At 44.3% G+C, this 144,179-nt stretch overlaps 7 protein-coding genes across 7 annotated transcripts; 1 reads left to right on the forward strand and 6 right to left on the reverse strand.

Annotated features, from left to right (window-relative positions):
* Positions 1-872: 872 nt before the first annotated feature.
* cep131 (centrosomal protein 131) lies at positions 873-32,326 on the reverse strand (the record flags this gene model as incomplete). The annotated part of the gene is made up of 25 exons (XM_079492494.1): positions 873-1,410; positions 2,010-2,070; positions 3,307-3,503; positions 4,666-4,843; positions 6,987-7,129; positions 10,169-10,243; positions 11,582-11,699; positions 12,357-12,464; positions 14,058-14,259; positions 16,063-16,165; positions 19,129-19,245; positions 19,921-20,046; positions 20,354-20,491; positions 20,930-21,127; positions 21,489-21,704; positions 22,107-22,204; positions 22,663-22,867; positions 23,425-23,553; positions 23,703-23,820; positions 24,110-24,292; positions 24,837-24,941; positions 26,222-26,352; positions 28,166-28,277; positions 31,577-31,671; positions 32,135-32,326. 25 exons carry the CDS (start codon positions 32,324-32,326, stop codon positions 1,339-1,341), a joined length of 3,420 nt encoding a protein of 1,139 aa, XP_079348620.1. The 3' UTR covers positions 873-1,338.
* Positions 32,327-35,056: 2,730 nt separating this feature from the next.
* Positions 35,057-84,030, reverse strand: rnf213b (ring finger protein 213b). The gene is made up of 63 exons (XM_079492343.1): positions 83,929-84,030; positions 83,668-83,823; positions 83,394-83,563; positions 82,752-83,029; positions 82,365-82,609; positions 82,040-82,246; positions 81,729-81,939; positions 81,332-81,553; positions 81,191-81,238; positions 80,856-80,954; positions 80,579-80,707; positions 80,059-80,224; positions 79,795-79,965; positions 79,263-79,412; positions 78,402-79,132; positions 78,147-78,306; positions 77,339-77,556; positions 76,558-76,701; positions 75,919-76,071; positions 74,869-75,816; positions 73,717-74,098; positions 73,398-73,582; positions 73,133-73,285; positions 69,085-72,903; positions 68,385-68,521; positions 68,142-68,240; positions 67,726-67,838; positions 67,504-67,617; positions 66,968-67,038; positions 66,334-66,496; positions 65,669-65,804; positions 64,915-65,103; positions 64,430-64,563; positions 63,909-64,087; positions 63,389-63,595; positions 62,620-62,807; positions 61,821-61,941; positions 61,582-61,682; positions 60,957-61,133; positions 60,639-60,784; positions 59,901-60,000; positions 59,291-59,402; positions 58,648-58,888; positions 57,627-57,841; positions 56,981-57,103; positions 56,617-56,727; positions 56,264-56,509; positions 54,243-54,324; positions 54,082-54,116; positions 53,872-53,972; positions 53,624-53,774; positions 52,473-52,638; positions 52,086-52,180; positions 42,827-43,081; positions 41,816-41,948; positions 41,541-41,624; positions 40,276-40,456; positions 39,541-39,745; positions 38,967-39,044; positions 38,073-38,270; positions 37,806-37,895; positions 37,067-37,248; positions 35,057-35,762 (listed from the first exon to the last, which is right to left on the reverse strand). The coding sequence occupies exons 1-63, from the start codon at positions 83,985-83,987 to the stop codon at positions 35,624-35,626; spliced, it is 14,802 nt and encodes a 4,933-aa protein (XP_079348469.1). The 5' UTR covers positions 83,988-84,030; the 3' UTR covers positions 35,057-35,623.
* On the reverse strand, positions 44,638-45,294 carry LOC306915920 (tRNA N(3)-cytidine methyltransferase METTL6-like; the record flags this gene model as incomplete). The annotated part of the gene is made up of 1 exon (XM_079493590.1): positions 44,638-45,294. The coding sequence occupies one exon, from the start codon at positions 45,292-45,294 to the stop codon at positions 44,638-44,640; it is 657 nt and encodes a 218-aa protein (XP_079349716.1).
* Positions 47,530-50,544, forward strand: LOC306915536 (unconventional myosin-Id-like; the record flags this gene model as incomplete). The annotated part of the gene is made up of 1 exon (XM_079492914.1): positions 47,530-50,544. One exon carries the CDS (start codon positions 47,530-47,532, stop codon positions 50,542-50,544), a length of 3,015 nt encoding a protein of 1,004 aa, XP_079349040.1.
* Positions 84,031-90,740: 6,710 nt separating the features above from the next.
* On the reverse strand, positions 90,741-121,225 carry nploc4 (NPL4 homolog, ubiquitin recognition factor). The gene is made up of 17 exons (XM_079492568.1): positions 120,999-121,225; positions 117,937-118,017; positions 113,353-113,462; positions 112,083-112,322; positions 110,093-110,141; positions 109,889-109,983; positions 109,365-109,488; positions 108,582-108,761; positions 107,820-107,906; positions 107,129-107,200; positions 106,679-106,805; positions 105,807-105,967; positions 104,140-104,211; positions 103,625-103,717; positions 96,334-96,450; positions 94,657-94,759; positions 90,741-93,454 (listed from the first exon to the last, which is right to left on the reverse strand). The coding sequence occupies exons 1-17, from the start codon at positions 121,011-121,013 to the stop codon at positions 93,291-93,293; spliced, it is 1,890 nt and encodes a 629-aa protein (XP_079348694.1). The 5' UTR covers positions 121,014-121,225; the 3' UTR covers positions 90,741-93,290.
* A 5,295-nt stretch (positions 121,226-126,520) lies between these two features.
* Positions 126,521-131,306, reverse strand: pde6gb (phosphodiesterase 6G, cGMP-specific, rod, gamma, paralog b). Its single transcript, XM_079493569.1, has 4 exons — positions 131,202-131,306; positions 127,880-128,094; positions 127,721-127,761; positions 126,521-126,770 (listed from the first exon to the last, which is right to left on the reverse strand). Exons 2-4 carry the CDS (start codon positions 128,044-128,046, stop codon positions 126,694-126,696), a joined length of 285 nt encoding a protein of 94 aa, XP_079349695.1. The 5' UTR covers positions 128,047-128,094; positions 131,202-131,306; the 3' UTR covers positions 126,521-126,693.
* Positions 131,307-134,850: 3,544 nt separating this feature from the next.
* Positions 134,851-137,392, reverse strand: oxld1 (oxidoreductase-like domain containing 1). Its single transcript, XM_079491860.1, has 2 exons — positions 137,191-137,392; positions 134,851-136,426 (listed from the first exon to the last, which is right to left on the reverse strand). The coding sequence occupies exons 1-2, from the start codon at positions 137,242-137,244 to the stop codon at positions 136,058-136,060; spliced, it is 423 nt and encodes a 140-aa protein (XP_079347986.1). The 5' UTR covers positions 137,245-137,392; the 3' UTR covers positions 134,851-136,057.
* Between the last annotated feature and the right edge of the window lie 6,787 nt (positions 137,393-144,179).

Raw genomic sequence — 144,179 nt, forward strand, 5'->3', positions numbered from 1 at the left:
GACTCTGCTTTCCTAATCCTATAAACACTTTCTATGCACATTCCTCTTCCTCCCCCACTCCCTTCTCTTCTTCTTCTTTCTGTCCCAACATTCACAAACCTTCAAAAACCGCCCTGTCTCTGCAATCATGGCTCCTCAGCGTTTCGACCTCAAACACGCTACACAAACCCTCCACTTTCTTTCCTCTCCCTGCTTGCTCCTCGCCTCATTCCTCTCTCTTTCCAGCAACGTTTCTAGAACACATTTCTTTTATAACTTTTAGTCAAAAACCAATATTAGTGGACACAGCTTCTGACCTCCCTGTCAGAGTGGATCTTTTTTAGCTCAAGACTAATACCACATACTCGGATTCGGAGCTATACTGGGCTGCTCGCGGGCCCGTGGGACTGGGATGGGGTGGCTGGGCTGTAACTAGCGAGGCTAGAGCCTGTAATTAGCGCTAACCCGAGGGGGCACGGGGACAAAAGGCATCTGTAACTCACACAAAGGGGGGAACCGAGCGCCTGGGCTGCATACAAGCAAAAAGACGGAGTTATACATTGATGTTTGTGCACGGGTGAAAATAGCCGATCTACAAGCTCACAACGTGTCGCAGTCAATGCGAGACACTGGTGTGCGACAACGTATAACTCGGGCTTAGCTCTTACAGTTTTGACGACCAACTAGTGATCTGGACTCCAGCGGTGAGGTGGGGGGGCTTTCGGAAAGAACCTCTCCCCTCTCATTTTGCATTCTGTAAAAACTTTACACCATACAGGCCTGGGCTGGCTCCAAGAAACATCTGGAAGTGCTCTCTGTGGCAGCCGGCCTCCTCAGTGGAGGAGCATGACGGGGGCTTACCCCTACAGGGGTGGGGTGGGGGGGGTGGGGGGGTGGGCTGCAGTGGCACAGTCAGATAAAAATGGGAAAAAAATGCAGCGTTCCTCCTGTGGTATGAAGAGAATGGTCGACTGCGCCGGGGCGATAAGTCTCTTTCCGCTCTCGCTCCAGCGGGGATGTCACTGTCAAACAACAGAGCCCCATCTGTTCCACAGAACAACGTGCCGTTTCCTGCCTGTACAATGAAGCCGCGTCCTTCCGGAACGTTCCTCTCTTTTTGTGTGTGTGTTCCTAACGAGGTAGGACTAGTCTCCGCAGTTCCAAGTTCCACAAGCTGCCTCCAATCTCACTTAGCAGAACGCTCTCCGCTCTCCACCACCAAAGGAAAACAGGTAGGGGCCCCCAAGTGGCACATCAAATCAGACAGAGAGAGAGAGAGGTTTGGAGGTGGGGGGGCGGGAGGGAGGGGGGGCAGTTGTTCTGGCAAGCCGAGACCCGCCCCCCCACCCTGCCTGTCAGTCATTTCTCCAACAGCTGTTTCCTCTGCTGCTCCAACAGGGCCTCCAGGTGATCCGCCCTCTTCAGCGCAGCCTATTGGAGGAGACAGAGGTGTTTATTCATGCTGTCAATCACCTCTCTGCCGGCGGCGGCCATGTTTACTCAGTGACCGCACTACTTTCTTTTACTACTTGTTTTGAGTGGTGCACACCGCTCCAATGACTGGCTTTGTGTGTCCCCATGTCCGTATGTCCCTATGTGTGTTTGGAGTAGCGTTTGGAGTAGGAACAGCTATGTCCGTATGTCCCCATGTGTGTTTGGAGTAGTGTTTGGAGTAGGAACAGCTATGTCCGTATGTCCCTATGTGTGTTTGGAGTAGCGTTTGGAGGAGTAGGAACAGCTGTCCGTATGTCCCTATGTGTGTTTGGAGTAGCGTTTGGAGGAGTAGGAACAGCTATGACCGTATGTCCCTATGTGTGTTTGGAGTAGCGTTTGGAGGAGTAGGAACAGCTATGACCGTATGTCCCTATGTGTGTTTGGAGTAGCGTTTGGAGTAGGAAGGAAGAGCTATATGTCCGTATGTCCACTACAGTAACTATAACAATAAAAGTATAGTTGCGCCGCTCACTTCACACAGGTGTGATTTTTTTTAGATACAGGCTCTTGCCATGACTGCCCAACAAGACCCTCACCTCGTGCTGCTTCCGAAGGCTACCGACAGTCTCTTCCTTCTTCAAGATGGCCGACTTCACTCTGTCAAATCAGGAGGAAGATGTTGATGATCAGATGCTAATCTCTCCAGACAGACTGTTGGTTCACACAATTTTCACAATGCTTCTGCCTAACAGTCTGTACTTCGTAGCACAGCAGCACTAAAATAAATAAAGTGGACGTTCATTGCACCTCTCTCCAGTTCCGTTTTGTGTTTGCAGTCACGATAATACCGTAAGACGTAAGTCCTATTGGAAAAGAAATTAGTCAAAATATAGCGAGCTGCTTCGCCCAAATGGAAATTAAAAAAGAAAAATCCATCCTAATGATATTTTAAAATATCTTATCTTGAACCGAAGACGACAGCTTCCTGACCTTTGGGAGGCGCAGTAACCATGCTGGGCAAGACCTACGGCGCCGTTGATTGTCTAAAAACGGAAGTGCTGGAATTTGTCGAAAGAGAAAAAGTTGGAAGCGCTGGAAACCTTAGGTCGTGACCAGGCTTTTCTCTTTGAAGATGAGCAAGGCTGGGACCGAGGCTATGCAGTAACAAACTCTCAGTAGCAAGGCTGGGACCGAGGCTATGCAGTAACAAACTCTCAGTAGCAAGGCTGGGACTGAGGCTATGCAGTAACACACTCTCAGTAGTAAGGTTGGGACTGAGGCTATGCAGTAACACACTCTCAGTAGTGAGGCTGGGACTGAGGCTATGCAGTAACACACTCTCAGTAGTAAGGTTGGGACTGAGGCTATGCAGTAACACACTCTCAGTAGCGAGGCTGGGACTGAGGCTATGCAGTAACACACTCTCAGTAGCAAGGCTGGGACTGAGGCTATGCAGTAACACACTCTCAGTAGCATTCAAAGAATGTGGAGGAGTTGTCTGGTTTGAGAGAGTATAATCAGATGCCATGGATTGACCAACGCAAAATAAAAGAAGAGAAGGGTTTAAACACTTAAATCCTACACTTAGTTGACCGGGGTCCCCCGTGGCACAAATTTGGAATATATATTTTTTTCAGAACGAACGTTTTTAACTCAAATCTGTGCTTCTGGGCGGTCCCTGGAACAACATATTTTTAGATGGGGTTCAGCGGCCTCTTACATACATTTTTTGGGTTCCTTGACATGAAATATTGAGCACCACTGATACAGAAACATGAGGTATTTCAGAAAACTGTCAGGATTTAGACATTGTTTTAATTTCGACGTCAGGCCAAAATGGGTTAACATACCTATCCATCCACACCTCACTTTCCCATCCATTCGTCTGCTTACCGTTGGTGCACCTCCGCCAGCTCCTCCTCCTTCTCCCTGGTCACCCTCTCCACCTCCAGGCGTAGTCTCGCCCTCACCTCCGACACCTCCACCTTCATCCTGCGGTTCTCCTCCTCCGTCACCACCAGCCGCTCGGCAAACTCCTCCCGGATCACCTCGGCCAGCCTGCGCCGCTCCTCCGCTAGCTTGTCCCTGGACTGAGAGACCACAGAGACTATAAAACTCACCACACGCTGAACATGCGATTTTTGTGCTGACAAAGCGCCGAGAAGCGATGTGCTGTCAACGTGTTCCGGTTCCTGTACAGAGTATGTTGATTGCTTTTAGACCTAATAAGAATAATGTTCTTAATTAACTTTGCACGTAGTATTGGTCATGTCATATTTTCTATTTTAATTTTTTCATCCGGTGCAAATTTCCTAAGATGTAATCCTGGGCGTTACTCTCCCTCTGCCAACCTGGGGAGAGCCCCGAACTGAGCTCATGCTTCCTTCAATACATGAGGAGTGAGCAGGCACCTGACAGGGGGGGGGAGTTTCCCCAGTTGGACGTAGCGCGTGGAAGTAACACGTTATACCAACCTGTTCCTTTCCCCTCCATCAGGTGCCCCAGCTGGAGGCAGTATAGAGACTAGGATAACTGCATATTTTTTTGTGAGGGTACCTACCCTAGGTGACCCGGGGAGAACATGCAAACTCCAAACAGAAAGGCTATTTCGCCAACCCCACCCAGGGTATCGGCATTGATGACGCGCAGGAGAGAGCATGCCCCCAGCGCTCACAGCATCCCCGGCGGGAATCGAACCCGGGACCTTCTAGCTGTGAGGTGACAGCAATACCGACTGCACCACCGTGCCTCCTATTGGCCAGGTTATTGTGTGGGTGAAATAAGCTCCCCCTCTCACGGCACACTCATGCTGATAGAGCTCTCCCTCTCTCTCCCATGCATGCATCGCTTCCTCTCTCTAAAGCAACATAATGCTGCGTTCACACGGGCAGATGCAAAGATACAGTCTCATTGTCAATGGAAGCCAGCGACATGGAGATGCAAAGATGCATCCGACGTGTGTAGCTGCTGCAAAAGCTACAAAGCTACAAATTGAAGCTGAGCTTGGTTCAACTTCCTGATGCAAAGCTACAAAGCTACAATTGTAGCTGCAATGACACACGTCACTACGGACGCACGCTTGATGGTGCCAACGACCGTGTGAGCAACAGATTTTACAAAGCGACAAATGATGGTGTGATCTTCGCATCTGCCCCTGTGAACACTGCATAATGCATGCAACCAGTCTGAGGGCAGGGGGGGGGGGGGGGGGGGTTCCTGAATGAAATAAAAAAAGTTGCAGTTGTACTGTACCTGTGTGACGTCGTCCACTTCCTGCTCCCTCTGTCGGAGGTGGGCCTGGACTCGGACCAGCTCTCCTTCCGTGTCCATCTGCCTCTTCCTCAGCTCCTGCTGTTTGTCCACGGCGGAGCGCTCCGAGCGCTCCAGCTCCGCCAGCTCCGCCTCGTACTTCTCCCTGACGCGCTTCACCCTGCATGGGATAGGGGTACAATGACGGGACACACTGTCAGTACACGGGGAAAAAAACGTACACGTTTTGTAAAGAGGTATGAATGGATAAATGGTAATGGTGCATTTATATAGTGCCTTTATCCAAGGCGCTTTACATTCACACAGACATTCATACACAGATGGCAGAGGAACTTTACATGTAAAACTAGAAAAAGTGCCCCTCGGGGCACAGGTCTCCACCAGGGCAGGTCAGGTTGTGGCCTCCTGGTGGCGCTATAATAGGCCAATGTGAAAAGGGTGCCATTTCTTCATACGCCTTTGATGGCAATTGGATGATTTGAAGCATTTTGTTCCAAAAATGTGTTTTGCAAAAATCAACCTGTTGGTGGCGCTATAACAGGCCAATGTGAAAAGGGTGGGATATATTCTTCAGCCTAGTAAGAAAATGTGTGAAAGATTTCACGTAAATTGCATGCTGCGTTCATGATTTGAGGCTTTTGTTCAAAACGGGGCAATCTTGCAAACTGTGAAAGCCAATTATAGCCAATTAGGATGGAATATGAAATATCGGACAGATCCGACTTGAGCACATGACCATAGAGATACTGTGTAACGATTTGTGAGATTTTTGTTTTACAAAATTCGGCCTCCTGGTGGTGCTATAAAAGGCAGATGCGAAAAATGCAGGTCAAAGGTTTGTCTAGGGAGTGTGCATGCAACGTTTCACGCAGATCGGTGCAGTTTTAGGTCAAAAATGTGAAAAGCTGCCTCATGGTGGCGCTATAACAGGCCGTTCTGGAAAATGTGGGGCAGAGGTTCATCGTTGGCATCCAGGGAGTGTGTGTGCAAAGTTTGGCATCGACCGGGTCAATGGTGTCGGAGATTAGCTGGTAACGGACGGACGGAAGGACGGACACACACACACGTATGCAAAACATACTCTCTTCCCATGCCTTCGGCCTGGTGGAGACAATCAGGGGGAAATAACGATAGGAATATCGTTATTTATATATGTATTACGTAAGGTGGATGATTTGTTATAATTTGGCATAATGCACTCCACATTCATTTAAAATTCATAATTAAAGTCAGGTGTCAAATCAAGAATGAAAATAACCATCAGGGTCAAACCCACCGGTTGTCTGCTGCCCGCTCACACTCTTAGGCCACGCTCACACATAAGAGACGGGTGTCTGCTGCATGTCACCTGTCTCCTCTGTGTCGGACAGCACGCAATTCATTCTCAATGGGAGTCACGTGGTTTTGACGAGACAACGTTGTTCGATGGCTGTTCTGCCCCCCCTCCCCATCGAACAAGGTTGTCTCGTCAAAACCATGTGACTCCCATTGAAAAGGAATTGCGAGCTGTCCGACACACAGAGGAGACACGTGACAAGCAATCACAGTGTCACTCCAGCCTGAAACCCACCGGTTGTCTGCTGCCCTCTCACACACTCTTAAACCCACCTGGTTGTCTGCTGCCCTCTCACACACTCTTAAACCCACCGGTTGTCTGCTGCCCTCTCACACACTCTTAAACCCACCTGGTTGTCTGCTGCCCTCTCACACACTCTTAAACCCACCTGGTTGTCTGCTGCCCTCTCACACACTCTTAAACCCACCGGTTGTCTGCTGCCCTCTCACACACTCTTAAACCCACCTGGTTGTCTGCTGCCCTCTCACACACTCTTAAACCCACCGGTTGTCTGCTGCCCTCTCACACACTCTTAAACCCACCTGGTTGTCTGCTGCCCTCTCACACACTCTTAAACCCACCTGGTTGTCTGCTGCCCTCTCACACACTCTTAAACCCACCTGGTTGTCTGCTGCCCTCTCACACACTCTTAAACCCACCTGGTTGTCTTCTGCCCTCTCACACACTCTTAAACCCACCTGGTTGTCTTCTGCCCTCTCACACACTCTTAAACCCACCTGGTTGTCTGCTGCCCTCTCACACACTCTTAAACCCACCTGGTTGTCTTCTGCCCTCTCACACACTCTTAAACCCACCGGTTGTCTTCTGCCCTCTCACACACTCTTAAACCCACCGGTTGTCTTCTGCCCTCTCACACACTCTTAAACCCACCGGTTGTCTTCTGCCCTCTCACACACTCTTAAACCCACCGGTTGTCTTCTGCCCTCTCACACACTCTTAAACCCACCGGTTTTCTGCTGCCCTCTCACACTCCTCTCTGGCCGTGCTGGTCTCTTCCTCCAGCCTCTGGATGGCCAGCTCAATCTCCTCATCTCGTCCTAGACGCACTTCCTCTTTGAGCTCTCGCTCTCGGCTCAGCAGCCACGCTTCCTGTGAACGCGGAAACAGAAACACATGTGATTCCCGCCTGCCTGATAGGAGATTGATTGATTGATTGAAATATTTATTAACAGTTTGCAGAATTACAGTACATTTCAAGCACAAACTCAATACAAAGGCTGTTAACTGTGAGTGGACGACCCAATTAAGCATTACACTTGTTTACAATAGGGTCCACCATGTTCAATTCATCAAAACATTTAGAGAAGTACAAATAGACACTTCTATATAGACAAAGAACAGAACAGGAATTCATCATAAAGAAAGTGCCAAAGGCAACGTTCAGAGAGAAAAAACCCACGCAGAGACGCTTTCACCTGCGCACAACCTTGTAAGGAAAATAGCTCATCAATTAGCAACGTTTGCCGCGACAACACGCTTGCTTTAGCTCGCTCTGTGGTGGCTCTCGTTGCTCAGGTTCGCTTGAGACGGCGCCCCTCCGTCGCTGTCTATGGGGAGGATGTGTAATTTGTATGGATTTGGGGGGTTTTCTGTACGTAGAATTGTGTATGTACGGAATTGCCAATCTGTGTTATTTCACCGTGTTTGGGTGAGATCGGGTTGAGCAACCACACCCCTGTGCGGACGTGTGGGGCAGAGTACATTCTAGATGTTGCTTTTAAAATTCTATCCAGACTAGAGAGCTATTCGCCACCCCTTCCTCATTCCAATACCCTTGCCTGCTGTGGGTATTGTTTGCATGACATTTAAGAGGAGAATGGGAGGTGTAGTGTGCATTGCCCTCACTTTACTGCATGGACTGCAGACAGAGGCCTGGCAGAGAGTTGGCACAACGCCTGTTGCTGAACACAATGGAATCCATTTGGGGGGGGGGGGGGGGGGGGGGGGGGAGCCTGTTTCTGGTCTTTATGAGGCACTTTGCAAGCATTACTCTTCAATTTGCAACAGAGTGGCACAAGGGCAAGTTACAACCCTGGGTTTCACAGTTTACCGAGGGGTGGCTAGCAACAGGCTAAACGGGTCCTATAGGGTTGAAAATTCACATTTACAGTGTGTTTAGTGGTTTGCATCGAGAACAGCAGTGAGAGCTGGTAGTGTTCACAAAAAGGGGCTGAAATGCAGTAGTATACTCATGCACACTCACATTTTATGCGTATAAAATAGTTGGCTTCTAAACCAGCCCGACCGGCATTTGAATGAGGAAGAACAACTATAATCCGTGCGTTGCGTATGTGTTTCATGTACTGTACTGTATGCTGACAGCTGTTCAAATGTTTTTGGTACTTTGTACAAAAGCAGGATTCCATTATTTGTCTACAATCAAAGGGTTTCCGTTTGCTTTCTTTCATTATTTGACTTGATTTGATTTAGTTGAAAAGCACAAAGGTCCAATTATTTACTACCTTTTCTTGGAGCAAGATGTAGCTTTAGGCCACTATGAGCTAGTTAATCTTAAAGATATGTCAAATACTATGCTCAAATATAATGTAAGTTACCAAAAGCCTTCTTAACCCATTGAAAAATGGGAAAGTAATTTTATATTTTTGCCATTGGCTATTCAAAAATAGCACATACAAGCCTGTCACTTGGTGCCGCACTGTGAGCCTATTTTGGAACATTTGGGAAAAATGTTGAAAGTGTGAGAACTAACAATTGTAAAATTGGCCTCAGGCAGTGCAGTAATGTGTAGTATAGCACTGCGTTAGCATCAATAGACAACATCCATACATATCCACCCGTACCTCAGTGGCCAGAGATGCATTCATATATTCTCATTCTCATTCAGTGATCCACTGCAGAACATATCTATTCATCATTTATTTTCATTTGGTCTGGTTCTTTCTTGACTCTTACATGTGCCTCTCCCTCCCATGTTTCATTCTAACTGCTGTCGATGTTATGACAGCTGAAAATCCCCCTGGGGATCAATAAATCAATACATTGTCAGTCATCTGACAACGTGAGGGAAGAGGGATCTGCACATGGCAGAACGCACTGTGTGCACACAGTGCGGGTTGTAATTGTACTCGGTAGAATGTTTTCACGGCAGGTACTGTATTATTGACATGATGAATAGTGTAATGTTACTTCCTTCCTACCAGACAGTGATACTAATTATCTGTGCCAAGCCGGAAGGCCTGCAAGGGAGCCGAAGATGTTGTGTTACATTCTGGTCAAACTGGTCAAAGTCAGGGTGCTGCTATTGTTGCATGACGGCTTACTACAACGTAGGCATTTAGCAGACGCTCTTAATCCAGACAGATTTACAGTAAGCAAAAATCACACTTGTGGGCCTGGGCCGGCTTAGCGGTCCAGGCACCTTGGCTGGTAATCCTGCATGACAGTGTGTCTCGATCCCGAGACTTTGCTGTGTATCTCCTCCCCCATCTCTCTCCCTGTTTCTGGTCTACCTACTATACAATCTCTCAATAAAGGCAAAAAGCACAAAACATATCCCCCCCTCTCTCTCTCTCATTAGCAGCAGGCAACAGTGCAATACTATCTCTCTGTCTCTGGCACAACAGCGCCCCTACTGGTACTCATGAGTCACACATGAGTCACACACAAACATAGGTGTCACACACAAACATAACACAGACATTGCTGTTCCTTGGAGTGGTTGCACCACTGAAAAAAAAAAAAATCACACATGTGAAGTGAGGGGTGCTCTTATCATCAATTCATCATACATCATCACATTCCGTGCTCACTGCTCAGCCAATCAAATCATCACATTCTGTGGTACACACAGACACACAAAGCTGGGCATAGGGAGGCCCTCAAAAACTACACATGGTAATACATTCAGCACAAACATATCATCCTTGGAGCAAAGTGAAACAAATAGTCAGCCTCGCCCCTGCACACCTCTTGCACAGTGGAGCCCATTGGCTCAGGTTTATCACGTATAATTGTTGAATATAAACCTTCTTCTGTACAATATAATAAAGGTCTAAGAAATTGCACATTAACACAAATGAATGGTTCCTAAATGTACAAATGACTGGCCAAGCGCAGACACACACATTGACATGGCACACACATCACATGCACATCACATGCACAAACCTCTTTCTTCATGTAGTTTTCCTCCCAGGTTTGCTTTTCAATCTCTAGCCGTTCTCGTAGGGCTTTCATCTCCACCTAAGTCACACATAAGAAATACTCTATTAGTCTAAAAGGGTTCTACTGCCCCACTAAGGCAAGCATCTGGCCAACACTTGTTCTTGCACGTATTAATTGTTGAACGACAGTGCTGTGCCGAGACAATAGCCTGTTTACAAGCTCACCATGCGTGGCAGTGTGACACTACAAGGGACAAGGGCATGCATTTTGCTCTCTTTCTCCTCTCATGTGTTTGTGTTGTTTTACATGGTGTCTCCTCTCCTGCTCCTCTCTCTGGCCCTCATTTATCAATTGAGTGTAAAATCTGCCCCACATTCGAGTGTAGGTTTTGTAGTACACTCACGTCGCCACGGCATTTATAAAGTGATCGCAAACAGCTGATCCTTCCTTCATTTCGTTCCGACGTTAATAAATGTGACGGCTGAAATCTATCTGGCACGCCCTATGAAATCAAGCCTCGCCCTCGTTTTTGCAACATGAACAACTGCAGTACGACCTTGGAAACCATAGTTACATGACGAAAAAAGTCAATAAAAAAGTTTTGATCATTGATGAACGAATCATAAACATATGGATGAAGGCTTGCAATGCAGGCCTTCACGTGCGTCGCCACCAGCACACATGCAAGCCTTGCATGTGTGCTGGTATGTGCTGGGCTGCTGGTGACGCATGCCGCGATCACGTCCTCCCGACTCCCGAAAATGATCTCGCTTTTATCTGAATGTACTGTCAAAGCACTTATTTAAATGGTGAATGATTAAGCCCCTTACGCCTATAGCCTACAATTGCAAATAGGTCATTGTCACTTGGAAATAAAGGCTATTTATGCCTAAATATTTTTTTTTATAATATCACAGGGATTATATAGGCATCTGATGTCACGCTCATGCGCTCCCAAATCATCTCACAAGTGCGCTCGCATATATATGCTTAACAAGGCCAGTAAAGCACTGTTTGATTAAGCACAGACTAGTACATTGTAAACATGTTATATTGTTTTTAATTGCACGATTTTAATTGCTTGTAAAGTTGGAAATCTCTCTTTTAATTTTTTTACATGTAGGCATACATACAGTTTTATATTAACATTTTAGGAGTGAATACATATGCTTAGATGCCTGTGACAGCATGTCAGCAGTTCAGACAATGCTGCTCTGCTTGTGTACGACAGAAAAACAGCTGAGGACAAAGCCTACGACAGCTCCCGACCTGACGTGATTTTTGTCCTGGCTCACGTTCAAGTTCAAGGTTTTGCGGAAATGGTAAATGCCGAAAATTGTGGTAATTTCGGCATGCACCCATATTTTGGCGTACGCCGAGTTGATAAATGAGGGCCTTAGTGTGTTAGTTATTTACCTGGTGTCTCCTCTCCTGCTCCTCTCTGCTCCTGTCCAGCTCCTCTCTGAGTGCTCTGCCGGCCACAGAGCTGTTGTCCTCCAACTGCCGCCGCAGCTCCTCCAGCTCTGCTCGCTGCCTACGGAGGAGGAGGAGGAGGAGGCCAGCTCTTAGTACATCATACACCACTCATTCTACACTTGATTATTTTATGGGACCCTAATCCTAGCCTCTAATCCTCAGTGTCAGTTAACCTCTGAGAGTGAATAGTGAAAACAAAAAGTCATATTATATCAGCTTGCATTCCATTCTCTTGCATATTGTACCTTAGTGGGGCTTTCTGTAGTCACGTTTGCAGTCTCAAGTCATGGTGCGGTGCGCTTAGTGTCCCATTGGCTGTATAGGGCTAGTCTCCGATTGGCTTAGATTAGGCCAGCCAATCATGAAAATCTAGCCTCTACCATGTGACTAGACTAGAAAGTCCGATCATCAGCTCTGCAAGCCGATAAAAAAAGGCTCTCAAAGCTGTGCAAATAAATCTGATTTTCTATTTTTTTATTGCAAGCTTTCGACCATGGACCTTTTTCAGGGATATCAAGCAATCAGTGAATGTGGCAGACAGTGTGTATGAGGGTTCAGTGTGTCATCACTTGACTAATGTATCACACCTGTGCCAAACATGTCAATGACAAAACTCAAGAGTGTACAAAAATGTAACGAAATGGACCCATAAGGGTGTGTACACACTGGCAGAGTTAACATAGCGGTAGCCGGGAGGTGTCAGTTTGTTCCTTACCTGGCAGCCAGCTGAGCCAGCCTCTCCTTCTCCTCGGCCACCTCCTTGTAGAGTCTCCTCCTCTGCTGCTGCAAGGACAGCTGCTCCTCCTGGAGCTGCTTCTCATATCTGAGAGGAGCACACACACAGCACCGTCATGCATGTGCACACACACCAGAGCACTGTCATGCACGTGCACACCACAAACATATTGGTGAAGGTACCGGACACACATATCGGTGAAGGTTCCGGTCATACATGTGTGTACACTCAAACATATTATAGGCAGAAATAATGATTATATACATTATATGAACTTGCTTATCAAATCATCATTCTCCCATCTATATACACAAGACCTGAAAGTCTAACCAGTCTCACCAGTTACATCTCCATCTGCACTGGAAACAGAGCCAATGTCGACCACTCTAATCTTCTGCTTTTGCCTCTCCCTCAAGCTCTCATCAATGGACTTTGGAGGCACTGGCTGCATGACTGCAGCCAGTGCCTCCAAAAATAGCCATGAAAACGCGAGTGAGACAAGCTGTTGCAGAGAGAGAGAGAGAGAGAGAGAGAGAGAGAAGGCCATCTATCCGCCATCCCCAGGCTCTAAAGCTTCACGCAGAGGTGCACCGCACACCGTTTGGTTTACAAAGAGGGCTTTAGACCTGGAAGCTTCTTCCTTCTGCTGGGATTGGTTCGCTTTCCACGGCTTGTTCCGTCTTTCACTTCAAAAGCACTCTGCATTTCAGCTTTAGGCTTCTTTCTCAGACGTTCGGGTGCATGTATGTACATTCATATGGCTGGCGTGGCTCGCTGGTGGTGTGCCCCTGACCCTCTGTTTGTCGGTGCATGCTGCACACACCGCTGTATGTGTGAGTGCATGCACGTGCGTCGTGCGCGTATGGTTGTGCATGTGCGTGCACTTAGGCCACTGGTTCCTAACATTGGGTCCGGGAACCACCGGGGCCCAAATGTACCCTTACGGGTCTGTAAGTCTGACAGTGTACAAATGAAACCAAATTGACCTTTTACAGGTCGGGTCAGTACACTCTCAGAGTTAAATTATCACTGAGGATTGTACTGAGGATCAAAAGGGGATCAGAACCAGAGACCTAATCAAACCGGGGTGTCCTTGGAACAAGTCACTGAAGCAGGCCAATATGCTTGATGCGTGACTACCTCTATTTGAACTGGTCCCTCATAATAGGCTTGATGCGGGACTACCTATAGGACCTTGAGATCCACACATCAGAACAAACTCACTGTCCCAACGACTCACTGTCCCAACGACGCAGCTGAAAACTAGAGGAGACCACCACGCTTGTTTCTGTTGCAGCCCCTAAATCATGGAACGATCTACCTTTCCATATCAGTGTGGCCACTACTGTTGAAACTTTTAAATGCCGCCTTAAGACAGCTTGAACCAAGTTTCCTTGCTGGTAGTTGATGTTTGACCTAAATATATTACTCTATGGACTAGACCGCGACGGAGGCCCGCCGTCTCAAGTGAACTTGAGCCACGAGAGACACCACCGAGCGACTCAGGGCTGTTCGAGCTGCGACCCGATAAGGACAGAATAGTAAATCATGTTCTGGCGAGAGCGTTTGCCCCGACTGCCACTGGCTACTGGCCAATCACAGCGCGTCCTTGCACAACCCGGATAGGTTTTCGGAGCACGCCGTTTGGCCAGGTCCCTCTCCCTGTGGCACTGCTCTTACCTCTGTTTGGCCAGGTCCCTCTCCCGTTGGCACTGCTCCTCCCGGTCTCTGTCCAGCTGCTGCCGGAGCTCCTGTACCTGGCGGACGTAGCGCTGGGCAGCCCTCTCGTCGGCCTGCTGCACCTCCGCCTCGTGGAGCGTCCGCAGCTTCTTCAGCTCCTGCTTGTGCTTGGAGATCAGCCTCTGGAGCTCCGGCTCCAGACCTGTAGGGGGCCAGTGGTGTACCAGCGGTCAACTTCAGTACGAAATGGATGTCGCGTTGTCGAGTATCAAATTTATATCCATTATTTGTTTAAAGCTGTGAGCTGTGAGCTTGTGAAACTGCCATTTTTTAATAGCCAGTGCTAAAATCTAAAATAACACAGATGCTTTCCCGTTTAAAAGTGGGATAAACGTACAAAGTAGGGCTACAAAATATATATTTTTTTTTTTGACCAAATATTGTACCTCTATCGATATTGTGATGTATCGTATTGTGTTGTCTAATTATTACATTTATATTTTGTCAAACTTTTCACAGTTCTACAAGCTTGGGAGTTGCAGAAGGGATTGCCGGAAATGCAGGGGGGGACACCAGAAGAGGGGTGCAAACAATCTAGTCTCACATTATGTAATCAATATAAATAAATAATATCCATATATTTTGCACAGCCCTATTGCGAAACCATAAATTGTGCTGCCGATAAACATGAACATTTAGAACGCTCAAACTGGAGGACTGTACGCTGTCGTCATCTCTCCCCCTGCGAACAGTGGTTGCTTAATGGCATCTGCACTTGCTGCAGGAAGTCAAGTCACCAGTGAGGCATGAATTAGTAATCATATAGTCCCATATGGTAAGGTATTTATACATTAGTAATCATAATATACCGGTAGTCCCATATGGTAAGGTATTTGAATTAGTAATCATATAGTCCCATATGGTAAGGTATTTGAATTAGTAATCATATAGTCCCATATGGTAAGGTATTTGAATTAATAATCATATAGTCCCATATGGTAAGGTATTTGCTCTGGATTGCATTCCCCTGCTTATGCATCAGCCCAAGAGGCAGCTGGACATTTATCTACACACTCCAGAACAGCTCAAAGGTTCTCTCTGCTGGCTGGGACACACACATTTAATTCTTGTTAGGTTTTGCTGTTGTTTTTGTTTGTTTGTTTTTCATTAATCCCTCCTATACAGATCATTTCTTTATCTTCTTTCAGCGTTTTCAAATCATTGACCAAAGGACCAATGAAAGGCAAGCTCTTGCATGAATTGAGCCCCCGCAACCCAACAGACAACATGCATAATGAGAAGTAGGACATATTCATCGAAAATAGGACAAAATACTATAGCAGACCTAAAAGCTCACGACGTGTCATTGCTTTGTAGATCAGCAATGTTTGCGTGACACAATCAGATGACAAACTAGTGGGGCAACGATGTTATGATACAGTTACTGGGCATTATGTTATGCTTTAGCTATTGAAAAATAGCAGATCTACAAGCTCATAGCACGCCACCGAGTGGCGCGCTACGAGCTTGTAGGTCTGCTATTTTTGAAAAATCGAAGAACGACTGACATAGAAACATAGCTTTTTCAGAAAACTGTCAGGATGTAGAAGACATTTTTAGAATCTGATCTCAGGTCAAAATGGGTTAATGGCATCTGCTCAAAGCTTGTGATGTAATTTGTATTTTTGTATAAAGAAGATGGCATGCAACGTAGATATCTGTAAACACGGTGTTGGGAGGGTTTTCTTTTTAGGGTGAAAATATTAAACCATCACAGACAGACAGACAGACAGACACACACACAGAGAATACATAAATACTGTACTTGTGAGTCATACCCTGTAGCACATGCTTTGAGACAGAATAGCGTACGTCTTGTGATAGCACATGTTCTGAGCAGCTGGTAGTGTACAATGGAAGGAGAGCTCTGGTAATAATACCTGCAGGCCTTAACTAGAGCTCTTTCTACAAAACAAAACGTGTTTTCTTCATAAAAATAAAATACCTTTGACAGTGATCTCTTTGATCTTCTTTGTCTTCTCGTCAATCCATTTCTCCCGGCGGACTTTCTCCGTGGCGCTCATTAGTTCCTTTAACTTCTTGATCTCCTGTGGAGCCATGGAGCCATGGTTGGGAAGGAAGCGAGAGAGAGAGAGAGAGCCAGGAAGGGAACGGGTTAGGGTCGTGGTTGGTTGACACGGACATTTTGACCTGAGTTCTGATTCTAAAAATGTCTTCTACATCCTGACAGTTTTCTGAAAAAGCTATGTTTCTATGTCAGTCGTTCTTCGATTTTTCAAAAATAGCAGACCTACAAGCTCGTAGCGCGCCACTCGGTGGCGCGCTATGAGCTTGTAGATCTGCTATTTTTCAATAGCTAAAGCATAACATAATGCTAACACCCGCCCAAAATGGGTTAAGGACAAACTACAGTGAAGTGACACTAGAGTGATGAAGACTATGCCCACAATAACAGCCATGGTCCCTACAAATAGCCTCCTTCTATAGGAGAAACAGAGGTGTACAGTATACAGTACAAACTGTAGTTACACAGTTAATCACAGTTAATCAGTATTCAAATTATCCATTTTGGGGTGGGGGGGATTATTTCTTTTTTTGTATCTTCCTGTCTCATCTTGTGTGGAAACAACTCATCAGTGGCCTATGTTCCGAAAGGCACATGAAGGCCTAAGTAAAGTAAGTAGGTTTGTCATCTTTGAGCATGTTGTCACTGTATAGGTGAAAAGTTTAAATTCTTTCCAAAATACCTACAAGCTCATAAAGGGGCTCATAAAGGGGTCAACAACATGTCCGTACACGGACAAACATGTGGCAAGACTTGTCTATGTCCATCTCACATAGACATGTCCATCGCACATATTTTTATTTAAGAAAATACAATATAAACTATATTCAGTTTTTAAAGGTTTAAAGTCAACGGTATGCGAGGGACCACAGTGTTTATTTATTTCCAACGTTCCACTAGCATATCTTTGACTTCATCATCCCTAACGTGTAACTTGAGGACTATGATTAAGAAGGCCTGGGCGGTGGCTGAGTGGTCCAGGCCGCACCTAGGCCGCTAATCCAGCCTGACAACGCGCTGCAGGTTCGAGTCCCGAGCCCGTCGGCCTTTGCCGCATGTCTTCCCCCCATCTCTCTCCCCCTTTCCTGTCACATTACTGTACCCTCATCAAATAAAGACAAAAAAGCCATAAAAAAATATATATCAATATATATATATATATATAAAGATGTTATGATTAAAGAAAAACAACACATTACGTGCTTCTCACAGAAACATCGAGAATAAAAACGGCAGTGACTTATTTCCATTCATTGCAGTCTTTAGTTTTAGACAAACCAAAATCTATTGAACAACCGCAAAAAATAAACTTGAGAGTCAAAACAGATATGTACATGATTGATGAGTGATTAACAATGCAATTATGTTTAGACTAAATTATTCAGGTAAATTCGGTTACATTTTAAGGACTTAAAATGTGAACAAAAGCTAAATCTAACAACAAGGCCATTAGTGAGGAAATGTATATGGCTGAAGCTATGAGTGGACTAATACTATATATACTACTATACTAAGCAAAAGGATAAGGATGCACAGCACACTGGTCCTTGTGAGGTGCCAGCCAACGGGAAAGTTAATACTGAGGGGAAAAAAATGTATAGCCGCACGGCGCACACTCATAGGTGCCAATGCATACGTTTTGACACAGAGACACCAACGTTTCGCCGGTTTCGGACAGATAATACTGCCTTCTTCAGGGTGATAATCCAACGTATGCATTGGCAGCTATGAGTGTGCGGCTATAAAAAAAATTCACTCAGTATAGACTAATACTATGACATGTACTGATGCTGTTGTGCTGGTTTAGATTGTCCAAGACAGGGTTGGGCGATATGAACAAAATCAAATATCCTGATCTTTTTTAGAAATTTTACAGTATATAAATTAATAAAAATCTGATAAAAAAATGGGAATAGTTAAAAGAGGGAACAGCCTTTAATAAAGACGCTGCCTGTATCGGTCTTCATTACAAATTATCATCAATGTCCGGAGCTCCCAATTCTTATCAGATGTTTTATCCTGTCTGATCCAGGAGCACCTTTTACTTGACAATTACGTCTCCGGTGGCCTCGTGAGAATATATCAATATTGTGACAATAATATCTTATTGTGACGATAATATATCAATATCTATTTGTATTGATGTTCAAAAACAGCAAGTTCATTAACGCCATCATTTCACTATTTTCTTTTTTTGCATAAGTAAATCACTTAAGTGATAAACCACAACAGACAACACCTATGCCATTACAATAGTCTCATATATAGGTATAAAATACCCATATCGATCAATACTATTGCTATTGCCCAGCCCTATTCCAAGACAAGTGCAGCAAAAGGGATGGGGGAGAACCAGGGTGACATTTCAAAGAGCCTACTACGCAGTTATCCAATAAGCTAGAGCAAGGTTAGCAGCACAGAGAGACCAACACTACACGTACAAACTAATCAGACCACTACATACAAGGCTGAGGACACTCACATGCAAACAGACTGTCCAACAGACGACATGATGGATGCAAATAACAAATATGAAAATAAATATGGAAACAAATATGGAAAAAACAATATGGAAACAAATAACAAATATGGAAGAAGAAAAGCAAAGGTGGAATGAGAGTGAGGTTGACGATGGGGAATGGGTGGGCTAGGGGGGGGGGAGTTACCTCGCACAAGGGACCCAGAATTTGCCACACCTAAAGCCAGAAAACACGGGGCGCAACAGACAGGCACAGGGAGGGAAAGACAGAAATATAGATAGAAAGAAAGAAAGAGAGGCGACAGAGAGAAGAGACGAGAGAGACGTTAGACAAAAGCAGAACTGCAAGAGGGCAAATACAGTCACATGAGCAGTAGTATAAGCAGACAAGTTATTTGCAGAAAGATATCTTAACCACACAGGCACACACACTACCATCTCTGCTCTCTTCAAACACTCATTCAGTGACTCAAGTATGACCCCTGGTGGCCAAAAACAGGCGTTACCATTTCGTGCTGCTCCTGCATCTGGGTCATGCGTTTGTTGTACTTCTGATCCACCTGCTTCAGCTCTGTCACCACGCTCTCACAGCGCTCCGTCAGAGCCTTCTTATCGTCAATCAGCTGGAGGGAAAATGGGGGGCAAGCGTTGGAAAGATGTGTGCAGAAGACGAGGTAACACTTGGATGCATATAAATGGTCACTCATACATGGGCAAGTGGTGGCCTGGGGGCCCACCTTCACTTAGTGCGGCCCGCAGGTTAATATCTGAATACTGATAACATAAAACATAACTAATTACTCCAGTATATATTAGTAGCTTAATGACTAGTATTACAATGTTATGTTGTGTTTCAAAAATAGCAGATCTACAAGCTCAAAACACGTTGCACTGCAACCTAAATAGCAGATCTACAAGTTAGAAATGTGTTGCACTGCAACATGTTTTGAGCTTGTAGATCTGCTATTTTTGCTACTATTGTGTGACAGAATGACGAAGTAGGGCATTCATTTATGAAAAAGATTAAAATATGGAGATAACAGGCTTCTGCCCAACAGTTATGCAATGTGGCCCACTGGAGTGAGTGTGGAAATATAGTGGCCCTCTGGAGTGAGTGTGGAAATATAGTGGCCCTCTGGAGTGAGTGTGGAAATACAGTGGCCCTCTGGAGTGAGTGTGGAAATATAGTGGCCCACTGGAGTGAGTGTGGAAATATAGTGGCCCTCTCCATCATCAAAGTTGCCCACCCCTTTTGACAGTGGTTTGTGAACATCTAGCTAGATTCTAGCTACATGTACCTGGTCGATGAAGGTCAGGTGTCTCTGGATGGTGCCTTCATACTGTTCCTTCTGGAGCTGGAGGTTCCTGCTCAGCTCCTTCTCTGTCTCCTTCACATGTCTGACTGTCAGCTCCCTCTGCTGTGTCTGAGAGGAGAGGAGAGGGGAGGTATTATATCATATCCTCAGCCCATACTACGTCTATCTGAGAGGGGAGGCATTAGGACAGACTGAGAGGAGAGAGGAGGCATCAGAACAGGATATCCTAAGAGCCCATACAACTATTTCAACTGACGACACAGAGCAAACTAGATAAAACAGTTCCTGAAGAAACTGTGGGTCACGTGTGAACGCCAGGAAGATAAGATATGATGTTAGACCATCAGCCAAATAAACCAGTGGGTGACTGTAGGGGACAATGTGTTTCTACTGTAACTGTATGTATCTGTCCTACCAGTGCCGTCTGCAGCATGTTGACGGTGCGTCTCTTCTCGTCCAACTCCAGCTTGAGTCTCATCATGGAGCCGGTGACCTCGGCAGCGGTGGCTGAGGCCTGGTCCACCCCGGTCAGCTCCTCCTCAGACAACACCATCTGACCATGCAAAGGAAAGCATTCAACGGGCAGCCTAAGGTCAGCAGCGTGCTTTTTATGGAATAAAGGATTTTCTACTTGAACTGAACAGAGTTGTCTTGGACCTTCTTTAAGTTCACCACCTTCATTTTTTTCCACTGTGATTTTTACAAAGGAATTTAACTTTAAAATAAATCTTGTCTTAAGCACAGGCAGTGTTGCCAGCTCCTGTGAGAGAAACACGCAAACCGGGTGCTTCAAAACGCCACTGAGTAACATTAGGCCCGCTAATGAATAGCGGGGCTGTCGCTCCCCATCCGCACTCTATCCTTTATAACTCTATGAGCATAACCAACCCTCCAAGCCTAATATCATCAGCGTTATTATTTATTATTTAATTAATGTGGACATGTTAAATAGTGTGCCTGCAGCAAAATAATAATAACACCTCACCCTCACCTCTCTGTGAGATCCCGACGTGACGGAGCGCGGTCGCTCCTGCTCGGACTTCTCCATCTCGTCCAGGAAGCTCATGATGCTCTGCAGCTTGGCCTCGGACAGCAGGGCCCCGCCTCCGTCCGGCATGGGGGCGGGGCTGTGGATCAGCTGACCGTGACGCTCCAGGTTGTCCGTGGTCAGAGAGGTCGAGTCTCCATCCTTGACGAGAGAGAGGGAGAGAAACATGTTACAGCAAGAGCGAGCTCTCTCTATCGTTTCTGTCGACGACGAGTTGTTAAGCACATTATTTTACATTTTTAATCTTGGTAACTAAATCCACACAGGAAGTCAAAGGAGATTAGCAGTGGTTCCAGACACAAAGGAGACTCTTTGTCTCCATAGGGAACCACTGCTGGTCGTCAAATTATTGGCTTAGGAATGCGACAAAAAAAATAAAGATAAACTATCCCTTTAAATGTGGAGCGCAATATGGACTATGCATGATGTAGACTAGTAGATAGTAGACTGACTTCCATCCAGGTACATTGTGCCCTATTTCACCGAGCAGAAGAAGACGAACCTCATCGATCCAGGCGTATTTGTCCTTGCGGTAGCACTTGGGCTCAGACAGCCTCTGTGGTTCCTCTTCCAGGAGCTTCAGGGTGTCCAGCAGCTCGTTGAGGGTGGTCTTAGACTGGGCCCTGCTGGAGGAAGCACCCTGACCAGGGTCCTCCACACTCACTGACCTCTGACCCTGACGCTGGTCTTCCACACTCACTGACCTCTGAAGGAGTTCCTAGCGGACACAGAATGACAAACCCATTCATAATCAGAGTGTGTAAACTGAGAAGGGCCCCATTATCATCATCATTTTCCCATCAGCGGATTAACAGTAATGTGTACCTTTCTTGAACTCTGTCCTGGCTAAATTGCAGACATACTATAAGGCAAGCTTTTCTTTTCTTTTTTGGGCTGGCCAGGGGGAGGCAGTATAGAGACCAGGATTACTCTATGTTTTTTGTGAGGGTACCTACCCTAGGGGACACGGGCAGAACATGCATGCATTGCAAACTCCACACAGAAAGGCCCTTTGTTTTTAACTTGTATTCAAGAGGAAGGTTTGATGGGATGGGTCAGTATTTACTGGCTCCACTACTAGCCTTTGAGGTTTTGGTGCGGAAATTAACCTTTAGTTTACCTGGGAGCACTGGGAACCTCTGCGATTGGACAGAGCCGGAGAGGCGACTCTAAAGCTGGTGACCTCACCCAGGTCTGCAACAACGTTCATATTAGTGTCTGTGGGAGAAAGAAACACGTTCGGTGAGCACACGTAGTGCAGTCAATCTCATCTGCAATCATCTTTAACCCATTGAGACACGAGACCAGAATCTACAAATGTCTTCTATATCATGACAGTTTTCTGAAAAACCTATGTTTCTATGTCAGAGGTTCTCAAACAATTTCATGTCAAAAATGATATGCAATTGGCCGCCGACCCCCATCTTTGTTGTTGTTCCAAGCACTCCCCAGAAGCAAAGATATGATTTAAAAACCTTTGCTGTGAAAGAATATATATTCAAAGATTTGCACACGTTTTCACAATTTTATAAAAATAGCAGATCTACAAGCTCGTAGGGCTATAAAATAATGGTTAATGTGGTTACTGGTTATACACTAAAGTGACACTGATGCGTTCCAGGTCTTAATGGGAAAATCCTTGGGGGACTTCTCTCTTGGAGCAAAGCGATACGGACCTGTGTTCTTAGCTTTGACATCGGTGGGAGACGGAGGTCCGTTCTTGCTTGGGGAGACGGTGGGGCTCTGGTTGGAGGAGGGGGAGACCTTGGGGGGTTTCCTGCGGCCCACCTTGCCGCCGCTCTGCTGCCGGTGCCTCTCCAGCTCCTCGTCAGCTATCTGCTGGACCTCGGCAGCTCTCTGGGCTCTCTTCTGCTGCAGCTCCTACAACACGCCACCAGAGGGAGACAGCGGCCTGTCACATTCGAGTCTTTTTTTTCCTATTAAAGACAGCAGCGACTATTGAGGAAAACTATCGAGGAAAACTATCGGGATATGTGAGGATAAGTTACATCACCGCTTATCAACGTCAGGTCCGGGAACCAGCAGTGGTTCAAATAGACCCTTTTGGGTCTGTAACTCATGTGTGTACAAATGGAAGCAAATGGACTTGTAAGTATCCATTTGGTTCCATTTGTACACTCTCAATAGTGAAGGAGGGAGACCCGCACACTGCCACTTGCTGGTTCAAGAGCTTTTTATTTTATGTCCACAATATGCAACGTTTCCGTCTTTCGGAAGTCTCTCCTCAATAATACACTCTCAAGAGTAAAAGAAACACCTACTGCAAACCAATTTTGCAGTAGGCCTATAGATGGGGGTCCCAGGACTATAGCATGTCAAACTGGGTGTCCTTGAGTCATAATTTTGTTTCCGGCTAAGCGATTTATTTTGCCAGAAGGAGAGTACCGTGGCCCTGCGTGGACAGACGTGCTGACTACCTGGATGGCAGCGAGGCGGGCCAGGCGAGCCTTTTCTTCGCGGACCTGTTTCCTGTCCTCCTCTTTCTTCTGCTTCTTCTGTTGCTGCTGCTCGAGGCATCCTTCCTCCTCCGCTCTCTGTTCCCGTTCCTTCGAGGAAAGACAGAGATGAGACACAGAACATGGTCATGATGAAGATGAAGACGTATACGACAAAAATATTTCGCGTTTTCCACTGACAAAAAGGTATTTCGTTGTTGATGTAAGACGCGTTGTGAAGGTGGAATTGAGATAGAAACCTTTTTCTTGGTATCGAGGATGCGTTTGAGCGCTGCATGGCTGGCATGACGTCTCCTGGCGTGACGTCTGTACCAGCGCTGGATGGTCACTGCTGCCTGGTTCACTTGCTGAATGAACCTGGAAGTGCACAGATTGATTGATTTGATGTCGGACACTGTTAACACTTTAGGAAGGACGACACTGGAGCATCACAGACAATTCAAGCCCATTTTATGACCTGACGAAGATGTAACCGACACATCGAAACGTTGTCAATTTTTACCTGCACCCTGTGAATTAAAAAGGGCTCGAACTGTCTGTGATGCTCCAGTGTCTTCCTTCCTATTCATCAGTCCTCCTCTGAGACGCACCAGACTATAGGTTTGAGGCGCGGTGGAACTCCCTTTTACTGTTAAGAATGGCTTACCTTTCAGCCTCCTCCTCTGTGACCTCCCTCCGGCTGGGCGGGGTGGGGCTGCCACGTTGGGCAGAGGGCGACGTCTTGTTGTTGGAGGTGGAAGACCCAGAGGAGAAGTTCTTCTGGGACTTGGTCAGGGAACCGTTCTCCACTAGTGACACATCATCGTTCCCTGTGGCCTTGAGGATGTTACTGAAAGCACCAACGGAAACAAGACAGTTAAAACGCTTTAAGCCCTGGAAAGCATCTGTGTCACTTTAGCTTTTAACCATTATTTTATACTTTGGCTATTGAGAAATAGCAGATATACCTGTACAAGCTCATAACGCGGCACTTGGTGCCGCGCTACGAGTTTGTAGATATGCTATTTTTTTTTAAACCGTGAAAATGTGTGCAAAATCTTTGAATATATATTCTTTCACAGTGAAGTGAGTTTTTAACTCAAATATTTGCTTCTGGGGGGTCCCTGAAACAACATGATTTCAGATGGGGGTCCCGGGTGGCCAATTACATAATCATTTCTGGGGTCCTTGACATGAAATAGTTTGAGCACCACAGATATAGAAACACAAGCAGAAAACTGTTTTATAGATTTAGAAGACATTTGTAGAATCTGGTCAAAACAATGGGTTAAAGCGTTACATTTGGGCCAATGCTTTCCAGAACACAGGATTATAATAACTATACCGAGTAAACAAACGGTTGTCCCAACAAAATGTTGGGACTTGGGACTCACTTGAAGGATGGCCTCTGGTTGGAACTCTTGGGAGTGAGCGGCTTCTCAGAGTAGTTGTTGTGTAGGATGGTGGTGACCGAATTCCCCACAGCTCCCTTGTTGCTCCTAATACAACCCACACAAGACACAGTCAGTCTAATTACGTCTGGAAGCTGTCTGAGACAACTAAGTTAATGATCCGTTAAACTCGCTTAAATACATAGGAAAATAGGCGCCAAAAGGCGCAATTGGCGACGGGTGAGTTAATGTAGTCTCACTGTAGTGGGAGGATTGCTTTCACTTGTACATCGGGCCAAATTGACATGGAATATAAATGATCTCGAACAACAAAGCTTGGCCTTGTGGTTCGCCGTATGTACATAGAAGTGTGAGCTGAGCTGTGATTGGTCTACTTTTGCGGAGACAGAGAAAGTGACGGACAGAAATACAATGACAGACCAGCCCTGTTCTAGACGGATAGCTAGGCCCCCTCGGCGCCACGCTGTAAAAAAAAAAAACGAAAACGTGACCACATCCTAATAGACAGCTCTGACTGACAGATGGGGCTGAGAAGTTCCCTCTGTCAGCATATCTACGAGACAGAGGAACTGACAGCACTTTTACTACACCACCCGGCCTCAAGGCCATAACAGGCCATAACAGCCCCAACACAAATTCCTTTAAAGAAGAAAAACATCAGCACACTCCAAAGATATTCCTAACTGTGGTGCTGGCTCGGGGGCCCCATAGAGGCTCCCCCCATCTCTTTTTTTTGTCCATGTACTCTGTCAGGGCTGAAACATCTACTAAATAGATTTCTGACAAAGATTATTGGGTTGCACACAAGAGTGAATTTCAATTATTTTTTAATATTCTACATAAATGAATGACAGCCTCCATCAGTGTGGTTTGTTATGTAGAACATTTTAAAAATGACTCACTGAGTGCAATCCATTCCCTTTATTTTTCGTGCTGTTGATTTGAGTGGATATCGCACCAGCAGTCAGAGCGCGGTGGTAACAAGAAAGTAATTTACTGTATCGTGACAAAGATTGTTGCCATAACCACCTGAAGCCTGCCGTGAACTTTGGCACAAGACTGTTTTCAGGGAGAAATAATAAGCCTCATGCAGAAAGTAGGAAGAATGTGTGTACTGTGAGCCTGGGGGGCCGTATCAGCTGCCATCATCAACAGGTATGAAACATGAGAGGCTGATACAAGTGAACAGAATGTGGCAGTGCAAGCAGTCTCTAGGCTAGGGAGAGGCCAGCTCAGTTTATAAGCCTATTCCCTTAGCTGAGTGTGTGTTTGTGTGTGTGTGCCTGTGTGTGTGTGTGTGTGTGTGTGTGGCTGCGTGCGCGTGTGTGTGTGTGTGTGCGTGTGAGTGTGTCACAGTCGCTTCCCACCTGTTGTTGGCAGTGAAGTTGGCAGCCAGAGCGATGCCAGACTCTCTCTTCTTCGGAGCGCTGGGAGAGTCCACGCTGCCTGTGGCGCTTCGTGAGCCGGAGGGCAGAGGGAATACTCTGGGCTGGTCGTCCTAAAAGACAAGGAGGAGACACCCTTATTTTCAGCCTGTTGGTACCCAAGAGAATAAATGGGCAACTGGCGGCCCACCTTCAATGAATGCGGCCAACAGGTTAATATCCGAATATTGATATATTATTTATTTTAGCTGTTCCAAACATGCAAACATGACCCGCTTGAATTACTTCAGTCTATATTAGTAGCTGAATGACTAGTATTAGAATTGTATTATCTTTTTTTTTACGTCCAATGTATTTGCATTTAAGTTCATAAAGTTAACATAAGTAACTAAATGCATTTGAAATGACATAAACATGTAACTTTTCCGGATTCCAAAATAATAATAAAAAAAAAAAAAATCAGGATTTCAATTCAAGTATAGCAAAAATAGCAGATCTACAAGCTCAAAACGTGCCGTGTTTTGAGCTTGTAGAGCTTGTAGCTTCAAGCTTGTAGATCTTGTAGAATGTTTTTGTTGATACTGTTGAGACGACGGTACAACGTATATACAATGTGGCCCTCTGGAGTGAGTGTGGAACCTCTCCATCTTCAAAGTTGCCCACCCCTGCCCAAGAGAATAGCACTGAGCTATAATAGTGTCACTGGGTTTCGTAATTTATGACTAAGGAAGAATATGAAGCCACTTATTTTATTTTAGAAAGTATAAAACATCGTGGTTAGGCCAGAGTTGATGACTAATCAACAACTATAATTATGATGTTGGGAAATTTACCATATGCTGGTGGTCTGGCATGTTTAGCCTGACATTTCCGCACACTATTATTTCCAAAGCATATTGTAGTTTGTTGTGATAGTCAAGGAAGCACACACACACACACAAAACACACACACACACACACACACACACACACACACACACACACACACACACACACACACACACACACACACACACACACACACACACACACACACAGCAAATACAAATGGGATTGGTATTTATGATAGTCAAAGGGGGCAGCGCCCTCAATACCCTCATACCTGACTAACTACTTCTACAAAGTGAGTGACAAAACGATCTGGTACTACCCAAATATATAACAAACATGGGAAAATTCATTAAAGCACGGATAGTCCCTGGAGAAAATGGTTTACCGTATGGAGCACCGAAGTCTGACGTCAATATCGGTAGAGGTCGCAAATCCACGGGTTCATGTACTTTTTATTTGCATTGTAATCCCCATAAGGGTATTTTAGATCGCCTCATATAAGTACTGTGTTTGAAAAATAAACATGTCACCCCGGGCGCTTCACTCATATGGATATGAAGAATCAACTGACTGAGAGAAAATGCTATTGTTACTGCTACTGAATTAGTTACATTTTCGCTAGAAGCAGACTGTATCATATAATATGAGTGACTGACTGTCGCAAACGATACAGAGACACCTCCCTGACAATAACGCAGAGACAGCTTGTTTATTTTTGGACCACAATGCTTATATGAAACGATTTTAAGATGACCCCATGTTATTCTCCATAGAGAAATTACTTCCGTGAACCAGGCCGAACCAGGGGATGAGCGAGTGACGTCAGGACTTTGGCGCTCTATATACTACGACTCAAAATGTCCATAATATTAACCACTTTTAGCCAACACTGACTAAATTATTTCAGTAGTTCAGTAATGTTTTTGTCTTTGAAATCATATCTTTTTTAAATAAACAAAAAACAACAACCATCAGCGGAAAATGTCTATGTTAGAGAGGGTTCAATATGTACCTCGGTTTTTGGGTGGGTCAAGGTTTCGGTACATGTTTGGGGTTACTAGGGTTAGGGTTTAGGGGCAATTCAAGCATTAGTACCAGGATATTCCAGGTGGTCCGGTCCGGGGAGGTCTTGCTGAGGCTGGCCAGTTTCCTCCGTCCATCTGAGCTGCTGTCAAACAGGGCCAGGAACTCATCGTTTTGGTCCTCGCTGGAAAACACGTCACACGCAACGCAGTTATAGTCAGTGGTGTAAATTGTAAACTAAATACTAAGTACATGTACTCAAGTACTGTACTTAAGTACAATTGTGAGGTATTTTTTACTTTTACTTCTACTCCACTGCATCTCGGAGGCAATTAGGGGTCTGTATGCTTTTCCGACCAATCATTGGTCCGACATGCGGAAAACGACCGGATTAAGGTTGGCGAACATGCGTTAAGGTTGGCCAATAAGCGTTAAGGTGGACGACCGGATTAAGGTTGGCGAACATGCGTTAAGGTTGGCCAATAAGCGTTAAGGTGGACGACCGGATTAAGGTTGGCGAACATGCGTTAAGGTGGAAGACCAGATTATGGTTTGGGAAACATGCGTTAAGGTTGGCGAACATGCGTTAAGGTTGGCGAACATGCGTTAAGGTTGGCGAACATGCGTTAAGGACGGTTGGTGAACATGCGTTAAGGTTGGTGAACATGTGTTAAGGACGGTTGGCGAACATGCGTTAAGGACGGTTGGCGAACATGCGTTAAGGTTGGCGAACATGCGTTAAGGACGGTTGGTGAACATGCGTTAAGGTTGGCGAACATGCGTTAAGGTTGGCGAACATGCGTTAAGGACGGTTGGTGAACATGCGTTAAGGTTGGTGAACATGTGTTAAGGTTAGCAAACATGCGTTAAGGTTGGCGAACGTGCGTTAAGGTTGGCGAACATGCGTTAAGGTTGGCGAACATGCGCTGCTCCGTGCTTGTGGTTAGGTTAGGGTTTGAGGTAGGTTGACGTGTCGGACCAATGACTGGTCGGAACTTAGTACTGCACCCGGCAATTATTGTACTTTTAGGTAAGCTTTAGGTACTAGTTACTTTGTAGATTTTGATTATCATTACAGAACATTACCCACTACAGCCCTATATACATTTGGGCCATTTGAAAATAGCCGATCTACAAGCTCACAATGCGTCGACGTTGCGATGCAAATACAAATTGTATAAATACTACATTTTGAAATGGGGCATTCTGCACAGTGAGTACAATTATTTTTGGTACTTTAAGTACATTTTGATGTCAACACTTTTGTACTTTTACTCAAGTACATTTTGGATTCCGAACCTTTACTTGTAACAGAGTATTTCTATATTGCAGTATTGGATTGGTACTTTTACTTAAGTAAAGAATGTGCGTACTTTTTCCACCACTGGCCATAGTTATGGCCCTAAACTTAAGTCCTACAGCAAGCACAATGTTGCACAATGCTTGTTGACCTGACCGTGTGACGCCTGACCGTGTGACGCAAATATAAGCCAAGGTTTCTATTTTGAAGTGTGTGTGTGTGTGTGTGTGTGTGTGTGTGTGTGTGTGTGTGTGTGTGTGTGTGTGTGCGTGCGTGCGTGCGTGCGTGCGTGCGTGCGTGCACACAACAAAAGGGTTTAAAGAGAAAGAGCTGGTTTTATTTGTAAAACCCAACAAAGCTATTCCTAGCCTGGTGCTAAATCTACCCTTTTAAGTGGAATGACCAAAAAAGCCTTCTCTCCTTTTTCACCCGACAAGGGCGGCTTAGCACTGCTCACAGTTCACAATTAAGAAACTCTCGACACAAAGCAAGGACCTTTAAAAGTGTGGCCTTCGGTGGCAGATTTTGGGATTACATATTGTCGTGACAGCTGCGTAGACAGGACCTCCCCCACCCACCCACCCCGACAAGTGCTGGAATTCTGTGCGTAGCAGCGGACGGACCCTCTGCCAGCGAGGCAGGGGGAATTCCTTCACATGGATTCCAATGCAAATGCATGCATGCATATGTTGATCCCAATGGCCTGTCACACATCCTTCAAATAGCCTTACACTCCCCATAACAACACAACCCACCCCAGCCCTCCCCATCGGGCACAGATGTAGGACGACCTCCAGTCTGGCTCTGGTCTGTCTGCACTGGCATCTGTGCCGGAGCCTGCCTGCGCCGTGTTACTGTGTGTGTGTGTGTGTGTGTGTGTGTGTGTGTGTGTGTGTGTGTGTGTGTGTGTGTGTGTGTGTGTGTGTGTGTGCATGCGTGCACGTGCGCTTAAGGGGGATATAGAGGCGGGGAGCGAAAAGCCAGCTGGCCCAATGAAAAGCAATCTGACAACATGGATTCAAGCAGCACATTCTGCTATGTTTCCTTTTACAAGAGAGCTGATGGAGGTGGTGGGGAGTGGCGACTCAAAGAGTAGTCGGAGGGTACGTGGGTGGGGGCGGGGGGCATTTAGAATCTCTTTAAATTTAAAACCCCTCTCTACTGCATCCTAGGAGGCAGAGAGGGGAGGAGGGCTGGCTGCATGGCGGCAGCTGCCGGACAATAGAATCAGTGCGAGTGCAGTGTGCACACACACTTTTCCTTTCATAGGTTCCTGGTGGTGGGTGGGGTATAGGGGGGTAACCTGACCCCAAGGACCCAGCCCTCCCCCTCTCTAACCTGGGACAAAGCAGGGCCCTGCTGCCCCCCCATGCAACGGCATCCCCATACTCTTTCTTTATCATGCAGCAGCCGCCGTGCCACAATGCTCATTGTCCCCCTGTCTGATGAAGCTTCGGGGGAGCCAGCTGTTGCTCACTGAAGGGAAGCGTGCTGCTTTAAAAGGTGCGAGGCCTCGAGGCGAACCGCTTCAATCTATGGTTAATTGTTCCTGCAGTCAGTCACTTTGGTAACTTAAAGCCCGGGTTGATGACAGTGGGCCGGCCCCGCGCTACGCAACATTGTTTGAAGCGTGCACATCCTGTCTGTGCCGACCTTTAAAACGTGGAACAGCTCCCAGGTTCAATGGCAGGTGAGCTTAGACAGTGAAGGACGGACATTAGTTCAAAAGAGGCTGTTTGCCTGAAGCCTTGCGGGTGCATGTAGCAGCACATACCGTTATATAAGAAAAAAACAACTTCAATCTAAGGCCCAAACCGCACCAATGTTTCACCATGCAACTCCATGTAGTTGCATGTATTTGCATGAAACCATTATCCCCAATCATGGCCAATGGCAGTCACAAGGAGTCGCATTGGTTTTGTTTTGTTGCAAGGAGTTGCATTGGTGCGGTTTGGGCCTAAAGAGCAACCCAAAACTGAGAGGAAAATTACTTTCAAAACTGCACAAACCACACGGATACAACAGGATGAGCAGTTTTTGGGGCTGTTATGTGTGTGCACGTGTGTGTGTTTGTTTGCGCTCATGTGTGTGTGTGTGTGTGTGTGTGTGTGTGTGTGTGTGTGTGTGTGTGTATGTGTGTGTGTGTGTGTGTGTGTGTGTGCGTGTGTACGTTGTGTGTGTACCTTAAACTGATGTTGGCCTGCTGGTTGACCTGAGTGGTACTGTTGGAGCGCCGAAGGTTCTTGATGGAGCGTGAGCCGCCAAAGCTAGCATCGCTCTGTGGAATTCAAAGACACAGAAATGAACAACATGTGACTGCAAACCGTGTGCAGCATTTGATAGTTTATTATAGTGTATTGTATCTAGTTTATTCCATCCATCCATCTTCAACCGCTTATCTGTAATCGGGTCACGGGGGCAACAGCTCCACCAGAGAGCACCAGACCTGAGACCTCCCTCTCCAGAGCAACATTAGTAACTTCCTCCTAGGAAATCCCGAGGCGTTCCAAGGCCAGTGAGTCGATGTAATCCCTCCAATCCATCTCATCCTTGGTTTGCCCCGGGGTCTCCTCCCAGTGGGATGTGCATTGAGGATCTCCCTAGGGAGACGCTCGAGAGGCATCCTAACCAGATGCCCGAACCGCCTAAGCTGGCTGCTTTCCATCTAGTTTATTACACATGCAATACCTATTATTTATTATCACAGGGCACCAGCAGCTGTGACGCAACCTTCTACTCACCAACGTGTTGCGTTTCGCCTTGCTTTCACTGGCCACCGACACCGACACGGAGCGGGAGAAGTATTTCCCAGGATGAGATGCACTGCTGGGCCTTCTGGAAACAGAGAGCTGGGAGCCCGTCAAGCTCAGGTCCAAGGCATCTCCCGGACCACCTGCCGAGATGGACGAAGGGCTTCGGGTTGTTGTATGCATCCTTTTCCCAGGCCTGAAAATGAATGGGCAGCGAAAGTTATTCTCCATAGCGCCATGATGCTCGGCAGGCCACAACGGACGGGACCCGCCAGGTTGTTTTGTGGATTCCAGCAGAATAGAAGGCAATAACAGTCACAGAGGCTTGTTTGTTTCCAGTGGTGGAAAGTACATTTTACTCAAGTACCGGACTTAAGTACAATTATTTTTCTTTCTTTTTTAAATGTTTTATACACTGGAGTATTTTATTACTTTATTGTTCTACTCCACCACATCTCAGAGGCAAATATTGTACTTTACTCCATGACAATTATTTGAACTACAGTAGTTTACAGACAAAACCCTAATTCTATACTATTCGAAAATAGCCGATCTACAAGCTTTGTACTTTTACTCAGTACAATTTTAAATGCAGGAGTTTTTACTTATAACAGTCGGCTATTCCTACATTGATTCATTGTGGTATTTGATACTTTTACTTAAGTAAAGAAAAGAATCAGAGTGAGTACCTCCTCGTCCTCCCCTACCACAACTGTTGGTTTCCCAGAGCAACCACAAACAACAACAAAGTCACTCAGCAGACAACAACCTCATAAAAGTATTTCTACATGTGACTGAAATGGCTTGACAGACAAGGAGGTACCAAGAGAAAGACACTCCAGTGGTATAGAACAGATATAATTGATAAATGCATGCATGCATGGGGTGGATGAAATATTCGCAATGTTAAAATATTACAATTACATAAGGTTGTGTGTGGGCAGCCTGCACATCGATTAGCATAAAGTTATATGAGCAAAGCTCGAGGACTCTGAAAAGGCTTGGCTTTATTTAGATGCGTAGTGTTGATCTTATATAAACTCTATAGTAGATGCTATTAAACCATTGACTCGCGACAGCTTATATAATATGGTATAGCGTATAAACTGCTACTGTTATTTTAAACAGAATGCAGATACTTGTCTAGACACTTGGATAGTCAAGAAGACAAAGAAAGAAATCACATGTGTGTACAATGTGTTTATAGTAGTGTTGCAGGTGTAATGGTGGAGTTATGCATTTCCAGTAATTGCACAATCAAGACCAGCTGAGCAAAAGTGATGACAATCAAGGCAGTTAAACTGTTTATAACAGAAACACGTGCAGATCTCAACAACAAACCAGATCCACCACACTGTCTGTTGTTAATTACTATTAAGCAATAGCACTTGATCTGTTACTAATAATATCTGCACAAGTCAGCACATTTCTTACAGATCATAACAGATCATATTCATTTCTGATCTGATCCAAATTTAGGATGCACTGTAGAATAAGAGGAAGACACTGATTTGACACTAGCCTAAGATTTAGACTCTCGTAGATGTATTTATCGATTCTGACATTTTCAATTATTGAAAATGTCAGAATCGACATCAAGAGTCTAAATCTTAGGCTAATTTGACAGTTGACACAATGGTTTATCATAATTATTAATAGACGACATGGTGATACGATGCTTGATTCATCCCATATAATTCCAAGAGAGTAGAGACGATACAAATATTATGAGAAATACAAAAAGGTGCTGACTTGAGTTTTAATTTCAAACAGACACCATCCTCCTCATGCCAAAGCCAAAACATCTCTCCTCTTTTCTCCTGCAACCATGTCCAGAAAAGCGAACATGTAACTGTACTTACAATCAATAACTGGATATCATCATTGGTGTTTTATTCGCTCATGCCACTCGGAAACAACGGTGAAAATATCCTTATTATAAAACGGTCCAGGCAGGGTAAAGTATTCCGTTTTAATAATACTCCTCCTCCATCAACAACAGAAAAACATTAACGAAACAAACGCGCAACATCTTCTCTCTGCTCTGCTGTGGCAACAAAACACCACGACTCCGCCCACCGAAGGCCGTGATTGGCCGCCGTGGCACATTGTCCGGCTCGTGCGAGCGTCCGATTGGACGCGAAGAGGTGTCAGTTTACATGTTGAAGGGACGAGCAACGGGGGGGCGTGGACTTCATTAGAGACGTTCGGTTGACATTGCACTCAGACAGAGATGACAAACTGAAAGGAGGGCTTTTCAAAAGCATACATTCTAAAAAATGATATAGATCAGTGGTTTTTAACCAGTGGTCCTTGAGGGGGTTCCAGGTGGTCCCCATCTAAAGGATGGAAAGTTTGTAACCAAATGCACCCTTATACAGTAGATATTAAACTGTTACAATACATTGTTGTTAAACATCTGCATTACTTAGTTAATTTACAAGAAGTCTACACCATACAGAATGTAAAATAATTGTTATTTTGATCAACATTTGCCTGTTATGTCTGCTGTTATCGACATCAATACAGCATGGAATTGTTGGCAAAATCTTATCGACAAAATATTCTAAGTTTTGGGTTTGAGAGGCTAAATGTCATCAAATGGTGGTCCGTGGCTCAAATGCCGAATAAATAATGGGCCTTGATATGAAAAGGGTTGAAAACCACTGTTATAGGTTGTAACTCTGCACTTGTATGTATACATCCATTCACGTTTTGGAGGTCAATTCATTTACGCTTATAGAATTATAGCTCAGTTAAGCCACATGGATACAATGCATTATTGATCATTCTTTATTCCACAAAGCGTATCTCTCGCTCTCTATTACATATTATTGATATGTAATACATGTCAGACTCAGTATATTATTATATTACATATCTGTAAAATTGATCCACAGTTGCGAACACAATTAGAAAATAAAGAAAAATAAAGATTCGTAATAATACATTTACTTTATAGAAAGGCACATAATCACATTTGATTGATAGGTTCTACTTGTACTTTCTACACCTTCCGATAACATGGACAGCAACTTAAACATAGTAAAAGAAAAAATCATTTATAACATTATTCATGCATTCTTCTAAATTAGCAGATGTGATGCATTGTGAGCTTGTAGATATAGGCTATTTAAGAAGGAAAAAAATGAAAGCGCTTAATTAGACAATATTTTTGAACAACAGAAAGCCTGCAAATATGTTTAGCACGCTACAATCAATGCTGTATTGGAATGATGCACTGTAACAAAAACAAAAAACTAAATTGTGAGTATTATAGAGGGTATGCAAATGCATAAAGTGAATGGCAAATCGAGTGGCAAAGTCAGTTTAACGTCGTGTAACGTTGTTTAATGCAATCAGATAGGACTTCTCTGTTTGGATGTATGGGCTGTCAAGGACAGAGAGTTGTTTTTCGCCACTCAGTAGGCGTTCCTGCATAACGTCCGGGTATGATGATGATGTGGCTGTGGAAATGATCTATCTTTTCCTGAACTCTACAGCCATCTTCCACGCTTCAGCCCCTTTCTCCAGAGTGATGTGGTCTGGTAGAGATTCAAGCCCAGGCAGAGGGGGAACATTCTTCCGCTCCAAGTGGATCTCCAGTGTGGACCTGATGCTGGTGGAGACATTAGCAGACCATTAAAATGAAGACCTGGAACGCATCTGTGTCACCTTAGTTTTTAACTACTTTAAAGGAGCATTCAGTGATTTGGGTGATTTGGAAAACCACCCAGTCCGTCCCGGTAACACATGCACGCTCTACAGTGGGGGCAAGTGCAACAGGCCAACAGCATGTGCACCAAGGCCCGCCCCCACTCGATCATGATTGGAGGAAGGCCCCTCTCATCCTGATTGGATGAAGGTTTTGCCACCCGCCACCAGAACTGAAACTAGGGTTTTTTGACCCCAGGGGCTCACTGGGGACAGGGAGGAACTCCTTATATGGTCAGCACACTCTATAGTAGGGAGGATTATCCAGAAAAAAAGAAAAAATAAGTGATATTTGAATTAAGTCAAATCACTGAATATACCTTTAACCATTATTTTAAACTTTAGCTGTTGATGAATAGCAGATATATACAAGCTCTTGCGCACCACTCGGAGCTTGTAGATCTGCTATTTTAGAAATATCGTGAAAAGGTGTGCAAATCTTTGAATGTGTATTCTTTCACAGCAAACGTTTTTAACTCATCTTTGCTTCTGGGGGGAGGGGGGGTGTCCCTAGAACAACATTTTCAGATGGGGGTCGGTGGCCAATTCCATATAATTTATGGGGTCCTTGACATGAAATAGTTTGAGAACCACTGACATAGAAACTGTCACGATTTAGAAGACATTGGTGGAATCTGGTCAACGGGTTAGGGAGAGAGGGTGGAAAGAGGAGCAACAGTTAGCATTGCACCCATTGTTTTCTCCACATGCATTCCTATTCACCAATCACTTCCCTGTCCAGCTGCCGACTCGGTAGATCTGACCTGGGCTGGCAGACTGCGTATAGCTTAAGCCCCCTTTCCTCCGGGCGACAGATGGTCGCAGGGGTCACACACACACACTCTGGTCACTAGGAGTCAAAAGGCCCAGGATTGTAAGGGACATCCCAGGGTGAGAGACCCCCACACTTCACTGTGATTGAAAGTGTCCATCCACGTTCAATGGATTCCTTTGTACAGCCGCGCTAATCTCCGGACTTACAATGGGCACACTTCTAGCAGTTCTGAGATCAAGAAAATGTCTTATCCCCAGCAAATACATTTCTGGAAGCGTGGAAAATATTTGACTGCTTTGTGAACACATTATATCTCGTTCCCTTCCACTGATTCTAAACTGTCAAATGGTCAGCATGTCTTTAGTTGTGGGTACTCAATTATGCAGGTACCATAGGAGTGAATAGAAATGCTATTGATACGATAGAATGCTTACTCCCAGTGTGGTTGGTAGGCCTCGGCCTCTGGCATGGAGTTGCTCGTCTTCAGAAGAAGAATTTCATGCAACTCCAGAGAAAAGGCGTCCGTATCTGTGACAGCAAGGAAAACCTTCATCTCTCTCCTCTCCTCCACAGACAGACTCTGCTGGAATGCTGAAGGCAGTCTCTGAAATGGATCCTGCAACGAGATGACAGTCAATGGCAATCAAAACCCAATTCATGTCTTTCCAGCATGAAATAAAAATAAAGAATCCAAACACTTTCAGCAGATCTACAAGCTCACAATGCGTTGCGCTGTGATGCGTTGTAAGCTTTAGATTGTCGATTTTCGAAATAATTTAGAATTAAGTGGTTAAGTGGCTCACTCGTTAAATGGTTAAAAACGTCAAATCGCCCCCCTTAATAATTATTGGTGGAAATCAGGGAAGGAATTCAAATAATGCACTTTATTATTGTTAAGGTCAAACACTGAGCGCAAGCCATGTCGGACGGCACACTTTCCATGGATTTACAGCCCTGAGAGTTTATCCCTCTGTGGTCTTTGAGGTCAGTCCCTGGCAGTGAGCAGGGGTCACATGAATGAAAAGCTTCACTCCAGAGCCAAGTATGTTGTGGGCAGCAGCAAGCTAGGGGTCGTTTCATGAATGGCTTTTGAGTTTCGTCTCTGCAAGTGGTATATCCAGAAAACTGTGAAGCAGATTTTTCGTTTTAAACAGAGGTTAATATGTGTCTAACCTGCTTGCGGCTCAGCATGAGCTCAGATTTCCAGCAGGTAAGGAGCTGCCAGGTGAAGGTGCTATGCTCCAATTTACTATCACCAAGGGCCTGGAATAAAAAATTGTTTAAATGAGTTTTGATTTCCTTTATACTTTGTCAAAAAGTACACATCAGTAAAGTGAGGGAAATACCACTATTATATTAGCAGAGACCAGCAACAAGATAGTTGAATGAATCTCACAATCACTGCAGTCAATTAAAAGGAAACGGCCCTCAGGTTTATACCTTGACCACAGTGTCGGAGATCTGCGGGCCCATCTGCAGCGAATCAGTGAGGAAGGACAGGAGGTGATCTCGGGGATCCCCGCCGGTCTTCCCCAGGAAGCGCAATGCGATCTCCACCACGAACACGGCGTCACAAACATCGGTGTACGACCGCAGCACTGTCCTCACTGCACCGCTCACCGAGCCCTTCAACGGCTCCTGCAGGGTTGAACCACATAACAGACATAAGAGCACAGAGTAGCTGTCAGCAGGCAACTGAGTGGCGCTGAGCGGAGCGGGGTGGGACGGGTTGGGGGGTTGGATGCTCTCCCGGTGAATGGAAGCTGAAATACGTTTCGGGTGAAGGAATGTGACCTACAGCTACAACATAAAGAGGCCTCTTCAAATCCCATAGGAGGAACTACTGTGTATATACGGTGTATATACTTGGGCTTATCGTCACTGTCTGTCGAGCAGAAACCTTGTAATCAACTTTTCATGTTTTATGTTTCTTCTTTTGAATACTTTGGAATTATATGTCCAAAATACTAGGGACGGCAGGTTGAAAGTGCATAAGTCTAAATAAAAAACTACTCACATGCTCGCACGCCTGTCCTGCCGTATACGCGGGCTACGCGACCGCCTAGGGTCCCGGGAGTTGCTAGAGCCCCCCCGAACATGCCCTCAAAGTCATGTTTTGAACTGAGCAGATTGGACTTTCCGTTCCAGAGATAATTGGCAAAACACCACCCCCGCTTCGGGCCCCCAGATGGATAGGGCCGGTGTAACCATTATCCCGAATGGCAGTTGCAAGGAGCTGCATTGGTGTGCCAAAATTGTTTTGTTGCAAGGAGTAGCGACTAGTTCCGTTGGTGTGCTTTGGGCCTAAGAAGTCACACATTATACTGCACTCACCTGATGAATCCTGTCTCTGACCTCGGCTAGAACCACAGAGAAGTCCTGCAGGTGTCTGTTCAAGTACCTCGACGTGTCCTGATGATAGTAAGACAGGTATTACGACGTGTTCTGGTTAGAACAGTGGTTTTCAACCCTTTTCATATCAAGGTCCATTATTTATTCGGCATTTGAGCCGTTTGATGATATTTAGCCACCATTTGATGACATTCAGCATCTCAGATCAAAGAAAACAAAAAAAAGACAAGAAGAAAAGAAATATATATTTTGTTGTTGTTGGATAGGATCATATTGTCCACAATTCCATTCTGTATTGATGTTGGTGCCATAGGAGAGATAACAGACATTAAACAACATTTTTGTAGACTTCTTGTAAATTAAGTAATGCAGATGTTTAACAATAATATTAACTTTTGAGAGCGTAAAATTAAATCATTTGGTTTCATGTTACGCTCTCAAGAGCTAAAAAGGGTCCATTTGGTTATCAACTGTCCTTCATAATAGCTGGGGACCACTTGGAACCCCCTCAAGGACCACTGGTGGTCTCCGGACCACTGGTCTAATCCATTCTCACCACTTGTATGAGTGGTTTCCCGGCCAGGAAGCGACGAGCCAGCTGCGTTTGGATTCCCATCAGGTTGTAAGTGCTGTCCGTCTCCCTGCCTTTCCTCAGGGTGTAGTGGCAGTTGGCCAACACCAGAGGGAGCAGCTCTCTCTCAGGGTGGCAGAGGGTCAGCTGTGTCTCAGACACCCCCTCTAGTAGAATACTGTAGGACTCACTGTGGGAACACATTCAATATTCAAATTCCACTCAGACTACAGGTGAGTGATACGGTGATACCGTTTTGAAACTGAAAATGTCAATTAGAAGAAATGACACCCGTGTGAAGTTAGGGGCGCTCTTATCATCGTACATCATCATGACGTAAAATAGACACTAAAGGTCTATTTGTTCAGACACTATGATGTAAAATTGTCCATTCATTGTTAATGTTTGTGTAGGACAAAGTTTGTGGACAGACCAGGCCATTTTGCCATTTCGGTTGACGAAAATATATTTTAAAATATCTTCAAATTTGATTTATTTATTTCCATTTCTGCTAAGCAAGCTAGCTATATATGCATAGATGATTTCGATTTACGAAACGGAAGTGGGGAGGAGGCTTCACTTCCGCTTTATCGCTTGCTCATGATCAGAGCTTCCGTTCTCCAGTCCAGACAGTATGAGGGAAGCATTTGAAAATTGCGAGAGGCAACATAACAGTCTGGCAAGTAACGCGAGACTATGGTGAAAGTGAACTCAACTAACCTGTCGTCTTGGCGGCTCAGTTTCCTGGCCGCTCTCACTAAGGAGTTGTGAGTCTCTGACAGGAAGTCTAGCAGTATTCGAAGGCATGAGCCAGGGCCACGTCGACACGGCACGAGGAACTCCCCAGAGCTGTCCACGGTCACCTCCATCTCACACAGCTGCACCTCCACTCCCAGGTCCGCTGTGGACCGCAGTTACAGTTGGGTGCCACCGATATTGTTCCTTATCATTTGACCCATTTAGGCCTGACCTCAAAATTTAAAAAAGATCCTTCTAAATCCTCCAGTTTTCTGGAATAAATATTTCCACGATTTAAAAAAAATAGCATACCTACAAGCTCGTAGCGCGCCACTCGGTGGCGCGCTATGAGCTTGTAGATCTGCTATTTTTCAATAGCTAAATTATAACATAATGTTTAAAACACCAAAAGGGGTTCCCGCCCAAATGGTTAACTGTCCTTTTGCGCAGATCACGCAAACCTCAGCAAAAAGAAAAGGACAATATCGATGGCCTCCAACTGTAGCAAAATGGACCTGAGTTGCGACTAGGGATGTCCTGATCCGATCGCGTGATCGAAAGAGCGAAAGAAACCAAACGTGACCGGGACATCCCTAGTATCAATATTATATCCATATCATGATATTAGACTGAATATTGTCTGTGATTTTGGAATGCATTTTACTATTGTGATATGGCATAAGTGTTCTATAAAAATATAAATATCGGATTGGGAAAAATCGATATCGGCAGATACTCAAAATCAGATGATCGGAATCTGATCGGGAGTAAAAAAAACCTGATCGGGACATCCCTAGTTGCAATTGTACTTTTTTTTAACGCTACACCAAATCTCTTAGCCAGAAACAAATTGATCTACAAGCTCAGAAGCGTGTGAGCTTGAATCAGGAAAAGCTGCCCCGGGCCCACCTGTTCTCAATTTTTAACCTTGACCTTGATTGAGATCCTGACCTTTTGACTTTTCAACCCTAAAGTTAATCATGGCTTCGGGGCAGTTAACTGATCCTTCCCCACCACCACGTTTCATGAAATTTCCGCCCCATCTGTTCTCAACTTATTTTGTTCAAAGGAAGACAGACAGACATACATACAGGAGCGATTACAATACCCTGCCATGCGTTGCTGCGGGCAGGGCAGTTACAGGGTAGGAATTTTAGGCTTGTAATAATGCGCGAGGTCAAACTCAGGGCTATGCAACCAAAAGTTGGCAAAGGGTACTATAGGAGTGTTTTAGAGTATGTGCTTACAGTTGTTGGCCACCTCCAGTCTGAGGCGATTCCAGACCCCAATGAATGTCGTTATCCTATCAAGCAGCAGCTTCCTCTGGTATCCTACAAAGGATGAGAGTGGTCTGGTTAGAGCACACATGTGTGTGTGTGTGTGTGTGTGTGTGTGTGTGTGTGTGTGTGTGTGTGTGTGTGTGTGTGTGTGTGTGTGTGTGACGTGATGGTGACATTCACTTATATCAATGGGGGAGTACATTTAATAAGAACTAAAGAAGAATGCTGGGATATTGTTATACCTGTTGGTATCTGTTGTAACATCTGCGCAATGCTCTGGTGTGTATGTTCCGACACCAGGGGAAATGCCCTTAAAAGGTCTGACTGCAACGCAGCCAGCTCAGGCAGATGATGCAACTGTCTCACACACTGGATCTATGGACAGATGCAAAGATGGAACTGATCAATATAGGTTTAACTTGCTGACCACTGACCTCTGGCATAATATTCTCTTTCTGTATGTGGATAGGCCTGTCACAATTATTACATAATTGCCTAATCGCAATTATTTGAGATAATCGCAATTATTTTTTAAATAATCGTCAATCGTTTCCATGTTGAACAATGTCCATAAATGTTTCAAAAATAGCAGAAATAGCAGATCTACAAGCTTAGGTGTAAGCTTGTAGATCAACTATTTTGATGAAAAAAATAGAGCCAGTGATTTCTATGTATATTTAAGAAATTCATAAAATCTGCCCTGTGCAATTTTTGATTATGAAGGCTAAAACATGTAACGTTCCAATGTTCAAAGCAAAAAAACACAATTAAGCTGCTATAAGCAATAATATGTCAAACTTTTAATTACCTTTTTTTTGCACATTCTGCAGTGCACATTCTGCAGTCAAAGATTTTCCTAGAAACTTTGTCATTGGTCGATTTGGCTGTCTACTTCCTGATTGGTTAGTCATTTCGACCGGGTTTTTTTCGACCAACGACAAAGCTTATAGGAACATATTTGAATGCAGATTGTGGCCCCTAGATGTGTCACAGAGACTAAACATTTTGTGGGAGCATTTTACTCATTGCTGGCTCTCTGGGCAGCACACCTAAACCTAACCTTAACCCATGTCTAACCAATGACTAGTCTAAACTAAGTATGCACCCCCTCTGAAAAAAAAAAGTCATTAAAAATGTAGCTTATAGCTACTTTAAATCGTTAATCAGAATTATCTGTGTGACAATCATCTTAAATTTGTAATCCCTATTATGTGGATAAGTGCTCCAATCAACAAGGTGTACACAGGAGGTACCTTGTTGAGGAACAGGGTGAGCAGGGGTACAGAGGCGCGTCCCTGGTCCTGTCCAACCAGCTGAGAGAAGCGCTCCACGGTCAGTGTCCCGGACAGACTCCAGAAAGAGGAGCGGTGTGTGGGACAGTCAGAGGCCAGGGGGGACAACATGGGAGCGGGGTCCCCGTAGAGGAGCTTCATCAGGGGGCTTCCGCCGTCAAGCTTGTCGTCGGCACTGATTCTCTCCTGGGCCTCGGCGAGCCTTTCCCTCAGATGCTGAGAACAATAAAGTTGAAAGTTAAAAATTGAAAAGTGTTACTACTGAACTGAACAATACTGAGCAAGTTTATGTTGTGAATGTATTTTTGTTTGAGCTGAGCTAAGAGGATCTTAAGACCTGCAACGCATCTGTGTCACCGTAGCTTTTAACCACTTGAACCATTATTTTATACTTTGGCTGTTGATAAATAGCAGATATACAAGCTCATAGCACGAGCTTGTAGATCTGCTATTTTTTGAAAAAGCGTGAAAAATGTGGCGCAAATCTTTGAATATCTAAATATTCTCTCACAGCGGACGATTTTCACTCAGATCTTGGCTTTCTGGGGGTCCATGGAACAACATATTTTGAGATGGGGTTGACAGCCAAATACATACAGTATAATATTTGAGGTCCTTACAATTTACAATTTAGGCATTTAGCAAAAATCCAGAGCGACTTACAGTAAGCAAGGACAAACACAAAATTGTGGTAATACATCAAATACATCAAATATTGTCATCGAGAATCATACGTAAGCTAAGGACCTAACATCTGTCTATTGAAACTATGCGTATACACTATACTATAGAGTGCTATGTAGTATAGTGTATACGCATATACACTATACTATACATAGCGCCCTCCCATTAGAGAAGGCGCTCTCTAAGAGGCTGGTGTTGCTTGAAGCAGCACCAGCTATGTCTACATAAAATGCTATCTAAATTACACAAGTTGAACCTTTGCATATGCCTGTAAGGTCGTTGAGGCCAGGGCAAGTGCTACGGCAAGTGCTATGGGCTAAGATGGAGTCTGAAGAGGTGGGTTTTCAGACTACGGCGGAAGATTGGAAGAAGTGAGTCTGCGGTTCTGATTGCAATGGTTTGGGACGTGTGGAGCGATGTGCCGGTGTTTTTAGTGAATGTTCTTCCAGCTTCCCTGCGTTGGCTGATCTGAGCGCGCGGGAGGTTTTGTAGGGTCCGATCAGACAAATGACGGGTCATCTGTCAATAGGAGACTCAGTAGGAGACTCTTTGAGTCCCCTCCGGCCATCAAATTATTGGTTTAGGAATGCAACAAAAACAACCAAAGTCTCCATGAATTCAAGGCTTCATGAAGTGACAGAAATAAGTCATTTGTTGGGCGAACTACTCCTTTAAGGGCACGGTCACACATCTGCCGAGGTGAAATCCATATCTTGTTGTGCTGATTGAAGGCACTGCACGATGTGACGCACGCAAAGATATTTTTTGCTGGTTTCTAGTCTGTTTGAATGAAAGCGGTTGCTGGTCACACATGGATAAATGACCACCAAGTGAGGTAAACCATACATAGGCCTACTTCTTCCTGTCAAATGTTCACCAAGGTTTGAACTCCACACGAGGCAGAAGATGGGAATTTGCTTCACCATAGGAAGCATGCCCATTCACTTACACAGAATGGAAGAGAATGGAAGGCAAATATTTAGTTTGCACATCATGAGTGATGCTGCTGCTCGTCCATTAATCATGCATGTCATTTTCAGGGCGGAGCATTCTAAAGTATATATGTTTATCTGGGGTTATGTATAACATCAGGAGCTCTGTGATTGCCCAGGCTTGGTGTATTTGCTATGGAGGAATACTCTGAGGACACATGAGCCCTCTTTTTTGTTGATGGTTTCTCTGAGGACATAGTCATTGACCACACAGTTGAAACCTGCCGCGTCAAACAACTCAGCCAGGAGCTCTTTAGAGAAGAAGTAGGACCTAGTACCGTCCGGTCGGACATAGAAGTTGTCGCCCAGCTTGCTGCCAGCTTTAAAGCGAAGCATGGCGTGATCATTAAGGCCATAGTCTTTGAACAGGACAGTACCTCCTGGCTTTAACACCTTGCAGATGTTCTCCAGAGCCTGCCTCATCTTGTCAGGGTGGATGCCTGACAGGACAAAGATAAGTGTAACCACATCCACGCTGGCCTCTGGCACATTGTCCCTCAAATCACTGTGGGTCAGGTCACACTGGAAGGCACAACAACGCTCAGGGCAACACAATGGATTTAGCTTGACAAAGTCCACAACTCGGGGTGAGAAGTCACAGGCGTAAACAAATATATTGAGATCCTCTTCCAGGAGGGGGAAGATACAGTTTCCTACCCCACAGCCTGCTTCAAGCAACACCAGCCAGGCCTGACACACACAGACATCTCCATATACTGTAAGGGCATTTCGGTCGGATCGGCGGTGCAACATAGGTGTGAGGGCCGCATAGCGCCATAACCTTTAGTATATATATCCTATATTCATTTGGCTAATGGGAGGGCGCTCAGTCACACATAACCATAAACAAATCTGATACACCCATGCATATATAGGCAGAACTTAACGTTAAGTTTTTTTTAAGTTCTTTTTTTAGTGTGTGTGTGTGTGCGCGTTTTTTTTTCTTTTTTTAAAAAAAAGTTTTCTTTAAGTTTTTTTTTGTAAGTTTTTTTTAAGTTTCTTTTTTTTAAGTTACACCTTTCTTAAGTTACTCACTTTATCAAAGTCCTTTATCATAACTAACCTGTAATCCACTATAGTTTTGTGAAAAGTTATTAAATCTGTATATTATTTTCGTAATCAACACTCAATGTGAGGCCCATGTTGTCGGTCTTTCAACATATTTTGTATTTATTGTGACAAAACCTTCTCTAAAATTACACAAATATTTGTGACTCTTCCTGATACTATTTGCTATGTAATCCATGAACATTAATGGTTTCATCATTAATAAAGGTATGATCTTTTCACTATTTGGAACGTCACACCAAATGATTTAGTGTCACACCGTATGATCATATCTTCATTTTTCAAAGCAAACTGTGTTTTAACCTACCTATTAGTGAGTACTGAACTTTACAGATTGATTAAACAATTACTCAGGAAAAACAGCAACAGGAAAATTGCTTTAACATTGAATAACATGCAATGACTGAATAAAACAAAATTAAACACATTTTATTGTGGATAGTTGCAGATTTTAGGTGTAGCTGTTTAAAACAAATGTTTAAATGGACAAAAGAAACATGGGTCTTTGTTATTTATTGTTTTATCTGTAGGAAAATACAGTTTGCATCATATGGTGTGACAAAAAAGCAACATAGATTTACATGTAATTATGACCAAAAAATCTAATAACTTTAGCTTTTTTAATGAAAAAGGTGTCACACCCACAGACACTCGGATGAGTCGCATTGGTCAGCGTTCCAACAAGATCGTATTTCATGGAAATGTTAAAATGATAATTCACTACAGACACCTGTCATGCTATTGTAAATATGCAAGTGCTGAGCAGCCTTACTGAAGAAGGACCTCTCTATCCCAATGGGTGTCCAAACAATTGCCTGTTGAAATTTCCCAAAATGGTGTCACACAATATGATTTTGGTTTGGGGGACAAAATCTTTTTGATCAGAAATGACTGAAAACATTATGCTTGGACTTTGAAAAGATTAGGCTCACAAATAGACATCTATATTATATTTATGGAATTTTTTAAATAATTTTAGCATTTTCTCCCCTTAATTTTATTCAAGTTCCTACTTTGAGAAACAGGGCCAGGACAGTCGCACCATATGAGTTTTGCTATGTTTGGTTGAAAATTCTGAAGAAATGAGGAATGAAATGTTTTAAACTTGAGTATGTTCACATGAAGCATAATGTCCTGCACAATATTCAGAAGGTTTTTGACAAATATATTTTTTATTTATACGCGTTTGACACTGAGGACAGCAAAGGACAGCATGTCACGTCACCCACCCGTGTGTTTTGTGTGTGATACAGCTGCGCCCTCTGGTGGCGGGCCGGTGGTGTTACAGCGTGACACACAGACACACACAGACAGACAGACAGACAGTTTAGGCCAGCTTCTATAGTTAGTGCTCACTGCGTTCACAATCACTGCGTTCACAATAACGTGCCCATATATAGGCATGTCACTATGACTCATGTATGGTATAACCATAACATGCCCATATATAGGCATGTCACTATGACTCATGTACGGTATAACCATAACATGCCCATATATAGGCATGTCACTACGACTCATGTAGGGTATAACCATAAAAAGGCTTTCACGTCATCCAGGTTTGTTTACATAAGGTTGCCATGATCACTCAATATGTCTGAGTGAGTCCAGGTTGCTATGGTTACCACTGTTGCTAGTCAGAATACACAGAGACCTCTGACATCACAAACTCCATATTTGTTGACACCTGACCTGACATTCCATATATGGGCATGGATGACTCAGCGTGACATCAGCACTACCCAGATGGGTATTTAAGCCCACCGTCCTGAAGTGTCACAATTATAACAAGCTGCACTGCTCACTTCACTGCCACTCACTCTGTGCCATCCTTTGGATCAAACGGGCAGACACATCACTTATCGAACATCTTACACACCCTTTTTTGAAGTAATTTTAAACAACATTTAGTGTTCAGCTATGGCAGAACACGAGAGTCGTGAGTTTGGTAAGGCCGACTTTGTTCTTCTGGACAACGTTTCTCTGGAAGAACTCTTGGCCAACCTCAAACTTAGGTTCGAGAAGGGGAGAATCTACTCCTACATCGGAGAGGTGCTGGTCTCTGTCAATCCGTACCGCGCGATGAACATCTACGGGCGCGACGCCATCGAACGGTACGAGGGCCGGGAGCTGTATGAGAGGCCGCCGCACCTGTTTGCCATCGCTGACGCTGCCTACAAAGCCATGAAGAGACGAAACAAAGACACCTGCATCGTCATTTCAGGAGAAAGTGGGGCGGGGAAGACGGAAGCCAGCAAGTACATAATGCAATACATCACCTCCATCACCAACCCCAATCGGAGGGCTGAAGTGGAAAGAGTGAAGAACATGCTGCTCAAATCCAACTGCGTCCTGGAGGCCTTCGGCAACGCCAAGACCAACCGCAACGACAATTCCAGCCGATTCGGCAAGTACATGGACATCAACTTTGACTTCAAGGGAGACCCGATCGGTGGTCACATCAGCAACTACCTGCTGGAGAAGTCCAGGGTTATTGTCCAGCAGAAAGGAGAGAGAAGTTTTCACTCGTTTTACCAGCTGCTGAGCGGAGCTCCTGAGTCCCTGCTACGTTCTCTGCACATCAAGAAGGATCCAACAACCTACAACTACATAAAGGTGGGAGGTAATGTCAAGTCTTGTATTAACGACGGTGCAGAATTCAAAGCTGTGGCCGACGCCATGAAAGTGATTGGCTTCACAGGCGATGAGATCCAGACCGTTTACAAGATCCTGTCTGCCATCCTCCATCTGGGGAACCTGACGTTCGGGGTGGACAGAGATGTGATACGGATTGAGAACTCCAAAGTGGTGTCTGTGATTGCGGAGCTACTGTCCACCAAGGTGGAGAACGTGGAGAAGGCTCTGCTCTACCGCACCATTGCATCGGGCAGAGACATCATCGACAAACAGCACACGTTACAGGAGGCCAGCTATGGACGAGATGCATTAGCCAAGGCCATGTATGAGCGTCTGTTTTGCTGGATCGTGGGTCATATCAATGACACCATCGATGTGAAAGACTACGATTCCAGAGTCTGTGGGAATAACACAGTCATTGGGGTGCTGGATATCTATGGCTTTGAGATCTTCCAGAACAACAGCTTTGAGCAGTTCTGCATCAACTACTGCAACGAGAAACTGCAGCAGCTCTTCATCCAGTTGGTTCTGAAGCAGGAACAGGATGAGTACCAGAGAGAAGGCATCCCCTGGAAACACATTGACTACTTCAACAATCACGTCATCGTAGATCTGGTGGAACAGCAGCACAAAGGAATCTTCTCTGTGCTTGACGAGGCTTGCATGAATGTGGGCAAAGTCACTGATGAGGTCTTCTTGTCCAGACTCGACAACAAGCTGTCAAAACATGCACATTACACCAGCCGCATGCTCTCACCCACTGACAAGAGTTTGGAGTTTCACAAAGACTTCCGTATAAGGCATTATGCAGGAGATGTGGCGTACTCTGTGGTGGGTTTTATTGACAAGAACAAAGACACTCTCTTCCAGGACTTCAAGAGGCTGCTGTGCAACAGTTCCAACCCTGTGCTGAAGGAAATGTGGCCGGAAGGCAAGCTGAGCATCACCGAGGTTACCAAGCGCCCCCCGACTGCCGGCACCCTCTTCAAGAACTCCATGATCTCATTGGCGGAAAACCTGGCTTGCAAAGAACCCTACTACGTGCGCTGCATCAAGCCCAATGACGTCAAGTCCCCTCGGCTGTTTGAGTATGAGCGCTGCCAACACCAGGTGGAGTACCTGGGGCTCCTGGAGAATGTCCGAGTTCGGCGCGCCGGCTTCGCTTACCGACAGACTTATCCCCGCTTCCTACAGAGGTATAAGATGATCTCAGAGTCCACGTGGCCCAATCATAAGCTACAGTCGGACAAGGATGCAGTGAGGAGGCTTATGCAGGGCTGTGGCTTCGACCACGACGTGGCCTACGGCAAGACCAAGGTCTTCGTCCGCACACCACGCACCCTCGTTAGCCTTGAGGAGCAGCGCACCGACATGGCCCGAAAAATAGTCGTCCTCCTTCAGAAGGTGTGGCGTGGAGCCATAGCCAGAATGCGCTACAGACGGATGCGTGCTGGGCTCATCATCCTGCGGGCTTACCGCCGCTACAAAGTCGAGTCCTATATCCGCGAGGTAAACGGGCGCTTCAAAAATGTGAGCTCCATGAAAGACCACGGCAGGCATGTCGAGTGGCCCACAGCACCCAAAATCCTCCACGAGTTTGAGGAGTCCCTCCAGAACCTCTATGACAAATGGTGGGCGTGGACACTGATCAAAGGGCTGTCTCCAGAGGAGGCCATGCACGTGAGGGCCAAGGTTGCCACCCTGGAGGCTCTGAAGGGTCAAAGGTCAGACCTGGGCCTGCAGAGAGCCTGGGAGGGCAACTACCTGAAGCGGGACAGCCCCGATACGGCTTCTCTGTTTACATTGGTGTCCAACCAACTGCAACGGAAGGACAAGTTCATGAGAGTTCTGTTCGCCTGCAACGTGCGCAAGATCAACGCTTTCCACAGGGCGGAGGACCGCACGGTGCTGATCACCGACCGCCACCTGTACAAGATGGACCCCCTCAAGCAGTACAAGACCATGAAGAGCATCCCCCTCTACAACGTGACAGGGTTGAGCGTGTCCCCGGGGAAGGACCAGCTGGTTGTGTTCCACACCAGGGACAACAGGGACCTGGTGGTGTGCCTGAAGGGCATGGTGCCCGCCACCGACAGCCGCATCGGGGAGCTGGTCGGCGTCCTGCTCAGCCACTTCAAGAGCGAAGGGAGGAGGCTGCTGGTGAACATAACCAGTCCCGTCCAGTGCAGCATGAATGGCAGGAAGCGCACTGTCACCGTGGAGCCCAAGGCCACCCAATTACAGCCTGACTTCACCAAGATGCGGTCGGGTTACATTCTGGCTGTGCCCGGAAACTAAGCACAGACGGATGTGAACAGGGACAACGCTCCACACGTCCCAGACTCTTCTCCCTTCTGGCTCCAAAACTATGGAATGAACATCCCATTGCAATCAGAACTGCAGACTCACTCCCAATCTTCCGCCGTAGTCTGAAAACTCACCTCTTCAGACTCACCTCTTCAGAAATGTATGTAGATAAATATAGATAGCATATTATGTAGATATATTACTCTATACTGTATACTCATAGTTTCATTGTACTGTACAGATATTCTACTGTTAGACAGATGTTAGGTTCTGAGCTTGCTTATGATCTTTGATGACAATTTCTATGTATTTGATGTATTACCATGTGTTGTTTTTGCTTACTGTAAATCCTCTGGATTAATGCTTAAATTGTAAATTGTAAGGACCTTTTTTGGTGCTATCCTTTTAGTCCAAGGGTTTGACTGTACTCTGTTGCTGTTTGCATTTCTGTCTAATAAAGTAATCAATCAATCAAGTTCCCTGCATAACATCTCGATTATGAAATGTATCCGGAATATCAAATTACGCCAAACATGTTAATACAGTACATTCACTATGGGAAATAATACACCACAAAAGAGGTAATTAATACAAGCGAAACAAATCAAAAGCCAATAGTGTCATCATGTTCCACAGCAAAATCAGATAATGATGGTTGTAAATCGACATATTGTAATGTGTTACTAATAAACAAATTAAATAATAATTATAATAATACAAATAAATTAATTAATCAAATTAATCAAATTACAATAATATCCAATTAATATTTGGTTTATGTTAGCTGGCATATACCGTCTAACGTAAACCTTGGTATGAATGAGTGAATTGTAAAGCGCTTTGGTTAACCCATTTAGGCCTGAGGCCGATTCTAAAAAGGCCTTCTAAATCCTGACCTAAGTTTTCTGAAAAACTTCAAATATTTATATAGCAGCATAATCTTTTTTTACATTTTTGAATACTATACATACTGTACAGAACCCAAAAATAGGTTCCCGGCCTGAAGGGGTAAAACACCAAAAGGGGTTCCCGCCCAGAATGGGTTAAAGGCACTATATAAATTGCCACCTGATGAAGGCCAGTCTTGGCCGAAACATCGTGTCACTATATGTCTGTTTTAAAAACACTATGGAGCAGAGCTGTTGTGCGGACTTCTATTTCTTTTACACGGTATCAACCTTTGTCCAGCACCAGCGAGGGACTGGGTGTGCGCAACCCTCTTGTTTATCCCATTTTGGGCGGGAACCCCTTTTGGTGTTAGCATTATGTTATGCTTTAGCTATTGAAAAATAGCAGATCTACAAGCTCATAGCGCGCCACCGAGTGGCGCGCTACGAGCTTGTAGGTCTGCTATTTTTGAAAAATCGAAGAACGACTGACATAGAAACATAGCTTTTTCAGAAAACTGTCAGGATGTAGAAGAGATTTTTAGAATCTGATATCAGGTCAAAATGGGTTATTATGTTTTTTTAAACTATATAAAATGCACCATTTACCATTTCAACGGACTCAGGGGAAGTACTAATCCTTACCGTAACTACTGGATTAATAGCAGCACTGCAGACTAGTTTCTCCCAGTCCTCTCGGCCACGCCTTGAAGACAGGTCGGCCCTCGAGTGGCGAGAGCCTGTAATTCAAAGGAGTTGGGTCATACATACACTGTTACACAAAGAGAGAGCCAGAAAGTGGATCATCTAGGACAGTGGTTTTCAACCAGTGGTCCGGGGACCACCAGTGGTCCTCGAAGGGATTCCAGGTGGTCCCCAGTTAGTGGAAGAGTGGTTCTCAACCTTTTCAGGCCGTGACCTTCAATTGTCACTTTACTGTCATCTGGTGGTCCCCCAACATCATGTGGGGACCACCCTGGGGGTCCCGACCCACAGGTTGAAAATCACTGATCCAAAGGGTCATTTCAGCACCTGTAGAAGACTCCGTGAAGGTGTGCAGAACCAGGTGAACGGTAACAGCGGTGTCATCCATGTTCTGGTCCAGTATGCGGCCGAGGGTCTTCACGTCCCTCTCAAGGTGAGCCCACAGGAAAGCCAGAACGTCACGCGTGGTGGGCTGGATCATGTCGCTCACCCCCTTCAACACACACAGACAACACAGTGTTATGATTTCAGTTTTTCCATATTTTTCACATAAGCTTGCAGAGACGCAGACCACCTATCTTGATTTATTAATTTTGGTCTGTTAAAAAAATGGTTAACCGAACAACCAAACCTATGACCATGTACAGTCTAATAGTCTAGTGCACCTGACAGTGTATCCTGTGCAATACTGCACTTTATGCACAAGTTACTTTAGTTACAATTCTGTATTTCCCTATAAAAAAACATTGCTAAACCATATAGATGCACTTTATACCTTGTACTTTGTTTCTTGTATGTTTTTATGCTTTGTCACATAGTGTAACGTGCCTCACTCCCTGCCTGTTTCGTTTTTATGCTTTGTGTTGGGACTGCGGATGAAAATGAGCATCTTTGCTAAAAAAAGGTTGCATTTTTTATGTAATCAATGTCCATTAACACTTTAATTGCCCGGAACTATTTAATCCATTACGTTCATGCGCCCAGTCGATTTATAAACACGGACGCCTTTTCCGGACGGACCGGCTGGAAGTTCATGATGTTGTGTAGCAGCTAACAATAGCCACAGCACTTTAGAATCGATCGACAACAACGGGAGACAAGAATAAATCTATCGAGACTAGCGACTGGACCACGGAGCGCCGTCTAACACAGGATCTTTTTTTCAGAAAAAGACGGGATGATTTAGATCGCGATTTATGAACGTTTTAAGATTTTCGTGGTCATCAGCTAAACAGAGGAGGGAGTTTTTTGATGACGTCTCAGTCTTGCGCGTCACCGAAGAGAGCCCAGCAGGCGCGCCTGGGCTATACAGCCAGGCGATCTGTTCTCGTATCAATAAACTTCGTCTTTAGGACAATACTTCGTCCTGAGCGTCGGGCGTTACTAATAGAAAGGACAAAGAACTTCGTCCTGGGCGATTAATCTGTTAATATGCACTGCCCCGTCGAAATAAACAAATAAAGTGAAGTAAATCTCACCTGGTGTTGGCTTACAGCACCCTGTAGCATGGCCAGGTGTGTGAGCAGCCTCAGGATACAGGACTGGGCAGGCGTCATCTGTCTTTCTGGGGCTTCAGACCTTTGATGAGCGTCGCCCAGTATGTGGCCTGTCCGTGTCTGATCTCCAACACTTCATACACATAAGAAGAACACGTGCAGGATGATTATAACAATGTCACAGAGCTGGCTGGTGGTTTTGTTGGTTAGCTTATTACCGTACTACGTACCTGTTTTGTACAGGTGTGAAGCCACTGACTGGAACGTAACTTTGCCCACCAATTGGTATTCCACAGTCGGGGCATTTTGATACAGTCTTTGGTTTTCCACACTTTGAAGGACGAAACAATGGAATATGAATAAAAAATCTTTTGGAGTGAATTTCTTTCTTTGACAAGTATTCAAGAATAATACAAAGAATGCTAATAAAACAACAGTACCTCTCCGACGAAGCACGAATGACCATTGGCGCAGACTGCAAATGAGGAAAAAGATATGCATTGCTAAATCGATGCTAAAAGTCTCTTCATTAACAGGTCATATTGATGTCGCTTTCACATACATCATTGTGTAACATATTCAGACCACTTGAAACACTCACCGTACTGTTGTAACTTCTTCTCTCTCAACCACTGTCTCGCTTCATTTGTGTGGTCATCCGGCATAGTCGGCAGGAAGGATCGCTTGGAGGCGAGATTACATTTATGTTATTAGTGTGGTTGCCCTAAAGGGCAACCAGACTATTGTAATCGTAACACTTTATTCTTTTTCCTGGAGTAACCTTTATTTTGAAACGCTACTCCTCCCACAGTTTTGACTGTACGCACTTGAGCCATATCTCAAATTGACCGGAAAAACCGGGAATGGTGTGCTTGCTCGTTTCTAAGAGAAATGTTGTATAGTTTAATTGATATTAATTTATTAGTGAATTAAATTTCCCCATTGACATGAATGGGAAAATGCGAAAAATCACGTTCAAGTATTTTTTCCTCGGAGACCGTAAGGGCTATAGTTACAAAACTTGGAGGGATAATTCGTAATACTTACTAAAATTAATTAACTTATAATTACATCGGTCGGCCTCATGGTGGCGCTATAACAGCCCACTTTACGTTTTGGCTTATAACTCTTGAACCGTAGGTCGTAAATTCAAAATTCCTTTCTCCCTGTATTCCTTGGGCCATGACGCATCTCCCCATATAGGCCACGCCCATTTGCGTCAGGATAGATTTTCCGCCATTTTGATTTTTCTTCAAAACACACCTTTATTTTCTGTTTCTACAGATTTTGTCCGAATCTCACAGAAATCGGTACACATGATCTCTGGACCTATCGGACCGCGTTTCAATTTTTTTCAGATTTTTTGAATTTTTTTTGTCCGTATCGTTCGGCCTTAATCGTTGTCCGAAGTTAGTGGGAGGGGCCTATTTTACAAAAAATGCCTAAAGTCACGAACGGAATGTCCAATCCATCCCAAATTTGAATCAGATGTCGCGGGTGGTTTAATCAACCAAAAGCCAAAAGCGATTCCATTTTCATCCATAGGGGGCGCCGCAAATGCGAAAAATGTAACCGTTTCTCGCAGAAAAATGTTTTTCGGGGGGCTAAATCCCATCCGAATTACTTACGCATGATCCAAGGGGTGACGCGACATTGTAATTGGCTGGCAATATCAGTGGGAGGGGCATATGTAAGCCACTGCGGCAACCACACTTTGCAATTTTTTAAAATTGCGACCTTTCTAGTTTATTTATTGTCTTTGTTCAACTTCACTTTTGACCCCTACTGATTGGTCTTAGGGAGAGTGTAGACAAACCACGCGTTTCATCCGATATGCATGGCGTTGTCATCTGACAGTGACACCTTAGCCTCGGTATCCAGGCTTTTATTTGTCTCAAAAATGAAAAGTCTGGGGAAGTGGAAGTGGGAGTCAACTTGTATTTCGCTAACAAATAGCGTCGCTCCAAATTTGGTGACGTCAGTGTTCTCCGCTGTTTTCTACCGGGATGGGGAGGGGAGGAAGGAGGGGGGCGGGCACTCAGATCGGTGGTCCTATTCAGGTATTACCTGTTTTCGCCGGCACCCACCCCTCTATACCAGAAATCACACTGACTGGGGCAGGTTAGACACCTTAACCAACTTGCAGAAGTCGCTAGTGCAGCGACAAAGTTCACCATGCTCTGACAGTCTGGCGGCTTCACACACACCCGCGAATAATTATGGTGAAATGTGTTCGTTGGAGCGCCTGTCCAAGCTGGATGTACAGCAGAGTATTCAAAGCACCTAGCTATAGGGCCCTATTTTAGCCAGTGCTAAACCCCTTATCCCTAAACGTCTTTGTCTTTTCTGTTTTTACTATTCTGAAAAACATTTTAAAATTGTTCAACTAGCAGATCTACATCGAGACGTTGTGAGCTTGTAGATCGGCTATTTGAACTATTCAAGAATGTTTTCAAAATAGTCAAACAGGGCCTAGTTTCCTGCCCACGCTGGTGGGCAGGAAACCACCCCTTGCTCATGTGCTATTTCCACAGCACGTGGACAGTGGACTCAGAGATTACGGTAACAGAAAGTGTTGTGAAAACATAAAACATGCCACCAGAAAAGAAACAAGAGTCTTACTGTAGCATTGTGAGGTTGGAAGGCGATCTGGTGCAGAGGAGCCAGTAGGGCGGTGGTCCCACTGAGAAGTACAGCATCCATGTGGACCAGCAGCTCTAAAAGCGTGCGTCTGTGAGCAGGGAGATCCCGGCTGATGCGGAGAGGAGAGCGTGGTGCGCCTATCTGATTGGATAACAGTGCCACGCAAAACTCCCGGAATTTCTCTTCTCTGATTTTCTTCAGCAGGTCTTCCATGGTTTTGCTCCCCTGTACAGTCAGAAAATTAGATAAAATAAAAAGTTGAAGTCATTTGAACTCATTTGAACATTATGATGTAATTTGTAATAGGATCAAGACATCAAAAATATGGTGACCTGTGGAGAGGGCCGCATGTTGGGGTCAGATGACACGGAGCAGCAGGTGACTTGTCGAAACAACGCCAAGGCCAGCAGGACGGATGTCGTCGCCTTAGAACATGTCATGTTCTACAGAGAACATATCAAAGCACAGTACAATGCAATGTCCACTTAACTCAATTACTACAGTATGTAATAGTAGCTCACCAAAAATAACTGATTCTGATTAGATGTTTTTTATTCTGTACTGTAGCACTTTTACATTTGTTTCAAATGTATAAAGTGCAATATAAATAAAATGTATTATTATTATTATTATTATTATTATCATCATATTCTGTGTGACCTGCACACTCCAGCAGCACCAGACTGACTGACTGACCTGTAGTTGTGTTGTGAGAGCGTCTGCTCTGTTCTCCAGCAGCACCAGAGCCACAGCGTCTCTCAGGGTCTGGTAAGATGCTCCACAGCACAGGAACGGATCCACCTCGGCTGGAATCATCCTCTTTGGGAACACAATTCATTTGCGGAGTTAACACAATACTTCCCAGCTCTCTAGGGGGAAGTGTTGCGCAGGTGCCAGAGAAATGCGCAAAAAAAACAACAACAAGGAAGTGTAGCCCTCCACAGCTGTAATGTGGTGTTGCTCTAGGAGGGGGACAATCGACCGGCAGCAGCATCATCATTAGCTTAGCTTGTTTTCATGTTTTATAAGCTCCTAACTATCTTTCAACGCATGTCCGACATGCGTTGTGTCATGCTTGCAGTTAGGGTTTGGGGTAGAGTGTCGGACTGATGCCGCCGAGAAACACTGCCGCCTGCCGCGGGTGTTCCGTGGCTGATGCCGCTGCCGGAAAATGCACTCGCTCTCCCTCCTCTCTCTCTCTCTCTTATTCATGGAGAAAAAACAACACGGAAACACAACAACGCGGAAACACTCGGACACACGATATTCACGGAGAAACAACAACAACACGGACCGCGTGGCAAGATTGTAGTACAGTATATTCACTGAAGAAAGGGTTTACCTGACGTTTGAGGACATCCGCTGGGAACGCCCAGCTCCAGGGGGGGCTGTTCATCAGGGCCAGTACGCAGTCCCTGCCGGCCAGTCTGTGGAGTGCTCTGAGCAGGTACACCCGGTACCAGTCATTACTGCTACTGTACTCACACACTGCCCTGACCTGCTGCAGATACTCCACCTCCATCTCCTCCGCAGTGTCCACGCACCCATCTGCATGTGCTGAGGGGGACAGACACACATGACAATAGATATTCAGTTCCATAGGTCAAATTCTTCATCTCCCGATACCAGATATTTAAAATAACGTGCATGTACATCTATCATATTATATCATTAAAGTTGGTATTAGACAACATGCAGCCACTAGATGTCGCACTACACCTCCCGTCCATATGCACAACTCCTCAGTTGCATAAGGTTCTTTATTTCTAAAGGCAGCATTGATTCACATGCAGTTGTAATGTGCCGGCTGCCTGCAAGTGTCTCTTTATGGAGGAAAATACCATTAGCAATACCATTTAACATGGATAATGGCTGCTGCCAGCTTAATTTAAGATTAAATCTGGATCCACCAAAATTGGTAAAAAATACTATTTCATAAGTGGGGAGATACCCGAAAAACGTAGTAGAGATGCACCCTCTTCGAATGTTACGATGTCAACCAACCCGACATCGGACAATGGCTGACAACAACGTGAATATGTAGGAAATGTCCATACTGGCTCCATTGCAAGGGCTGATGACGGCTATTAAATCGCCTGATAACACCCGAAACCGCTAGGTGATAATAGCAGCTACAATAAGCGGCACCGGTGGCTCAGGGGTAGAGTGGCCGGATGGGAATCACAAGGTTGCCAGCTCGAACCCAGGCTCCCCCAGAGTTAGTGTCGAAGTGTCCTTGAGCAAGACTCTGAACCCCTAATTGCTCCTGATGTGCTGGTTGGTGCCTTGCATGGTAATGTGTGTGTGAATGGGTGAATGTTAATGCACAATCTATGTAAAGCCTATATAAATGCACCATTTACCATTTATAAGTGAACAGCAAACACCATTGACTATGGTTTTCTGGAGCAGCCGCGCAGCCGTGGTCAGACACAGCCGCAGTTTGGCCGTGTTGAGCAGAAACTCGGCTGGGTTCTGCTGTCTGCTGGCGGTCTGCCTCCGAGCCAGCCTGCCCAGGAACCGGCCCTCCGTCTGCAGTCTCCTCTGCCGCTCTCTGCTGCTGTCCTGGTGCCGCTCGCTCACCTCCGAGCACACCAGAGAGTCCTGAAGCCATAAACCGAAAGCAAAGCGCCATGGCAAAATCAGTGTTCATTTCGTGATCCAGTATTAGGGGATCCATTTAGAGCAGTGGTTCTCAACCAGTGGTCCTTGAGGGGTTTCCAGGTGGTCCCCATGGACCCTTATAGACTCTCAAGAGTTAAATTATTGTTTAACATCTGCATTACTTAATTTACAAGAAGTCTACACAATTAGAGAACGTTATCCCTCCTATCGTACCAACATCAATACAGCATGGAATTGTGGACAAAATCGCCTAGAGTTTTGGGTCTGAGAGCCAAACTGTTATCACATGGTGGTCCGTGGCTCAAATGCAGAATAAAGAATGGGCCTTTTGATCTGAAAAGGGTTGAAAACCACTGATTTAGAGGAAGGTGGCCTGGTTACCTGGAAGCAGTTGACAAAGAGCAAGTACAGCTCGGTGCGGTCTTCCCTCGCCAGAATGTTCTCCTCCAGATTCTTCAGGTAGTTCTGGATGTGGGACTTCACCTGTTCAAAACTGATGTGCATCGAGTCGTTAAACAAGCATAATCATACAGTAGGCCTGAGAATGTGTGTTTACACTAGTACAGTAGGTGCTTCTACTGTAGCTGTTTTTGTTTGTCATGTAGTGTGATTCTTGCACGTACCTGTACTGTACTTAGGGCTGTCACGATTGCAAATGTATGTTGACGACAAATTGTCACACAAATAATTGCGATTATCGATTAATTGTGTTTTTTGCATTGAACATTGGAACGTTACAATTTGTCATTTGTGTTTGCCTTTTAGGCTTCGTAATCACAAATTGTACATGGCAGCTAGATGACAAATATCTTAAATATACAAAGAACTCACCGACACATTTAATCATTTTTAATAATGATTTCTTTCTATTTTTTAAAAATGCTTGAAAATGTATGGACATTTTTCAACATGGAAACGATTGATGATTATGCAAACGATTATCTCAAATAATTGCTATTAGGCGATTATGTAATAATTGTGACAGGTCTACCTGTACTGCAGCAGGAGTTTGGGCAGCACGGAGCGGACGACAGGACTGTTGTCCACGCACTCCAGGAAGGGAGAGAGCTCTCTGGTCCTGTACACATCTCCTATAGGTCACACAACACAACCAATGAGCTCTCTGGTCCTGTACACATCTCCTATAGGCTACTGTATACGCCACACACAACACAACCAATGAGCTCTCTGGTCCTGTACACATCTCCTATAGGTCACATACAACACAACCAATGAGCTCTCTGGTCCAATACACATCTCCTATACGCCACACACAACACAACCAATGAGTTATCTGGTCCTGTACACATCTCCTATACGCCACACACAACACAACCAATGAGCTCTCTGGTCCTGTACACATCTCCTAGGCTATATGCCACACAACACAACCAATGAGGCCTCATTCACACGTACCAAACACCAATCAAGCAATGTTTGGTCGTTTGTTTGGGCCACCACAATGATTTTCCAATGGGAGTCACATGGTTTGATCAAACATTTGTGTTTGATTGCTGATTGCTGGTGGTGTTCTGCCCCTCCCCCCTCATCAAACAAAAATGTTTGGTTAAACCATGTGACTCCCATTGGAAAAGCATTGTGGTGGCCCAAAAAAAACAAAAAAACGACCAAACATTTGCTTGATTGGTGTTTGGTACGTGTGAATTAGAAATTTTAACCAGGTCTCTCTTATGCAGACAGAACCTAGTGTTCATTTAACTCCACTGACCATGAGCATAGACGATGAGAGAGAAGAGCAGCTCCACCAGTCCTTCTCTGGGTCTGTCTCCCTCACACAGACAGAACCTGGACACCACCTCCAGGAAGAAGGAGTTACAGCAGTCCCGAATCTCTCTGTGCTGCTGCAGCGCCACCCTGCGGTGTCAGGTAAGACATTCAGAAGTTAACTAACTATACTTTTACTAAAATAGCTGATTATATAAGCTGAATATCATAATAGCTAATTACTATAATTGTTAAAGCAATGAAAAATTGTCTCAAATCAAAAGAAAGTGTTTATGACTATTGTGGTCACTTTCTGACTCACTTGACGGTGTGAGACACAGTTGGCTCGAAGTTGGGTGGCACGTCTGTCCTGCATTTAGGACAGAAGTGTCTGTCTGCTAGGCTTTTCTGGAGGCAGGGTAAACAGAAGACATGCGCACAGGGCAGGGCAGAGGGCTCCCGGAGCTCCGTGAGGCAAACTGGGCAATTAATGCCATACCTTTGGGAAAACGATTGAAAGAAAGGCGAATTGCAGTGTTTATTGAGTAACCGTGTGGACGATCGATATACTGTAGATTCTGCTGTAAAGTGGAATTAATGAATACAGGTGTTAATCGTTAAGTCAGGGCAGAGATTCACAAGTATTGTGAACCTAGATGTGGCCGTTCTGATGTCGATGTGTCAGCAATATTCCACTGACCAATGTACAAGTTTGACTAATAACAGTCATATCTACCCAGAAACATGCGTTTCCAGTTCAAATCTGTTAACAAGTATGTCACCTTCTGGAAACCTGGGACTACATTTCTGCACAGAGCCTATTGCACTGCTTAGAAGCATTAACACACACCGCCCTCAAACTAGATAACGCGATAATCTTATCATTAAGTCTGCATTATAGTTGAATAATAAATAGCAGTGGGTTTATATACAGTCATTGGTCTAACCTTAGGTCCTTGATGATACACTCGGTGTGATATGAGTTGAGGATACGAATGAGCTGCTGCAAGGTGTCCTCGCTACTTAGGTCAGGGGAGTCTCGCATCAGCTGTTGGAGAGACATTTAAAAACAAAGTTATGAACTGAGAACTTTTGGTCACCATTGTGTGATCTCCAAACATTCTTCTCTCACGTAATCTTTTTTTATCAGCTTGCAGAGCTGATCAATGTTCACCCTTTTACTCACCTTTAGAAGAAGGCTGCAGTGTTTCAGAGTCAGGCCCTTCGTTTCAGAGTCTCTTTGTTTGACCTCAAATGTGACCTGCTGGATGAATGCTGATACAACCAGTAATCCACGCCATATCGACCTGTACGGACAAAACATTTAAGCACATTCTCTCTCCCTTTCTAACTTAAAAGGACCACTTCACCACTTTTCAACCTATCTTCATATAATTGGTCCTCACTAATGTTCATGATAAAATGCCACACTTTTTTTTCCTACTCGGTCTGTGCCTCATAGGAGGGCTGTGGGCAGTTCAGAAACCCATCCACCAGTGACATCATCGATGGGGAATCCATCTAATAGAAACGACAGGCTTTCTATTCCTGAAAATTTGCAATGCGATAATGGAAAGAATATTTTTCTTTTTAGGGGCGCTAGCCCCTCCTATATACAGCTTTTGTCCACACACGTCTCAATATTTGCCATTGACAATGAAAGGAGAAATTAGGTCAAATGTCCACCAAATATGACGTAAATCTTGTCCTCACACGTCTCATATTTGCCATTGACAATGAAAGTAGAAATTATGACGTAAATTTGTACGATGACAAGAGCGCCCCTCACTTCACACGGGTGTGATTTTTTAAATCTTGTTTAAAAAACATGTCGCTGGTGGACGGGTTTCTGAATCCTGGGCCACAGACTGAGTAGAAGAAAATTGTGATATTTTATCCTGAACACATGAGGACCAATAATTATATGAAGATAGGTTATAAGATATAATATAAGATACAAAGAAAAAAACATTTATATAACAGACCTGATGGAGTTCAGATGTTGGAGACAGCCAGGGCTGCAGAGGGCGCTGTACTTGTGGCCTAAGGCTCTATCCAGACATGGTTGCAGGAACTCTACTTGCCGCACAAAACACTCACATTCTTGCAGGGAAGTCACAGTAAGCAGTTTGGTGTTCTCGACGCAGACACCTAGAGCTAAGATGTCTTCGACCTGACAAAAACAACACGTAAACAAATGAACCACACAGCTGCACGCACTTAGTTGAAACGCTCTTAATATGACAGGAATATTATTTTTAGTGTGCAGCCTACAAAAGACATGGAGGACAACAATATATGTTACATATTATTATAACATAATGATGTTATAATACGAGCTGTTATTTTTCTAGCCTATACAACTGCTAAATGTGAGTTTTAACATGGTACAGTATGCCATCTTGTATCGGCCTTCAGTACTACAGGGCACATACGTACAGCGACGTACAGTACTAACAGTCTGACATGCATCAATCCGACATGCGTGGCCGGTTAAGACTCACATCCGTGGCTGGCGACCACTGTAAGACTCACCCGTGGCGCTGACATGCGTTGGCGGTTAAGACGCATGCGTGGCCGGTTAAGACTCACCCGTGGCTTCCGCGTGCGGTTTGGGTTAGGGGTAGGGTGTTGGCCTATTGCGTGTCGGGTTGTTAGTACGTCGCACCAAAGATATGCACCCCAGTACTACTATCATTAAGATATGCTTTTGCTCTCACTGTTCACCCCTTATCTCAACTGTTTTTTTCTCACCATTTCCGTGGGTTCCCTCCTCTGTGAGCCCTGCTGAGAGACGTCTCGGGCCAGCTGGGGCCGGAGCGTCAGAATGTGGGAGAGAGTGTCCAGTCTGGAGGCATAGTGTCTGGCGGCAGCCATGACCCAAGCAGGAGAGAGGTCGGGGACAGACCCCATGGACCGCCCGAGCTCAGAGACGCAGCCTAACATCGCCCCGGTGAACACCTGTGTTGTTGGATCGATGAGACATTTTTACATGCATGGTAGTGTACGTACGGTACTTTGCACACGCTTGTTTTAACCCATTAATATCTACGAATGCTGTCTGAATAAGTAGTACATTCAAGATTTTTCAGAAATCTGAGGTGAGATGAGCATAAACCTTATATAGTGTGGTAAAAGATACCACATGTATTCTGTGTTTTTCTCATGGCAATTCGGAAATGTCAAACATTGCGTGGGTTGGACATTTGCCAAGAAATGACAAAAGCGCCACACGATGAAGCATACATCAACCTTAATTCAAAAATAACTGTACCGTGAGCTCATCCTTCGAGTTGATCTTCCAAGAAGAGAGAAGCAGGAAGTCTCGTAGGTAACGGCGGCCATACTCCAGTCGCTCCTGGTCTGAGAGCTTCTGTAAGTAACCTCCCAGTGGGCTGTTGTTGAAGGCACTCACAAACTGAACAAGCCTCTGTGTGTCGTCCTCCGTTGTCACTGAGAGATGTATACACAGTAAACAATAAAACAACTGACTGTGGTGTGTGTGTGTGTGTGTGTGTGTGTGTGTGTGTGTGTGTGTGTGTGTGTGTGTGATCTCATCATTTGTACATGCATGCATGATGGAGTCACTGAATTGAACTAATATTTAGGGTTGTCCCGATTATATATATTATTTCCTGATTCCGAGATTAGATTTTGACCGATTTTTCACGATTCGATATTTATATTTTTATGCCACTTATGCCATATCATCACAATAGTACAATATCCAAAATCACAGGCAAAATCCAGTCTAATATCATGTTATATGGATATAATATTAGATCCGTGACTGACCTGGCATGAATTCAGACTCCTCCCACAGGCTCTGGGCCTGCCTCCTCATGAGCCAGCTGAACGGAGCAGTACAGGACTGTTCTTCGCCGTCCAATGGCAGAAAATGTTCCACTAAGACCTCCTGGTCTGCCCCACTAGAAAGATGGATTTACAATGACAATGAATACTGTAAGACAAGACAAGGCTGTCATTCATTGATTCAAATTCTGTTTGGTAGTATACATATAGGTATGTTCAGTACAGGGGCGGCAGTGGCTCAGGGGTAGAGTGGCTGGTAGAGGTTCCCAGTTCGATCCCAGGCTCCCCCGGAGTTAGTGTCAAAGTGTCCTTGAGCAAGACTCTGAACCCCTAATTGCTCCCGATATGCAGATTGGTGCCTTGCATGGTTTCCACGGCCATCGGTGTATGAATGTGAGTTTGTGAATGAAATGCACAATCTATGTAAAGCGTTTTGGATAAAAGCGCTGTATAAAAGCACCATTTACCTTGAGTTTTGAGGTGGCGTCAGGTCTAAAGTCTGTGTGTCTGCCAGAATGTCCAACCACAGCTGTTTGAGACCCTGGCTGATGCCAGCACTTGAGAGCAAGTCCAGGTTGGCATATCTGTCCAGTACTTCCACCATGCCAGCCAACATGGGAGTCAGGGTAGACTGAAGACAGCGCCAGAGTGTATGCCTGGCACATTATTAAAAACAAAGCTCAGCACCACTAATTCCATTTAACTCATTTTTGCAGTAAGTAAATTAGTGCCTGCACAGTACATTCTCTGCAAACTGAACTAGGTGACACTACTTGACATCTTAGACACATTACAGTGCTGCGTTCACACGGGCAGAGGCAAAGATACAGTCTACCATATATGTTCAATGGAAGCCAGCGACATGAAGATACAAAGATACAGTCTACCATATATTTTCAATGGAAGCCAGCGACATGAAGATACAAAGATACAGTCTACCATATATGTTCAATGGAAGCCAGCGACATGAAGATACAAAGATACAGTCTACCATATATGTTCAATGGAAGTTCAAAGATACATCCGACGTTTGTAGCTGCTGCAAAAGCTACAACAGCTACAAAAAAGGTAGAGCTGGTTTCAACTTCAGCTACAAAGATACAAAGCTACAAATACGCTAGCAGTGTAGCTTTGCATCTTTGCATCTTTTGCACCTGTCCGTCTGAACACAGGATAAGAAGTGTTTTTGTTTTTGCAGTAGTAGTTTATCCAGGGGTTTACCGTAGAGTGCCCCCTTCCTGTAGAGCTTGGCGTTTCTTGGCTTCCCTGTTAACCCACTCCCCAGGACTGGGCATCATCTCCTCCCTCTGTGCCAGGACCCCCGCCAGTCTGCCGAGTAACACCTCCTGGAAGCGAGCTTGGACAAGTTTCATTGTGTTAAAGAACTAAAAAACATCACTAGGATGCAACTGGGACGTATCCTCCCAAGGTCATCGGGGTTTCGGGTCTTCCAACATCATACCCCTCACTCGGGTGACCCAAGTTTCATTGTGTTAAAGATAAAACATGATCATCAGGTACTATGATTATACTAGGATATACTACATCTTTTTTTTTTTTTTTTTACAGAAAGTGTTAAAATTATGTTTTTATGTGGCCAACCCACCAGTTCATTAAGTACAGTATACGTGGTTTTGACCTTAGCACCACCCACCTAAACTTAAGCCTCGCCCACAGCTGTGTGGCGGTCTATTTAAGTAATGTTAACTCCATAGACACATGGTACAAAAATCAAGGTACAAGGTACAAAAATCAGGGCATTCGATCCATCTTTAATGTTTATTCCCTTTATGGTGTATGGTGGCACAAATTTGTTTAAAGCTATTCATTATGTAAATCTATATGAGAATGCTAGATATACATCTGTATCCGGGTTTTCTGTTTACCTCCTATATGTCCATGGTGGACTCCCAGAAGATCCAGGAGTTGGCACATCCGCTGTATGCTCCTCGGTTTCACCTGACCGGGGTCTCTCAGCAGACTCACGGCTTTCTGGACGCAAGACCTCACCAACGACAGGCTGTGGAGGTGAGCCGTCTCCATCTGTGCCTGAAAACATTTACAAGGTGTATTAACCCATTTAGGCCTGACGTCGAAATTAAAAAAATGTCTTCTAAATCATGACAACTTTCTGAAAAACCTCATGTTTCTATATCAATGCTTCTCAAGATTTCATGTCAAGGACCCCAAAAATTACATGTAATATGCCGCCGACTCCCATCTGAAAATATGTTGTTCCAGGGGGACCTGAGTTAAAAAACTGAAAGAATATATATTCAAAGATTTGAGGCACATTTTAATGATAAAAAAGCAGATCTACAAGCTCGTAGCGCGGCACTCGGTGCCGCGCTATGAGCTTGTAGATCTGCTATTTTTCAATAGCTAAAGTATAACATAATGCTTAAAACACCAAAAGGGGTTCCCGCCCAGAACGGGTTGAAGCTCAAAACGTTAGTCAGTGTTGTGTCGTGTTAGTACCGTATGAAACAGACACCGTGTATTGTTATCATGTTTATCTACCTTTGTGCTCACAGCTATTTCAGAGGGTCGTTCCGAGTTCTCCGTTTCATTCTCTGTCTCCATTTGTTCAACTGAAGAACAGGAAATTACACTTTGGTTACATTTAGGATATAAAAAATACATTGACGTGGTTTTCAACCAGTGGTCCGGGGACCACCAGTGGTCCTTGAGGAGGTTGTAGGTAGGTGGTCCCCAGATAAATGATGGAGAGTTGGTATGATATTTAACTCAAGAGTTCCATTTTTGCATTGCTAAGTTAATTTACAAGAAGTCTACACAATTAGAGAATGGAAAATATTTGTTATTTTGATCGTTTGCCTGTTATCTCTCCTATGGTACCACATCAATACAATAACATGCATTGAAATGATGTGGACAAAATATTCAAGTGTTGGGTCTGAGAGGCCAAATCTCATTAAATGGTGGTCCGTGGCTCAAATGCAGAATAGATAATTGGCCTTGATATGAAAAGGGTTGAAAACCACTACACTATTGTTTAGTAATGAGTCATGGCTCAGATGATTTACAATGTTTACCTGACAGCGCAGGGTGGAGCAGCGTGCTGATCAGAGTACCACAGAAGACAGACAGGTTCAAACTCATGTCTTCTGTATCCCTGAGGTCATCGATGTGCACCGAGTGCCAGGCTCCTTTGGCACACGACAAAAACAGCAGTTAGTGTTTTGATGATGAAAGCAAAACGCAACTGTACGTTAGTAGACAAGTGTATTGTGCGCTTTGCAAAATGCAATATTCACCTCCTTGGAATCCGATGTATTGAGATCGACCAGAGATCCTGGAGAGCTTGGCAACGAACACCACGCAATAAGCCTGGTCTTTTAGTGGCATCAGGTAATTCATGGTGCAGTATCTAGACGTGAATGAAATCATTCATGAAATAACATTTGAAGTCAATCGTAAAACAGCAAGTGCTTATTTTATTCATTTAAATTTTTGGCGGGAACCCCTTTTGGTGTTTCAAGCATTATGTTATACTTTAGCTATTGAAAAATAGCAGATCTACAAGCTCATAGCACGGCACCGAGTGCCGCGCTATGAACTTGTAGGTCTGCTATTTTTGAAAAATCGTAAAAATGTGGTGCAAATCTTTTAATATATATTCTTTCAAAGTGAATGTTTTTAACTCAGGTCTAAATGGATTAACTGGCCTTACTTAGCTGATGCTATGAGCTCATCACTGCAGTGGGATTCCTCTATGTCCATCTGAACAAGCAGGATGTGGAGGGAAGAGCCATTGGCATGTATAAAACTCCTGGGCAGTGAATAGGAGGGATAGAGATACATCGTTTATATATTTGTAATGTACAGTATGACTTATAATCTTCATATACAGTGAGTAATACATAAACGAATCCTTTCTTATTTCCTATAAAAATGCTTGTGTATGGGAACATACTGTATCTTGCTGCAGAAGGACACCTCCGTGTCAAACTGATGAAGGGAGAGCGGCAGGATGCTCTCTGTGTGCAGGCCGAGAGCTTGAGCCACGACTCTCACATCTGCTCTGGTTAGCAAGCTGGAGAATGTCGTGACCTTGGGGGAAAACAGAAACAAGACACTGAAGGCACCTCAAAATGTGTAAGAAAGACCAAAATAGCCTAGTATTACATCACACTTAGAACAGTGGTTCCCAAACTATTTCATGTCAAGGACCCCCAAATTGACACTAATTAGCCCGCGGACCCCCATTTGAAAACATATGCCAGGGACCCCCATAAGAGAAGAGTTTTACGGCTCTAGCAGTGATTCTCAACCCGTTTAATTTCAAGGATCCCCAGTTTGACATGCATTAGTCTACAGACCCCCATTTAATGGCATTTCTATCTCTGGGACCCCCAATTTGTAAAATCAATATTAATTTAACTCTGAGAGTGTACAAATGGAACCAAATGGTTCCATTTGTACACTCTCAGAGTTACAGACCCATAAGGGTCCAGATGGTTCCAAACTATCATTTAGCTGGTGACCCCCTGGAACTCCCTCAAGGACCCCTAGGGGTCCCCGGACCCCACTTTGGGAACCACTGACTTAGAAGATATGAGTATGAAGTGAGAGCAAAGTGGCTGGCTTGTGAATATGGTAAATTAATTGCCTACCTCAACAAACTTGCTGGAGTCATGAAGGTTGTTCAGGTGAAAGTCCAGGAAGTCTCGGAGCGAGTGATGATGCTGCTGCTGGAAGTAGATCCTCTGAAGCTGCTCCTTCTCCTGATTGGCTAAGCCTGAATACTTCAGCCTCAGCACAGAGTCGGGAGTCGCGCAGCTCAACAGGAAGCACTTGGCCGATTGCAAGACCTCGTCTTCCACAGTTGTCTCGACAGACACAAGACCGTGTTCCGTCTCCATTTCGGTGTTGTTGTCATCGGTCTTGTGATGCAACACCTCCATGACAGTGTCATCTGCGGTTTCCACTGACTCGTTGTTTTGCTCGTTGCCACTGGTATCTATATCCATTGCATCAACCACCTGGTTAGCCTCTACTTCTTGTCTGTTAGTAGCTGACTCCACTGTTTTGTTTGCTTCAATGTCCTCCAGTGATTCGTTTTTCCCAGTCGCTGACTGTTGTCCTACGGCACTGTCGCCTGGCTTTTGCGCTACTCTCTCCAGTGCCTGTAAAAGAGCGCTGGCGCAGGCATCACCTTGGAAGCCGACGAATGTGTCTGACAGTCTGAAATCCTCACCGGCAAACTCTTTCACCCACTCCTGCAGTTGGCTCAGAACCCTGCGCTGCCAACGAGTCAGATCGGTGCTCCTGTCTACCCTGTGCTTTTCAAGCCTGTTGATGAGAGGCACCGGGAAGTGTTCATAGACCTTCTTCTGGTCCTCCACCACCACCAAACGGAATTGTTTGTGGACACGACACTTGACTCTGTGGGAGCCCAGTCCCAAATCAACGTACTGCTGGGTGCTCAGGTAAACATAGTATTGGTTTAAGGCGTCGTAGAGGCTCTCGTAAAGGTTCTGCATGTTGAGGAGGATGACTGTACGCCCGGTCTCCATGCAGGTCTTCACCCGGTTCACGTTCCGGCACACTTGGGCGTATTCCTGGTCCTTGGGAAATCCGGAGCCAAACACAATCTCTGGGCTAGTCTGGTCTCCTTTGGCAAAGATCTGTTGCTGAAGGATGTGGAGAGCCGCGTTGTTAGTGGTGAGCAAAAGCAGGTATCGGCATTCTTGGTCATTGTAGGGGTCAAGATTCTTTTCAACCATTTGCAGGGTGCATGGCCTTGGCATTTCTTTGACGTTTTGGGAAACCTCTTGGAAGAATATGACTGGGTCAAAACCTTCAGGCTGTCCACTGAAGTTGCGCAAAATTGCCTCTAGCAACTGGCTGTCATCTGGCTCTTGTTGTGAGGATTTAACTGCTGCAAAGAGCATTTTGACTAGGCTGTAAAAATCCCTGAGGCCAAAGAACTGATTCTTTGCTGTCGCATCGCAGATGCTCAGGAAGGCCCTCGCCAAAGGTAAGAAGAGGTGTTTGATTTTGAGAAGAATGTGGTTGGAGGATGAACAAATCCCTTTGGCAGTTTCTACCAGTTCATCCTCACTGGGATCCCATCTGGACACAAATATCCCTCTGTTCATCTTTGCTGGATCAAGAGCCCAGTTGGAGATACCAACAAACCCAACCTTCATGTGTGGATCTGGCTTGTCGTTGTCAATGCAACCATCCTCCAAGAGTGGATGGAGGGCCTTCAAGGGCATTTGTGGTGAATCTTCTGCAAGACCGATCTCATCCAGCACCACCACAGAAACATACTCGTCCATGTTCTTGTCCTTCTGAAAACGGGCGCAGTTCCTGAATGTCGCTATGATGCCCTCAGGACTTGAGTGGGGACTGCATTGGAAGGAGACCATATGAACTTGCTTGAGGTCCTTGAACAGTTCACAACGGGAGTTTTGGCCCTGCATGGCATCAGCAACCACCGTCTTGGCAAGGGACTTTGAGCTCCCTGGCTTGCCAACCAGGAAAAGGGGGATTCGCAGCTCAATGCAAACCACCATAAGGAACACATTCTCTTTGAGGGCTACATTCTTGGCTATTGTCTCCCTCGTCTCTATGTTCTCAAGGAAGAAGTCTTGACAAGATGAAATTTCTCCTTGCAACGCGTCCACAGTGCAGAAGGGGGCAGGAAAGTATTGACAGATTACAGAAAGATACTCTTCCTTGGACACTAGAGATGGGTAGTAACTCACTCCTACTGCAAGAACCAAGCACTTCAGTGTCATATGAGCACTGTTGATGCCCCTGCAACTGGGGAACATGTCAGAGCCATGCTGGTAGAACCAAATTAGCACTTTCATGGACCTCTCCACGTCTCTTAGGCTCACAAAGCTGCACTCGTCCTTTCGATGACGCATGTACCTTTGAGAGGCTGCCAGCACATTTGAAATTATGCTTTTGCAATCTGTTGGCAAATCATGGTCTTCGACTTGCTTCTGAACAATCTGCTTGATGTAGGAGAGCTCGGTTGCATCACTTAGCTGGCCAAAATCCCACACCAAGGAAGCCATGCTTGGAGGCAGGGGATGAACTCTGTACACCAGCTGCCTCAGAGGAACTTTGCCAAGGCGGTCTTCGGTTTCTGCTGCCCTCACTCTATATCCTAAACCAGCACGCTCCAAGCGCTCCACCATTTCAGGCGAATGCTTTCGGTAAGGATTGCAAGCAGCGATTATTTTCAAGCCGCTGTCTGCCTTCAGAGGACGCCCTTGAATGGTTTGGTCACATATAATTTCTTTGATGGCGAAAATGGCCTCTGTGGTGTTTGCCTCGTCAAAGAATAGAATGGTGTCAAGTTTATGCATTCTGCGGTTGCTCCTAGCAAGTGTCTCAGCCTCGTCCACCTTTCTGTAGATCATCTCAGCTGTGGTTCCTCCATGAACTTTGACAAGTTTCATGTTCTCTACTGCACTTCTCCCCTCCCGCTGAAGATCGCACAGGAAACGGACTAACCTAGTCTTGCCACAGCCCGTCTCTCCCATGATAATAACTGGAATTCCACACCGAAATCTCATGTGAATGGCTAACATCTTCATCACATTGTCAGCCGTGAGCTCATATGTTGGGTCTGGATCAAATCTTCCACTCATTCCCTTCTCGGCGCCAACAACACAGGAAATCCTCTTGATTTTGTCTCGTCGAGGCAGCTGGTCAAAGTCTTCAGTGAGACAGATACGTTGCCGCTCCAAACCTTCAAAAAGCTTGAGCGTCATCACATCTCCTATGAGCACCTTACGACCGTGAGGAACGACCGCGTTGAGGGTGGGTCCCCTTTCACTTCTCATCACGTGAAAACCAAGGAAAGACATTGAGTTTCGGTCTGCATTGAAGAAAATGTACGGGTGAGGCTCACTTTCCCAACTCTTGCGAATGGTCAGACGGGCTATGAGGTCATCCCCCTCGTCGTAGTCAAGTGAATGATGCAGGGGGCTTTGATCAGAGGGGTCCATAGACGGCGACGCAAAATCCCGTGCCATCAGGATCATGAATTTCACAATGAAGCCCTTGAAACCAGGCAGCTGGTCGGCGAGAAAGTCTGGATCACAGAAAATGGAGTTCTCACAGTCTTTCAGCTGCACATTGAGGAACCAGGAGAAGTTCTTCAATTCGGCCCAAGATGGGTTCAGCATTCCACAGTTTGATAGGAAGTGGTGTAGACAATCGATGGGATCCCCCACCGGCTTGGACCCTACCTGGTACCTAAAGGGATCCAGGTCCTGATTCCTGTTGAAGAGTTTTAAGAATTGATATGGTCTCTGGATCGCTTCACTGGCAAATTCTTGCTCGTCCATGAGTGGATCCAAGGTCTTCCTCGCCGTTGGCATCCTTCGGTTATTTAACAACAGCTCTTTCACCTCCGTTGGAGGACGACAGGTAATGGTCGGCAGAATGTCAAGAAGTCCAAGTTTCATCTGTGAGGCCAAGAAATTAACATATAAGAGGTCACCAATAAACAATGTTTAACCACCTAAACCCCATGCTCAGTCTACATTAGACCCCCTTCTGTTTTAGCTCTACACTTAATAATATATTTGCCAAAAATAGCCGATCTACAAGATTACAATGCATCACAATGCGATACGTCGTGTTAGCCCCGCAAATAGTTGCTAGGGTTCTTAATAGAAATGTAATTTATTATACCTCCATTGGTTGGCTACTGTGTGGTGTACGTGGCCTCAGGATCTCAACGGTGATCAAGTGAGCGGCATTTCTTCTCCACAGCATTCCCTGGCTGTCGTTCAAACAGCCCAGAACTAGCAGGCGGAACAGTAGCTCCTCCAGGCCAGAATGAACCTGACAATTAACAAATGAAGACAATAGGAACCTGTCAAGTTCACAATAATATTAGGACCAGCAATGAATGTAGAGAGCAAAGCTGTTTCCCAAACAACAGCAATAGACTCACGGCGGCCGTGTCGATGTGAAGGAGCACAGGGTCTTGTTCTCTGAGCGGTGCTAGTCTGTCAGACAGAGTCTGAACGAAGGCGTCTAGCTCAACCTGTGGTTCAATCAAACTTATCCTGATATGTCGGCTGTCGCGAACTCTCTTCTGGAACTTCTCAAACAAACGATCCACATAAAGAGATTTCCCTATGGTAGGTAAAAAAAATAATCAGCCATGTCAATAGTTATGAAATATTGACTATCATTTCTTTCCCGTAAAACACAGTTGTAAGGGACATGACACAGGAAAAAGAAACAGGTACAGTATTTATTTGGCTTACCAACTGCAGGGCGTGCAGATGACACCATCCAGACTGACAGCTGCTCTGGATAGATCTGTGAGACAGAGCTCTGTTGTAGGACTACTGGGACCATGAAATGGTGGCGTAGGTATTTCCTGGCGGTCTCCGCCGTTATACCCACTCCCGCCTGCACTTTGTGGTTGCTGAAGAACGAGGGCACGTATCTGTGCTGGTGCTGAACGGGGCTGACCATGACCAAGCGATAACGAGGGTCCGCGTTTCTTTCCAGGTGCTCAAAGAGCTCCCCCAGTGCCACGCTGACATCGTAGCCCAGCACGCCAGGGTTGACCAGGGAATAGATCCTCTGCCGGCTGCCTTCGGAGCCTCCTTGACCCAAGGCTCGACGAAGGAAGATCTCCACCTCAGAATCAGAATGAGAATCTTTATTGTCACAGTTTTACAAGTAAAAAAGTGGGTTCGTAAAAAAGCGGGTCGTTTTTATGCGTAGTTCCCATCGTGTTATCTTTCCAAGAAAACGAACAAAGGGAAGAAGAGAGGGGGTGGGGGTGGGTTTAGGAGATCAAGCAAGAAAGAACATTTAGAAGCTCATTCCACACACAAACAGCACACTCTATTAGAGGGTTTCTCTTAGCTAATTTACAAACAGCACAGCTTGTTTCACAAATGCTATTAGACGTCTGTCTAAAAATCACACCCGTGTGAAGTGAGGGGCGCTAATATATTAAAGTCTAAAGGTGGTTGCACACTGGACGCGTTTTTCGGAAAACCGATGAAGAAACGGCGCTAGAAATCCGAAAAACCCTTCATTGTCAATGGCGTTTCTAAAACAAACATTGAACTAAAAACAAACATTAAACCTGTATATAGAAGGGGCTAGCGCCCCTCAAAAATGGGTTATAATTGGTCTATAAATGAAAGTTTTTTAGCGGTCTAACCTTAGCCTAGACGTTGATTAGCAGTTTTTTTTTAATTAAGAAGTATATTCATTCTTTATTGGATGATGTACGACGACAAGAGCGCCCCTCACTTCACACGGGTGTGATTTTAGACATTTTAACCCAATTTTAGACGGCCCTTTAGACGTCTATTAGACCAAACAATTCTCAGTGGGTAGGGTCTCTCTTATCTTATCTCCTTATATTATTCCTTATTTCCTTATTATTATCTTACCTCCTCCTCTGTGGTCTCCTCTCCACAGACCAGTACCTCGTCGGTGGACGGCAGCGTTTGCTCCGGACTCTCCATGTAAAAAGACAGCGTGGTGGAGAAAACCTCTGTGGTCGGGCAAAGAACCAGGTTGGGCTTTCCCTCCTGAAGAGCAGGCGGTAGCCTCCTTGATACACGCTGCCGGTTCGTGTCAGAGAGGGACGAGAGGAACCGAGCCAAAGTGGCGATGTCGAGCTGTTGGCGGAGATATCGCGTTGTGTCTGTGTTGAATCGTCTCCAGAGGTCCTCGATGCTTTCCTTGGCATCCTCCTCCGTCATGGCTCCATCCTCGACGTCTGCAGCATCATTGTCCATGGCATCTTCATCTTCAGAGGAAAATGCAATCAAATCTTCTTTAACGTCACCATCACTTTCCCCGGCTCCTGTCGATGAGATGTCTGCGGAATCTTCATAGTTATAGGTGACGTCTTCATCTTCGGAGGAGGAGTCACTCAGATACTGTGGCCTTAAAGGCTTCCCTGTTGCTTTAGCAAAGGCCTTTCTAAGGTCAGACAGAGTGCACTGGGAATTTATGGGATGAAGCAAATGCCACAACTGTTGCGGAACCGGAGCCTGCCGCTGGCACACTTTGAATATGCACTGGCACAGGTACACCATCTGTTCTGAGGTGTAGTGGTTCAGCACATGATAGATGGCTCTCTTCTCATTCACAAACGAACACCATTCTTTATGGCAGGTCTCCATGGAACGACAAAGCCCCTGTAGCTGTTCCGTCACCTCCCCAAAGTACAACATGCTTTTACCCTGAAGGGCGGGGAACGTCACTCGGATGCATGGCTGCCTCTTTGGGCAACAACACTGGACCTGAGCACGCCAGTCCCTAAAAAGCATGTTGCCTGATGACTGCATTTGAAGAAGGATAGAACCCAGTCTTTGAATTCCTTCAAAGACCTAGAAACAACAAGGGGAGATTCATACAATTAGTGAAATAGACAATTAGATTACAAACACATTAGTGCTGCTGTGTGGATTGCGTGGTGGAACGCCACTGACCTGTGTGAACCTATTGACTTGCTCTTTGCCGTGTTCTCCTTTAGAAGACATGAGCATGAGTTTGTTCCGTAGCTCTAACAGGTCAGCGAGCCTGTAGCTCTTCCGCTCGTGGGCCTTTTCCACTGTAACCAGAAGGAGGCTCTGCAGACATCTCTGCAAAAAAATGCAGATATAACACAATGGGCTCTATGCACACATGCCATTTTGGAAAGAACTTGGGCCCCTTCCCTACTTCCTTTATTAGCGATGATACTAATGAAGGCTCTGTTCCATTCTGGTCAAACAGAGTCAGGGTGCTGCTATTGTGCATGTTGGCTCACTGGAAACACTCTAGGGTCTCAAAGTGTCCTTGAGTGGGTTCCAATTTACTGGCCCCATATGGGTGTGTCCTTCAAATTAAAAAGGTTTGAGTACCACTGTACACTAAGTGGAACAGAGCCTTAATTATTATCATCTGTAACACCTGTGAAGGAAGTAGGGAAGCGGCCCGGGAGTAGGAAGAGTTATTCTGTGTGCATATACTGTAGTGTAGCCCATTGATCATAAAATCAGCCTTGGGTCTCAAAATTTGTATTTCTTGGTTTGGGTAGATGGCTTACACACTCTTGGTGACCAAAGAGTTTCCTCATCATGATTTACCTTCTTTACGTTTCCCTCAGACTGTCCTATGTGGTAGACCCCTCTGGCATTAATGTCAGAAGCCAGGGAGAGAGAGGACTGCTCCACAGAGCCATGCATCTCCTTCAGGCCCTTCAGCCAGCTCAGCAAACGAGTAGAATCCCTCTGGATAGCAAAAACAAGAAGCATCAGAAGTGTCACCCCTCCACAGCATCGGCACATTGGACTTGTCACAAGAATTACATAATCGCAATTATTTGAGATGATCGCAATTATTTTTGCATAATCGTCAATGTTGAAAAATGTCCAAACATTTTCAAACATTTTTCAAAAATAGCAGAAATAGCAGATCTACAAGCTATTTTGTACATTTTTTGGAAAGGAAAAACAATTATGTGTCAGTGATTTATTTGTATAGACTATTACGTTATTTGTAATATATGCCCTGTGGAATTTGTGATTACGAAGCCTAATAAATTGTAACGCTCCAATGTTCAATTAAATCGATAATTGCAATTATTTGTGTGACAATTAATCATCAACTTACATTTGTAAATGTGACAGACCAGGGGTAAGAAAAAAATCACAGCCGTGTGAACTGAGTGGTGTAAGGTATTATATAGCCTGATCAGCTGTGGTCTGACGTAATGTCTGACGTAATGAAATCACACCCGTGTGAACTGAGTGACCATGCTCATGTTTTTGGTACGAACAAACACGTGGACACGTGGACACGTAAACTAACAAAGCCAGTTGTTGGAGTGGTTTACACCACTCAAAAAAATGAAGAAGAGATACATACCAATTTGTCTGGTAGTTTCTCATCCCTGCGCTGCGCGTCCCACACCTGCCTGGCACAGGTCATGAAGTCCTTAAAACCGGCGGTGGGGAGGAGAGAGTAGAGGAGGGGGCTGTAGCCCATCACTGCATCATGGAAGCAGGCCACTTGGTCTATCTCTGTGTCATTCTCTCCAGCGGATATGGAGGCCAGCTCAACGAAAACCTTCACCTCTCCCATATCTGTTGTTGAGGGAACGAAAAGTTCAGTAACCGACAGAACCTTTAGATTGCGCTGCAGATTTTAAATCTAGCTTGAAAACCCCGCCTATATGATGTCGGCGATGTCATCCATTTTCGGAGCAATATGCAGCCTACTTCTGAGAGACAGAGTGAGTAGATGTCAATAACACCATCATAATATGATGGTATGTTATTATTACTAGCCCTTACCCGTTGTGAGATATTGCCCCCCCCCCCCCCTTGTGGCCGTGGGGGGTACTGCGCCCTGGGTGCGTTTTTAATTCACTAATAAATTCATTATTAATCTATAATTTGTCAAATTGAAAAAAGGGCTTCGTTAAGACCTCCATATTATTATGGTCAATGCCTGTGTGAAAAGTGGGAGTGATTGGTGCAGGCAGTGAGGAGCTACGGCGGTGTTTCTGACACACATTCAGACATTCAGACATTGACTGAATTATAGTATGATGATGATGATGATAATGCTCACTATATTATATATTATTGCCACATGACAGTGGTATACGACTTAAGTGATTAAGATTAAAATGTGACCAAAGAAAAGAAAACGTGATTCATAAATATCTTACTCGTAAGGTTATCCTTGACCCAGCTGACAAGAGATTGACTCTTTAGGAATTCTTCCAGACATGCAGTGTTTTCCTTGGTGACCGTGGACAGCTGTTCCCTGGCACGGGTAAAGTCACTGGTCAGGGACCCAAGATCCCTCTGCTTGAATCTGTCTTCTTTCTGTTAAATTAGCATATTGTGTTGAGAAAACGATATGCCTAACACAAGTTATACATGATTATGACTGGATTGACGTGCAAGTATACCACTATTACCAGTTGAGCGAGTACGCAGATTTCCCTGAAGTCCCCAGAAAGCTTCATTTCGGCTTGAATTCTTAGCACTGCACTTGCTAAGGCTGCTGCCTCGTGGAGCTGTCGATAATTCTGGATTTGACGGCTTCTCAACTGGACCCAGTTGTCTTCGAGGCTAATCTGCTCATCCCTTAATATCTTGTCCATGAGATCCAGCTCTTTCTTCATCAGTGTCCCATCTCCCTGGTCCCCTGTGTCCAGCAAAACCTGATCGAGCTCCTTGAAAGTGATGCGTGCAACGGCCATGTTGTGGCTGAGCTCACAGTACTCTCTCAGAAGTGGTTCCCAGATTGAGTCATGGACCCATTTTAAGGTTACTGGAACAGGTACTGTGCCGGTTTGCATCATCGAAGATGCCTCCATTGCTGCACCCGCGTCCCATAATTTGAGCATCAGGTTGCTGTGACGCAGCACATGCATTCTACTGGCCATTTCCAGAACCTGCTGATCCGTGTCGTACCAGAGGATCTGTCCAGGAGTTGTCCCAGGTAACGTGTCTGGGTTAATAAACGTTTGCATTCTACTGGCCATTTCCAGAACCTGCTGATCCGTGTCGTACCAGAGGATCTGTCCAGGAGTTGTCCCAGGTAACGTGTCTGGGTTAATAAACGTTTGAACCGCCACCAGTTTGTTCAAATGTACCGACTGTATATCTTGTCTGTGTTGCTCCTCAAGAGTGGACATCTCAGAAACTGGTGACAAAAAACAATGTTACTAGAACTATAAGCCTGTGTCAACACAGAGTGGCCAGCACTTTGGAAACATTCTGTTTAATGTGATTTCAGACATGTTGAGGAAACTACCAAAGATTTTGGACCTCACCTGTGATGCTGTCTGTGACCTTCCCTATCATCTTGATCAGTGTGTCCATGTGTCGATTTTGTTGATAGAAAGCTTCTAAATCAGTTTCTCTTTGAGCCAGAATACCATCAGCATCAACAGGGATGGCCTCCATCGTATTATGTTTCCTATCTGAAAAGGACATTACAAAAACTCATCATCAAACTAATCATTTTAAATAGTATTAACCCATTTTGGGAGGGAACCCCTTTTGGTGTTTTAAACATTGTTATAATTTAGCTATTGAAAAATAGCAGATCTACAAGCCCATAGTGCACCACCGAGTGGCGCGCTACGAGCTTGTAGGTCTGCTATTTTTGAAAAATCGTGAAAATATTTATTTCAGAAAACTGGAGGATTTAGAAGATTTTTTTAACTTTTTGAGGTCAGGCCTAAATGGGTTAATACTAAACATATATTAATAATCAAGTCATTAATTAAATAATATTTAATGTCTATTTTAACAGTTAATTTATCATTATTTATCATCATGCATGTGCATTCAAAAACTTACACTGCCTGTAAAGTTTCTTAAAGTGTCCTCTGCAGTTCAGTGTGGTCTGCAGATGTCCCAGGGGCACATGTCCTTGAAGCAGTGACTCCACCAGGCGTGCCAGTGTGCTCTGACAGCCTTGGACCACCTGGAGAGCTGCATCGTCCAACAACCGCAGCTTCTTCCAATCCACTGCACCAGGGAGAAGTCACATCTCGTGAACAGTGGAAAACAAAAGTAGTAAACAAATGAAAATAGATCAAAACCAAAACTGCAGTGACATACCATGAGAAAGAAGGTGGTTGATGGCAGACTGTGGTTCAAGCAGCAGGAACACTGGGTTGTTTTCAAAGCGTGCTGCTGACTCGACCACCACGGAGGATATGATCGCCCAGGGAGGATCCTTCCCTTTGGAGGTGAGTGCCCGCATCAGGTCTCCCTCCTGCCCTCTCTGAAAACACATTATATGTCATCAGTAAGATCAGTCCTCTTAATGTTGACCAATCACAATGACCAACGCTCCATATCAGGACAGTTCTTCACGTGGTATCGCCGTCGGAATGTCTCTCATTGCCTGTGTAGATGAGGTGTTATGACTACAGAGTCATTAGTACAAAGCCAGATATTGAAAGGAAACCAAGGCAGTAACCCTCAAGCAAGGCATTAACCCCATACATTAATCCAAGTGGCTCTGCTAAATGCATGACTAGGCAATGCACAGTGCGCACAATCATTTTGTTATTCTCTCTAAGCATTCTAGTGATTGGTAGGTTAACCATGTATATTTATTTTATAAACCATTTACCTGGCAGATGTCTTTGACAGCAGTCTGACAGAGCTCATGGAAGCACATCTGTAAGATATCATGACTTTTCTTTATGGCCCCCATGGACGACTCCAGGCAACACACCATGACTTTATCCACGTCACTGGCCTGTAGAGGAAACCAGAAAACTCAATGCGTGCGTGCGTGCGTGCGTGCGTGCGTGCGAGCGTGCGTGCGTGCGTGCGTGTGTGCGTGCGTGCGTGCGTGCACATGCAAATATGGATGTTAATACATGAATGCGGTCCATATTAGTTACCATGGAAATCCTCTTCCTCAGGTCCTTCTCCACACCTAATCTCCACTGGACCAGTACCTCCTGAACAGAACACTCCACCTTCAGCAGTGAATCCCATACCTACAGTAGCAATACAACAATGCACAATTTGAATGTCGTGCAGACTGCATTGAGAACAATATAACACAAATGCAACAATACAAATAAGACAATTGGTTAAATTATGTAAATGTGTGGACTATCTATCACTATACCTCAATTTCTTTGGGGTAGATTAGTGTATTGTTTTGATTGATTTGAAGTGGCTTGTGGAACAGCCTATCTCTCCATTCACTTATCATCTGTTGCACCGCTACCACCTCATCCAACAGTCGCTTGGAGATCTTAGCATCCTCATCCTTGGACTGTTGAGCACAAACAAAATGCAGTGAAATGAAGTTCCAGGGTCATAATAAACTCAGACTAACCTTAGTTAACTTCACAGATAAGTTTCATACCTCTTTGCTGAGTGCAACATCCAGCATCTCTGCCAATGTCAGCACTAACTTGTAGGACAGCACAACGGTCTTGTACCCAGGGACAAGTTGGACCATTCTGCACGTACTCTTGGCCACGCCAATGCTACTCAAGAACACTGATTCCAAGTTTTCAGATTCTATCATCCTATAGATAGTCGTATACAGTAGATTGAGTGCAAAATTGTCATTGTGATAAAACATCTGTAATATTTACAAAATATGTTAGATATGATTACCTCTCTTTTTGTTTGTCTATGCTCGCAAGTATATGGCTCAAAACCTTCTCAGTATGCTGCATGTTGGGAAAGAAATTGTTGCTGTTGAACATGTTGGCAATAAAAAGTGAAACAACTGATATTTACAAAACATCACTTACCTCCCCGTTTTGTTGCATTCTGTTGCTGTCCATGGATTCGTAGTTTCGGAGCCTATATAGCAGACTCTGGATCAAGTGTTCTGGATGTATCCCAGTCAGAGACGAGAATTTTGGAATGTCCTCAAATGCTACAAGGGACAGCCAACTGTACAGAACCAGAGACATCTCTTTAGCTACAGACATGTCATTCTGGATCAACGTCAGCATTGTCCTGTAAGAAAGAAAGAAAGAAAAAGTACAGTAACGTCACTGAAATCCAGTCTAGACCCCCATTTCAGGAAATGAAAGCTAAAAATGTGAGATGAACTCACTTTCTCTTGTCAGAATAGCTTCGGATATTCTCTCTAAAGGTCACAAAATTGACCTTGTCTAGCCCTGACCAGTTCTCCTCCTCCACAGTTGGGCCAACTCTAGCAGCGTCTGCCCCTGGTTGTCTGAGTTTGTGCAGCAGGGGAATGAGCAGGACAAGCTCTGGTACTCGTTGCTGTGCACAGTAGTTTATCATGGCAAGCACAGTGCTACGGAAAAACCATTTTGTAAGTACTTTTGATGTACATTATTCATATTATTAACATTATTATTAGTAGCAGTAGTATTATAGTAACAATAATATGTTAATGGTTTTGTAGAACATACTAATGTGGACTTTGGAAGACATTGCGTAACTCTTCCAGGTTGTTGTCCAGTGCTGTAGCTGAGGAGAGAAGGTGACAAAGCTCAGCCCAGCCCTTCTCTCCAAGGTCAATGTTGCATTTTCTGGTCAATATGAACACAGAAAAGCCCAACACAACAGCATTGGTTCTGATCCAGTTTCCTGATGAGGTGCCCCAAGTGTCTCTTTTTAAGATGTGAAGTAAACGCTCTGAAATCAGGTCTGACACCTGTCAAATAAAATGGCATACGAATGAAAACCAGGACTGTTGACTGAATATTGAGTGAGTTAACATATTTATTATTATTTTATTTGATAATCAAGTACTATTAAGTCATATCCAATAATACTTTTGAGGCAGTTATACTAACCTCGATCATTGGTGGATGTGAATTATCTGGGTAAAACACCCTTTGAGGAGCTGAGCTGAAGCTCTTCATGAAACGTGACAGGCTCTGGCCCAAGGCCAAAGTGTTATCTTTGTTGGATGGGGACCATTTCTGGAAGATTCTGTTCAGCAAGTCACTGGCAGACATTCGCCAAGCATCTGAACTATCCTTTGATTTGTTCCAGCCAATCATAGATCCAACCCAACCGAACATAGACCCATGATCAGCACGACCAATGTAGCCTTCATAAAGATGAAGCTCTAGATAGAAAAAAAGGTGAAAGTACTATAAGTAAGATAGTAAGATGAAAGTAAGATAATGCATAAAAAGGCATCTAAAGAGAAATAAAGATATGGGACTATTTGGGATTTTAATCTGCACAATATGAATGAAAAAGAATCAGAAATCTGATCCGAATGGAGTTATCCCAGTAAACATTATGTCAATAAGAAATTTGAATCAAATAATATCTTTAACACCCAAAATCAAAATCTGATCCACATTTTGAACTCTAAACCCCATATTTTGACATTAATTGAGATGAACAGTAGATCATCAGAAAAGGTCAAAGACATTCTGCCTGTGTTGTTGTGAATGCACAACACTGTGGCTAATTTACTTTACCGGTAATTTGAGAATCCTGTGGAATTGTAATATTCCTTGTGGCAATCTCTGGAATCTCTTTCTGTCGTTGTTGAACACCATATCCATACCGCAACTGCCCTCCTCTACTTAGGGAGCTTTCCTCAATGGAAAGTCTTGCTTCTATCAAATAGGCTTGTTGATGGAAGCCACTGTGTAGGTTAAATATTATATGGAGATTAGAGAAATATCTCCAGTTAGTTTTTAGTAGATGACTGGTTTGGTTATCTTGAACTAAAGGCAAATATCAACTCACACAAAATGTGTAATTTCAAGTGGTGAGGATCCATATTCATGACATAGCATCAGATTGTCATGTACTTGATTGAATCTAAACTTTTTGTCTAACACAGCGTAGATGTGAAAGGTGAACATGGGAACTCCAGGGGGACCTCTCACTGGTGTCTGATCACTATGGAGAGAAAAAGAAACGTTCACACAGCACATTAAATATCATATCATATCATGATGTCATATTATCATGGGTTATAATTATCAACATTTACACTAGCTTTACCGATTAACCCGGCTCTGCGATGTCTTGGTGCTTTGATCAGTTTTCTGGGTGACTGACATCGTTGACCCCGTCTCACCCTCTGCTCTCTTTCCACTCACTGCGTTGGCGTACGACGTCGTTTTGGCAACTTCCTTTAACTTTGTGCTAACGCCTTGGATTTCTGCAGAGGGATCCGCCTCTTTACTCGTCTTCTCCTCCTTGAGGTTTGCGTTCTCCTCCACGGCGGAATCAGATGCTGCCCCTTTACTACCTGCTGGAGAAGCATCATGAGACTGGTCACCTGGCCGGATGGCATCATCATCCATGTGGTCATCATGGTCCATTGGCTGAGTCTTGATGGTGTCGTCATGTTGCTGTGGTTGATTTTGGCAAGGCTGCGTGTTCTCAGTGCCCTCCTCGTGTGGCATAGAGTGGTCAGCAGGCTCTTCTGTCTGGGTCTCCTGCGTGCTCTGCAACACTATGGGGGTCTGTGTAGCTCTGTGGGCTTGCACCATTTCTAGATCGTCGTTTTTTAAACGATCGACGGTGTGTTGTTCTTTTGGAGGCGCCTGAGGTTGACCGGTTTCAGCTTGGCAGTCATCATCCTGCTGAGGTTCTACTCCCGTGGAGTCTTCTTGGGTTTTATCAACTTGGGTTTCCATGTTGGCCTTTTCTGTGCTCTGAGGTGCAGGAAGGCTTTCGAGATCCCCGTCCCCCTGCTGGCAACTCAAGTCTTTCTTTTTCTTTCTGTTGCGGTGCCTCTTCTTTTTTATGTCTTGAACTTTCCTGGAGGGATGACCTTGTTCTTGTCCCTGAAAGAGACGTTTACAGTGGTGGAAAAAGTACTCAAATGTTTTACTTAAGCAAAAGTATCAATACTGCAATGTAGAACTAGTAAATTTTACTTGCGTGAGAGTGTCCCATTTCGCAAGTTTTCAAATGCCTAAAATGCATACAAACAATTTGAAAATAGCAGATCTACAAGTTCACAACGCGTCGCATCGTGACACATTGTGTGCTTGTAGATCGGCTATTTTCAAATGGCTTACCTCCATCTTCTGCCTTGTCCGGGGTCTTTTGGTCGCGACATCCTTCTTATGGGTTTCACGGGCACTGTGGATATCACTAGCCTCAGTCCCCTGGTCCATCAGGTGTCCCTGTGGGGAGTTCCTGGACCCCTGTCCTCCACCTAATATCTGTGCACACAGTCATAGTCATACAACTGTTAAATTCTTCTTTAAGTCTTCTTCAACAGGCTCCGGGACCCCTAGGGGGTCCTCAGAGTTACTGGGGCCGCCAAATCTTTGTGTGATAGGAGTTTTTTTTCATGCCAAGGACCCCCAGTTTGACATGCCTTAGGTCTCGGACGCCCTATTTAATGGCATTTCTATCTCTGGGACCCCAATACATTTATATTCAATGTTTAATTTATCTCTGAGAGTGTACAAATTAATAGAAGCACATGGACCCTAATTTGTATACTCTCTGAGTTACAGAAATAGGTCCATTGGTTCCTATCTTTCATTTAGTGGGGGAACCCCTATCAACGACCCCTGGGAGTCCCCGGACCCCACTTTGAGAACGTGATCTATGAAATGTATGAAAAAGTTTAATTTACAATACAATTTAAATACAATATACGTAGTGTGGCACTAGGGCTATTGGCTAAGGTTCAATACTGTATGTTATTATACGTCACCATCTCACAGACATTTAAAGAGTGGAATAATGGGCAATATGCTGCTGTCCTGTAGGCTACTCTACTGTAACCACACCTTGTTGAAGGGGTCGGGGAGCTAACTGTTTAAGTTCCCCAGGCCAGCAGAAACATTTCCAAGGCAAGAATTGAAGAATTTTAAAATGCTATCAAGTTATAAATTGCTCCTGTGCTGATTTAAATTCACTATTATGAATGAACTAACGTACGTGCCTGGCTCACTGCATGACAAGAACAAGATACAGTTTATAGCCTAGTGTTAGGTACAATAATAGCTGGCTGGAGAGAAATTTAGGCTACAGTTTAAAATAAATAAATAAAATGTAAATGAGAATTAAAAAAGTAGCCTACCTTCGCAATAGCTTTCTCAGGATACAGATGTTGGCGCAGACAGCTACAGTACAGTACTAGTCTAGTACAGTAGGCCTATGGCAATGGCATATCAACCACTGAACCACTATCACAGACACTGCATAGGTTTCTGATTCTTCTGAAGCTGATATGACGTCTAATGTTTTGTTGTTGCATGCAGTTGTAAGGAAATAGGCCAAGGGACCGTCGACAACTAAACACCGCTGCACTGTAGCCAGCCTACTCTAAAACCACACATAATGGCTGTATCTTGTATTTTATTAAGTGTTATAACCAATGATATTCTTCACATAGCCTATGTGTACACCTGGCAATTTATTTGCGATTTGTAGCTGGACCAATGATGAAAGTTCGTTTCAGGATTTTGTAAATAGTTTTAAGACGATCCCTAAACAACAGAGACGCGTTCTTTCGGTTTCATTTCTCTCCCACATCTCATCAAACAAGAAACTTAAACTTCTTACTTCACACCAGATATCCTTGCATGAACTTAAAGTCCTTGAATAGGCTAATACTGGTGTATGTTTATTTCATGGTTTGTGATAAAACACAAAAAGACAAAATTGTCACAAGAAATACTTTAAAAAAAATTAGGCCGTATGGTGCACGATCACAGCTGAGGATATGTCGGACTAGAGAAACCACACAATGACAGAAAACAATGTTTATTTTCATAATGTCATCACTTTCACAACAATTCTCTCATTTTTATTGTCAAATCACGACATAACCATTAATACCATTATGACAGAGGCCTGGTCATTCTAGGCATAGTTATGATTCCAACTTTGGTTTACATATGCAAGGGAGCCATCTACTGGTAAACAAGGGTCAGATAATTTGGTGATATTGTAATGTACAGTCTACATTGGCATATTGAGAAATGCAACTTGCAACATGAGATACAATCCAGTATGAAATAAGGTATTCAAGATAAAAAATATATATTTACAAAATGTTCTTGAAATAATAGAACATACACAAACACGTCCTGCTGAAGAAGAAAATACCAATAGGGGACTGCCCATAAGTCCGACCTCCGAGGTTAGGGTTAGTGACCTACGTGGCCGGTTAAGACTGAGGTTAGGGTTAGTGACCTACGTGGTCGGTTAAGACTGAGGTTAGGGTTAGCGACCTACGTGGTCGGTTAAGACAGGTTAGGGTTAGCGACCTACGTGGCTGGTTAAGACTGAGGTTAGGGTTAGCGACCTACGTGGTCGGTTAAGACGGTGGTAGGGTTTGGGATAGTGTTAGTTCGGAATTATGGGAGGTTAGATCCATAGCACCTCATTCTTTGAGTGACAGCTAAGACAAAGTGATTAAGTTTGACTTTGATCTCATTTCTGATTTAACAGAAGTGACACTCAAATTGAGTGTCACTTCTGTGAAATCAGAGATGACATCACATAATATCATCTCCTGATCTCCAGGTCACGTCTCAAGCCTGAGAAGCTCCCCCCGGTTTCTTGATTCGACGGACCACAACCCTATTCCTCCTTCCCTGTGGTCTGTGTCCCTCGCCAGTGGGCGTAGCATTCTCCTCCCCCCCTGGTAGCAGCCCCGGGGGTCTCGGTTCGGCCTTGGGTGGCGCGGGGCTTCTCCCGGCCCTCACGTCGTCCACGAAGGCCTCCACGCCCTCAAACTTGGTGGTCAGCTCGCCGAGGCGCTCCTTCAGCGCGTTGAACTCCTTGTACAGGTCACCCAGGGCATCGGATAGAGGCTGAATCCTGTGGGCATGTGGCAAAGAAAACATTTAAGAGTGGAAGGAAGTTCATTTGATGTTGTTTTTTTGAGTGGTGCAACCACTCCTATAGACAGCTATGTGTGTCCCTGGGTCCCTGGCTGGCTGTGTACGTCCCTGGCTGGCTGTGTCCGAGCACGAAAATAGCGTTTGGTTTTCACCACCAAGTGTCTCTGTTGCACAACCGCACGCACGCACGCACGGACGCACGCACGCACACATTAACTGTATATATATATACTCATTATACTGTATGATGCTTTCGGGTGTGACAGTACAGTACAGTAGAGGGACCCCCTGGTGGCCCCCACACGTTAACTGTCATTTCTCAAGCGTTTCGGACGTGGGGCGGCTCGCCGGAACTGGCCCGGCCCCCTGTGCGCATTCCTGGGGGTCTGGATGTTCCGGGGACCCCACAGGGACCCCCACACGGAGTTGCACCACTCACTTCACACAGGGTGTGATTTTTTACTAATAAAGGATGCACCGATATGGAAATTCTTGGAAATTCTTTAGCCGATACTGATACCGATATATGTTTATTTAGTTTTTGTGGTTTTTATTTCCCCCTTTTGTGCCAGCCAGGATAACAAATACATCTTCAATACAGGAAATAAATGTTCAGAATCTACAGCTTGATTGGCTGCAGATAACCAACACACTAACATAGCAGATAATAAATATCCGCTACCGCTACTGCCATCGGTGCATCCCTAGAAAAAACCTGTAGTGGACCATTCAATTCTTAGAGGAAAAATGTGCGATTGGATGATGAAACAAAAAATGTAATGTTAAATTAAACGATATTTAATAAAAATAAAACAGAAAACTGGTGATTAAAGCAATAACAGAGGACCGTCACTAACCTTCCATAGTCGGGCAGCACAGTGCCATGGTCATGGAGGAGCAGGTCTTTAACCTGGGTCATTATGGCATATTTCCAGTTGTCTAATACCAGGGTGAGGTTGGCACATCCTCTGGTGTTCACTTTATCAGCTACAGAGGCAGGGGGGAAAAGGAAGATTAACCATGCCACCCTACATACCCCTAACCCCATAATATCTCCATGTTTCACATTTGTCTTTTTTTTTAATCAGCTATTTTCACCATTTTACTTTTTTTTAAAGGATGGGGGGGTTATATACAAGTTTTCCACCCGACAATGGTGATATGCAACAAATAAACAAAACATGTTGTAACAATCAATTTATGTGAAGTAGTGACTCACCTTCAGCCTTATAGTCCCATTCTGAGTTTTGCTGTCTCCTCTGCTTCTGAGCAGCACACAGAGCCACCAGCAGGAGTGTCAGAGAAAGGGCAATCTTCATCCTTAAAAGCATATAGTACATTCACATAACTGTACCAAACTGTAGTCCAACTGCACTCAAACCCAAAGCCAGAAGTTTTAACACTGCTTGAAACTTAATTTAATCTAGGGCTACAACTACCATGTATCGATTATTTTACTAGTGGTGATTATTCTACGGATTCAGTTTTTGATTCATTGAATAATTGAAAGCATGTTTGTGTAAAAAAATAAGTAATCTTTATCAATTAATCTCAAGGGGGGGGGGGAATCCAATAGATATCCAATCCAATAGATAGCCTAAAAATTTCATTAGTCTGATCAACACTTAAGGGCTATTATGTTTCCCCCAAAATGTATGCATTTCTTTATTAAATTATTATAATTTATTAAATGAAATTGATTAATTAAATTAAATCAATTAGTTGCATCCCTAATTTCATCTTTATTAATGCATCAGTGGAAGGAATGCCAACAGAAGACATACTGTACCTGAGCTAGCTGAGGATGCCGTCCTACAAATGTCCCACAATCCTGAAACCCCCCAGTGTTATCTACCCTCTTGACCAAAGGGGTGTGTCCTTACAATTCGCTGAGTCCACACCCATTTGAGTGCACACACAAAATGCACACCAGAAGACATGACATCAGTCGGAAAACACTCACCATGACCTGGTTATTATAATGATCAATTCATGAAATAAATTGTATGACGTTTGCATCATGTGGTCCCCATTAACTTCATGTTTTGAGTGCTTGGTGTGTGTAAAATGAATGCTTTTGCTTAACACCGACGGCCAACATCTAAACCTAGACCACGTTCAAAGAGAGTACAAGTACAGATGAAATAGTCAGCAGCAGATAATGTTACCATTTTTGACTCTCCTATGGGGCCCAATGAAACCGGTTTGATGTTGAACACTCACCTCCCCTTCAGCATTCCTGGCCTTCATCTGTTGTCCATCTGTAGTCTTATGGTGAGAAGGTCCGGTGTCCGTCTCACAACTGTCTCCTCACCCCACTCTGACCCCTTGGGAAAGGAGGAAGCTTTAAAGTAAGGTTTACATAAAAGCACAGGAAGGAACCTGTGAAGTTATGACTGGATGGATTTCGCAGTCATTTTTACAAGGCAGTAGAATCATACAGTATATCCATCCGAACTTCGGACGCTTATGACTCCTCCACTCCAGTGGTATGAGTCTGACCATATTGCCTGTCAATGAGGTGCTCAGAATAGTGATCCTTTCCACACATGAATGCCAGGTGAAGAACAAGGGGGAAAACCTGTAGCTGAAAACCAGGTTGAACTCTATCCAATGCAGCTCCAGACAACTTCATATTTCATTTCATATCTGGCATAAAAATAAAAAATAAAGCACCATATCAGCAGCTAACCCATTTTGACTCAGATTTTTAGAATCAGATTCTAAAAATGTCTTCTACATCCTGACAGTTTTCTGAAAAAGCTATGTTTCTATGTCAGTCGTCAGTCATTTTTCAAAAATAGCAGACCTACAAGCTCGTAGAGCTTGTTGATCTGCTATTTTTCAATAGCTAAATCATAACATAATGCTAACACCAAAAGGGGTTCCCCATAGAGTATATAGGGTTCCCGCCCAGAATTTAATGGAATCCCTGTATCTCTGTGCACCAGTAATTATAATCAATAATCACAAGCAACAAATGAGGCAAAAATATTTCTCAATTATAAGAATTATTTTTTAAATTTTATTTCAAATCCAGGTCTACAGCATACAAGTTTCAGGGTCCCCCAGTTAGCTCAGTGGATGGTGAGGACGTTCATTCCAAGAGCACGCATGCTCAGCAAACTGTTCCTGGATAAATAGTGAAAACAAAACAAAACAAAAAAGAACCACCATGACCACCAGGTTGCATGACATCAGATAATCGCTCTCAACAGCTCACACAGGGGGAGAATAACAGAAACAAAAACTGTCAAATTAACCTAGAATTGAAAATATATATACTCACTTCTTCAATGGAATTAGTCAAGCTCTCAGAAAGAAGCAGCACATCTCATGTCACAAATCATCAGTCAAATTTGCTGCCCATGACTCTGAAAGGAACCTCCCCAGTCCCCAACGTAGCGGAAAACGTTCAATACCCTAAAGAATGTGTAACAGATGTTGGGAGCTGGGGTCAAATGTATTCCCATTCCTTATACTATATGTAATATGTGACTCACCTATAACAACCTGTTGAGATACTTTGCATCGGTCTACTCTAAATCATTCTTTTAGTATTTCAATGGGCTTGCAGGAGTTCGATGGAGTTCGGTGTTTACTCATCCCACCCATATCAAGTAACATTCTTGTGATGATCATGTTATGCTAGAGGTGTGCAACCAAAGCTGACTACCACACATGAAAACATGTTTTTAAATGCAACCAAAAACAAGCATACTTATCAAAAATACTCTTCAAAACAATTTCCACTCTCCAGATGTTTAATGCTGATTGTTAATTGAGTGAACTATAGCCCTACAGTTGTTAGAACCCATTCCAAGTGGAACAGTGACAACTTTAGCTTGAAGAAAGGAGATGTGAAGTGGTGAAAAACCATTCATAATGGAGTCAGTTGGAAAGGATCAGATAACTCCCACTGGAATGAGCTCAGGTTTTAGTAGTTATCCGCAAGAAACAAACAAAAACAATTCTCATCTGAATCTGCTCATATTTAAACCCACCAGATCACATCAACGATCCTCCCAGACCAACTGAAAATGTCCCCCTCTCCTCCAGGTCTACACAACACATTGTACTGATGAGACATGTGCGATGTTCAGTTATCTTTCTCTCCCCATGGATGACCTGGCTGTGACCGAGCATTCTGAGTGTCAAAGTCTTTGAAGGCTGAGTGATGGAATCCCATAGGGCCCCATTCACTATGGCTTGGCCCCCGTGGACTGCAGCCTGCAGTCAGGAGAACCACAGCTAAAGAGGGGGACAGAGGCCCCTTTTCCACCAAAAAGAACTTCTAGAACTTGTTCCGTTCTAGATTATTGGAACCTTGGTCGTTTCACGGAACCGGCGACCATTTTGTGGTTCCAGTTTTGAACCAACTTTTAGGGTTCTGAACCAATTCATTTTCAATGGAAACACTCTGAACTGGTTCGATATTAGGCGGCGGGAAAAATAACTGAACCGGTTCAACCCTGGTGGAAAAGGGGCCTGAGTGGCACCAGTTATTTCGACAGAAGCACCTCGTCGTGGCTGATGCAGTGAGTCTGGAAGGGCATGGCAATGTGCGGTGGTGCCTACATCATTAGCAAAATAATAAAGCCAATTAAAAAGTAGGCCACGTCTCAAAACCAGCTCAGTTAAACAAATCCAAAAAGCTACAATTCCGTCAAAACTCAAAACCAGGTGAATCTCAAAAAATTCTGCAATTTTAACATTTCTGGGCATTGCTTTTAACATTACCTTTAAAAGTCTGGGATTTTAACTTTTACAATTCTTTTTCTTACCATTTTCTAAATTGATCGGTTGTGAGGGACTGCGAAAGGAGACCGAGTTCTATTAAAAAAAAAAGGAAAAGAAAGAATCCTGACTGAGCAAACTCCACACTGAAGATCAAAAAAATCCAAACTAACACTACAATTGGATTAAAAAAAAGAAAAAAAAGTCTTAATTAAATAACAGTATCATTCCTCAAATGTATTATTTACACAACAGGTTTCCAGAATACATTGTGAAAGAGGGGCACTGATGTGAGAGAGAGAACATCCAAACACTTAAGTCTTTGCTGTTATCCTGAGTCACAGCAACATTTATTTGAGCCATGAGTGATTATTCTTTTTTTTGGGAAGGCAGGGTGTTGGGGGGGGGGGTATGGAAGAGGGAGAGGAGCCTTAGCCAAAGTGCTTTACCTAAAACGTACCCCACCACTCTCGGGAGCCACTGGAGAGAGGAATACAAGCACACAAGTCATCAGTTTTTTTTTTTTACGTCATAGAATTTGGTGTAAACGAGTGCATCCTTTTTGCCCTTCTTTATTACACCCCCGAATCAGTCCGTGTGAGATGGAGAGGACAGAGAGGCTGAGCGATGACGGGACAGGGGCAGAAAGAGAGGAAACGACGTCCAAATCTCAACAGCTGGTCCCGATTCGATCGATGATGGTGTGAGAAGAGTAGGAGGGCCGGGGCAGTGCTCGATAACGCTTGGAGGGATGAAGGAAGGGCTTCGGAAGCAGGGGGGTAGAGAGGGGGGGGGGCATGGGGGGCTTTAACTGCGGGGCAGGCTGCACATTTCACAATGCTCCGTGCCAGGCTGGTTCATAAAGGTGCAGTGGAGGCAGGACCACATGGCCGAGGACGAGGCGGGGACAGACGGGCCGCCGCCCATGGCTCCGTACTCCAGAGAGCTCGAGGGCTGTCCACCTACCGTGCCTGGAAAAGGACAAGACAGCAAGTAGAAGTGCATTAATAGCAGAGTATATTGCAGATCAGCAAATTACATCAAAACAATGTCATCGGCAATCCATATCAGTCCTAGAAATGCCATTGCCAATGCAAGGTGGCTTTCAGGGTTTGGATGAAGCAGAGTAATATAGTAAGTGGCGACACTAGCGTTGACTCCCATTGTAACAATGGAATGGGGAAGTGCTCATTCTATCTCAATGGGATAGTTCCAGCCATAGGAGCAATGTTTGGAACTATAGCTATAGGCACCCGCTTTGTGGCGAGATCAAAGCGTGTCGCTACTCTCCTACTCTACACTCTGGGTTGAAGTAGCCTCGTTCCCAGCTTTAAGGACTATTCATACTCCAGTTTTAGGCGATAAGGTGACCACCGAAAACTACAACATGATGTCATGCAGTGGTGGTAAGCAACTCACCACTCACCCAAACACCACACCCTTTCGGTGGTCACCTTATCACCTAAAACTGGAGTATGAATAGGCCTTTACTCATCTGCTTTGACAAAAGCCTGGTCACGACCTAAGGCAGTGAGTGTTCTGCCAGAAGTGTCGGGCCAGATACAGTATTTTTCGACCAATCACAACACCGGTGCTCTGAACATTTTGTTTTTGAGTGGTGTAAACCACTCCTACAACTGGCTTTTGTGTGCATAAAAAAATGACCATGGTTGCTATGTTCAAAATAATTTCTGACGTAATTAAATCACACCCGGGTGAACTGGATGACCGTAGCAACCGTGGTCATTTTCTCTGCGCAAAAAAAGCCAGTTGTGAAATCACATCCAGGTGTGATACATACATTTATCAAAAATGATAGCTTTTTTTACTTAACATATTTTGTGTGATTTCATTACGTCAGACATTACGTCAGACCACAGCTGATCATGCTATATAAAACCTTACACCACTCAGTTCACACGGGTGTGATTTTTTTTACTACAAATTGGCAGCCGCACGGCAGCGCGCCACGTCCCGTTGGTGCTTATGGGCGGCACTTCATGTGCGTCGATACTGTGCTGCAGCGCAGCCTGTTCACAGCCTTCGTGTGTTGCCCTTTATTCTGTAGCTCTTTCATCAGCTGCCCTTATGATACATCGTCTCTTATTCTGTAGCTGTTCAATCAGCTGTCCTTCCTACATCGTCTCCTTCATCTGTCCAAATTGTGACTTACTGCACAGCTGCTCGATGGTGGCCCACTGCTCAGACTTCTTCCATGTCTGGGCCAGTTCCTCGTTGGAGGTCTTCACTGCATCCAGCAGCAGACCAATGCTGTCCTGTAAAACAAACACACACACAGACATGATGTTTCAGGTTCAGAGTTGAGTCCATGGCTAACTTCTCCCTCATTACCAGGGGTTTACTGTGGATTTTATAGCTAGTGGATCTCTACGTGGTCACGTGCAATCTAGCGATCGCCGATTGAAATAACCTCTTTAATATGTAGGCATATTTATTAACCCACAATATAATGTATATCAAATGTTATTCCATTTACTTGCACTTCGCTCCAGCGGCAGTCCACCCCTGCTCAATACTAGCAACCAATATATAAACTTGCCTTTCCTTTTGAGGCGTGACTTTGTTAGCTAAATAACACCACTTGCAACTCATTCTGTGACATATTGTAGTAATTAAGACAATAAAGACATGCAATCAATGTTAGTTTTACAACTTTAAGACCAAGGAAAGAAAAAATATTACATCATGATAAATGCTGTAGAACGTTTATGACCATGGCAGGGAAACAAAGTCAAACACGGAAAAATAACGTTAAATGAGCTTGATGCACTGACACAAGTTTTTGATACTCTTGGAAGGTGGGTGAAAGGCCAATCTGAAATGTAACCAGCGCATACATAGCGACTGAGGAAAATCACCTTGACAACTCTCCCCCTAGTAACCAATTCCAGATTGGAGAAATATGTGGCCATGATCTAATCGCTGAGCGGCACGACTAACAAAAACAACGAGCAACAGCGGGTGTCAACCTATCCTGTGCATGTGGCTGTGAGGCACTGTGATATACCAGTGGGGACCGCCAGTGGTCCTTGAGGGGGTTCCAGGTGGTTAAACTTAAATGGAGAGTTGGTAACCAAATGGACCCTTAAAGATCTTTAACTCTTGAGAGCGTAAAATTAAACCAAATGGACCCTTATGTGTCCATTTGGTTTCATTTTATGCTCTCGAGTTAAATTATTGTTAAACATCTGCATTACTTAATTTACAAGTCTACAATGATTAGAGAAGAAGAAGATGTAGAAGAAATGTTATTTTGATCAACGTTTGCCTGCTATCTCTCCTATGACCTACAGCAGGGGTCCTCAATAGGCGGACCGCGGTCCAGACCACCTCTCTGTGGACCCTGGGCAAATTAAAAAAAACAAAAAACAAATACCTCTCATTTGCTGTGAATTTTTGGAGGGGAATATTTGTGAAACATTTTATTTCCATACTCTGCACCCCAGAGTATGGAAATGGGAGGGGATCCGATTTGTAAGCTTGCCTTGGTGTGACTGTACTAAAAAATACAGAGCCCCGCTCTCCGCTGGCCGCTGCGTGGCCTGCGCCGCGCTCATGGGACCGGACCTTAGTCTTTTTCAAAAAATATTAGTGGACCTTCAGCATTTCTAGTTGAGGACCCCTGACCTACAGTATGGTACCAACATCAATACAGCATGGAATTGTGGACATCATCTTATTCAAAGACAACAAAATATTCGTGTTTTTGGATCTGAGAGACTAAATGTCATCAAATGGTGGTCTGTGGCTCAAATCAAAAATGCAGAATAAATAATGGACCTTGACAATGGACCTTGAAAAGGGTTGAAAACCTCGGTTTTATACTTACACTCAGAGGCATGACCTCGTTGGTGACCAAGAAGAGAAGCAGATGGAAGTCTGAGACGATATTCAGGAATACCGTGGAGGAGGACTGGGACAGATATGTGGCTAAACTGTGGAAATCCTATAGAAATGTAGACACACACACACACACACACACACACACACACACACACGGTCAATGTGGGATCAGGATTATTAATTATTATAAAATGTTCTGAAAACCTTTGAAACGTGTGTTTTGAAATGGATTAACCGTATCTGCTCTAATCAGAACATGGTCAAATTAAAGACTATGAAAGATCTGAAAGAATCTATAGGTTACGAAGGTAACCCTGGTTAATTAAATAAACAAGCGAGGAAGCTCGCTATGAAGATTGCGTCTTCTGACGTGATCACAGAAGCATTCTAATACACTCACAGGCAATCCATTGGCTGGGTCTGGGACTAAGGTGCACCTTGACCACCCCCCCAGGTAAAGGTGATAAAGGTGCCAATAAACCAATTAGTCCCCACTTCAAACATGTGGAACCTTCTCATGAGGCATTGCCTACAAGAAGGGCGTTTTGGCGAGCTTCCTCGCTTGTTTATTTAATTAACCAGGGTTACCTTCGTAACCTATAGTTAATTTAAACTAAACTGCACGAGGAAGCTCGCTATGAAGACCCGATACACTCCCTTCTTGCCACCACAAAGTCTAGACTCACGGGTCCCGACCTCTGCCTGTAGGGTGACGGGAGCGAAAAACCACCCGGCTCAAAAAGCCGGCGGAAAAAGGAAGGAACCTCGGACCCAGGGCCACTCCACTCAGAGGCCCGACAGATCCAAACCTTACTTTGAAGCCACGCTGAGGACAGCATGCGCCACTGGCGCAGCCGTCACATCCAATCTGTAAAAATTGGCAAACGTCGAGGAGGATGCCCAGCTCGCAGCCGTACACACCTCCTGGATAGACACTCCCCTGGAGAGAGCCCAGGACGTCGCCATACCCCTCGTGGAGTGCGCCTTCAACCTTATGGGAGGCTGCAAACCCCTGGCCGAGTAAGATCGTTCTATGGCTTCCACTATCCATTGTGAGATCCTCACCTTGGATACTGCCTTCCCCAAGGTCTTGGGGGCCCAGGACACAAACAACTGAGTTGTCTTCCTGTGTGCCGCCGTCCTGTCCATGTAAGTTCGTAAAACCCGTACAGGGCACAGAGTATGCCTCCTCTCATCCTCTGCCGAGGAAAAAGGAGGAGGACAGAATTCCACCAGGTCCACCGGTATACAGGTGGTCAACTGGTTCTTAGGCACAAAAGCCGGGTTGGTCGTAATGACCACCCTCGTCCTGTCCACGGAAAAACGTGTGCACTCCTCGCTCACTGAAAAAGCGTGAATGTCACCGACCCGTTTAGCAGTCACCAACGCCAGCAGTAGCGCCGTTTTCAACGACAAAAACTGCAGCCCCACTGACGCCAATGGCTCGAATGGCGGTCGAGACAAGGAGTCCAAAACCAGCGCGAGGTCCCACGAAGGAACCATAGACTTCGGTACCTGGAGGAGGCGCATCGCACCAGCCATATACCGACGCACTAGAGGGTGCACCCAGACAGTGCCATTCCCGAATCCAACATGGCAGGCCGAAATAGCCGCCAGGTAGACCTTCAGGGAGTTGTAAGACAGGCCCTTGTCCATCAGACTCTGAAGGAAAGACAGAATCACTTTCACAGATGGCTGAAAAGGCACCGCCTGCGTCTGTAGACACCATTTCTCAAACGCACGCCACCTCCCGTCGTAGGCCTCCCTGGTTGACCGAGCTCTCGCACTCTGTATAGTGTCGATGACACTCTGCGGCAGGCCTTCCGCGTCAAGGTTCATCCTCTCACGGGCCAAGCCCATAGATCCAGGTCTTCCGGCCGTGGATGGAAGATTTCCCCCTTCGCTTGCGTCAGCAGATCCCTGCGCAGCGGGAGCTGCCACGGATGGTCGTAGAGGAGAGGTGATATCTCCGACCTCCAAGAGCCCCACCCTGGATCAGTATTACCGCTAGGCCCTGGGTTCTCACTCTCTCCAGGACTGGAGATATCAGGGAAATGGGAGGGAACGCGTACAGCAGACTTCCGGGCCAGACGTGCGCTAGCGCGTCTAGGCCCAGAGACTCCTGTCCCGCTATGGAGAAGAACTCCGGGCATTTCGCGTTCTCCCCCGAGGCGAACAGGTCCACTTGTGGACGGCCGAACCTGTCCCAGAGCTGAGCTGCCACCGCGTCGTGTAGGGACCAGTCCGCATAGTGGCACCTCCCTCTGGACAGAAGATCCGCTCCCCTGTTCAGTATCCCCGGGACGTGGGAGGCTCTGATTGACCTCAAATGTGTGTCGCACCACAGAGTCAGGTCTTGTGCTAGTGCATGCAGCAGGCGGGATCGTAGTCCCCCTTGCTTGTTGACGTAGCACATGGTCGTCGTATTGTCCGTCCTGACCAGGACGTGACAATCCTTGATGAGGGGTTCGAAGTGTCGTACGGCTAACCATACTGCCATCAGCTCTAGATAGTTGATGTGGGCGGTCCTCAGTTCGTCGCCCCACACTCCCCTGGCAGTTCTGCCCTCGTGGGTGGCGCCCCACCCAGTCATACTGGCATCCGTAGTGATGATCTTCCTCGACACGACCAGACCCATGGACACTCCTTCGGAAAGAAATGACCTGTCTCTCCATGGATGCAGCGCCGATATACACTCCGTTTGGACTGTAACCAGGCGATGACGGCGATCGTTGGGCACCCTGAGTGAGAGCATCCACCTCTGAAAAGGTCTCATGTACAGTCTGCCTAACCGTAACACGGTTATAGCGGAAGCCATGAGTCCCGCCATTTTCTGGCACATACGAAAAGGGACCCTGCGTCCCACCTGGAACGAGCTCGCGCACTTCAGAACGGAAGTCATTCTGTCCTGTGACAGCCGAGCCGTGAGGGAGACAGAGTTCAGTGTTAAACCTATGAAGTCTGTTGACCTCGCTGGTATGAGCACGCTCTTTTCGTAGTTCAGACTGAAACCCAGAGACTGCAGGTGACTCACTACCCAGCTGGTGTGGAGTCGTGCCTCGCTTTCCGACTGCGCAAGCAGGAGCCAGTCGTCGATATAGCTCGCTATGCGAACTCCCCGTTGTCTCAAAGGGGCTATGGCCGCTTGAGTACACTTCACAAACACTCGGGGGCTCAAGGACATCCCGAAAGGGAGAACTAGGTATTCGTAAACCCGTCCTCCGAACCCGAACCGCAGGAACTTCCTGTGCGGCGGGTAAATCGGGACATGAAAATAGGCGTCCTTGAGGTCCACTGACGTGAACCAATCCCCTTTGCGTATCATGCGTAACAGTGCCGCATTTGTCAGCATCTTGAAACGAAAATCCTTCAGATATCGGTTGAGGGCTCGGAGGTCCAGAATAGGACGCATCCCCCCCCCCTTTTTCTTTACCAGAAAATACCGACTGTAGAAACCGTTTAGGCTCTGATCTGGAGGTACTTCCTGAATGGCATTCTTGGCCAGCAGGGAAATTATTTCGTTTCGCAAAATGACGGCTGCCTGTCCGCTTGCCTGAGAGAATATTATCTTCTCGAATGTGGGTGGTTCTGCGGAGAACTGCAGCTTGTAGCCTTTTCTCACGGTGTCCACCACCCAGGTGTGTGCGCCGCACTCTATCCATTTTGAAACGCACCGCGTCAGAGGATTTATTGTCAGCCCTACTCTTTTTTGAGTTAGAGTGGGTGCCTCCCGCGGCAGGCATTGTGTTACCTTGGTTAACACTGGCACCATGTTCAGCCGTGGTAAAACGGCGCCCCCTAGCGACGGGGCCATCAAACTGGCATGGTGCTTGTGCCTTTTTGCAGCGCTCTGATGCGCTGTCAAAATATCTGCGTTTCGTCCCACTGCCGCGGGTCGTTTTATTGACCTGCGTGGCAGTGGGCTCATACCCCGTGTGTTCTGGCAAGGATTCAAACATTTTGTTCCACACAACATTTTTATTTGAATCAGGGAGGGGGACAGGGGAGGTACAGTATGCAACGACATCTTTTTCGCAAAAATCGGTGCAACAACGCTCATCCTGTCCGGTGCTCTCTGCGCCAGTGGCGTAAAGCCCGAGGCTACTACGCCGCCAGCGTAAGCTCTTCCCAGAACGTGGGGGCGGAGGGAGACGGATTCCATCAACGTCTCCCCGAGGCTCGGCGCAATGTCACTTACGCTGCTGCTTGTTGTTGTTGTGCGTGTGGCGTTGACGCTTCCGTCCCGCCGCCGCGGAAGGAGGCTGACCGTGAGGCCCGGTGTCCTTCTTGCGATCCTGCTGTGACTGTTGTCGGTGTTGGTACTGGCCTCCCGAAGCAGAGGGGGCTCTGGCAGCCGCTGGAGCCTTGAAAGGAGGCCTGGAGCCGCGCTCCCTCTCGTTGTCCCTCCGGTTCATAGAGCGGCCGTACGAGGATCTATTTCTTTTGTTACCTGGCGGAGGCTTTTTCTCCGTCGGCATGAAAGCCTGCGCCGCCTGCTTCTTTTTCTCTCTGTCTTCGTGTCTGGCCGTGAGATCGGCCACCGTGCCAGAGAAAAGATTGTCTTGCAGGATGGGTTGGTCCAGGAGAGAGGCTCTCTCTTTGGTTTCGGAGTGGTTTAGCCATCTAGCCCGTTCTAGTACTACTAGAGTAGCCATAGCCTTTCCCGTCATCTCCGTGTTGTACCTTGTCAGCGCGAGCGCCTCTTTATGGAGCCTCCGTAGCTCGTAGAGCTGCTCCAGATTCAATGCCTCTCCCGATGTTTTGAAAATGTGGGAGACAGAGCCCTGGAGTAGTGTGATGGCGTTAATGGCTTTCACGGAGCCCGTAAGCGTCGCGTATGCCTTCTTCACCATTGTGGACATGTCGTTTTCCTGTGTGAGAGCGAATTTCGGCTCCTTCGGTGGGGCGACTTCGGGGACATGTAGGAGATGAGAAGCCAGGAATCTGTCCATCTCGGGCAGAGATTCCAGACCCACTTTCTTCATGGCGACACAATCAAGCTCTTTCTTATGTGTGGGTAGGAAGGAGTGGGTGTAGGGGTGCTCCCAGGATTCACCGAGCGCCCCCGTGAAACCCTTAGCCAAGGGTAGGATCTGTTTGGCTCGGGGAGCGTCCGGATCCTTACCGAAATCATCCCAGGCCGTGTCCGTCGCAGCCGCCGCCGGAGTAGCTTCAGCTGGCCACGTTAGACCGCTGCGTTCAGTAGCCCTCTTGAAGACATCAATCAGCTCTGACTTGTCCATCTCGAGGACGACTCGGGACCGAGCAGGGGCTCGGTTCTGAACATCGGTCTGGGGTGCCGTGTCAGGCACCGCCGTGCTCTGTGGCTCGGTTACATCCGGAGCTGTTGTAGCCAGAGCCTCAGTCCCAGCCCGGGGCTCGGGCTCAGTCCGGGCCGCCGTCTGAGGCTGCATTCCTGCGATGAGAGTGGCTCTGAGGCGTCCCTCAGACTCCGATTCTGACTCACTCTCAGAAGAGCCCTCAGAGTAGGAAGAAGAGGAGCTACCGCTGGAGCTCTGGCTCTGATCTCCCTCCGAGGACTGTTCTTCATCACCGGCGTGTTGCTCGACGGGGGAAGGACGATCTGTGCGCCTCGTACGTTGGCGAGGCGGGGAGTGCGGGATTTCGGCAGCCGCTGGAGCCGTAACCTCGTCAGCCAGAGCTTTCCTAGCTGCTTGTTTGGCTTTCTTAACCGCCCGCTTCGCGCGGGAAGTAGACGGTAGGTCGGCATAATCACCCTCAGAGTAACGAGCGGGGTCCAATGCGTCCCGTCTCTCCTCCGCCAATTGATCGGCCACCTCTCGGTCGTCTGCCGGTTCTGGTTGTCGGATGGCTCCGTCGAAGAACTGCTTAGCACGCACTAGCCTGCGGGTTATGATGCGTGCGTCGACGCCGTCACACAGGGAGCAGGCACCCGGGTTATGAACGGCGTCGAAAGCGTGCTGCAGGCCCAAACAACGGACACAGTCCTCGTGTTTGTCCTCGCCGGCCATCCAGTTGGAGCATGTCTCACAGTGCTTCTGCAGCACCGCGGGCTTATCGTTAGCCTTGCGACGTTGGTTTCTGCTCTTCCCCGACATCACTGCTTTGGCGTTCTGCAGGCCGTTAGCAGGAGTAGTACAAGGGGAGGGTAGCTTAGCGGGATGCTAACAATAGCTAACACCGGGCGTCCTTTTGCAGGAACCACGCTAAGTTGTTATTAGCTTAGCTTCAGCAGGCTTGTGGCTAGTCAGGGCCGTGTGCTGGCCGTCCAACTAGTAGCCAGCGTAGCTCTAGCTAGTAGCTAGCCTAGCTGTCACTAGAATATAGTGTAGCTGTAGCTGCTAGATTTATAATCAGGGCCGTTTGCTGGCCGTCCGATTAACAATAGAATTTTATAGTGCAAGGAAATTCTTAACCCCAAAGTCATGAACTCACCAGTGGTGCAGTTTGTGGAACCAGAATTCGCTCCTGTCCTAGTAAACTCAAACACACTGAAATCAAGACTTTGTAGCAATGCATGTGATCTTCATGAGAAGTTACACAGAAGTGGGGACTAATTGGTTTATTGGCACCTTTATCACCTTTACCTGGGGGGGTGGTCAAGGTGCACCTTAGTCCCAGACCCAGCCAATGGATTGCCTGTGAGTGTATTAGAATGCTTCTGTGATCACGTCAGAAGACGCAATCTTCATAGCGAGCTTCCTCGTGCAGTTTAGTTTAAATTAACCTGATAAAATTGAAGTGAGGTCAGAGATTTACACCCATATAAAAGTATGTTAACTGGGTATAAATGTGTATATAAAAATCACACCATGCTCAGAAAGCAATTGCAATACAGAATGGACATTTGTTTATCTGTACTGGTTTAGAGTTGTTGTTTTTTTGTTTTTGTTTTTTTTGGTTTTCGCCTTTATTTTATATTTTTTATGGAGGGACAGACAGTAGGCTGACAGGAAATGGGGAGAGAGATGGGAGGAAGACATGCAGTAAAGGCCGTCGGGATCGGGAGTCGAACCCGCGGCACACTGCCAGACTGGATTGCCAGCCAAGGTGCCTGGACCACTGAGCCATGGCCCAGGCCTAGAGTTGTTAAATCTAATTATGACGACAACAGCCCATGCACTTGGTGCTGTACAGTCCAACGAGGACAATCTGACGAATGATAAAACAAGAAATATTGTCAATTTGAGTGCAAATCTTCAAGCGTGTGCTGGAAAAGTAGTTGAGTAGGTGACGTTCTATGGGTTATGTTAAGCAAGGTTCTGTGTGTGCGTGCTTGTGTGTAACTTGGTTACTTGTGTCTCTCCCAGGATGTCGCGGTTCTCGAAGGGAAAGCGTTGTGTGGAGGAGAAGGTGAACTGTGGGTCCTTGGGGAAAGTGGTGGTAATCTGTGGCACAAGAACAATCATGTTAATCAAGTTAATCGTTCATAGACAGTAAGTAAAGCCTGATTTATACTTAGTTTTGCACTAACACTGAAGTATTAATCGGTACATTGCAGGCACCCACAACGGAATCACCAAGGAAGGAACGCGCCTGGAACTAATTTGTACACGCTTTTAAATAATAATGCCCTGGCCTTAATCACGGTTACAACAAAGAAACCAAACGACACCGGCTGTCCTTTGATCCTCGGTCAGACTAGAAAATCTAACCTCAAACTGTGCCTGCCCTGCAAAGAATATTATGGTAATCAAATCTGAATACACAATCGGAAAACGCTTCACTCTAGCCGTGCTTACTCTGCAAAAAACTATTATGAAATTAAATTTAACAAAATACAGAGTCAGAAGTCTCTTCTCATACTCACATCTATAATAAGATACTCCACAGGAAGAGGCCGAGCAAGAAAAGTGACATCATTTCCAAACTTGTCTTTGTCCTGTTGGGTGGAGACAAACAAGGGTTAACTGCACATGCATAAATCTGTATGACAGACTGTTAGATACATGTTGACAGGAGGGCTATTTATACTGTCAGTATACAACTGGGGGCTTAAGTGGTAAATTCAGGGATGACTAGGGGCCGGGCTAAACTGGGGACGGACCAGAACCATACCGCGGGCGGAGCAGAACGGAAGCAGCTAGGTGGCTACACCGACAATTCGTCAGCCCGCCGGGAAGTTCCGTATTTACTGTTTTTGTTTTCCTCTGAAGGCGAGGCGAAGGGCTGCGTGCGAAGGGCTGCGTAACCCCCGCTGGCACGCGGAGAAATAGAGCACTTAATATAAAAAAAGATTCACGCACTACCTGCGCAACACACCCGCACTCGGTGTAGCCGGGTTCCATTGATTATAGTGGCAGCGTACCGCTGCGGACGCCTGCAGACTCCGCTCCGTTCACAATTCCGCGCCAATTCCATCCCCAGTGTAGCCCAGCCCTAAGAGGTCCGTCCCTCTGTGGAACAGACTGCTTTAACACTTTGAGAGCTGCCATGATTCACATCAACTGTATATGAGCCCTGTTTCCGTGTGTGTCACACGCTTCACAGAGACGAAACCGAAGCACATTGTAGTCTAGCACAGGGGTAGGCAACCTAACGCCAGGGCTCCACCGGACGCGTTGCGTCTCCGTCGCGTGCGTCAAAAAACGCACCGGTTCAATTTTAATGCACGCGTTAATGTCACGCAACGCGGGCAGTGGAGCCACCCTTCATTGATTAAAAAGGGAACATTCCCTGGCGGTGACGGAGACGCGACGCTGACGCGCCTGGTGGAGCCCCGGTGTTAGGCACCAGTGCCAACATTGGCACAAAGGAGGGTGGTCACTGGCACACTGGCAAGTGTGTGAGAGTATTTTTGGTTTTAAATAAACTATTTAAAAAAAATGCAGTCAAATAAGTCCCTCACATTTGTGTGTAAATTACATCCTGCATTCTACATTCATTAAAACTGAACTCTGTTATTGCCCTGAGTCTAATGATCATTATAACAACGTGAAAGAAGGAAAAAGTTTATATTTGTGGACAATCAAAATATGTTGACATTTTTCACGTGGTGTCATTAAAATTAATTAATGTTGATATGGCACACTGACAATCTAGAAAATAAAAACATGGCACTTAATTTAAAAAAGGTCGCAGACCCCTGGTCTAGCAGCTGGCGATGTTGTTTATCTTTTGCCAGAAACGGTAATACTGTATGTCGGCCGCGATGCGATAAAAAAGTAAGTATAAATAAGTATTTTGGAGAATGTTTCTGAGAAAACAGGCAGAAGAAAATAAATCATAATGAGTGGATTCCAATGGGGTGAGAGAGCATTTCGCCTTGTGCCTGGAGGGACACTGAAGGTTGCCTAGCAACCTGGGCGCAGTAGAGGTATTGGCTTCTGCCAGTCGAATTTTATATAAAGCGATAACCTGCGGCACCGAGGGTTTGGCTATCAAAGGGTAATTATTATAACCTGCGGTGCCGCGGGTTATGGCGTTGGCTAGCGCCAAGGGTGTTAAGCAGCCATCAAGCCAGCTGATGATGCTTACCTTGAAGAATACGTCTGGTACATACTGCTCAGGACTGGACTCTTTAGCGTAGCCCAGCTCTGGAGCGTCTCTGCAGGGCAGTAAACATTCATCTCTCACCAGAGCCATGCACTGGTTGGACACCTGGTAGCCTTCAAAGTGCACCTGGTTGTCTGGACCGCCTGCAGACGAGACAGAACGCTTGAGAAATGTACTAATTATAATGAACTAGTCAATACCCGTTTGGGGATCCATACCTGTCTTTTTTTCTTTCTTTTGTCGAATGCGGCGAATTTGGTTGAGTGCATTGTGAGTACATTTCACCCTCTATCGTCTTTCCTGTCAGTAAAACTTCTCTCTCTAGATCGTCCTCAGACGAGCCCTCCATCGTCTACTTCAGTACTACTCAAATGGGCGCCGAAATTTGTAAGTAGTTTAATGTATCTATTAAACCTACTCAAGAGTATGGCACACCTTCCAGCCAATCACAGCACCAATTATGGCGCCATACATGGTCATTTTTGGGCAATTCAGTCCTCAACGTTTATTAGTTAGATATAACACGAGAGATATTTTTCTGTTCTGTTGGTTATCCGTTTATAGTGCCTGTTTCTACCAGTCAAAAAGCTTGGCTAGAACTACCCATTGCAGTTAAATGCAGTTAAGTGCAAGACATTTTTACATTGTAGAGTGACAGAATCACCTGTGAGGAATCGCCTCAAATCCTAGATCACCTACATTACAGAAACCAGCAGCCAAGTAGGATATACATAAATGCACAGAAAAGGTCACTGTGGTCAGAGAGGATCAGATAAGGTTGAGCTGGTGAACAAGAACAAGAGGACAGGAGCAAAGAGATAGAAGGCGGGAGGGCTCCAAAAAGATCAACTTACCCGTTGCCAACACTGTAACGAATTTAGAGCCGAAATGCCCGTCTCTGGAGAGCCTGCAGGGGTTCGACTGTTGGTTCTGGAAGAATCCCGCCGTGATGCACTCCTCGGCACTAAGGTAGTACGAGTCCTACCCACAGGATGGACAACAAGCATGTCTCGCCATGTGTGTCTTATGCAAACATAATATGTGCGTTTAGTTGTATCCAGGGATGTGCCGATCCGATCACGTGATCGGAAATCGGGTCCGATCACGTCATTTTCAAATGATCGCAATCGGATCGGAAGCAAAAGAAAAAATCGTGATCGGGACATCCTTAGTATCAATATTATATCCATATCATGATATTAGACTATTGTACTATTGTGACATGGCATAAACGTGTTCTATACAAATGTAAATATCTGATCGTGAAAAAAAAAAACACGATCCCTAGTTGTATGCATGCTCACCTGGTTTCTACTGTAGCGGACAGTGCCTGTCCTAGTGTCCTCCGAGATCAGGTCTGTGAAAATCCACCCCACCTACATGCCACGGGGAGGCAAACAACACAGGAATTGTTGGCAAACACACTTGAATGCAAAACACTAACTATACATACATAAGCAAAACATGTACTGTAGTTAATGAGACATGATGTCAAATAAGACAGATTTGCATGTGTGTGTGTGTGTGTGTGTGGGGGGGGGGGATCACACATGTATGAGCTTGAGACCTACGTTGCCTGAAAAGCATATGGAAGATCTTAAGAGCCACAACTGTGTGAAGTCTGAGGAATTCGGAGAATGTCTACATATTGATGAAGGCTTTACACAACAGAAGAGAGATGCTGGTTGTCTGACCAAAAGTGGCAAGGATATTAGCAGCTACACACCTGGCACAACCGAACATATCATTACTCGTCTTTTAGTTCTACTGGATCTCTTCTCCACTAGACCCTCCCTAACATTTTAGTCTAGTTTTCATTTGTTGAAGAAATTGTCAAAAAGTCTTACTTTTAGTAATCATAACTTGGTTTTTGTTTTTTTTTGTGAAAAAGGGTAGTCGACGAACATTTTTCGCCATAGTTTTAGTTGAAGAAATCGACACTGCGAGATAGTATCATGGCTCAAATACAGAGGACAGAAGGAAGAGCAGTCCAACCTTGCACAGGCCCAGCTTGGCAGCGATCTCCTCCACAGCTGCAGCCTTGGGATCCTCCAGCAATTCAAGGGAGTTCTGAGTGCCAGCCTGAAAAAACAGAGTGAAAGTGCTGAAACCCAACAAATTTAAACAGTAAAATGTGACTGAATATGACCGAGAGAATGATGAGATCAAGTTGAAAAGGTTATTAGAGGAGGAGGTGCTGAACAATAATTTCAGATGTTGACGGGTGCGACATAGGGCTAAAACAGTGGTTCCCTGGCGTGATTTCTTTTAACAATCACACAATATCTGCAACTATACAAACATTATAAATATTTTTTTTTAATTTACAATTATCAGTGCCCACTCATTACCCAATACAGAGGCACATTCTATACCCTAAAGATATACATTTTATTTTGCATTAGTACATAAAAATAAACATACAGTGATTTGAAACAAACTGCTAAGTTTGTGTGAACTCAGCTATTGGTAGAAACGATAATATACTGCCCCAGTGTGGCTGAATACATTCACTACAACTTTACAGCAGTAGCAGTGCTTTTGGACATCAATAAGTCTTTGGTGCCTGCTTAAAGCCAAATTAAAAAATATATATATTCACAACAGTAATACCCGATTTATACTTTGTTGCATTTATACAAGCGCACAACACACCACCGCTTGTAGAGCGGCTATTTTCGGTGCACAAAAACCTGTGCGTGCAACAAAGAGTAACTCACCCTTAACGTTTATACCGAGTGAGTAACAAACGCTCACCTGTGGAGGCTCATAGATAGCAGCCACTTCTGCTCTGATGCCCAGAGGGATGTCTTTGTGCTCCGTGTACCTGCCGTACAAATATCCCATCCTCTGGCTCCCCGTCTTTCTCCAGAAGTCCAGGAAGCGATCGGCGATGGTGTGGTTCTCAAACATGATGTTGTCCACATGTCTGTATTTCTGACACGATTACAGGGGAGACGAAAAATCAAATGACACTCTTTTGATCCGTCTCATCATCTTCCAAACGACGATGTCACAATTTAACTGTACACGCACAGGCGCACGAGGCGTCATAAGTCACATTTTGTTGATTTTGAGTGGCGCGCTACGAGCTTGTAGGTCTGCTATTTTTGAAAAATCGTGAAAATAATTTCAGAAAACTGGAGGATTTAGAAGGATTTAAAAAAAAAATTGAGGTCAGGCCTAAATGGGTTAAATGATAAGGGACAATATCGGTGGCACCCAACTGTAGGTGGCATTATATACTGTACTGTAATGCCTTGGGATGAGAATATGTTGCTTGAGAATTGAGACTTGAACCAACATCTGTGTGGAACCCACAACGTTATGGGCCAGCGTTTCCCCTATATGCATGGTTGTGTGGTGGGCAACCACACAATCATGACCAGCCACCACACTATGATTTTTAGTAGGCGGCCGCAAATAACCGCAAAACAAAAATGTTGTTGCGTGTGTGTGTTTACAGATCCGACATGTGCATGAGTGAAAGCTCCCCCACACTATCGGCTTCTGGCTAGGGGAAACACCGTGGGCACATACCTGTCTGTTGAGGGTGATGGCACTGGGCTGGCACTTGGTGCAGATCCCCTCCGGCCATGGAGGATGACCTTCACAGCCTGACCTGATCTTACAGGTGATGTTCTCTAGAGCTGCAAACTTCCCTCTGTGTGTGAAAGAGTATACATGTATAACTTCACAACATACAGTTGGGTGCCACCGATATTGTCCCTTATCATTTGACCCATTTAGGCCTGACCTCAATTTAAAAAAAAATCCTTCTAAATCCTCCAGTTTTCTGAAATAAATATTTTCACAATTTTTCAAAAATAGCAGACCTACAAGCTCGTAGCGCGCCACTCGGTGGCGCACTATGAGCTTGTAGATCTGCTATTTTTCAATAGCTAAATTATAACATAATGTTTAAAACACCAAAAGGGGTTTTGCGCAGATCACACAAACCTCAGCAAAAAGAAAAGGACAATATCGATGGCCTCCAACTGTAGGATGTGAGATCATTTGTATTAGCAGGAACACACAAACAAAGATATACGGGTGCTACTCACTTGTCAGATCCACCGGTTATCTTGCGGATGTAGGCATGGAATGACATGTACTTGACCGGGGGGTCCAGATGGTTGAGATAGTCCTCATCGAAAGGCTGTCCAGAGAAGGCAAATCAGAGAAAGGCCAGGGAAACAAAGCCTCGTCTTCAAGTGGAATTGGTACACTGTGGTTTGTCAAGTAGGGAACAATACAAATACACTTACCTCTAATGGTACACAGTGTAGACACTTTCCGAGAGCAACATGTCGACACCTGCAAGTAAGAAAACCTTGTTTGACTTGGCGAACGATTCCATATAACACAAAGGTTCCATGCTAAGTTACTGCTCACATCGCCTGTGCAGATATAAGCTGTTCAATCTAGTCAGAGTAAAAACGACATGTACTGTATCCTTTCTGTGTGGAGTTTGCATGTTCTCCCCATGTCCCCTAGGGTAGGTACCCTCAAAAACATGCAGTAAACCTGGTCTCTAAACTACCTCCTCCTGGAGGAGAAAAATGGGTTGTAAAATCGTGGGATAAAGATTTTATACTGTAATGTACTGTAAAGTCAGTATAACTACAAGAAATTATGTTTTATACTCGCATAATAAGAGTCCGTACTCTGTACACAGTATCAGATTCAGAGTACAGACTATTTTGGAGGATGTTTTTATTTAAACTTTCAGCCATGATCCCCCCCATCCGCTTTTTTGTTTTTTCTTCGCTTTTTTCTTTCGTTGTGCTAATTATTTGTTTGGATGTTTGTTTTTTACTTTTTTTACTTTCCTTTTATTGCTGCCGTCTCACTAGGGAGAAAATGTTGTATTGTGAAGTATAATGTTATGCATAAATATAATGTATTGTCTACCCTGATAATGACAATAAAAACAATAAGTTGCAAAAAAAAACCATTTAGCTATAATGACATATAGAGACACCAGGGTTAAAGTGGTTAATTGAAGTGTAGATATGCGTCTTACAGCTGTGGATCTTCAGTGATGTAAATAGGGTGCGTTTTGCGTCCCAAAACGCACTTTATAGTTTTGGGCCGCAACCTCCGCTCATCCTCTGCGTCCCGTGGACGCAGAGGTTGAGCGGAGGTACTCAGCACACAGTAATAATAATCCATGTGAAGAAAAAAAAATCGCGGGGGAAAAAAATGCGGTAAAACAATAATCTACGGACACGATCATTTTGCATGCCCGCATCCGACCTCATCCTATGTTATAAAAAATTAAATCCACGTAGGAATCGTTCTTGTAGAACCACTAGTCTGTAACAACACTGTCAACACAGCGCGCTGTGCGCCGCCATGTTGGCTCTGACTGAGCGCACTCAGCGCAGCCTCTAGACTAGAGCTGTTTGGAGACAGAGAGTGACGACAATGGAGTGATCAGTGACGCATGCAGCCCCACGAATAAGCACTGAACGGAGATGTCGCAACTCTCTCAACTAAACGGCGCTGCCTCCGACAGAAATATTTAGGGGAACATGTTTTAGCGTGACAAGCAGACCTGATTCAATGGGAAACACACATTGTGTAACACACGCCGATATTTTGACTAAGTATAATAATTGCAACTGCAAACAACTTTTGGTTTAAGCTATGTTAAATCCACTGTTGCCCACTATTAGTATTTCTTACTGAGTTGTGCTTGCTAATACTACTAGCCTACATTAAAAATATACTGTATAGGCCTATTTGATATGTTTATATATTTTTTTTTTATAAAATAAAATAAAAAAAGTTTTATTATTATTATTTTTGAGTGGTGCAACCACTCCCTTACGGAGCTATGTGTGTGGGTGGGTGGCTGGGTGTCTGGGTATGAGCACGAAAACAGCATGGTTGTTTTTCACCATCTGTGCGCAACCTAATGCACACACAAACACACACGCACATTTAACTGTATGCTTTCGGGGGTGCCAGTACATTACAGTACAGTAGAGGGGCCGCCACACGGTAACTCTGTCATTCTCAACCGTTTCGGACGCGACGCGGCGCGGCACACCGGAACCGGCCCGGCCCCCTGGGCGTGTTCCTGGGGGTCTGGAACATCCCCCTCCCACCCGCCCCGCGAACCCCCACACGGAGTTGCACCACTCACTTCACACAGGTGTGATTTTTTTTGGGACTCATAAGAATTTTTTGGGACTCATTTGAATGACCACCTGTGCATCCCGGGACCCATTACATTGAAAACCTATTTACATCACTGGATCTTTGTTGCGGTAGATCTTGCCGTCCTGCTTGGCCAGATACTGATCGATCTCATCTTCAGGGATCTGGGGCGCTGAGTGGGAGCGAGGAATCAGGGAGGAGGACGAGGAGGACGATGATGCCGATGAGGTGGAGGGTAGCGATTCAGAGGATTGAGGAGTTGCTGTGTCCATAATCTCTCCGGAAACACCCGGGGAACCCGAGGGGTAAAGGTACAGCATATCGCCATGCCTGCAAAGGGGCAAGAAAGAGAGAGTGTAGGGAAAGAAAAAACATAATAAAAAAAGTACGGTTAGGAGTACCCTGGAAATGACATATTTTATACAAGTAAGTAACAGGAGGACCCAATCAGTGACTAGGTTTATATACATAGAGCCCAATCATCTGAAAGAGTGTCTTCTAAGGCGCAAACCGCACCAATGATTCACCATGGAACCAGAGCATGTGAGCGTCGCGGAGCGCGAGCGGCGCGAGGAGTGGAGCGGGTGGATTTTGAATTGAGCACTGAGCGAGTTTTAAAATGGGTCAGAACTGCTTCCGGAGCGAGAACTGTCATCCACACATGTGTTTAGAACCTAAACGCTTGGATTTAGTGTGTGCAGACAGAGCGCATTTACCAAAAGTATGAAAGTGTACTGAAAAATGTGAACATTCATCAACGTGTGATTCGTGTGGCGACCGACCGTGCCAGAATCGCCTGTTAGTTAAACGTGTCAGTGTTTAGATTATAAACAGAAGAACATGCTGAGCAGGTGGATCTGAGCGGATCACGGAGCGCCCGTTGCGCAAATGAAGGTGAGCGCTGATGGAGCGGAGAGCGGCGTGGAGTGCAAGGAGTTGCATTCGTGTGACATGTCCTTAAAACTTTTTTGTTGCAAGGAGTTGCATTGGTGCGGCTTGGGCCTTCGGCGAATTAATTTACAGATACAAAATGCCGTTTATTGACTGTGGGCTCCATCTTGCGCCACCCTTATCCATTATCCCTAAACGTATTAGCCATGTTTTACTATTTTGATAAACATTTTAAAATAGTTCAACTAGCCGATCTACATCGAGACATTGTGAGCTTGTAGATCAGCTATTTGAACTATTTTAAAGGGTTTTTTAAAATAGTAAAAAAATGGCAAATTAGTTTAGGGATAAGGGGTGGCGCAAGATATAGCCCTGTATGTGTAGATATTATAGTTCAGGGTTCCTCATAACTCTGCTGATCGTATATCACATGCCAACAGTCAATTCTGACAGGTTTGTGCCTACTTACTTAATCTTAAGAAGACTGAGGGTTTTGTTCAGGGATTGGATCTCACCGGTCTTGTTCCGGTTCAGGTAAATGGAGAAGCCGTTGGAATTGAAGCCGAACTCTTTGCCCACCTGGTAAAATAAATGGTAAATGGTGCATTAATATAGCGCCTTTATCCAAGGCGCTTTACAATTCACCCATTCACACACACACACATTCATACACCGATGGAAACCAAGCAAGGCACCAACCAGCACATTAGGAGGAGCAATTTGGGGTTCAGTCTTGCTCAAGGACACTTCGACACTAACTCTGGGGGAGCCCTGGTTCGAACAGGCAACCTTGCGGTTACCATCCAGCCACTCTACCCCTGAGCCACCACCGCACCTGAGAGAATAGAGCGTAAAAGGTGCCATTCAGTGCCAGTCACACATTTGTCTACGCCAAAATAAACTGATGCCATTCTCCTCGCAATGCAATCTAATACATCTAAGTCAGGAATGCTGCTAGTCAGGTAAAGCTGGCTATGAAGACAGAAATGCCTTCTCATATTTAAAGTTTTCTTGAAATTACTTTAAATCACATGAACCCTAGCATCCAGATCTACAAGCTCACAGCACATAGCAACACAAGCTTGTAGATCGCCTATTTTCGGTGAAGAGATTTGGTGTGGGGGCCTGTGGGGGGAGGGAATAAGTACAGACGCGTGGGGAATCCAGTCAATGAAGATAGGGTTCAAGTGGTTAAGCAGGTAAGAACCCCAACTTAGTTGAGTGTGCACCAAGAAAAAATGAAGAGTAATCAAAGTGTGTTATGAATTATTTATGCGAGTAATTGGCCATGCAATTCTCAGTGGATACCGATTAACTTGACCAAGCATCTTATCAGACCACAGCTTGGCACCGGAGATGGCAGGCTGGTAAGAACAGCTCATGAGGTCATTAAGGAGCGAGACAATCTAAGAGCTATTAAAAGCCCTCAGTTCTGGCCAGACACGAGAGAGTATACCATGGTACTTAAAACATCACGTCCTGTCAGACACAAAATCATCCTACAGCCTACAATTTGCCATGTGGGGTGTAATTAATTTGAAGACCCTCTGTGGATTTTATTTGAAATGTAACAAGTCACATGCTGTAGGTGCAAGATGATGAATTATCGAGACATACAAGCGTATTCATGATGGCATCACTGGTGGGTGAAAAAGCCAATATACAATGTCAAAGGTGACAATAGTAAATGGTGCATTTATATAGCACCTTTATCCAAGGCGCTTTACATAGACACATTCACCCATTCACACACACACATTCATTGATTCATACACCAATGGCGGCGGAAACCATGCAAGGCACCACCAACCAGCACATCAGGAGCAATTAGGGGTTCAGTGTCTTGCTCAAGGACACTTCGACACCAACTCATGGGGAGCCCGGGTTCGAACTGGCAACCTTGCGGTTACCATCCGGCCACTCTACCCCTAGCCTCGGAAACCCAGACGTTTTTATTTCCAGGGGAAAAAAATAAAAGTCTGGGATAGAGTCCACTTCAATTCGGCATAGAGTAGCGCAAACGTTGATCACTCTCTGCTGATTTCTGATCGTCTGCACCTTTGTTAAATTGACACACATACACATGCACAAACGTACACACACGTACACACTCCTCTCTATGTCGCTCTAATTAATTAGTCTCATGTCGCGCAGCTGTGTCTAGATTCTCCCGGCGGATCCTGCCGGGAGCTGCCTATGCCATAGAAAGTATAGGTGAACCCCAGGCTACTCTACCCCTGATCCACTGCCGTACTGTAGAGCTGACTTTAAAGGACAACTTTAGTTTTTTTCAACCACGGTTCATGTTTTAGGTTGTTATTAGATTAGACAAAGTAAAAGGTGAGTTTTTTTTTCCATTTGCTGCTTTCTTTCATTTTAGCGATTTTAGCTATTTTTTGACAGGGTACAGGGGCATTCGAACATGGGGCTAAATAAGCGATTTTTTTACGATTCTTTTACAGCAATTTCTTTATTAATATTTACTATAGTCCTAATAGACCCCAGGAAATTACATCTGGCCATAAAGGATCACAGGATCTACTGAATGTGAAGGTATGGTACTAGGGGGATGCCATACTGTGTGTAGGCTCAATTTGTCACATTCAATAGATCCTGTGATCTTTTGTTGCCAGATATAATTTCTTGGGGTTTAGTAGGACTGAATAATTAAAAAATAAATCACCATATTGTTCTGTGGAAAAAATACATATTTAGGACCATGTTTGAATGCCCCCGCCCCCTGTCAAAAATAGCTAAAACAAAAGAAAGCAGCAAATGAAAAACAATTAACTCTCATCTTTTACTTTATCTAGTAACAACCTAAAACATGAACCTTGGTTGAAACAAACAGTGCACTGCAGTAGTTCATGAAACTCTGATGCTGAAACATTGCTCACATCACTGCTGATGTAGACCTTTTTTCTTTTCTTTTTTTAAGTCTAAAAGAAAGGTTATGAGAGAGTTATGATATAATATAAATTATAATATAAATTACGTTAATGTTTTGTTCTTTTTTTTGAGTGGTGCAAACCACTCCAATAACCAGCTTTGTCTGTACCCGTACCTGTACCCGTGTACCTGGGGCCATGTACAGGTGAGCATGGTTGCTATGGTTAGTGTGTGACGTAACTGCACCACTCAGTTCACACGGGTGTGATTTTATTTTTAACATTTGCCATTTCGTTTTTTATCCTGTTTTATTAACATTTTTGGCAAAATGAAAATAAAGGATATCAAATTAACGATACACAGTATAAACAACTGACTAAATAATAACACTAACATCTTGTGTTAATTTAACACTAAATTAACAATATGGAGTTTTACTGTCCATCACAAGATGGTGGGCGAAATGGTCTGTCAAATGTTATGACATGATGGAGCATTATTGTCAATTCCTCCCATGTTCTGTCTGGGTTGCAGAAACGCCTGCAGGGCTTACACAGAAAGTCTCACTTTGCACTTCTTGTAAGTCACACTCTGCTTTTCATGGTCTGCCTCGATGGGGAAAGAAAATACTCCATTGATCAGCAGGCCAGGCAGCACAGCCCTGCTTTAACCAGGATACATGCATTTTTAATAACGTGCCGTCTGCTGCAGCCTGCAATACTCCACCCTTTACCAGTCTGGTGTACCGTAATTCTATTTTAGGATTTCAAGTTGAACATCCAATGAGGAGGGAATCAGACTTCCTTTTACATCGTTATTATTTTCCAGTACCCACACCGAAACCGAGCCAGGCCAATTACTTATACATACATTATTCATACAATCCAACTCAAATTTGGTTACCAAGAAGGATGGGCCAGCAAAATGCAACACAATTGTATTACATACAAGCAACAGGAATATACTTTCATGGGTGCAGTGGGGTCGGTGCTGAGGATTCGGCCACTACCAGGCAAGCAGCTGCGGTGGGACTATATTTAACTATGTTCAAAGCAGTGGTGCTGTCTTTCTAAGCACAAAGCTCCCTGTCAAGTGTCAAGCCATGCATTCATAACCTTGCGTCGTCACCAGACTTTCCACCTCGGAGGGAAAGCCTTGTCTGTGTTTCTAAATTGCCTGTGTGATCCGGTCTAGACCGGATGGTAAAATAAAAAAAAAATAAAAAACCTCTTATTCAGGTTTGTGGATTCCGTTTTTTCCTGCATCACTTTGTTCCCCATTTGATGTTAGTCTCGCCAGTCGCTACGAGTTGGAATAAAAGAAGGATATACCAAACTATTCCTAGTAGTACTTGAAGAAACATGTCGGATTCATACGCCGCATCAAGGCTTTTATTGGGTAGGCCCTGAAATGATGATGCCCTGTGATCACAGGGAATTATTTTGGGTACTTCTAATTCCGGTTTCCTGCCTGATGACTACAACAAACCAGTGACTACAACATGATGCAAGTCCGCTCCCGAACGGACCATAGACCCGGAAATGGTATGCCTCCCAGGCCAACGCATTCACAGTGGATGCCTCCTGTATGACAGTGGGCCATGGGGGAGCACTGCGGCACTATCCTGCAGAGCTTCATGCATGCATAAATTAACAGAGTAACACTGGCAAAACACAGGTAATAAAGAAGTCTAAATTGTAACACTGGCTCTCTAGACAACTGAATTTCACTGCAGACAGAAAGCAAGGGCAACATTGTGATGCACGCATGACATGTACGCTATGTAAATGGTCAGCATTTACATAGCGCCTTTATACAAAGCACTTATGCATTACATTCACAAACACATTCATTCACACAACAGCGGAGGCAGCAAGACAGCAACGTGCCCGCCAGGAGGGGTTCAGTCTTCAGTGTCTTGCTCAAGGACACTTCGACATGATGCCAGGATGAGGGATCGAACCGTAAATCTGATTCCCAGACTCTACATCCTGAGTCATTTTTTACGACTATATCCAGTTGTACCACAACAAGCACAAATGTCGCAACGTGACTGAAAAGGCTGAAATACAGTTAATGTGTTTAGCTTATGACAATTCCATTAGATGTGATCGTTATCTGTGAGCAGTTGCTATTACTAAACTGCTACATTTCTCCACAGTACCTTCTTCAAGAAGTCTTTTGAAGTCTCCCTCTTAGTAGACGGAATTTTCTTCATTCCATCTGGAGACTGTACCCGGATCATCTGAGTGAGAAAAAACAAAACACAAAACATTTAAATCACAAACAAACTAGTACTCTGTGGTCCATCAATAGCGGACTAGCTGTAGTATCTGAGGACTCAAATTTGATTTGATTTGATTAGACGTCATGCAAGAAAAAACAAGTTACATCATATTCATCTAAGTGCATCAAGGATATAGACACAAGAAAGTATTCCGACTGATATTCATTGTGGTCCTTGGACTGCAACATTTTCTAAAAGCCATGCTTTGACTCCAATTCTTAAAAAGGAGATGGGATGTTGTTTTGTTGACACTATCCAGTATCACTATCAAACACTAACACTATCAAACATTAGCTACTCGATCACATGGCGTTGCCATCCAGGATTGGAGGTACCAGGCAAATAAGGGAATGTCCGACCCATTTTCCAACGTCGTATGATATCACACATTTGTTTTGAGACATTCCCTGAAATAACATTGTTTAAATCATGTTTTTGACAGCCTGTTCAGAAAGAATTAGCAATTAAAAAACACATACTCTTCCTTGCACTTCCATGTTAAATTATTGACAGTCAAACCCCCAAATAAGAAAGGTTTCCATAGCGAAATATCAAATTACCCCCCAGTTTTTAATACAGACATCCGTATGACCATATCAAAACTTCAAAAGCCTCGGAAATGTCCCATAATTATGACATTGGAAAATAGGTTAAAAAATACCTCCATTTTTCCAGCACCCCAAGTCCACCTGAATGGCAACGCTATGCCAGTCCCAAGCTACAGCAATGGGTGAGGACTATGCCAGTCCCAAGCTACAGCAATGGATGAGGGCTATGCCAGATTGCCAGTCACAAGCTACAGCAATGGGTGAGGGCTATGCCAGTCCCAAGCTACAGCAATGGGTGAGGGCTATGCCAGATTGCCAGTCACAAGCTACAGCAATGGGTGAGGGCTATGCCAGTCCCAAGCTACAGCAATGGGTGAGGGCTATGCTAGTCCCAAGCTACAGCAATGGGTGAGGGCTATGCCAGTCCCAAGCTACAGCAATGGGTGAGGGCTATGCCAGTCCCAAGCTACAGCAATGGGTGAGGGCTATGCTAGTCCCAAGCTACAGCAATGGGTGAGGACTATGCTAGTCCCAAGCTACAGCAATGGGTGAGGACTATGCTAGTCCCAAGCTACAGCAATGGGTGAGGACTATGCTAGTCCCAAGCTACAGCAATGGGTGAGGGCTATGCCAGTCCCAAGCTACAGCAATGGGTGAGGTCTCAGAGCGACTAAAGATAACTGAATAGTCACACATCCCGAGGAGAAAACCCCCCCCCCAAAAAAACAGACTAATATCAATTCAAAGGAGCTTTATTGGCATGAGAAAACATAAGTTGCCAAAGCAAATATCTCTTCTCTAACACCACCTGTCAGTCCGGCAAACAACTCCTACTTAAGGCTCATTCATAGTCTGGATTTTGTGGTGGTGAGGTGACCACCGCTCCAGTGGTGAGCTGACCACCGGAGCTGAAATAACGTTGAGCAGTGGTGAGTAAAAACAGAGAGAAGGGCTGGGGCGGTGGTTTGCTCTTCACCGCGGCTCGTGACGTCATGTTGTAGTTCGGTGGTCACCTCACCACCGAAAATCCAGACTATGTATGAGCCTTTAGTTTGACAGACACCTGCTGCCAGTCCAAATATTGACTACTGAAGCGTTATTCATAGTCTGGATTTTCGGTGGTTAGGTGACCACCGAACTACAACATGACGTCACGAGCTGCGGTGAAGAGCAAACCACCGCCACCGCCCCAGCCCTTCTCTGTTTTTACTCACCACCGCTCAACGTTATTTCAGCTCCGGTGGTCACCTCACCACCGGAGTGGTGGTCACCTCACCACCGAAAATCCAGACTATGAATGAGCCTTATGTTTGACAGACACCTGCCAGTCAACTCAAAATATCAACTACTTAAGGCCTATTCATACTCCAGTTTTAGGTGATAAGGTGACCACCGAAAACTACAACATGACCTCACGCTCACTCACCGCTCAGTGCGCTCACCCAAACACATCTCTCTTGTTTTTACTAACCACCTGGTCACCTTATCAGTCACCTAAAACTGCCTTTAGTTTGACAGACAACTGCTCGTCAAACTACAAACTCCGAGTTAGTTTGACATACACCTGCCAGTCAAGCAAGTCCAGTCTCCTACTTAATTTTGACTTGATTTACTTTGACAGTTTGAAAATAGTATAGTGGTAATCGTTTATACAATGGTGCTAAAGGGATAACACAAAAAGCCCTGAGGGCGTATTTAATATTTACATTGTGGTCCTGTCTGTGTATTCAATTCAGACTCCTACCAGTAAATCTGAATAATTCAGTTTGACAGGCAACTAGTCCTACCAGTCAAAACAATCGACTCGCATTTATTTTGACAGACACCTGCCAGTCATAACTAACCATCAACTGTCCTAGCTAGTTTGACAGGTGTCAACTGTCAGCAGTGGCGACTGGGATGACAGTGCAAAACTATTATAGCATTCTACTCCCAGCTTCAAGTTGCTTGGTTTGTTTTAAAATTAAATCGGTAAACGTCAACAAAGAACAGACTATATTGTCCACACACTACGCTAATAAAATGTCTCCATTTCAATAACACCACAAATAAATAAATACGCTTATTTGTATAAAACCAAAACGAAAATAAATAAATAACAGAGAATGCAGGTATAGCTGGTACATAGGCGGACAGTGACATAAGATGTATGTGCGACGTTAAATATATAACAGTGAGTCTGCCACTGACTTTTTCCCAGAGCTAGTACGAAGCTAACGTAAGCAAGCAGGCCTCAGTCAGTCATTCTACACTACAGCTAACGATGGAAGCTAGCGGCGTTAGCACGCCAAGCTAATTCTGCTGCCTCATCACTCCAGACTTCAGGCTAATAAGCTATCTCACATTAGCCGACTCCAAACCAACACCAGTCCCCACACCTCCCGTACTTACGATGCTGTCTGCCATGTTTGTCGGGCAAATTGTTGTTACCCGATATGTGTCGTTGTTGTGTTACAAAACAATAAGACCAAGATGTGGGCGATTAAAACGTTAACGTTTACTGTCTGTCTGTGGATTGTGTCAACGAAACTCCATCCCACAGCAACTCAAACACCGGGTGTTGCACGAATTAACGTCCGACGTCCTCGCTCTCTCCCATGTCTCGAGCGACGGTCCCACGTGGAACTGTCCACGGCAGAAACAGTCGTTGTTGTTGTTGTTATTATGGCAAACAGCTTTTTGTTCCGCTGTAGCTGTTATTAACTATTATTCTTTTCAGTGTTACATTATTGAGCAACATAGAAATAAAAAAGCAAGTACAAAAATGCAATGGTTAGAAGGATAATTTATATATTGATTAATTACTAATTAATTACTACTAGTCTGGTGCAACACACAGGTCCTGGACCTGGTGAGAGCAGGAGTGGACCTGGTGAGACGTAGGAGGGGCCCGGACAGGAGTCACCCCACAGAGCCTAGTCCTTCCACACGCCAAATTGATCTACCTCCCAGTCCCGGCAGAGTAGTTCCGGAGCAACGGATTGTGTGGCCCTGGTCAGTCTTTCCCTATAATGGGACTGATCGAGGGTATACTGGTACCTAAGTCGGGACTTGTTGGGACCACCCCGGCTGGGTCACCTGAGTGAGGGGTATGATGTTGCGAGACCCGAAACCCCGATGACCTTGGGATACATCACAGAGGATACGTCCCAGGTGCATCCATGCAATGTTTTTTCGTTCTAATACTATACCAGTAAGACGCCTGAGGGCGAGAAGCGACCTCGCCCTAAAGGGCCTCCGCCTGGGTGACAGCAGACTGCTGGGCGAGCGCTGGCGCTTTGGAATGGGGGGTCAGATCAACATATCCACCTGGGTGACAGCAAACTGCTGGGCGCTGGTGCTTTGGCATGGGGGGTCAGATCAACATATTTATGGAATGAATTCTGGACTGGCCATATATGGAGCGTGTCTTGAGTGTACAGGGTTTGATGGTCAGATCAACATATGGAATGTCAGAACAGGTCAGCTCCATATACTGTATGGAGATCTAAGGGTGGCAGCGGGGGAGTGTCTTGAGTGTACAGGGTTTGATGAGGGCCCAGGTTAACCTGATTGCGGCAGTATTGAGATCACAAGTTACCTCCTGGAACTCACTGCTGCCACTAGCTGGCAGAGTCAGGTTAGGCCTTAATTGGGCTGGGCCTTAATTTTCGGGCCTGTTGAGAACTCTAGTTTTCGCCGGCTGCTGGGCGCGGCTGCACTAATAACTTTGGGGCAGGCCCGTCTAATATAAGGTTTAAATGGACAGGTATCAGTTAACTGCGACCTTTGGTCGCAATAAAATAAAAATGATATACACACACACACACAGTCAACTAAGTAGGCTATCATGTTTGATGATATGCAGTTTTTCTAGTGAAAGTACTGTGACCTCGGTTTTGCGAAGGTCATGTCAGGATGTGTGTGATGACACTAGGGAACCTTACCTTGAAGAAGTGAGAAGACATGGTTGGAAGTCATTCAGGCAAGGCCAAATGTATTTGTATATTATGACACAATGCCAATTCAAGACCAAATGTATTTGTATATTATGACACAATGCCAATTGAAAGTGCCTTAATACCTGTCCTGCGATAAAACAGACGAAGATTCTGCAAAGAAAGGCTCAACTCTGCCTGGCTACATCTACCCCCATTTTGTTTTATTGGCGTCCCAACAATACACAACCTTACAGCCAAGTCCTAAACATAGCTACTGTGGAGCTGGAGGTGCTCATACCAGCCACCTGGGGGTTCATAGTCCTACCCACCATCGTCACTGGTAGGTGATGAGGGTTGGAATGTCTGCCAGCTGTCTCCCTAGCAGACCTTCGTGGTACCACTTCACAGGGAGGGGCTGGTAGTAGGGGGAGGGCCCACCGCCGACGAGCCAGGGGAGTCACTGGCTGGGACCTCATCTGGACGTTGCCTCATGGAGCCGGCAGGGCCTACCATAATGTACAGCTCACAGTCTTCTTCCTCCACCGTCTCTCTCAGCCCGTTGGAGGCTTCCAGGTGATAAACAGCATTATCACGTGGTACCGATTTCAGCTTGGAGCGTTGTATTTAGTTGAGTCTTCTTGTGGCACCGCCGTGTAGACACAGCCTCTTTGCTTAGGGAGGCTGACGACCTGACGTAGATTAGGGACACTTGCCAGAGGCTGAGAGTCTTTTGGGCGGCCACATCTTTCACAGAGCTGGCACCATCGATTGATTGTCTGCCCCATGCCTGGCCAATAACACCTCTGCCTGATTAATTCCGTGGTTTGCTCTGTGCCCTGCTGACCATGGTTATGGTGTAGCTGCTGGAACACCTGCTCCCTCAGGCACTCTGGAAGTAGAAGCTGGTACACCTTACCCCCTCCACCTGGCAAGGAGAGCACCTATGGAGGAATCAGCAGCTTGTAGGGCAGCCAGGTCAACATTTGATCGTTCTAGAAAGGCAGAATTGTCAGTTTGCTGTCTCACATATGCAGATTGCAACCCCGTTGCAGATGGTGTTCCGTCACGGGCCTGTGCCACTGCCAAGACGCCTGTGTGTTAACCCCTTGGCTGCTGGCTCACTGGAGCAACCCGAGCGCTACGACACATCCTGGCGAGGTGACCCTATAGGTCTACGGCAACGCCAGCATATGACAGGATCCGCAAAGTGTGGCTGGAAGTGTCTAGACGCTGCCTGAGAAGGTGTAGAGGCTGACTGTAGCGCTAGTAGGACTTGTGTAAGTTTGCTTATCTGCTCTTGCTGCTGTTTTAACATGTTTTTGAGCTCCACCATCTCCTGTTCAGCCAGCGGCTGCTCCTTTTCAGCCTGCAGTTTCCGCACCAACTCTCTCAGGTGCTGGAGTTAATTCGCCATGGCCAATAGTCACCTCTGATGTCACTCTGGGAACTCGAGTCAGATGGTCCCACGGAGCACCAACTGCTGTTTTGTTCAACTTAAAACTGAGCCATTTCAAAACTTAAGAGCCACTTCAATAATCAAATAATAAATAATAATAATCAAAACTTGTCTCAAGTGGCCTCATTGAGTCCTGCCGACTACACCAGAATCTAACCGGGTGCTGGCAAGGAATTTTAGTTATAGTAAATGACTACGCCACTTTGATTTATCAAGGAAATGAATGCATATTAAGTAAATCGGGTTCCCCACACAAGTTCGATAAAGGGCTTGAGACAAGTTCCCCCAAACACAGGGAGTTGTTTTATTAAACTTAAAACACTTTATATTTATTTCATAATTAAAAGTATATGCAGTGAAATATAGCATATTACAAAAGCCAACTTTCAACTATGTCACAATATAATAGGAAACCATACAAAAACATAACAGAAGAAACCCTAACCCAAAAACTCAGGCTAAACAAAACAGCAGTGGTGAAATAACTAAGGAATGGAGAACAACATTGTTTAGTCACTTTACACAAACAAAGAAACCATTAATTGAAATCAAATGGATTGATTTAGGCTATACTTTGGAGTGGTTGTGTTCTCACACCATCTCATACTCGGTACATAGCTCGTCGCTTCAGGACATGCCCTTAGCCTGGATAGTAACAAAATAATGATTCAAATACTACTCAAGTAAAATGATAATAAAACAATGTCTGTGCACTATGTTACTCACCCAGTCAGGGAAAAGCTAAAAACACAAAACCAATAAGACCCAGGTCAGAAGACCCACAGCCAGGCCAGCATCACTCAGCAGCCATGTTTGGTAGACTGACTGCAGGGCCTTTTATACTCAACCTGATTGGCAATGAGAAAGTGACCATTGAGGCTTAACTCTGCCTGGCTACACATGCAACGACAAATTATTTTTCAGGCGTAAAAGCCTTGTACCACTCTGCTGGTATACCATCGCTTCCTGGTGTTTTTTATTGTTCTTAAGCCTGCCTATTGCTTCTTCCAATTAGTAGAGTACTAAGTAGGCCGGGCACAGGTCTAGTTTAGATCAAATCATGATGGAGAAGTGACATACTGTATACTTGGCTACTTTGATATGTACATCTTTATTCTCTATTAGAAATTAAATGTAATGCTAATTACAGGTACTCTACGAACCACTTGCCTTACAAGCAATTATATAGGCCTATACTTATTTGTCCAATGAACAACATTATGAGAAAAATCAAGCACAGGTTTTTTTATGCTTTATTGTTTTCCATCTCAGGCTGTAGAGAGGACAAAGCTCCTGTACACGTATTCCCTCTGTCACCTCTTACCACCATCCTTCACCTTCAAATGCAAGATTGAAGTTTGAAGGACCTAAAGTTAAAACAACCATATAATCTTCCGTGTACATGCATATCATCACCTTCTTTTTCAGGAAAAATAAAAAACTGATCCAAAACAAAACAATATTATTTCTTAATCATTTCACCAAAAACATTTATAACAATCTATGACTGATATAAAAAGAACACTGTCTGTCAGTTATGTAACATAAGAGGATTAAATAGAATTACATTGGATTAAACAGCCTGACTGAGGCCAATTGAATTTACCTATAATATAACTTACTCCTGAAGAATGTTTTTCTTGGAATAAGTCACAAAACCATGTGACTTAAAGGCCAAAACAATTGCCTATTTTGGCCTAAGTCACACTCTTGAGATAGGCCCTTTTTTAGGACTTTGGCACTTTTACCTATCTATAATCATAATAGATCATAAATATTAATATTGATAAAAGTTTATATTACTAAATAAAAAGTTGGTATGACTGAATAATATGGCGTAAAAATGACATGATACACAAGTGTTGTCAGTATGGGCATTTTAGTCAAATTGATTAAATACAACACAGCAGGCCTACATACATACAGTAGGTACAGCAGCAACCTGATGCCAGATATTCACATGTAGACTGGAAATCTGATATGTGCTTTTTTCTTTTCAGCAATAGTTTAGCATTAGGTAGCATGAGAGCAGTAAAGTGAAAGGCTAGACTGCCAGTGGATCAAACATTTATAAGCCTCTATCCCTGAGAATACAAGATACCTGAATCCATATTTGATCTAATAAATCATATACGAGACAAATTTGGTGAAGAATGATGTTAGATTAGAAACAGGAAAATATGGGGAGCGATATAGGCTGAGGAGCTTGACTGACATTGTCTTCATTCATTGTTTGCACTGTCTGAAAGGTTTTGTTCAACCCTGGCTAGCTGGTGTCCAGTGGTAGAAAAAAGTACATTATTTTTACTTAAGTAAAAGTATCAATACGGCAAAGTTTGTAGATCGGTTATTTTCAAATTGGTATGGTATGTTTGTAACAACAATCACAATCTACAAAGTAACTATAGTAACTAATACTTTCAAATAATTGTAGTGGAGTAAAAGTACAATATTTGCCCCTGAGATGTAGTGATGTAGAAATACTCCACTAAAGTAAAAATAATACCTCAAATTTGTACTTCAGTACTTGTAGTAAAAGTACTAAAAAAGTACTTTACACCACTGGTGGTGTCCTATGTGTGCTGAAATCAGATTGTAAGTGTGTTTGACGGAGTCCCAGGTGAACCCAGATGACATGGCCTGCAGGGGGCAGGTGTTTTCTCCAAGGGCATGGAAGTGGCCTGGATGGTGAAGCGAAGTGATGGAAGGCTCAGATGATACCATACTTGGCCAACTCGTTCAGCTCCAGGTGATTGAACGCCTCCCAGGGGCAAATAACAGTGATGTCTGCAGAGAGAAATAAAATCAAAAATAGATTTAGTTGTCAGTCAGCAGGTCTCAGTAGATCACAGCAATTTATTAAATGTGTTCAAACAGTTGGGTAATTAGGGTAAGGAACTGTAACACTGTTGTGTATAAGGGTTTACATGACTTTTTTCCCTTTTCTCATCTCCTTTGTTCTTTTTTTGTCTTTTTATTCATGGTCATACAGTATTATGCGTGTCTTAAGTACCAGGTCTTATTACTTAACTTAAGACCTGGAGGAGTGATCAATGCCATTTGGCTATTCTGAGTGGCCAAACAGCATTGACCACGCCTCCAGGTCTTAAGTTAAGTCATAAGACCTGGTACTTAAGACACGCATAATACTGCCCACAGTATCCTTTTGATAATTGTTATTTCTTTAAAGATTTTATTTCAATATTTGCACTGCCATTTGTGTGTATGGGGGTTATGTGAATAATTGTTGGAAGTTGGAACCACAGATGTTCAGGAGGCGGAGGAACACACCTTGACCCGGCCCTTCATGCCACTCTCCGCCCTCCACGCCAATCTACCTGACCCTATTTATACCCGCCCAAAACTACCCAGAATCCTCTATGCTTTTCGTATCCCTCCTCTACCCCCGTCACCACCTCAGCCGCATCCCCTACCGCTCCATCCCCTTATTTCCTTCCTCGCTCTCCCTATCTATCTCTCTCTCTCTCTCTCTCCTTCTCCCCTTCCTTCCACAGGTACCCGCAGGGGGATGAGTCTATGCGTGTCGCGAGACGATCGCCACACAACCTCCTCCCCAAAGACTCCAGGGTCGGCGACCCCCCGGAACCTATACGCCCCCACCTTTCCATTCATTCATTTTTGTCAATAAATCCCTTAAACCTTCTCAATGGTGTGTTCATTCCGACTAGTGAACATATTTTTTTTAAAGAAGAAAAAAGCATAAACAGCACACTCACCTGTGCCCAAGCCCTCCATTCCTGGGATATCATCACCAAAGCTAAGAAATACATAAAAGAAATAATGAATTACCATTACCCAGGCAGATAACCAAATTAATGTGACGAGTCTCACGTTCTGACAAAAAAAATGTACATGTAACTATTAATTAGTCTTACCCAGAGACTCCTTTCTTTGGCGGCTTGCTTTTGAACTGACGGGTCTGCCTCTGCTTGAACTTGGCTGCTATCTTGCGTGGGGTAGCAGGGCCTCCGGATATTTTGGTGGCCATGTTGCTGTCCCTTCTCCTCTGTGTTCCTTCATCCCCCTTCTCTTCCTCTGCCATTTTGAATTGTTATTGTCCTGTGGGCTCCGGAGTCGTCGGCAATAATATCTTTTTCATTTGGCAAAGAGAGAGAGAGATAAACATTGAATTAATTAATTATTCATTCATTCATTCATTCATTCATTCATTCATTCATTCATTCATTCATTCATTCATTCTAAATTAAAGAGATATATCACTTTGGAAAAAAAGGGGTAATTGTATCGTCTACTCAGACTTTTGTGAACGCCTTGGACAGTTTTTAAGTTGCTCAATTCAGATTTAGATATTTGATATATTCCTTTTATCCGACACGCCCCCTTCTTATACAAACCCATTGTAACTTCAAACTCCATTTTAACCATGTTAGATTCATTGGAAACACCCATCATTGGTTCTGGTGACCCATTCTGCCCTCCTAATATGTGTTTTGTTTTTGTTTTTTCAATTACTTTTTTCATTTATTTTTAATATTTACAATAAAATAAATAAATAAAATAAAATAAAAAATAAATGGAGGAAAGGAATTGAAAAAAAATGGACCCCTCACATATTAGGAAGGCATAAATGATTCACGAGATGGGTTTGTATAGGAAGGATCAAATTAATCAAATGATCAAATTAATATCAAATATCTAAATACTGAATCAAGCAACTTAAAAACTGTCTGGGGTGTTCACAAAAGCATACGATGAAATGACCCAATCTTTTTTTTTTTTCAAAGTGAAACATCCCTTTAATTAATTAATGAATGCACACTAAGCCAATTAAGCCATAGCTGAGAAAATGTTCAGGTTACATGCTTGTTATTGTCCATCTAGATACATCCATCTGAACACTAAAGGTTTATATAAGGGTATAAGTGGCATTTTGGGTTAAAAACTAAAGGTGTTTTGTTAAGGATGGAGTGCCGTGATCCCCCCCCCCCCCCCCCCCCTAACACATGTTCATCAGGTACTATGATTATACTAGGAGGAAGATTTCTTTCAAAAAAGTGTGCAGAAAGTGTTCAAATTATGTTTTTATGTGGCCACACCCACCAGTTAATTAAGTATGCCTGGTTTTCACCATAGCACCACCCACCAGAAGTTAAAGCCTCGCCCACGGCTGTTGTTGTATGATAATGTGGGAGGGGTTAGGGTTATGATGTCACTAAAATGATGTTATTTCAATTGGGCCTTTTGACTCAAAGGCTTTGATCAGCTTTAAGGAAGAAACCAAAAATACACAGGGAAGACATATTTGAATATTATAACCATAGATATATATAAACACTAGATGGCTCAAGGCGGAGTTTCTGACGTCGTTCACCCGGCAGCCATCTTACTTCGGGGCTACAGTACAGTATGTTCAATGGCAGCTCAAACAGAAACAGTCATAACTCGCTCAAATCTTGACTGATTTACAAACGGGTTGGATTATTACAAACGTTGTCAACGTGGCTATGATTCAGGATGCTTATCTGCTTAATTTATGTTTTTTATATGAACGTCGTATAAAATCATATACGTATGCGGACGTCTCTGACGTTTATAACAAACCAAACCGTTTGAAAATCGGTTGAAAATTTAGCAAGTTATGGTCATTTAAGAGTACATGCCCCATAGACACAATGTTATGTGTCCCGAGGTAAGATGGCCGCCACGTAACGACGTCGCTCTCCATTGGCCAACAGCGCGGGTGAGCTATCTAGAGTTTATATATATCTATAACCACACCTGGGGGTCTATTAGACCAGGGGTTCTCAACCCGTGGGTCGCGACCCCTCGGGGGGTCGCCAAATTATTTTAGGGGGTCCCCAAATTATTTAAAAAAAAAAAAAAAAGATTTATTTTTAAATTTTATTTTCACTTTTTTTCAATAATAATTAGACTAGAGTAATGTTAACTCCATAGACACATACTGTACAAAACAGAGTACAAAACATGGCACTCCATCTTTAAAAAGGCAAAGCTTATCATTGCTATAGAGTGTTTGTTCAATAACAGGGGTCTCTGTCTCTCCAGCTCTCTAATAAACAGAAATACATTTTCAGGTGGGTTGCCTTGGCAACAATCAGGAGAGAGTAGCAATTTACCCACTTCAGTTTCTTAGTGTTCCGGTGCTACATTTGTCAGCTCAGTTCTTTGTGTCATCACTTCCAATTTCACTTATTTACCCTGCATCCTGTATGTATTCTCTCTCCTGATTGGATAAAGTCTGTATCCGAATAAATGTTCTGCTTACTAAAGAGCTGGAGAGACAGGTAGATACCCCTGTATAGAGCTATTTAACACGTATTTTAACTAAATAAAATAACTTTAATTTGAGGTAGCATGCATCCTCGTTCACCTACGGTATGTCTGACAGACAGTACAGGTTTAAATCCTCTTACTGTTCTGAGTGTTAGGCAGGATTTACTTTCATATTTTAGATTTAATACGTGAGATGGATTGCCTTGGACAGTGTTCCTTGAGGATGACCCAATTTCCGTAATCCCTTTCTCTAATAAATCCACCCCCCCCCCCCCCCCCCCCCTCCCCAACACACATACCCTCTCTGTATCAAGGTTAATCTTGTTGGGAAAAGACAGATATGCTGACTATGCAGTATGCACTGTCTGTGAGTCTAACTGATCAATCCTCTCACCTTGCCCTCTTTACAATGAATTCATGAACATAGAAATGGACCAACAATAGTTGGATAGGATTCATGCATGAATAGGATTCATGCAAGGAATGAGTCATAACCAAATGGGTGGTCAAACTACAACAATAGCTTACTTTGTACTGGAGATCATTCTAATAAAAAGCAGTTTTATTTATAATAGAATCACGCTTCATAAACTTACATAAAGTATACAGCATTTTAAGCCAACTTAAATGGAATATTCTCCTGATCGTGCAATAACAGCACAACTATACGCTAGTCTGTAATTATTGTCTTTCCAAAAGTAGTTGAGTTCAATACTTCATCAATCATCAAATAAGTCAATTAGAGTAGCCGTAGGCCTACCGTGCACTACTAGCAATTGGTTACTGTCCACACCTGGTAGTCAGTGCAATTCTATTGATTTCCTTGCTTGCAACTATGGAATACACATGTCAAATCCCCAGTCCTCAGTGTACAAAGCCACCCCCTTAAGGTGCGCATGGTGAGCATGGTGAATGCAGTGTATGGTTGGTAAATGTACTCACCAGCTGTCTGGCTGAAGAACGTACAGTGAGAGTGGAGGCTCTCCAGCAGATGTACGGGCTACATACTAAGGGTTAAGCAGGTCTTTATATGCCTCGCAGATTATGGACGGATGCACCGCCTACCAAGTCTGATCCACCTGTAGAATAGGAGCCTCGGAAACCTAGATGTTTTATTTCCTGGAAGACCTGTAGAACAACGCAAGCTTATTCAGTGATGTGAAATAACAACAACAACATCAACAACAACAACAACAACAACAACTTTAAGGTATAGCACATGGTGTATAGTTATACACCAATAGTTATTTGGATAGGTATGTCTGGTTCACTGTCATTTAGTAGTTTGGATTGGTAAGCATTGAAGTAGCAAAGGTTTTAAACATAATTATGGTTTTCACTAGGGATGTCCCGGTACACTTTTTTTGTTTCCGATCCGATCCCGATACCACAATTTCTGTGTTAGCCGATAGCGATACCGAATACCGATAACAGAGAATAATATTTATAATTGTAAAAAAATGAAAAAATATCTTATTAGCTATCTAGCTATATATCTTGTGTTGTGTGTAAAGCAGACTCCTGACTCAAATGTGCAATTGCAGTTTGGGCAACTCGAAAACAAACTCCACATGCCCCACATTTTTATTTACCTGCCATAGTGTCAACCCCTTACCACTGTGTCGGATCGGTGGTTAAACTGGCATATTCACCGATACCGATATGACCAAATAAACGCAGATCCGATACTTTTCCCATATCTATACATTATCGGGACATCTCTAGTTTTCACTATTTAGTATGCTGGCTTTTGTGTCCATTCAAGAGAGGTACTAATGTATTACAATAGTTCATTACTTCACTGCAACAAACACCAGTTATTTGATAATGTAGAGAATATCTGCAGTATAGGACTACTTAATAGTTGTTCTATTATATTGCCTGTGTTGCAATATATATATATATATTTATCCTGTGGAAATTTGTAGTTTCAGCAGCAGCAGCCGCAGAATAGTAGTAAAACACAGGACATGTCAAAACACCAATAGAACTAAAAACAGGACTCACATTTAACAGGGCACATAAGGCATCAGAAATAAAATAAAATACAAAAATTACACCCGTGTAAAGTGAGGGGCGCTCTCATCATCATACATCATACATCATCTCATTCTGGCCAATCACAATTTGCATCCTCAAACTCGTCAAGCTGGGCATAGGAGGCCTCAAATATAATACATATTAAATAGGAATACTTTGTAAAACATAGCACGGGACAGTGAGTGGGGAGACGGCTACCAGCAGAAACTATACCTCGGTTAATTCTAGGAACCACCTCGGGTACTTCTTGAAACCACCTCGGGTAATTCTTGAAACCACCTCGGGTACTTCTTGAAACCACCTCGGGTAATTCTTGAAAGTGGTAATTCTTGAAACCACCTCGGGTAATTCTTGAAACCACCTCGGGTAATTCTTGAAAGTGGTAATTCTTGAAACCACCTCGGGTAATTCTTGAAACCACCTCGGGTAATTCTTGAAACCACCTCGGGTAATTCTTGAAAGTGGTAATTCTTGAAACCACCTCGGGTAATTCTTGAAAGTGGTAATTCTTGAAACCACCTCGGGTAATTCTTGAAAGTGGTAATTCTTGAAACCAACTCGGGTAATTCTTGAAACCACCTCGGGTAATTCTTGAAACCACCTCGGGTAATTCTTGGAACCACGTGGGAATTCTTAGATCCATGTGCACCTCTGGTAATTCTTGAAAGTGGTAATTCATGACCCTTATTTGAACTCGGAGTAGGGTAGGCCCCCATTCTCAATGTAGCCGAGATATGTGTCCGCGCGAGCGGAGATCGAGATGTTATAAATTCTAGGAAGATGAATGCGCCTTAAAGCGTACAAAACAATTACATATTTTCCAAATGAATTGCTATGTTAGCAGGGGTAGGGCCTGACAAGCATGCTGCTTCTCCCTGGCCCCTTTTCAGGGACTTGGACTATTATGATTATTGTATATATTCTTGTCTTGTTTTTTTTGTTTTATGTTTGTTTATTATTATTACCATTTGTTTATTCATTCTGCTTTCTGTTGTCCATTGACTCTGAAAATAAAACTGAACTTAATAAAACTGAACTGAACTGATCTGTGTGGTCATGCTGATTCCCTATAAGCCAGATGGCATCATGTGCCCAGGTGAGGTGACGAGGTCTTTGTAAGGTATTAATGAGGGACGAATATAGGGCATCTGCCATTCATTTTCCCCATAGAAATTTACAAGAATCATAAAACTTTTGATTCTGTGAAAAGAATTAAAATAAAACTGCTAAATGGGTATTTATTAAACGTATACAATTAAATATGAAATTATTGGATGGCTTGATTCTAGGCTTAAAATCTCTAGGGGAAAATGAATGGCCGATTTCTCAGTGGAACCAGAAAACCACGCCCACTGCTATATGCCTAACAAGACAACTACTGTATGAGGAATAGAACCAAGCCAAAATATAGTATTAAATTGTCTGACAGTATTGACTGTTTGGTTGGTTAGTGGCATATTCAAAGATATTAACAATTATGTAAACTGTCAAGTTATATGTTCAAGGCAGGTCTGACTGATTATGGTGCTGTAGCTTCAATGCAGTTCCACTAACAATGGAATATTACAAGTTATGAACATGTATACATTTTCAAATTCCTTCACTTGGGTGACATGTAGAACTCTGCTCTGGGAGATAGGCTTAATTCTTAATCATGAGCGTAATAATGTCACGTGTGACACGCTACAAGCATCTGCATGGGCACTTATAATCCCACTAAACGATTAGTGTTCTAGCATTGCTAACAAAAGGTCAAGAAAATTGTGCCTCCAATACCTGCACAGCAGCACAACAGAAACACTGCAACACTGTCTGGTCTCTGCTCTATATGTAAAGTGTCTTGAGACAACTTGTTGTGATTTTGCACTTCAATGACATTAACATAAACCAGTTTATTACACAACTGTCCCTCGATAAAATATGAAATTGATTAAGGTGATTGAACAACAAAATCAACCACGGAATCACTCAAATATCTAATGGCATTACTATTCCTTAAAAGGAACCCTGGCTAATAAGACAAATATGCTTTAAAACATTATACTTCATTAACTAAAATTAAATGATGTCATATGTCCATGTGTGGTCCAGCCCTATGGAATATATGGAATGCACATGCTAATATAAAGTATTTAAAATATTGCTTTGATGCTCATATTAACCTTAGGAAGTATTACGTTATTTTTTTTATTAGCATATGCATCCCATACATTCCATATAGGGCTAGTTGGGCATATGACATCATCAACTTGTGCCCGGAGGCCAGAGCAGTTACTATTGAGTGAAAGATTCTCTATTTATGAAAGAAATAAAATAAGGTGTTTTTATTTTAGTTGTAGAGGGCAAGTATAATGTTTTAAGGCATATTTGTCTTATTAGCCAGGGATCCTTTAAAAAAGGCGTTAGCATAATTTCATAAACAAGCACAACGGTGCATTTATTTATTTTATAAATAAATGTTTATTCATAACTTAGAGATACTGAAATAGGATAGAACTCTTCACAACCGTTGCATTATATACACTCAAACTCAAAAACAATGTAGCATGAGTGCGTATGTATTAAAGTCTTTTTATGGTCATTCGTCATCAAGTCATGATCATCTCATTATTAAACACAATAAATAAATAAATACATTGAGTGAATGAAAAGGTCCCTAAACTGACAACTAGGGCACTTTTCAAGTGGAACTGAAAGAAAGTAAATTAATTTTGGCACTGTCAGCGTGATTTAAAACTAAAGCTCAGTATTTTTGTAGGCTAGTGTTTATATTTTCTTCCTAACATCATGGGTCTCAAATATCAACGACAAGCTTTAAAAAAAAATTACCAACCAATCTTATATTTTAAATCAAATAAATGGTTAATATGATGCAAAATAGATGCCAAGTTGGTTGGCCAAATAGTCATACCTACTTAGTAACCACGGACAATAGTCTGTAAATCAATATTATCTACTGAGATATCGGTGTGTTCAAATTTAACCATGACAAAGTCAAACGTGCATGACATATTAATGCCCTTGACAAGTTTGTCAAAAAACAATGACATCCTCATTGGAGCCAGTGTAAAAAAGTGCATACGCAATGTCAGAAGGTAAAACTGTCAACCCTAATTCCATAAAAGTTTTAAAACACAATTCACTCCCATTCATATAAGCCACAACTAAATGTGTATGTTACTGATGCACAATTAATCGAAAAAAGATCGAGATCGACACATATGCGATCTCATTTCTAAATTTGAGCAATAATCGTGCAGCAGCACTAGTTGGCTGTCCAATTCATTTTAGTTACGCTCATGTTTTTGCTACAAGAGAGAGACTTTATCAGCCAACCGTTCCCGGGACCGCATCGGGACCGATTGAAGTGTACTCGGATACGGATCACTGCAATGTGAAAGCATCGACTACAGTTGAATGAAGTGTACTCGGGTGCGGAAGAATCAAGGCCAATGTGAATCATGGCCAGCGGGGACCAGGCAACCGTATTCTGGAACAGTTCGAATCAATCGGAATTAGTGTGAATCCCCCCTAAGAGAGGTTTAAGTCTAGCACTGATGTGCTCTGTTTCTTTAAAGCCACAGTAGTTGGCTCCAGGTGCCACATTCTTTATGTAAAAATGTTCAGCAACTACAGACTATAAAGACAATAAATATTTTCATGGAAAAGAAGAGAATCGTGAGAATCATGATCTCAATTCTTGTGGAGGAAAATCGAGATTCACATTTGAATCGTGAATCGTGCAGCACTAGTGCATGTCATGGTTTCTTCATCAGTCTGATCTCCATCTTGAGGTAGGTTTTGAGGTTCTCATCCAGGACGTTCTCCTCGATGGCAGCGAGCGCCCTGTCCCCCCCGTCGTGGTAGTATTTCAGGAGCTGCTCCGCGTGTTCGATCCAGACGCAATTGTGACAGCCGCTCATGCAGCAGTGCGTGGGGGACGGCGGGGGTCCCTGGTCCGGTGACCAACTGGAGCCCTTGTTGGGTTCAGAAGAATCAACGTTCTCTGTAGAAGAGGCGTTTTGTGCCGGAGGAGTGGCTTTATCTGGTCCTGTACAGATAGTCCCACTGCTGTGTAAGCCTCTTCGCCATGACTGTTGAGAGCAGCAACAGAACCGTTGCCTCATCTGTGGAAATGAAAAAAAGAAAAAAAAAGAACAATGCTTCAGTTACTGTAGTTAGCAGTTACAGTAGGTTATATCTTACCTTGACATTGGGGATAGGGTGGCTGCAGGCAATAGGCCTATCTCACAGCATTTCCCCGCCCCCTTTTGGAGCTAGTGGTGTTATTTTTTCTGCGGTCCATAGGCTTCCATGTTAAAAGAGGTATTTTCACAAGCCACAAACTACTGTTTTGTAAAGGTAAGGTTTATTCTACTTATTTGAGTTGTTATACCATTGTGTTTTCTTCATATTATTATCGGTCTTTGACATTTTAACATTAGGAAATGTACTTAGATTCTAGCTCCAAAAGGGGGCGTGGAAAGGGGGCGACCAATCTTCCTGATACAAGCACAGTAATACACATAGACCAGGGACACAGTCATATACATTATTTCTCTCTCTAATGGCACAATAAAGTCTGATAATGTACCGTACATGTTCACAATCACATAATGTACATATACTTCACATTACTTGCCAATTTTACATTGAAGTGCCCAAATGTCCCTCCTGTATCCATGAAATGTTATGTTGTTATTTATGTATCAGTATATGAATTGTATTTTACCATAAAGAAATCAGCAATGTGCCCATATTGCTGTCTAATAGCTATGAGAGAAAATAAAAAGCGTTTCAGAATTTAGAATTCCTCATCAATGTCAGTCAGTCTTGTTGATCTTGGCTTGCTGTGAATGTTGTTAGCTTAGCTACTAGCTACTGTACCAACCTTTTGTAAAGACAACGACGCTCTCACGGTCTTTGCACCCAAGTGCAACATCATAACAGTCTGCTATCTTATAAGAGATTTCATTTTCTACAGTGATAATAGATCAAATATTTCCTCAAGGCTTTTTTTCAGACAGTAGTCGGTTATATCATTGAGTTAGCTGACGTAGTATGACGTAGTATGAGTACAACTGTCTTTGACAGTGGATCTTCTTCTTCTCTGCGTTTTTTGGCGGATCGCAACCAACATAAAGGTGCATACCGCCACCTACTGTACAAGAGTGTGCAACATCATGTCAATGTTCTAGTGCTACTTAGATCCTACTACTCAGGTTTGTATAAAAATGTAAACAGTGCCTTCCTCACCATAGCTACACCCTTTCCCTCTGCTCCAAGAATCCCTGACAAATCCCATTCCCGTCCTGCATCATTAACTTTGTCCTTCAGTTGTGCTCTTTCCTCTATGTACCTATCACAGTTCAGTAAAACGTGCTCAACATTTTCTATTTCCCCACAACTTCCACATGTATTGCTCTCTGCCTTACCCATAGTAAAGAGGGTGCTGTTTAACCCAGTGTCGCCCACCCTTAGCCTTGTAATGAATTTTTCTTCACTTCTATTCTTTTCATTATACTCCTTACTGAATATCCAGGCCACCTCTGTGTAGTCCTAGTAAGTACTGGTTAATCTCAATAACTAGGTCCTCTCTCACTGACTTTTCGGACTGCAGGCTTTTCAACACCGCTAGTGAGTCTGTGCACACCACCACCCGCTCTGGTTTGACAGTGGATCTCAGTGGATTGGTCCTAAAATACAAAATAGCTGTCCTGCAGTGCCACTCTGTGGCCAATGGAAGGTATAACAACTGGAATGGCATGAAATACTGCAATGCAAACTGAACAATGTTGTCAGATGAAATGTGATGACATATAATTATCTTTATATCATATAATTATTCTTCATAATGACGAATTGTATTACATTACATGGTAAAATAAAAAAATAAAAAATAATGTTTTAAGATAGTAGGCGGAGTTTTCACACCATCGTACATCTGTGCTATTTGTTTTATTCACTTTTACACAATTCAATTAAATTCAAATTAACTTTATTTGCCTGTGAAAACATCCGTTTACATTGACAAAGTAAGTGTGAAAATATAATTTAAAAAAAAAACAGTTCACAAAAGACGGGCTGTAATTTTGATGTGAGCCCAACAGGTGTCAGCATTTCATATAAACTCTATTATAACAGGAATCTATTTTTAACTGACAAACCTGGTGGGAATAATGTTTACTAACTCTCTCAGAGTGTACCAAGCCAAGTGGACCAGTGCGGGTCCATTTAGTTCTATGTTTGTACAGACAAATTAACAACATAGGATTTACTGTGTGCAGTCAGGTTGTTCTTGTTAGTTCTTGTTAGCACACATTGGACCAATTTCAGACTTTCATCTGTTATCTTATTCAAAAGAGGATCTCTGAATGACAAAGACTGTCACCAACCTTTTGAGGTGTGCATCAGCCTTAAAATAAATCTGTTACAGGCTATTATAAAAACTTGCATTTATCTGTGTTTTATGTGTCAGACTGAGTATAGGTATATGGTGATCCCTTGTAATGAAACCCTAGTAAGTTCCACAACAATATCATCTAGCAGATATTTGTGTTATAGTTAGGCTATAGGTTATTGTAGGGGGGGGGGGGGGGGGTCAGTGTAACTCTTATTGACCTTGTTTATGACTATAGGCACAAACTCAGGTTGCACTGAAACACCATTAGCCTATAGAAACATTCTGAAAGCAGAATTAGTGAAAGTGAAATGTCTCCACTGTCCTCGAGTGTACAACTAAGTCCCTCTTTGATGTACGTATACTTTGTATACTATGGCTCCACTTATAGCCATACCACTGACTGCACTGCCCCACAACTCTGTTAACATTTGACACGCTCACTGAACCATGCGAAGGTGTGTGTGTGACTGTGTGTGTGTGTGTGTGTGTGTGTGTGTGTGTGTGTGTGTGTGAGTGCGTGCGTGCGTACGTGTGTGCGTGCGTGTGTGCGTGCGTGCGTGTGCACACAGTGATGAGAAAGTAGCCTACTCTTTAAAGTAAATGTATCAATACTGCAATATAAAAATATACTCTGTTAAGTAAAAGTCCGTAATTAAAAATGTATACTCGAGTGAAAGTATATAAAAATATTGGCATAAAAATGTACTTAAAGTACCAAAAGTAAAAGTACTCATTATGCAGAATGTCCCATTTGAAGTTATCAAATGAATAAAAAATAGTTTGAAAATAGCAAATCTACAAGCTCACAATGTGTCGCATCACGACGCATTGTAGATCGGCTATTTTCAAATGTCCAAAATGTATATAGGGCTGAAGTGGTTAATGTAGGCCTATGTTTTGTAATACTAAATTACAAACTAAAGTTTTCAAATAAATGTAATGGATTAAATAATACAATATTTGGATCCGACGAGATGTAGTGGAGTATAAGTAAAAGTATTAGAAGTTCTAAATACTCCAGTAAAGTACAAATACCTCAAAATTGTACTTAAGTACAGTGCTTAAGTAAATGTACTTACTTTCCACCACTGTGCGTGCAAGACTACTGTGAACATAGCCTAATACCTTAAGGAGTGTGTGTGTGTGTGTGTGTGTGTGTGTGTGTGTGTGTGTGTGTGTGTGTGTGTGTGTGTGTGTGTGTGTGTGTGTGTGTGTGTGTGTGTGTGTGTGTGTGTGTGTGTGTGTGTGTGTGTGTGTGTGTGCGTGCGTGCGTGCGTGCGTGCGTGCGTGCGTGCGTGCGTGCGTGCGTGCGTGCGTGCGTGCGTGCGTGCGTGCGTGCGTGCGTGCGTGTGAAAGTGAGGTTGAGGTCCCTACAGACTGTAATGTTTGCAAGCCACATCCATGGAGACGTTAGGTGGAAACTCAGCAGGTGTGCTTGACTAGACAAGAGATATGTGTGTGTGTGTGTGTGTGTGTGTGTGTGTGTGTGTGTGTGTATTATTATTATTGTGTGTGTGTGTGTGTGTGTGTGTGTGTGTGTGTGTGTGTGTGTGTGTGTGTGTGTGTGTGTGTGTGTGTGTGTGTGTGTGTGTGTGTGTGTGTGTGTGTGTGTGTGTGTGTGTGTGTGTGTGTGTGTGTGTGATGGGGTGTGCTCTCACCACTTATTTGGACCACTGTTTCCCAAAACAATGGGCCGGGACCCGGGACCCACCTTTGGGTCGTGGACAGTGGACACGTGTCACAAGTAAATATTATTATTTTTCCCTACATTTTATAATGTATTAATGCTTTTTTTTTTCACTTAATTTATATTGAGAAAAAAAGACAATGACAACAAAAAGTAAAGAAAAGAGACAAGAAGAAAAAAGAAAAGAAAAGACAAAAGGCTGCATTTTTCATATATTACAGGTTACATTAATTGAATTCCTCATATACATTGTCAATGGGTTGGAGGAAGAGATCCCACTTGAACTTAACCTCTTGTAGTCTGAGTATGAATGTTAGTTTTTCCATGACATATATTTCCTCATGTCCATCCAATTGTCTTGGTTGGTGGGTCCTGTTGGTACCAGCGTCGTGTGATCGCTTTCTTACTATTTGCTAAGAGGATCTTGATTAAAAATGTATCATGTATTAGAAACTCTTCAGGGATGTTTCCTAATAATACAAAGGAACAAGTCTGAGGTATCTTAAAACACAGAATGGTCCTGTCAGTATTTAAATGTATTAATAGTACTTTAAACAAAACAAAAACAGCAGATCGACAAGATCACAATACATTGCTTTTTGAGCTTGTGGATGAGCTGTTTTCAATATTTTTGAAAGTAAGATTAATAATGTAGTCTAAGTAATTTTGTAAATTTGAGTCCTGGCAACAAATGTATATTTTGGGTCTTGAGCTGAAAACAGGAACTGTATCTCAGTCACGATCGTGGGAATTCAGACACAAGTCTTAAACCCTCTACTTTGTTGACCGTTGACCCCCAGGGTCTACTACTTGGTCCCAAAAATAGCAGATTGTTCGTCTATTATGATGACATAACCAGAATAGGGACGCTAGGGTGCAAAAAATAGATGGCTTTTATAATAATACTAGTCCATGTCCAAGAAGCTCTTAACAGTGCTTATGGAGCTAGCCTGTGTGGGGCAGCACAGAGAAAATGTGTAGCTATGCCAGGTATGTGACCAGTAAGGGAGAGGAGAGGTCCTCAGTCACATGTCCAGTAGTACCCCTACTCTAGAGACAGGCCTATCACAGTTCACCTGCTGGGATAAGGTTTCTCTTGGCACCAATTCCCAGGGAAAGGCCCCCACGGAACCTCAGTCTACCTTACTGGCGGAGGTATTTCCTCGGGGGGTTGCACTCACATTGAAGGAAAGATATCGCCTCCCCGATGGCTAATTTATGCTTGGTCGTATGACCGGGACACTTGCCAAAAACAACAGATTTTCAACGCCACAATTTTCCCTTGAAAAACCTGGTAGGTCTACTGTACAGTACATGTATACAGTGCATGCCCAAAAGGCTTGGCAACATTTCAGGCTAGAGTTGCACATTCCACAAATTGTCAGCATTGCAATGTATTACGTACAGTATGAGAATATGTTTTTTAACGATATCCCTGTCGTCCTTATTTTGGGCCTTTCATTATAGGCGGAAATAATGTGAAAATATCAGATCTACAAGTTCACAATGTGTCACAATTATGCATTGTGAGCTTGTAGAGCATGGTATTTTCACTGTACAACTAATTAAGCTTAAGTAGTTGAAGTCATACTGCATAATATTCATTTTAGTAGTCTTTTTGACGACACCTCTCGCTACAACTCTGATTCCCAGAATCCTGTTCATAACAAAACTACAGAAGTACTGCTCCATATGTTTGAAAAAGACATTAATAAATAAAATAGGCTACATGAATAAATACATTTCCGGGACATTTTTGGTGGCTGTATGTCTTGGGGCAGACACTCAAGAAACACATTTATATGGGATGATTAATTAATGTGAACAATTTCAACAACATATCTGGTCATTTTGAAATAGCACTGCTTTATATCATTCTGTTCTTCGGTTTCAGAATATTCTCAAACTGATGGAAAAAGTTACATTCTATCTTTCCTACTTTGACTGGCAGACACACCTGTTATGCTATCTCGGCCCTTCATGGCAGCGTAGCCTGTGTATGATACTGTACGTAGTTTGACTATGTATATTTTCTTGCCTGACTGTGTCTCTCTAACTACAGCTGTGTCAACAAACTGGGCAAACAAGTCCTCCCGAGCTCCCTCAAAATAAAGAGTAGTGGTCAGGGCTGTCCAAACCAAGCATGATACGGTAACTGTAAGGCTGAGCTCACACCTTTCATGCAATTCTGGTGCTCGTTGGGTGCTCGTTGGGTAGTGTCATGGCCGCCCAATGTATTTCCAATGGAGGTCACATGGTTTGACCCAACATTGTGTTGTGTGAGGGGGAGGGGCGCAGTCGTCCGCCCCTCCCCCTCACACAACACAATGTTGGGTCAAACCATGTGACCTCCATTGGAAATGCATTGGGCCGCTGGGCGGCCATGACACAACACCCAACGAGCACAGAGAATTGCATGAACCGTGTGAGTGCACCCTAAGGCTGAGCTCACACCTTTCATGCAATTCTGTGCTCGTTGGATGCTCGTTGGATGCATGTTGTGTTGTGTCATGGCCGCCCAATGTATTGCCAATGGAGGTCACATGGTTTGACCCAACATTGTGTTGTGTGAGGGGGAGGGGCGCACGACTGCGCCCCTCCCCCTCACCCAACACAATGTTGGGTCAAACCATGTGACCTCCATTGGCAATACATTGGGCGGCCATGACACTACCCAACGAGCATCCAACGAGCACGAGAATTGCATGAAAGGTGTGAGCTCAAGGCTGAGCTCACACCTTTCATGCAATTCTCTGCTCGTTGGATGCTCGTTGGATGCTCGTTGGGTAGTGTCATGGCCGCCCAATGTATTACCAATGGGAGTCACGTGCTTTGACCCAACATTGTGTTGTATGAGGGGGAGGGGGGGCAGTCAACACACAGCCAACCATATATCTATGCATACAACAGCTTGTAGGCGCAACATCCACCCAACGTCCACCCAACACAGAGGGTGGGGTTAACCACCAACCAATAGGAGAGAAGGGCTGTTTTGTATCCCAATGGGCGGAGTTTAGTTGTAGTCTCCTGAGCCCCGCAGAAAAGTCCGACTGGAGAGTGACAGAGCTTTTGAGAAATGATGATGTCACCGCTTATTAGCGCATATCATTTTTACTATAATTAGGTGAGAAATGCAGCTTGTGCCTGCATGGAAACTACACAGATATCTATCCAAGTGTTCATGTTTATATATCACTGTTAACAACTTTAAAACGTATTATGTTGCATCAACTGCAGTGAGCAAAGGCTCTGCTCTGCTGCATCCAATAATAAATATATCAGCCTACTAGTCCAGTGCGGACTATTTCATTTGCATTGGTGCCGAGTGCTAAGCACAACCGATTGTTTTAATTCAAAGTGGTATATATTCTGTGAAATGTTTATCGTCATTCCGTGTATCTACAAGCTCCAAGTGTTGCGTCCACATGCAGCGCGTTCCAAGCAGAGGTCCTCAAGTATAGGTATATGTAAAACACTGCCCTCAGCGCAATGGCCCGTTGCGCAAAACAGTTGAGATTTTACTTGTGTGATATTCAGATAATCTTCAACCGATTGTTATAATTCGAAGTGGTATATATTCTGTGAAGTTTATATTTTCATTGGGTGTACAAGTCATGTTTTTAATATGCCTTTATCAAATGATATAGAGAGATGGGTAGTGCCCAAGTCCTGTTAGCCATGCAGCCTATATGATCTGTGGTGCAGGCCTATACACTCTCTCAATTAGGGATTTTCCCAGAGGTTAATTTCACTGATGTGTACAACCTTTATTCAAATAGTTTAATTTGTA

This window comes from Electrona antarctica, assembly GCF_951216825.1.
Source record: "Electrona antarctica genome assembly, chromosome: 22".
NCBI lineage: Eukaryota > Metazoa > Chordata > Actinopteri > Myctophiformes > Myctophidae > Electrona > Electrona antarctica.

Bases quoted from the DNA above. Each gene is read 5' to 3' on its own strand.
- oxld1 (XM_079491860.1), bottom strand. From the start codon at position 137,244: ATGATGTTGCACTTGGGTGCAAAGACCGTGAGAGCGTCGTTGTCTTTA. The intron at 136,427-137,190 runs GTTGGTACAGTA...TCATTTCCACAG, and splicing joins CGTCGTTGTCTTTACAAAAG to ATGAGGCAACGGTTCTGTTG.
- rnf213b (XM_079492343.1), bottom strand. From the start codon at position 83,987: ATGTCAGTCACCCAGAAAACTGATCAAAGCACCAAGACATCGCAGAGC. The intron at 61,134-61,581 runs GTTAGACCAATG...GTTTTCCCAAAG, and splicing joins TGTATCATCAAGGACCTAAG to GTATGGCATTAATTGCCCAG. The intron at 53,775-53,871 runs GTACGTAGTACG...ATGTGTATGAAG, and splicing joins TTCACACCTGTACAAAACAG to TGTTGGAGATCAGACACGGA.
- pde6gb (XM_079493569.1), bottom strand. From the start codon at position 128,046: ATGGCAGAGGAAGAGAAGGGGGATGAAGGAACACAGAGGAGAAGGGAC. The intron at 127,762-127,879 runs GTAAGACTAATT...TGTATTTCTTAG, and splicing joins CCAAAGAAAGGAGTCTCTGG to CTTTGGTGATGATATCCCAG. The intron at 126,771-127,720 runs GTGAGTGTGCTG...TTCTCTCTGCAG, and splicing joins AATGGAGGGCTTGGGCACAG to ACATCACTGTTATTTGCCCC.
- nploc4 (XM_079492568.1), bottom strand. The intron at 107,907-108,581 runs GTGAGCGTTTGT...CTGTTTTTTCAG, and splicing joins CTATCTATGAGCCTCCACAG to GCTGGCACTCAGAACTCCCT. The intron at 93,455-94,656 runs GTAAGTCACAAT...GTCCTTTTCCAG, and splicing joins CACCATCGAGCAGCTGTGCA to GCACGGTAGGTGGACAGCCC.